The 144,179-nt window shown below is 41.3% G+C and overlaps 1 protein-coding gene across 1 annotated transcript; it reads right to left on the bottom strand.

The window, feature by feature from the left end:
• Positions 1-42,805: 42,805 nt before the first annotated feature.
• On the bottom strand, positions 42,806-114,990 carry KATNAL1 (katanin catalytic subunit A1 like 1). The gene is made up of 11 exons (XM_082675663.1): positions 114,935-114,990; positions 105,305-105,477; positions 103,332-103,492; positions 84,131-84,299; positions 67,310-67,437; positions 66,808-66,913; positions 62,265-62,423; positions 61,405-61,531; positions 60,012-60,146; positions 45,461-45,587; positions 42,806-44,078 (listed from the first exon to the last, which is right to left on the bottom strand). Exons 2-11 carry the CDS (start codon positions 105,464-105,466, stop codon positions 43,880-43,882), a joined length of 1,473 nt encoding a protein of 490 aa, XP_082531789.1. The 5' UTR covers positions 105,467-105,477; positions 114,935-114,990; the 3' UTR covers positions 42,806-43,879.
• Between the last annotated feature and the right edge of the window lie 29,189 nt (positions 114,991-144,179).

Genomic DNA, 144,179 nt, shown 5'->3' with positions numbered 1-144,179 from the left:
TAAAATAGGCATGGTGGTGTACAAAAAAGCATGTAAAGCACTGAGCACAGAACCTAGCAAACTCATCATGCAGTACATATGCCTTGTTATGAGTATTATTCCCATGGCCACCCCTCAGTGCAGGCGGCTATCATGTGTCCCCTGTTGACCACAAAACCCCCAGCTCATCTCCTTGACTCCAGCGTTTCCCCACACCCCAGCATCTTCTACACACTAGGACCAGAGTGATCTTCCAGAACACAAATCTAATTGGTAATACAGAGATCCAAAGAATCTCTCTTCCAAGGGTGAGCTGTGACAAAGCGAGAGAGTGGCATGGACATATAAACACTACCAAACGTAAGGTAGATAGCTAGTGGGAAGCAGCCGCATAGCACAGGGAGATCGGCTCGGTGCTTTGTGACCACCTAGAGGGGTGGGATAGGGAGGGTGGGAGGGAGACGCAAGAGGGAAGGGATATGGGTATAAATGTATACATATAGCTGATTCACTTTGTTATACAGCAGAAACTAACACACCATTGTAAAGCAATTATACCCTAATAAAGATGTTAAAAAAAAAAAACAATCTCTCTTCCAAAAAAGCTGACAATAAATTGTCAAAACCACCCTGGGCAGAAGTCCCGAAGTTACCCGAAGGCCTGCAGTAATCTGGGAAGCTTTATCCAACCCAAATGGCTAAATCTTGGTAAGAACAGTGAGGCTTATGGTGTTTTAACTTGCCCTGTTCCAATCTACCCACCTCCAGCTCCATGGTTGCCCTGAAAACCAGGCCTAGTAAAACCAGTAGCCCGAGAGCCATCAGACAGGTGGAAATGCAGTCGGAGCTCCTCTAAAGCTTCATTCCTGGGGAACTGTCAGTACTTGACCTCTCTGGTAGCTCCCTGGAAGACTCCACTTGCAAAGTCATCCTTGTTTCACCTGACTTGGCGTTCACTCCATCAAAATGCCTTTTTCCCCCGGGGGTGATTGTCAAAAAAAAAAAAACATTAAAGGCAACGGTTTAACTTTGCGGCGGGGAGCTTTGTGGCTGCCTGAGGCAGTGAACAACAGTTGGGACAAACAATTAGCCAAAAAGCTTCAGAGGAAAAGCTGAGGAATGAATCTCCAAAGGGGCTTTGAAAAGCTTCCACACATTCATGGGAATCTCGAAGGCCATGTGCGTGTGCAGGGCTATGAGCGTGCCTAGGGCTGTGCCTATGCTCACAAAAGACCTCAGAAGGCCCTACGTTCTCACCTCTAGCTGACCTTGACGGTCTGCACACCACGGAGTGAACGCTGAGGCATGGTTGTCGACGGCCTGGCTCAGTGCTGAAGAGGAGCCCCGCCAAGCACACAGAGCCCTTGGCAAAGGCTGCGAGATCTACTGGTTATAGAAATTTAAGGAAATATCTGCCCGCTCATTAACTGACCACTGAGCTAACTGAGCACAGCGTATAATGACTAAACATGAAAAAGATTACAGACTCTACAGAATTAGTTCAGAAAAACTATTAAAAAAACCCAAACAACAAACACTGGAGACAGGGCAGAATCTGATTTCCAGAGTTACCCTATTACCGGTTTGCCCAAAAAGTTCACTCGGGTTTTTCCATAAGATCTTATGAAAAACCCGAACGAACTTTTTAGCCAACCCAATACGTTATTTAAAATTTCTACTTTTCAGGATGGAGTCAAGATGGCGGACTAGGAGGACGCGGAATTCGCGTCTCCTCACAACGAGGGCACCTACCAGGCGCCGGTGGGGGACCACGGACACCTAAGGGGACGGGAGGAACCCCCAGCTACCGGGTAGGACGTGGGGCGTGGGGGGAGTGAGGGGGGAGGAGAAGTGGAGGCGGGACGGGGCTGGCGCCCCTGAGGGGCGGCTGGGGGAGGGGAAGAGATCCCACGCCCGAAGGGGGAAATTGGGGGACCATCGAGAGGGCAGAGGATCAAAAGGGAGCGTGGCCAGGTTTCCCCTGCCCACATGGGCCCCCAGGAGCCTGCTGAGATCCCGGGCCTGATCCTCTGCCCACCGAGGCCCCCTCCAGCCGCGGGTCCTGAGGGAGTGGGAGGGAGGGAAGGGAGAGCAAAGTAAAGGCCGGACCTCCGGGACCGGCACCACTGGGGGCGGCTGGGGGAGGGGAGGAGTTCCTACACCCAGTGGGACCCACCCACGGTTAGGGGTCCAGGGGCGACGGGGGAGACCCTGGGGTACACAGTGGGGGGGGGCGGGGAGGGGTGGCACGAAAGAACATAAGGGAACGGGAACAGTGCTTTCCCTGTCCACTCAGGCACTGGGGAGCCAGCTGGGCTCCTGGGCCTAATCCCGCGGAGCCTCCCTCCTGCCGCGCAGAGCCCAAGTCCCGCCCCTGCACCCCCAGCCAGGGCCCCATCTCTACACTCGGAGACCCCCTCTGAGACCCCCTCCAACGCGCTGGGCCTAAACCCCACCCACACATCCTCACTGAGGGCCCTACCTCCAAACTCCGGAACTCCACACTCCACAGGCCCTCCTTCCACGTGCTGCCTCTCCCCTTCTGAGCAAGTCCTAAGCAGAGGCTCCGCCCCACGCTTGAACGTCGCCCATCTAGGACCCGCCCCATGCTCAAACGTCACCACCCCCACCCCCACACCCCCCTCACCCGCCTAGGTCCCGCCCCACCCTAAACCCCTTCCCTGCCTAAGTTCCACGCACACACACCCCAACCCCCCACCCCCGCCTAAACTCCGGCCCCATAGCCAAGCCCTTTTTATTTCTTTTTTCCTCTTTTAGATTGGGGTTCTGTTTTACCTTGCTGATTCATTGTTGTTGATTCTTTTATATTTTTATTTTTCCTAATAAATCTTTTATTTTTCTAATTTTATTTTAATCTTTATACTTTGTTATTGTTCTCTCCTTTTGGCTTGTTCCCCCCCCCCCCCCCGCTTTCTTCTTTTGCAGTTTTATTTTACCTTGTTGCAGTTGTTTCAATTATAGTTTTATTTTTCCTAATATAATTTTTATCTAATTTTATTTTGTTTTTTATTCTTTGATATTGTACTGCTTTTCTTCTTCTTTTTTTTTTTTTTTTTTACGGTGCCACGAAGTTTGCGGGATCTTGGTTCTCAGTCTGGAGGTGTGGGAGCTCCGAGTCCAAATCACTGGACTAACAGAGAACCTCAGACCCCAGGGAATATCAATTGGAGTGAGGCCTCCCGGAAGTCCTCATCTCAGCACCAAGACCCAGCTCTATCCAGCTGCCTACAAACCCCAGTGCTGGACGTCTCAGGCCAAACAACCAGTAAGACAGGAATATAGCACCACCCACCAAAAAAAAGAAACAACAAAAAAATATGTTAAAGATGAAGGAGCAAGGTAAAAACCTACAAGACCAAATAAATGAAGACAAAATAGGCAACCTACCTGAAAAAGAATTCAGAGCAGTGATAGTAAAGATAACCCCAAATCTCGGAAACAAAATGGAGAAAATGCAAGAAACATTTAACAAGGAACTAGAAGAACTAAAGAGCAAACAAACAGTGATGAACAACACAAATACTGAAATTAAAAATACTCTAGAGGGAATCAATAGAATAACGGAGGCAGAAGAACGGATAAGTGAGCTGGAAGATAAAATGGCGGAAATAAGTGCCAGGGTGCAGAATAAAGAAAAAAGAATGAGAAGAACTGAGGACAGACTCAGAGACTCTAGGACAACATTAAACACACCAGCATTCGAATTACAGGGGTCCCAGAAGAAGAAGAGAAAAAGAAAGGGTCTGAGAAAATATTTCAAGAGATTATAGTCGAAAACTTCCCTAAGGTGCGAAAGGAAATAGTCAATCAAGTCTAGGAAGCACAGAGAATACCATTCAGGATAAAACCAAAAAGAAACATGCAGAGAAACATATTAATCAAACTATCAAAAATTAAATACAAAGAAAAAATACTGAAAGCAGCAAGGGAAAAGCAACAAATAACACACAAGGGAATCCCCATAAGGTGAACAGCTGATCTTTCAGCAGAAACTGTGTAAGCCAGAAGGGAGTGGCAGGACATATTTAAAGTGATGAAAGGGAAAAGCCTACAACCAAGATTACTCTACCCATCAAGGATCTCATTCAGATTTGATTGAGAAATTAAAACCTTTACAGATAAGCAAAAGTTAAGAGAATTCAGCACCACCAAACCAGCTTTACAATAAATTCTAAAGGAACTTCTCTAGGCAGGAAACACAAGAGTAGGAAAAGACCTTCAAAAACAAACTCAAAACAATTAAGAAAATGGCAATAGGAACATACATATCGATAATTACCTTAAATATAAATGGATTAAATGCTCCAACCAAAAGACATAGACTGGCTGAATGGATACAAAAACAAGACCTGTACATGTGCTGTCTACAAGACACCCACTTCAGACCTAGGGACACATACAGACTGAAAGTGAAGGTATGGAAAAAGATATTCCATGCACATGGAAATCAAAAGAAAGCAGGAGTAGCAATTCTCATATCAGACAAAATAGACTTTAAAATAAAGACTATTACAAGAGACAAAGAAGGACACTACATAATAATCAGGGATCAATCCAAGAAGAAGATATAACAATTGTAAATATTTATGCACCCAACATAGGAGCACCTCAATACATAAGGCAAATGCTAACAGCCATAAAAGGGGAAATCGACAGTAACACAATCATAGGAGGGGACTTTAACACCCCACTTTCACCAATGGACAGATCATCCAAAATGAAAATAAATAAGGAAACACAAGCTTTAAATGATACATTAAACAAGATGGACTTAATTGATATTTACAGCACATTCCATCCAAAAGCAACAGAATACACTTTCTTCTTAAGTGCTCATGGAACATTCTCCAGGATAGATCATATCTTGGGTTACAAATCAAGCCTTGGCAAATTTAAGAAAACTGAAATTGTATCAAGTATCTTTTCCGACCACAATGCTATGAGACTAGATATCAATTACAGGAAATAAATCTGTAAAAAGTACAAACACATGGAGGCTAAACAATACACTACTAAATAACCAAGAGATCACTGAAGAGGAAATTTAAAAATACCTAGAAACAAATGACAGTGAAAACACGATGACCCACAACCTATGGGATGCAGCAAAAGCAGTTCTAAGAGAGAAGTTTAGAGCAATACAATCCTACCTTAAGAAACAAGAAAATCTCAAATAAACAACCTAACCTTACACCTAAAGCAATTAGAGAATGAAGGGCAACAACAAAAAAAACCCCAAAGTTAGCAGAAGGAAAGAAATCATAAAGATCAGATCAGAAATAAATGAAAAAGAAATGAAGGAAACAGTAGCAAAGATCAATAACACTAAAAGCTGGTTCTTTGAGAAGATAAACAAAATTGATAAACCATTAGCCAGACTCATCAAGAAAAAAAGGGAGAAGACTCAAATCAATAGAATTAGAAATGAAAAAGGAGAACTAACAACTGACACTGTAGAAACACAAAGGATCATGAGAGATTACTACAAGCAACTATATGCCAATAAAATGGACAACCTGGAAGAAATGGACAAATTCTCAGAAATCTACAACCTGCCAAAACTGAATCAGGAAGAAATAGAAAGTATGAACAGACCAATCACAAGCACTGAAATTGAGACTGTGATTAAAAATCTTTCAACAAGCAAAAGCCCAGGACCAGATGGCTTCACAGGCGAATTCTATCAAACATTTAGAGAAGAGCTGACACCTATCCTTCTCAAACTCTTCCAAAATATAGCAGAGGGAGGAACACTCCCAAACTCATTCTACGAGGCCACCATCACCCTACAACAATAGTTAAAATCCATGTTGTTGAGCACACAATTGTATAAAGGTATAATTTGTATGGCAATAACAGCACATAGAAGGGGGAAGTGAATGAAACTATTTAGAAGCAAAGTTTTTGTTTACTATTTAAGTTAATTGGTATTAATCCAAACTAGATTGTTGTTAAGTCAAGAGTTAATTGTAACCCCCAGAGCAACCACTAAGAAATTAATTTAAATATACATAGTAAAATAAATGGCAAAGGAATTAAAATAATACACTAGAAAATATCTAACATAAAAGGAGACAGTAATGGAGGAATAGAGGAATGAAAAAACCATGAGATATATAAAGAAAACAAATAGCAAGATGACAGACATAAATGCTACCTTATCACTAATTATGTTAAGTGTAAATGGATTAATCACTCCCATTAAAAGAAAGAGATTGGTAGATTAAAAAAATGATCCAACTATATGCTGTCTATAAGAGGTTCACTTTAGATTCAAAGACATGAATAGCTTGAAAGTAAAAGGATAGAAAAAAGATATACCACACAAAAACAGTAACCAAAGGAAAGCAGGAGTAGCTATATTAATATCAGACAGAAGAGACCTTAAAACAAAATTTGTTGCTAGATATAAAGGAGGCCATTTTTTAATGATAAAAGGGTCAGTCCATCAAAAAGGTATTTTCTAGCGTATCATTTAAATTCCTTTGTCATTTATGCTACTACAAATATAGTCAGGGAAGTGAGACCAGCAGTCACAGCTTTGGGGTGCAGGGTTGTGCTCAAGGTAACAGAGGAAGTGCTGAAGGAGATCATGAAAGGGGGGTGAGAACTGCCTCCTGTAGGAGAAACTGTGAAAGGCTTGGAAGTGAGAACAAATACAGTGTCTTGGAGAAAAATGAGGCACATAAGGTCCACTTGGGAGGGTTTTACATATCATGTCAGTGAGTTCAGTGTTTTTTCCTGTCGACAATAGGGAGTCACTGAACACTTTTGAGCCAAGGAGAAAGTGATGTCATGCCGAGTGGTGTTTTTGAAGATTAACCGGTCAGGGGTTTGTAGGACGGTTAGAGAGGTTGAGGAAGGAAGCCCAGCAGTCCGGTCACCAAGCAGGGTGGCCCTATCAAGAAAGGAGGAGAGGGACTTCCCTGGTGGTCCAGTGGGTAAGACTCCGTGCTCCCAGTGCAGGGGGCCTGGGTTCAATCCCTGGTCAGGGAACTCGATCCCGCATGCATGCCGCAACTAAGAAGTCCACATGCCGCAGCTAAGAAGTCCGCATGCCGCCACTAAGACCTGGCGCAGCCAAAATAAATAAATAAATATTTTTTAAAAAAGAAAGGAGGAGATAATGAGACACAGGTGGGAGGGGAAGTTGCTGAGCACCGTGCAAAATGCTCTGCATGTGCCAGCTCAGGTGACCTTCACACCCACCTGCGAAGGCATTGTTCTTAGCTTACAGATGGTTCAAAACCAGTCCCAGTGCTTGGTCACTTGCTGTGGTCATACAGCCAGGAAGTGGCAGGGGAGGCAGGGCGTGGCCCCTGAGAATCTGATGTGCCTTTAAAACACCTGCGAACTGTTTGAAGTAGTCATTAGCTGAATAAATGCTTTCTCAGCAAGGGATAATAATTTTATCAATAATCAGGTTCATCACGTATTGGGTGCTACACTTATAAGCACTACCAGAGCAGAATTGGTCTCTATCCTTCTCACACGCACCAGGTAGTTTGACACAGTCCTCGAGCCTCACTGGATATTCGTAAGTACTTATTGACTGAAAGTCCTGGGGCCACTTGGAAAGTCACTGGAGCGAAGTTATCAGAGTCCACGTGTTTTCAAGCATCATTTCAATAGGTTTCCATCTGGAGGCAGCATGACGTTGGCGTCACCCTCAGTTCTGTCACCCACAGGCTACAGGCTGTTTTTAATGGACATGTTTAACACCAAACCGGTAGGTGGGGTCCGAGTGGCCATTTTTTTAAACGGCTCAGCTCTGAACTGGTTAATTTTTGCTCATGTTCAATAACTTTTAAAAACTAGAATATGCTCAGGGTTGAAAGACTTTCTCAATATCCCTGCCTCACAACTAAGAAGGAGCGTAGAATTAGAATCCACTGCATGTCATAACCTTAAGGTGACATTCTGACCCGACTTTGGAATAAACAGACTTAAAACAGTATTTCACAAGAAGAAACAATTCTGTTATCTCCTAAATTTTAAGAGCTTTTAACTTTGCCTGTTTTCTCCTCTTGTAACTATTAATGTAGATGGAGCATGGAAATCATCTTGCAGGAAGACTAGCTTCCTTTGTTGGCTAATGTTTTTTCCTTTTACTCACTTGTGAAATGGAATTCTTTCATAGATGATGCTTAATGTTCTGTGTTAACCTCTCGTAAGGCTCTGTGGAGCATGACAAATGTGTGAATGATTACTTTTCGTTTTCGTTGAGAAGATAAAACATTAATACATTAAATTTGTATTTTAAGCAAGGTCTTCTACATGAGGCCTTTAATTGTTTAGCCTTGTCGTTGACACATGAGTTGAGTTGCCCAGTTTCCAACCGATGCTGCCCTTTCCCTTCAAGGTGCCGGGTGCTGTCTGGCTTCTTCACAGCCTTCTCCATCTGGCTTTCCCAGGAGGTAGAGCTGGTGTCCAGAGCAGTTCCATCGTGTGCTCACTTCTAACTGAGAACTACAGAGCAGTGGGGTGTCCCTCACAATTCGGGGGAGTAAGGGGTACTGCTTTTGAATCGCACACTTCTCTCTAGCATGAGCTCAATCCAACACATGAAGGATTGCAGATTCACTTCCTGTCTCATCAACTTGTCATGGAAAGTTTCGAGCTGCAAAACAGCCTGTCCTTTTACCTTCAAAGCTTGAAAGCTCTTGGATCTAAGAAGGAAATAGCTTATTTGGGTTGAAAAAAGACAGTTTGATTTTAGGATGGTTAAACACAGGGTTACTGAAACACTAAACCCAAACAACGTTTAGCCTAATAAGAGATTCGGGTGGTTCTGCTGGTACCTCATTAATGCCACCTAGAACCAGGCATCCTTCCATTGGAGATGTGCAGTGCTGAGGGGCTTACTGGGTGAGGGGAGAGGAAGCTGACTTAGAGGTTCTGATGAGACAGGTTAGGAGGGCATATTTTGGAACAGGACTGTGAGCCATGAGACAACAACCACGTGGTCCAAAGTTATGCACAGACACACGTGTGCACGTGAACAGACGCCCCCTCCCCTCCACATGCACACAGCCTACAAGCCTGTGGGTGTTTGCAAAAGTCACTTGCCTGCAAAGCCAACAGGACTCTCACTAACCACGTGGTCTGGCAGGACTCTGACAGATTAGGTTCGACCATAGTGATTTAAAACCTTATTATTACCGGGTTATTAAATTACTCACTGTGTGATTAGACAAAGTACCCAACCTTTCTGAGCCTCAGTTTCTTAATCTATGAAACTGATTAAATAATTCCTTTTAGGCAGGCTTGTTGGTGAGGATTAGCAGTAACAGCTGAAACATCCAGCACAGTAAGTGGAACACAGCCAGTGCCCAATACACAGTACTAATTGCTATGACTTTTATTCTTATTTTTAATCAGGGGATGAAGATCAGGGATTTGAGGAAAATGAATGTCAATTGTCTTTTTAAAAGAAATGTTGCAGGGCTAAAGTAGTTTTTCTTTAAAATGTTGCCCACAGTGTCCTTACCAGATCTTTAAGGTTGTGACCTTGTGTGTGTGTGTGTGTGTGTGTGTGTGTGTGTGTGTGAGAGAGAGAGATAAAAACTGCTTTAACAGCCATTTTTAAAATTAATTATTTAATTAATTTATTTTTGGCTGCATTGGGTCTTCGTTGCTGCACGCAGGCTCTCTCTAGTTGCGGTGAGCGGGGACTACTCTTCGTTGCGGTGCGCGGGCTTCTCATTGCGGTGGCTTCTCTTGTTGCGGAGCACGGGCTCTAGGCGCGTGGGCTCAGTACTTGTGGCTCACAGGCTCTTGAGTACAGGCTCAGTAGTTGTGGCGCACGGGCTTAGTTGCTCCGCAGCATGTGGGATCTTCCCGGACCAGGGATCGAACCTGTGTCCCCTGAATTAGCAGGCGATTCTTAACCACTGCACCTCCAGGGAAGTCCAACAGCTATTTTTAAATCTTTTAAAATGTGTTGAAATTACATGTTTACAGGAAAGGATGGGACTTCTGTTTCTGGTTCTGCAGGTAAGAAGCTTGCAAGTTGCCCCTCTGTCCTAACAAGTAAAAGTTGAACAGACTGAAAACCAACCCTAGGATCTAATAAGAGAGGGAGGGGACACAGGACAAACCTTGGCCCCCAAGATTTGGAGAAACATCCAGGCAAGTACAGGGAGGGGCAGCTGCCCAGAGCAGACTCAGTGGGAACCAGTGCCAGGAACCAGTGCCGGGAGGAAAACCTCGGCTCTGACGGACAAACCCCTAGAGGCTCCGAGCAGACAAGTCTGAGAGCTAAAAACTCCAGGGGGACCCAGTCATGGGGGCCCACAATCCTATGAGATTTACCTCCAGGAGCTCGGCCAGGTTCCCACAGTAAATATCAGAGAAAAGGCCCCCCCTGCTCCCAGCAGCCGGAGGGGAAAAGGAACTGTGCTGAAATACACCAGACTATTTCTCTTGGGACTGACACATACACCTTGCTATACATAAAATAGATAACATAAAATAGATAACTAATAAAGACCTACTGTATAGCGCAGGGAAATCTACTCAATATTCTGTAATGGCCTATATGGGAAAAGAATCTAAGAAAGAATGAATATATATATATATATATATAACTGATTCACTGGGCTGTACGCCTGAAACTAACGCAACATTATAAGTTAACTCTACTCCAGTAAAAATAAAATAGAATAAAAAGAAATACACCGGAGCCCTCTATTCTTCTTAACAAGGCCTGCCATCAGGGGAAACTAGGTAACAAGACCTGCTGGGGTGTGCTCAGGGCCAGACTGACTGGGGAAGGGACATAGTCACCTCCAGCCCACCCTAGCCATCCTGTCCCACCTAAAAGAGGAGAAAAAAAACCTGAGAAACACTTGTGAAGCTCACAGGCCAGAGGCACAGACTCACGAAAGCACTGTCACCTAATCATAGAATTAGAACACTTCCCCGCCCTTCACACCTCACCGCCACATCACCGAAGGCCTATTTCCAGCAGTTCCTTTTCTCCAGCACACCATGTCTAGCTATTAAGAAAAATTACAAGGTCTACCAAAAGGCAAAAATCACAGAGACAGAGCAAGCATCAGAACCAGACATGGAAAGCACGTTGGAATCATCAGACCAGGAATTTAAAACAACTCTGATTAATATGCTAAGGACTGTAATGGAGAAAGAAGACAGCACACAAGGACAGATGGGCAATGAAAGCAGCGAGACTGAAATCCTAAGAAGGAACCAGAAAGAAAGGCTAGAGATCAAAAGCGCTGTAACAGAAATGAAGAGTGCCTCTGATGGGCTTATAGGCAGACCTTGTTTTATTGCACTTTGCTTTATTTTGAGTCACAGATACTGCATTTTTTTACCAGTCGAAGCAACCCTGCATAGAATAAGTCTATCTGCACTATTTTCCCAACAGCATTTGCTCACTTTTATGTGTCTGTGTCACGTTTTGGTAATTCTCACAATATTTCAAACTTTTTCATTATTATTATATTGGTTAGAGTGCTATGTGATCAGTGATCTTTGATGTTCCTGTTGTAATTGTTTTGGGATGCCTCATACCACACCCACGGAAGATGAAGAACTTAATAAATGTGTGTTCCCCCCCCCCTTTTTCTGGCTGCGCCACATGGCTTGTGGGATCTTAGTTCCCCAACCAGGGATTGAACCCATACCCTTGGCAGTGAAATCACGGAGTCCTAACCACTGGACCGCCAGGGAATTCCCAATAAATGTGTGTTCTGACTGCTCAACAGGGCCATTACCCTGTCTCTCTCCCTCCCTATTCCTTGAGACACAACAATATTGAAATTAGGCCAATTAATAACCCTACAATGGCCTTTAAGTGTTCAAGTGAAAGAAAGCATTGAACATCTCTCACTTTAAATCAAAAGCTAGAAGTTACTAAGCTTAGTGAAGAAGGCATATTGAAAGACTAGATAGGCTGAAAGCTAGGCTTCTTGAGCCAGTTAGCCAAGTTGTGAATAAAAAGGAAAAGTTCTTAAAGGAAAATGAGCATTGGCTTCAATTTGAAGTCACCATCTACATTAGTCCTTAACCAGAGTGTCAGACTGTCCTTTGAAGCTTTGAAGCCAGGCATTGACTTTTCCTCTCCAGCTATGAAAGTCCTAGAAGGCTGTTTAGTCCACGTTGAAAACCTGGATGACAGCACATCTATTTACAACATGATTTACTGAACATTTTAAACCCACAGTTGAGACCTACTGCACAGAAGAAGAAAAAAAAAGATTCCTTTCAAAATATTACTGCTCACTGGTGACTGCTGAGAAAAAAACCCACCCACCTGGAATTCTGTACCCTACAAAATTATCCTTCAAAAGTGAAGGAGAAATAAAGACTTTTTCAGACAAACATTCAGGAAATTTGTTGCCAGTAGACCTGCAATATATGTCAAAAGAAGTTCTTTCAAGAGAATGAAAAAATATAGGTCAGAAACTCAGATCTATGTAAAGAAAGAAAGAATATCAAAGAAAGAATAAGTGGGGACTTCCCTGGTGGCACAGTGGTTAAGAATCCGCCTGCCAATGCAGGAGACACGGGTTTGAGCCGTGGTCCGAGAAGATCCCACATGCCACGGAGCAACTAAGCCCGTGCAGCACAACTGCTGAGCCTGTGCTCTAGAGCCTGCAAGCCACAACTACTGAAGCCAGTGTGCCACAACTACTGAAGCCTGCACGCCTGGAGCCTGTGCACCACAACAAAGAGTAGCCCCCGCTCGTCGCAACTAGACAAAACCCACACGCAGCAACGAAGACCCAACGCAGCCAAAAGTAAATAAATAAATAAAAGAGTAAGTGAAGGTAAAAAACCAAAAACTTTTTTTTTTCTTATTCTCAATAATATTAGCAAAAACATATTGATTATGTATACTTATGTATTTGGTAACCTAGGTGAAATAGACCAATACCTTCAAAGACACAATCTGTCAAAAAAAAAAGAAAGATATGAATAGGCCTGTATCTATTAAAGAAATTGAATCAAGAATTAAAACCTTCCAACAGGGCTTCCCTGGTGGCGCAGTGGTTGAGAATCTGCCTGCCAATGCAGGGGACACGGGTTCGAGTCCTGGTCTGGGAAGATCCCACATGCCGCGGAGCAACTAGGCCCGTGAGCCACAACTACTGAGCCTGCGCGTCTGGAGCTTGTGCTCCGCAACAAGAGAGGCCGCGACAGTGAGAGGCCCGCGCACCGCAATGAAGAGTGGCTCCCACTTGCCACAACTAGAGAAAGCCCTCGCACAGAAACGAAGACCAAACACAGCCAAAAATAAATAACTTAATTAATTAAAAAAACAAAACAAACAAACAAAAAAACTTTCCAACACAGAAATCACCATGCCCAGATGGGTTCACTGGTGAATTCAACCGAACACTTAAGAAAGAAATTATACCAATTTCCTACTATCTATTTCAGAGGATAGAAACAAAGGGAATACCTCTAGCTCATTCTATGAGGCCACTATTATCTTGATACCAAAATCATACAAAGACACTACAAAGAAAAAAATTAAAGATCAGTATCTTTCATGAATATAGAAGCAAAAATCCTCAACAAAATATTAGCAAATTGAATCCAAAAAAGTGTAAAAAGAATTATACACCATGACCTAGTGGGATTTATTCCAAGTATGCAAAGCTGGTTCGACATTCAAAAATCAATTAATATAACCCATCACATCAACAGACTGAAAAAGGAGCACGAGAATGTTCTGGAAGAGTTTAAGCCCAGCTCTCACCATTCCCCACCACACTGTCTTGGGATTATTGAAGCCCACCTGTTCCCACAGAAATAGGCAGCAACAGCCCAGTTCTTGGTAGTATCAGCTCCCCCCAACCCAGCTGAGCTGAGGTGCTGATGACCCCAGGACTGGAGCCTGGCAGCCTGGGGGCCCTGAGGGTTTACAGGTACAGCTCTGGGCAGTGCCATCGGTGAGGGGTGGCTGCAGTGTTTCTGTGGTTCCCGGGGCCTTACTCGGGAGCTTCCCTCCGCTCCCCTTAAACTCACCGCGGGAGACACACGAGGGCCTCCATCGTGGCTTCTTGGTAACACACGTTAGCAGAGGGGGAAGCGGACACCGTCAGGGAAACAGAACTCCTAAGCCAGACCACACCTCTGCGGAGAACAACCACTAGAAGAAAGACATCACGCCAACAGCATGCATCCCTGAAGCAGAACTGTTGGGATAAATGGACCAAGGGGTAAGTTAACACAATAAATAAGCTCAAAGAGGTAAGGGAGCATAAAAGTAATGTGAACCAGGAAAAGAAGTTACCGAATAGGAAGCACGTGCCTGATATACTCAAAGTGGGGCAGGAGGTCATTCCGAGACCCAGTGGAATTCTCAGCACAGCAGATGAACGCCAGCTCCCTTGTCTACCCCGCCCCGCCCAGTGAGAGTGAGAGAGGTTACGGGGATACCATTAGCCACAGCCTTCCTCAGATGTTAAGGGTGTGCTCTGCAGACCTTAATCAGTCCCTCGCCACACACCAGCGAGTTACAGCGCAGACGTGGAGAACAGTGCACTGCACTGCGTAGAGAGTTTATTTCTAAACCACGGGTCTGACTGGGTTATTCTCCAGCTGAAACACGTTTAGTGGCTTTCTGTCATCAGCAGAAGGAACTCAGAATGACACGTGAAGCTCTTTACATCCTGGCCCCAAACTACCTCCTGCCATTCTCCTCTAAGCACCTTACGATCTAACAACATGGAAGTCTGCATCCCAGATGGCAAAGCAAAGAGCTTCCTTCCAGGCACTGATTCTGCAGATCTGCGATCGCTGCCTGGAACCTCTGGGGAGGAGGAGTGTGGGACAGACGGCCGTGGTCCATCGGCGTGTCTGCCAGGGGCTCACGAGGTGGGGAAAGCTTGCCATGCTGTGAATTAATGAGCCTCTGCCAGAAGTCCTCACACATACCATGGTTTTTCATAGCTTCATGCCTTAGAAAACGCTGTTGCACTCGCCTAGAAGGTTCTTTCCCGCTCTATCCACCAATTAAACTCCTACGCATCCTTCTAGGCCCCAGGCCCTCACCAGGAGCCTTAGCACCTTCCTTTCCACGAGGCCGCAGCTATGATTCCAGGCACACATCACACAGCGCTGGGGGGTTGTCTGTGGATTCATCTCTCCAGCTGTGAACGCCTGGAGGGCAGGGACCAGGTTTCACTCTCTTCTTCATCCCCCGTGGGATGTGCGGTGCCTGTCACATAGAGACCATTTAATAAATGCTTGACTTATTAATTAAATATGAATGTCTAGCTAGCTAATTAATCATAATGGATAATTATACATTACTAGAGGATCTGTCCAGGATGATTCCTTGGAATTCCTGCCTTGAGGGAAAGTAAAATTAGTCTAGTCTGGCTGATCCTAGAGGCATCGTTTAATTACAGGCCTTGTTAGGCCTCCTCTGAGCACCTGCCTGTCCTCTAGACTGAGGCTCCCCGCTGAAGGGTCCCCTGGTTTCCACCGCAGAGGCTGCCGGCCTACCAGTGCCGGCCAGTGTCAAGCAGGGAATGTGTCCGAGATTAAAGGTTTGGTTTTCAAATCTCCTAGACCCCCAAAGATGACCCTGTTCTGTGGAGGGAGACTTCACGTTCTTTAACAGGCAAAAGACCCGGGGCTGTCTGACCAGCCAGAATGAATGATTTTCGATATCAAGCTGAGCTTCCTGAGGGTCGGGGCTCCATCCAGAGTGAGCACAGGGGTCCTGGGCACCCTTTACTGTCTTGTCTCTCACTGCACCCTCCCCCATGCACATCCCCTGGGCTGCTCCGTCTCTGGGGGAGGTGTTTCCTCAACCTGGAATTCTCACCCCACTCCCGCCCAGCCCACCGTCTACTGGTAAACACCTACTCACTGGTCTTTTAAAACTCAGGTCAGTAGGTTCATTTGTACCATTTTTTTTAGATTCCATATATAAGCGATGTCATATGATATCTGTCTTTCTCTGTCTCACTTACTTCAAGCAGGAGGTCAAATGAACTTACTTACAAAGCAGAAATAGACTCACAGATATAGAAGACAAACTCATGGGTACCAGGGAGGGAACGGAGGGAGGGATAAATTGGGAGGTTGGGATTGACATATATACACTAGTATGTATAAAATAGATAGATAAGATAGATAGATAGATAGATAAGGACCTACTGTAGAGCACAGGGAACTCTACTCCATACTCTGTAATGACCTATATGGGGAAAGAATCTAAAAAAGAGTGGGTACATGTATATGTATAACTGATTCGTTTTGCTGTACAGCAGAAACTAATACAACATCGTAAATCAACTATACTCCAATAAAAGTTAATTTTTAAAAATAACTTAAAAAAAATAAAACTCAGGTCAGGCATCACCTTGCTGAGAAAGCCTCTCTGATCCCCCAGCCCCCAGGCCCAGGCCCCAGGAAGCAGGGACCCTCCTTCTTTCAGGCCCTTCTAGCCAAGCCCCTCCCACTCGATAGTGTGATTTGTGGGACTGAGTCTGCAGAGATCCCTGCTGGGAGGCCAGGGCAGTTAGGGACAAAGGGACAGGTTCTCCCACCATCGCAGGAAACAGTCCCAGGCCAAAGCCTGAGACAACTACCCCAGCAGCAGGGCAGGCAGGCGGGAGCAGCTGCCACAGCCATGGCGGGCTGTGTGGTCCTGCTGGGTGCAGACCATCAAAGGCGGGCAGGGCTGGGCTTTGGTGCAAACAGAGAGAGCTGGGACCACTGTGGCTTCAGGCCTCCCCTGGGAATTTGTTTGCCCTCAATGTCGACATGCATCTTTGAAGCACTTCTTCCTTCCTGCCTCTGCTAGAGAAAGGAAACTAACTTGGAGCACAAGAATATATTGCCAAGTAGGGATTCCCTGGCCGTCCAGTGATTAGGCCTCTGCACTTCTTTCACTGCTGAGGGCGTGGGTTCAATGGGGAACTAAGATCCCGCAAGCTGTGTGGCGTGGCCAAATTAAAAAATATATATTGCCAAATCAATTAGGAATGCCAGATATATTGCATTCCTTCATTGCAAGGAATGCAAACCTCCTTGTCGGGCTGTAGAGGCCACCTGGGGTTGACGCGAGCTCAACCTGCCTCACTGAGGGATGGGAGCCCCGCCGGGTGACAACAGCCAGAGGCAGTGGAGAACACGCCCCCCACCCCCGATCAGGAGAGCTTCGGAGCTAAGATCCTGAGTCAGTTGATCACAGGAGGATAAGAATTAGAGAAGATGGTACCAACTTTTTGTAGGCATTTCTTCCATGGTTGTTTTTCAAGAACTATCTGCTTCAGGAGTTAATACTAAGCTCAACTTTTTTAGGGGAGAGAACTCTTTCTGAAAATTACAGACAGAAGAGCATCTGGAATTCCCTCCCCCTCCCCTACACCTGGTTTTGATTTTAGCCTGCCCATCCAGGCTGGGCGGCCAGGCACCCTAGGCGCGAAGCAAGAGCGGGGCTCCTAGAGTTACAGAAACAGTGTTTTATAGCCGGCTTAGCTTTTAAAGATTAACTTAGAAAAATACTACATGCATAGCACTTAATATGAGCTGGGCCCTGTTCCAAAGTCTTCACGTGAATTATTTATTTAATCTTCCCAACAACCTTCTCGAGTAGCTACCATTATGATCTCCGTTTAACAGATAAGGAACCTGGGGCTGAAAAGTGCCAGCGACTTGCCCCAGGTCTCCCAGCTCGAGGGAGAGACAGCTGGGGTGAAGAGCCAGGCAGCGGCCGGCCTCCAGAGTGCCCACTTTTAACCACCACACCGTCCCACCTTCAGCATGAAAGCCAGGGTGCAGGACACAGAGGGTGGTCGCCCCATCACGGTGGGGTGACGGAAAGGCTACATCGGATTTGGGGGAGACTCTTCCAGGGCGAGGATGGACGAGGGAAAGGAATGAGAAGCTGGGGCGCCCGTGGGGCTCTGGTCAAAGATGCGATCGCGTGGGATGACTAAGGGCAGCCAGGGAGCCAGTGTGGACGCGTCGGCGGGACTGTCAAGGGTCAGAACTAGAGAGACCCAGAAGACAAGTGAAAGCCAAGATGCATCTTAAAGTGGAGGATAAGAGCGGGAGCCACCGAGGGCCGAAACCAACACGGACAAGGAACCAGGAGGTGGAAACGCATGTGCAGAGGCAGTGACGGCCCAGCTGGAGCCTCCTGGTGTGTCCAAAGGTCAGCCACCTGGAGGCCACGGGGTCGGGCTGGGCACAAGGAGGAGGTCTGGGTCACGGGTGTCATATGGTAAGATGACCACAGGTGTTTGAAGCCTGACCACCAGCGCTGAAAACCGCACCCTAGAGAGATGAGCCAGGATGGACTCCTTGAGAGCAGGTGGTCAGGAAACACTTGGACTGGTCTCTGAATCCCACTGGGCGGGGAGGCCACGATTTCGGGCTTCTCCCTAAAAGGCCCCGGGGAAAATCTCCCTTCTGCGGCCACCGACTCACCTGCCGTGGCCTCACTCACTGAGGGTGCTGATGACAGGGCAAACCTGCCACCATGTCACGTCCTATAAATTTTGGGCACTAAGCAAATGTTAAGCTATAAAACAGGAGTGTGGAAATCATTAGCAATGTACCAGTGATCTCATAACGGCACTGTGGAGATTTCCCAAGGAAATAATCTCTTTTCCAAACACCAAGTACCGTAACGATACAACCAAGACGTGTTTCTATTCATTCCTGGCCAGCCTCTCTCAGATTTATGTTCCAGTCCTGAGATGGGACCTCTCGCTGCATTTCGGCGCATTACTTAATCGAATGGTATGCTGGTTGACCCCGGTGTGTCTTAAGGTTGCGGTTATTTATGGATATCGTTTCGCCTGTGAGGTCACTGTGAGGCCTGATCTGCATATGTCTGTCAGGAGAGCTGGGGCACTATTTGCATAAGAAGCCCTAGATCTCTTGGGAGGCCCACAAAGAGGACCGCGGCGCTGCTGAGGGCAGATTCTGTGCGTTTAGAGACCAGCTACCCAAGGGAAGACTCTAGTCAAGCCCCAGAGGGGAGCACTTTGGGAAAGCGGGGTCCCCACCCCACCTCAGGTCTAAAGTGAGCCAGTGAACGCGTGCTCTGCTACAGAGGGCATCTCAGTGGGGGTCATGCATCATGGCATCACGAGCGGCTGCAGTCTCCCCAGTTCCTTCCAGGCCCTTCCTGGAAAAGGGGGTGTCCTTATGAGCCACACTGCACTGCAATGGACTTTCACTAAATTTTATGAAAACCGTTTCTTAAGCACCTCCTGGGGCAGGTGGGGCGACAGAGCAAGACCAGTAGGTGTGATTCCTGCCCTTGAAGTCTCCTAACGGTCCTGTGAGGAAGAGAGACTTGTGCCATGGAAGCCAGAGCAGTGGATTCTCTTATTGCTTTATGTCTTCCTGGTGGCCTGAGCCTTCTGTCATATGTAATGCCCCTCTTTGTCTCCAGTAATTTTCTTGGCTGTGAAGTCTACTTTACCAAATGTCAATATAGCCACTCCTGCTTTTTATTTTTATTTATTTATTTATATTTTTTTGCGGTACACGGGCCTCTCACTGTCGTGGCCTCTCCCGTTGCGGAGCACAGGCTCTGGACGCGCAGGCTCAGCAGCCATGGCTCACGGGCCCAGCCGCTCCGCGGCATGTGGGATCTTCCCGGACCGGGGCACGAACTCGTGTCACCTGCATTGGCAGGCGGACTCTCAGCCACTGCGCCACCAGGGAAGCCCCTCCTGCTTTTTATTTTTATTATTATCTGCATGGTATATCTTTTTCTATTCTTTTACTTTCAACCTACCCAAGTTGTTGTATTTGGAGTTTCTTGTAAACAACCTATGTTGGATTTTTTTATCCATTCAATGTCTGTCTTTTAATTGGTGCACTTAGACCATTCACATTTAAGGTGATTGATGTTTCAGGGCTTAAATCTGCTGCTTTATTATTTGTTTTCTGTTTGTTTCTTCTAATTCCACCATTTCTCCTTTCTTACCTTCCTCTGGTTACTTGAGCATTTTTTAGGGTTCCGTCTTGGTATATTTATAACGTCTTTGAGTATTTTGTTTGGCATAGTTTTCTCAGCAGTTGCTGTAGACATTACAATATACATATATAATTTATCACAGTCTACTGGTATCAGTGGTACTGTTGCCACTCTTGAGTGAAGTATAGAAACCTTATTAGTCCTCTTACCTTCCCCATTTTTAAAAGTGCGTTTTCTTAAGTATTTCCTCCTCCACATATATTGAATACTAGTCAAATGATGTTATAATTGCTTCAACCATCAAATATGTTTTAAGAAACTCATGAGAAGTAGGATAGTCTACTTACCCCTATTCTTACCCATTCTGAGGTTCTTGTTAAAGCTCCGAGGCTTCTTCTGTTATGTCCTTTATGTCTACAGAACTTTCTAAAAGGATAGGTTTACTAGAAACAAAATCGCCTCGTTTTTCTTTGTCTGAGAACGTCTTTATTTCCCCTTCATTCCTGAAAGATATTTTCAATAGATACAGAATTTGTGGTTGACAGTTCTTTGCTTTCAACACTTGAAAGATGTTGTGCCACTTCCTTCTGGCCACCATGTTTTCAGATGAGAAATCTGCTGTCATTTGATTATTGTCTCCATATAAGTAAAGCCTTGTTTCTCTCTGGCTGCTGTCAAGAATTTTCTTTTTTTGGTCTTTAGCTTTTAAAAGTTTATTACACGTCTTGCCATGGGTTTCACACCATTTGGCTTCATCCCACTTGGATTTCACTCAGCATCTTGAATCAATGGATTCTTGGCTCAACCCCACTGGTAACCCTCCCCGCAAAAGTAGGGCACCTACTCCCACTGCCCCTCGTCTCCCAGGATCAATGTGGGCTCAGCTTCCCTCCAGGGTCCCACCGACACCTGGCAGTGGGGAGGTGAAGGGCTGACTCATGCTGTTTTGCTCCTGCAGGGGTGGGGCAGAAGCTCAGCTCCTTGTTGGGCCCTGCTGACACAGGGAAGTGGAAGAGGTGAATCAGCCTGCCGTCTAGCCCCATTCTGCTTCCCACCTCATTCTGTCTCCGATACCAGAGACAGGAGTGTGAGGTTCAACTAGCTACTGGACTCCACCGCCACTACTGGCGGGGAAACTGGAGCTCTGCCTACTTCCACTGAGCAGGGCACAGGAGGTCAAGTACCCACTTGGTCCCTAGACATCACCCAGCCAGAGGATTAGAGCATCACTGCTTCTACCAAGTCAGAGATGGAAGATTAGCCCTCTGCTTAGCTGTACTGAGCAGGGTAATCAGAGTGCTGCCGCCTGCTTCCACAGGGCAGCGGGGTCGTGGCAGAAGACCAGCTCCCTGCTTGGCCCTGCTGAAACTCGGGGGTGGAGGTGTAGTTTTTCCACTGGTGTTTGTCTAGAGCAAGGCGAGTATTGCCAAAAAGGGTTTCTGTTGTTAGGTAACCCCTTTCTCAGTCTTTGGGCTATGGGGAACGGGCTTTTCTTGAAGATATTTTCGGTCTGGGTGGGCCTGTGGGCAATTCCAGGTTGGACGTTTATGCAGAACCCTGTCTGGAATATACTGGAGGCAATAAAGAAGCCCCAGGGACCCACCACTGTGATGGTCCTCAAGTCCTGAGGACCCTGGGAAGTCTGCTTTCTTCTTTCTGCCTTTCAAAGCCTTCTTATGCTTTTCTGTTATGTCCACAGTCTTTTAGTTGTGAGAGGGAGATGCTGGGAGGAATGCAGCTACTTCACCTTGGCTGGAACCGAAGTCTGACCGTATCTGGCATATTTAGGAGAGATCAGATATGTTCCGAGAGACCTATAGTTCCCCTCGGGGTTACAGGCAATCTCAGAGTTCCCTCCTGACCAAGTGGGGTGAGAAGTAGCTGAGAGAAAGAGCCAGTGAGCTTGCCAAAAGGTTACCATGACACGATAGGAAGTTTTTATTGCTTTGAACATAATGCCTTTCCCACAAATTAACACCAAGTCATGATCCAGGAACCCTGCACACTGAGCCAGTTTCAAAACATAAACTACAAACTTTATAGAGCACAGCTCACTTGCCCATGTTGGTCGGACACATTTGGTTGTTATTAATTACTCAGTAGGCGACCCAAGGCACTTAAAACACCACCACGGACACCATAAGTGAGTCAACGTTTCTAAAACCTAAATTCTAACAGTTCTTAACTGTGGCTTTTTCAGCCTTGATCTTCAAAGGTATTTTATGAAGCATAACATACACAAGGCACCATGCACGACGGAGCAGCACGTGCGGTTAACTGATACGGGCTTTACTGGGAACTTGGTGTCAAGAAACTGAGTCAATGAGATGCCCACGGAAAAGGAGGACTTTGATATGCTGCAAGAAATAGTGACTTTTGTCCTCAATTTCGGACATCTCTTTTAACATGACGTTTTTAAACATCTGTTTCCGAAGCAGAGCAGGAAATCTCTAAGCAGCCGTAACTCTCTGGTTGTGTCACACGGCAACTACAGGCTGTGTTTTTTTTTAATCCAACCAGGAAATCTTTCTTCTTCCTTTTAAACTAGTTCAAAGCAGAGCATTTAACGGGCATTTCTACATAGGGAGAGTTTGAGAGGCCACTGTTACAAATGGTGTCATGAGATGAGTCATGGCAAAGGATGCGATTCTGCTTCTGGAGGGTTTATGAATGGGGCTGGTTTATTAGCCAGCTGGGGGCGAGGGGGTGTCACCTGATATTCTGAGTCAGTCCCACAGCAAAGGAAGGCAAGTTGCAAGTGTACTTGTCAGGTACCTCGCTTCTGGGCACCTCTTTGAAGCAAGAGTAACTGTTCTGGCCCTTTGTTTGACTGAATGGCTTTCAGAACTGTGTTTCCAATCTCTATGACAGAAGCTTATATGGCTTCAGTGGCCGTGGATTACACAGAGAGGGGGTGTGTGTGTGTGTGTGTGTGCGTGTGTGTGCCTGCACAGTAGGGGGAGGTCAAGGTGGGTTTTTTTTTCTCGGTGAAATATATGAGATGCCATATGGTGGAACAACCTGAGAATACCAGGTGTGCCTGCATCGGAATCTAATGTGCTGTTACCATGGAGACCAGAGCTCCCTGGGCTATGCAGGGCCTCTACTTCCCCCATCGGAGGCGCTTCCTTGTCTAACAGAAACAGGGGCTCTGACATACAAAAGAAGTAAACCTTGAAGGCAAGCCGTTAGCGATTTCTAATTTGTTTTTCCTTGATTCTTTCTAAAGAGTTTTCTCCCTCTCTACTCATGGCTTATTTGAGCAAAGGCTTTGCTAGCAATAATCATAGCGGCATTTATTAAGATGGTGCTTTGTGTTACACATACTCTATCTACCCTCTGGAGTGAGTGTTTTATCTACATTTTTACAGAGGAGAAAACCAAGGCTTCAAGAAAATAGGATATTTTCCCAAGTCATAAATCTCCTACACAGCTGTCCAAGTTGGAACTTGAACCCAGATCCATCTGACTTCAGCCTGTGCACTTAACTCCCTGCCAAAGGGCGTTGAATTCATTACATCTGGAGTATGTCTTTTCAAAGGATCTCAAGCTTTTTAGTCCTATGAGCTAAGAACTGAGAAGTAAAAGAGAAAGGATGTGAAGTTCCTGAAAGCTTTAGAATGGCCAAGTAATGACCTATTAACGGGACAAGCCACAACCACATTGAGAACAAATGGCTAAGATTTGCCGAGCATCTGTATGTGTCACTCATTCTTTCAGCGAATACATATTGAGACCTACTTTATGCCAAGCAGTGTTCTAAGTCCCGTGGATGCAATGGTGAACAAAACTAACGAATCAGACAAAAATCCCTGCCTGTGGGGACTTCTTAGACTCTCCAGTTTGTGTCTGTGTCAGACACTTGGCCATGGGAACTCAGAAGTGGTAAAACAATGTCCTTACCCTGGAGTTTATGATTAAGAAGCCAAGACAGACACACAGATAACCTAACTGTAATGCACTGAGATAAGTGCTAGACTCCAGAGGGGTATGAAGTTCTGGGAATGGTGGCTACTGGGTGGGCATGGGGGCTTCCAAGGTTCTTCTTGCTAGCTTTAGATGGCTAGAGCCCTCAAGAGATCCCAGATCCACTGACCTGCCTGGAGGCCCTCTGGGACCCTCCTGGCCAACTCTTGAGAAGCAGGAACCCCTCAGGTGGCACATTCTCATGCAGGCCTTTGTCCTGTAGTGACTATCCTACCAGGTCTCCCTCACCTGTGCATCAGGCAATTGAGAAGTATAGGATTTTACATCGGTTCCTAACTCACTGCATTTCTTCACACTTCATTTTGCTCATTCTAGCTCTTCCTTCCACCTGAGCTCTTTTTAAACATTGTTTCAATAACCTTAAATATAATCTGTTCTTCCCAGCTTTGGGTCATCTAGAAATTTGATATCTTCACCTTCTATTAAAACACTTGGAGAACAGGGTCAAGGACAGGCCTAGAGAAAGGTATTAAAGCCTTCTTCCCAGGCCAGCAGAAATCCACCAAATAATACCCTTTGGTGTAGTCGTTTGACCAGCCAAGTGCCCACGTAACTATCACGGAGGTTACATCTCTCTACGGTGGCCATAAGGACATCACTGGAGATGTTATCACATGCCTTGGCAAAGTTCCTCCTTCCATCCCCACAGACACACACACACACACACACACACACGCACACACTTCTATCTTGGTAGACGGTTGAGGAGATTGCAGTTGCTTTAAAATTCAAAATGTTAAGATGAGAATACCAAATTATCTGGCTCTAGCCATGACAGTAAACTCAGGCCTGTCGTTTACACGTGGGTTTTGCTGAAATGGTGCCAGACTGTCAAACACAAATGAAAAGTTACCAAACAATTGTCCCACTTTGTTTTATTAATTTTTGAGTAGACAAGAAGTATCGGAGCCGCACATAAATGGAGTTCATTGTTAGCATTAAATAAAACAACAAAGTAAATCTAATACATTTTAATGAAATGCACGGCCATGATTGTGCTGTATGGTAATTAAATAGAATTATAAGACATTAATAGCAATTGAAATAACTTTCTTACACAGTAGAAAATCCTGGGGGTGAGAACTGGGTAAAGAAAGATCCTTAAAAAAAAAGGAAAAGATATGGGTAGGGGGAGGAAATTAGGGCCATCTAATAAGATCAGGGTTAGGGGTGGGTTTTGCCCTTATTTAAGCCAAGCAATTCCAAAGACTGTGGAGCTTCCAATCCCTGCCCCTGACTAAATTTACCAGCTGGGAATTTGGGCAGGGAGAATGGAGTCTAAGAATATTTGTTCAGCTCTTCTAAGAGAAAAGAAACTGAAGAGTTCTAAAAATCAAAAATCAACTAGAGCTGATTCTACGAGTATTGTTAAGATGCTAAAAGGTGAAAGGCAGTGCCTTCCCTCTATTACAGCAACAAGAGGAAAGCGGGCCTTCCTGTTCAAGAACCTGGTGAGTCAGTTCAAACTATCTAGGAACCCATTAAAAATTCAGGCGCCTAGATCACTCCGAAGCCCACTGATCAAGACCTCAAGGAAGGGGGTTGAGGCATGTCTATTTTTAAAAGTTCCCTAAGTGGTCCTGACAATTACCCAAGCTGATTATCTAGAACCTTTATGCAGATAAATTCTGCACCTAAGGGTAATTAGAAATCACAGCCAAAGAGAGAAGAAAGATTGGGGAAAGCAAGCTGAAGAAGCAGAAAACCCCAAGGGCTACAATGCCAATGTGTGTAAGAAAATTTAACCAGGTTGCTTTCCTAACGCCTACCACCACTCAGGGGAAAGGTACTCTGACGGAGACGGTCGAGGGGGAGCGCGTCGTGATGCAGCATCGAGCAGGCCGTGTGGGATGTTAAAGCACGAGGCTTGAGAAAACCGAAGTGAGGGAACTGAGCAGTTGATTTGCGGAGAGATGTTTCAGGAGGCGAGAGGAAGTGATAAAACAGAAAGAGGCCTTTTCAAAATTTAGTCAGACTGATCTTGCTTCTAGTCTGCAGAAGCCAAAGCAATTTTCAATTAACTCCTTCCTCCCCTTTTCCCTTTCACTGCCACAGGCTAAGGGTGGAAACTCTGTGTCCAGGGAGGGGCGCTCTTTCTAGCCTAGAGCACAGCCCATACGAGCCACTTAACCTCAACTACGCTGGCAGCGCTACAAGAAATTCCGTACTTCTGTGACCTATTTCGTCTAACACACTCACAAATGCAAACAAATGTTTAAATTACGCTGGTCACAGATCTAAGAGATTTTCGAATGTGAAGTGTGATTGTCAACCAAGCTTTGTGCATCGGTAGCTGCGTGCCTGTGAGCTGCCCCTCAGAGAAAGGGACGGACGGCACTGTACACTGAAGGCTTACTGGGGCGCGTGGCCAGTCACCCCATTCGCTTTCCTTCTGAATCTTCTTTGTGAGCCTGTCATGCAATAGGCACTGTGTCTCCCTGGTAACCAGCCCCCCCCCCCCAAGTACAGGCAGCTCCTATTCTGCCTCTTTTTGTTGTGTCCCAATCACAGTCCTCTACACGAGGCTCTTCCAGTAACTTCCATCTACTTTATCACTTTTTCGTTGGTCCCTGACCTCAGAACTTGAAATCTCTGAAGAGCAGAAGTGGGGTGCTAGGAGAGCCAGTGGCTAACTAAAGGTTACCCACATTTCCCACAGGCAGTGCTGGGTCTTGCTATTTTTTATCAGCTGAACCCCACAAGAACGTTAGAAGCCCATGGAATCCCCAGCGAACAGCCCTCACACAGTTTAACGTCTCCAGTATTGACAGTCATCCACCTACTGTTCCCCCTCAAAGGCTAAACATACTCCATACAGGTTTTATTTTAAATCAGATCAGCACAGGGTGCAGACTACTTATAAAACAGAGATGCAATCTGCCTTGGCAGGAACTGTGACTCACTATTGTACTGAGCAACTCCTGGTGCTCTGTTGATGCTACGTGGCAAATTTAAATAAGTTGCCTCTAATATGAATGCGGCTGGGAAAAAAAAACGATAGAAAATTGCACCAGTTTTCATCCCAAGACCGACCACTCAGGTTCTGTGTTATTTCTGTCTCCAAAAGGGGTATGATTTCAGCAATGGTAAAAGCATTTTCTTATCCGATTAGCAAAGCACTTCTTCCCTGAGATTTTCACCAGTTGATGTTATGAAGAGAGTACTGTTGTGAGGTCTTGCTGTGCGACCTTGGGCAAATCACCTCCCTAGGCCTCAGTTCCTCCACTAGAAAAATAAAGAGCATGAGATCTCTGAATGTCCACCCAGCCCTACAGCTTTCTGGCCTTCTAATTCTAAAACTTCCAAAAATGAAAATTAAAAACAGAAAGCCAACTGAACAGCCTGGTCAGCCAGGATGACAAGTGGCTGGGAAGGGCAGTTACATGGGTGGGCACCACCTGTGCGGAGTGCATTCCTGTTCCCAGTTACTCACCCCTCCCCGGAGGAGGATTATACATCTCTAGCGTCTGCCACGTGACGCCTCTTGGAGAGAATATTTCCCAGTTCCACTGACAAAAGGTTTGGCCGTATGACTTGTTCCCAGTGGAACGTAACAGACACGACGTATGCGACATCTCAAGAGGAGTTCGAAGAGCCTCTGAGGGCTTCTGAGACCTCCTGCTCTCCTCCCTGTGCCACGAGGACAGGGGCCACTGAAGGTGTTGGGGCTCTCAAGAAGGCACCGCGCAGGGAGCGGAATCAGAGTGAAAGCAGGGCTGCAGATGACACGAGGATAGGAAGCGTACTTTTGCTACTGCAGTCACTGAAACATGGAGGTCATTTCACTCCCTCAGTCTCACCTAGAGAAAGCTGACTGACCCGCCACTCCACGGGGCACATCTGATAAACACCCAAAGAAGGACAAGGATGACCTGGCTAAGGTGTGCTCTTTGCATGAGCGTTTCTGGCGGCAGCCACCTTGTAACTCGGCACCATGGACACCGGAAATACGCAGCTCTCCGAATTTGCAGCACCGGTTGCCTCAGACAGGAACTTGGGGCTGGCAAGACGCCACCGTTCCGGTGAGGCCCTCGATTCACTATGCATCTAAGTGGGGCTCAGTGGGGTAAAGAGGGACCCTGGCCTTAGCAGCCAGAGGCGCCGGGCCACTCCCTGATGACTGAATTCCCACGTGTCTGCAGAAAACCCTGATCCTATCTTTGAAGCCAAGTCACGCCCCCTTTGAAACCTCACAGCGGTTCTCAGTTCAGAGAGGTCATCTCCAGGGGCCAGTCTGTGCTTCTGTTGTTTTGTGGTTGTTCATCTGAATGAAAACGCAGTATTCTAAGATTTCGCATAGAACAAATGGCTTCTCTCACTCAGGATGAGGAACGCCAGATTCAACGATCTGCAAGGTCCCTTTCAGCTCTGAAACAGACCAGGCTTAAACCATTACCTAATCTGGACACCACTGTCCTCACCATTGGACAGGCGGATATCGTGCCTATCAGTGGCACGCATCAACTTTAAGCAGTAAATCAGGGCAGAAAAACATTAATTTTCCAAGTGAACTGACATCACAGCCTAGGTGAGATGAACATGGTTATATGGTAAACCTGCGCCTACTTATCAGTCTTTGTTCAGAGTAACGTGTATGTTACTTTAAGAGAAAAAAAGAGAAAGAGAACTAATTAGATTTACATGTGAACACAGTCAAAATAAAGAACTCAAATCTATTTTTTTTCATTCTTATACAGCCTGAGGGCAATAGCCAAAAGAAATTAAGTGTGAGTAATGCAAAATAGATTGTGTGAATTTCAATTTGAAATGTGTGAAGTTAATATACAACTGCAAATTAAGAAGTGCCTTTTGATTTATAAAGTAGGCTTGATCCACACGTGGAAAAAATTCTATCCCATAGACAACTCCAAGATGGGCTCCCAGGCTGCATGCGGACCTGGAGACATGGAGGGGAGTTTCGTAGCACTGAGAAGACCCTGTGACTGCGGAGCAGTGCCGTCATCCACGGCAGTCACAACCAAAGCACCCGAGGCGTGCTGCTGCGGGGCCTGTACACGCAGGGACTGTGGCCGGGCCACCGCCCCTCCTGAGAAGACCGGCAAGGCAGTCTCACAACAACTCCACAACCAGCGCTCAAGATAAGGGACCTTTAAGCTACATACAAATGAACGGAAATGAAGTTTTGTGTTTACTAAGGCCAGGTCCACAGACTAACGTCCAACTTTGCCATCATCACACAGTGAATGTTTCTTCGTGTCAGTGTTCTTCACAAGGGCTTTGCTTACGGGGTCACAGTGAAGAAAGAGCCTTCTTGTAGGATTCTCACTGCCCACTGTGGACGGAGCCCCTCCTGTGTGCGGAGTCCTGCGGGGGAGACGGCGAGGACCCCCGCTCCCTGCCCTCCCAGAGCTCACCGTCTAGTGTGTAACAGAACCTGCTCTGGTAAAAGGCAACTAATAACTGTAACACAAGTCAGCAGGAAGACGGTGACCGTCACCACTACTGGACTAGCATCCCCGCTCTTGCCACGCAGTAAACTCCTCTTCGTGAGTCAGGACATCACCTCCTCTGTGCTTCTCCTCCACACGGCTGCCCAGTCACATGCTCACTGTGGTTGATGCGCACCTAGGATTCGGTGATGGTTTGTTTCAGGGCTTTCTCTACCGGGACGAGTTCCTTAAGGCAATGGCTGTGCCTCAGATCTACTGGGCATTCAATAAGTTAAACTGACTTTATATAGGTCTAAATAGTAGACCTACATAAATCAATTAATATCTGTATGAGATTCAAATTAGAAAACCTGGAGAAATAAGTCCTGGCTAGACCTTTCCAGGTGCCCTTTGTGCACAAGCCCCCAGGGATTACACGGAAAACTTCCTCACCCAGAAAACCTTGGAAAACTCCCCTTTATGGAAACTGAAACCCTCTGACATCATGTAATGCTTTTTCTTTCTGTGAAAAGCAAATGGGACTAACAAACTGCAACTCTGGTCTGTGATTCTTAAGCGAAGTACACGAAGCTCTACCTGTGGGACCTTCTCTAGGACATATGCATGTATCTGCAGTAAGGAAAGACAGTGAGACAGTGCGTAGTTTGTAAATTCCATATTTAAAGTGCCTCTTTTTGAGAAACGATGCTTGCTTTTTTTTGTTCCTATTGTAAAGAGGGAGAAATTTGAGCCTTAGTCTGCTAAATGAGGCAAGAGAGGTCGAGCTGAGCGCTGCCACAACCCGTGTTTTGGTTCACGGAAGGTACTAAAAGCAGTGAGAACAGGACCCTCTCTTCATCCTGCCTCTCTTACCTTTGCTGGAAAAATAGCCTAAGAGCTCTCACAAGCATTTAGCAAAACACTTCTGTGTGCACGGGTCTACCATGACCACCAGGGAAGCCACGCCAATACGGGGATGATTGCAGAATCTCACCTTTGGTGAAAGGCTGAAAGCAGCGTGGGTACCGCCTACACACAGCTCAGGCTGTGTGTGTCAGGGAATGAAAGGGTAGTGGGACACTTTGGTCCATTTCTGGTGTCCTAAGATTTCTGTTACATCACAATAAGAGTATCGGAGCAAACTCGAGCTCAGGGAAGAGAGTGGTCCCTAGTTGTGGCAGACCCAAAGCAGCCTTCCCCCCGAGTCCAAATGGCGCACTGCCAAGCAAACAGACCCCACGCGCTCTGAGCACAGGGTCAGGAGTCTTCCTCACCACTGCATCTACGTGTCTGAGAGGCACTGACAAAGAGCCAGGCTAGGCATCCAGAGCTGCTTTATTTGCAGGAAGAAACAAAGCCCATATTAAATAAAAAGAGCTAACCAGTGATGTGCTGTGAACTGGCTCCGCAAGGGGGCGTGTGGAGGAGGAATCCTCACTTGCGCTGTTTGCCGATTTCCACGGCGTAAATACTCTCACCATAGCCAATTTCAAGCTATCAACAGGTTGACAGACTTGCAGCATTTTAAAATATTCAACAATTGGCTCTGAGGGACATCCAAGGTGGTGCAGTGGTTAAGAATCCACCTGCCAAAGGAGGGGACACGGGTTCGAGCCCTGGTCCGGGAAGATCCCACATGCTGCGGAGCAACTAAGTCCGTGCGCCACAACTACTGAGCCTGCGCTCTAGAGCCCGCGAGTCACAACTACTGAGCCCGCGAGCCACAACTACTGAAGCCTGAGCACCTAGAGCCCGGGCTCTGCAACAAGAGAAGCCACCGCAATGAGAAGCCCGTGCACCGCAGCAAAGAATAGCCCCCACTCGCTGCAACTAGAGAAAGCCCGCGCGCAGCAACGAAGACCCAACGCAGCCAAAGAAAAAATAATAATAAACTTAAAAAAAAAAAATTGGCTCTGAGAAAGCCTGTGAGGAGCCAGCTCGAGCACACCGGCGCGGGTCACATTTATTGCGGGTTTATTATGGGGCCAGAAACTGATAAGCACTTTATATTTCAAGTATCTCATTTCATCTTCCCAGCAGTCCTGTAAGGAAGGTCCATCATCATCATCTCCATCTGAAGGTGAGAAAACAGGCACAGAGAGGATAAGCAACTTGCCCCGTGTCACCCAGCTGGGAAGCGGCGGGGCTGAGGCTGGAATCCCGGTTCTGACTCCCGAGCGGAAGTTCTCCCAACCCCACAGTGCTCTCCTGGGACAGATCCTTGTTCCCAAAATAACAGATCTCTAGCCAAAGGGCCAGGATGGTGCAATGACCAGAGTATGCATGGCCCAAATAAGACCAGACGTTTGCAGTTCATGCCAACCTCCCTCACCCAGTCAAGAACACACGGAGATTCCTTCTCTTTGAAAACTCAAACCTCCTCCCTTCTTGATTCTTCCTTCCAGTCCGACTCTCACCCCTTTGCACTTCCCTGTCAGGAACGAGAGCCTCTGTCCTGCTCTTCATCCCCCAACAAGCCCACTCACATTTAGATGACAGCTCTATCCCTCCGTGAACAAGGACAGGTCGGCAAGCAGCGCCGTCCTCGGGAGCGACAGCTACCTGCACGTCCCCCCAACCAGGACAGGAACCAACGTTCCCAGCGCAGGAAGCAGCGAGCACACGGCCCAGGGCATGCTTTCCACACGCAGTGGAGGAACCGTGGTGGAAGCGGCCCAGGGATCACTGATAAATGAAGAGGAAGAAATGGACAGTGATATATTCATATCATATCCAGAAGTCAGGAATTATTCCAAGTCTGAGGAGAAATGAAAACCCAGGACGGGAATTAAACTTGTCCTGAGTCATTTAAGGGCCATCACCTCCAGACTAAGCAGAATCAGGAGAACAATCGGTGGGACTGATTGAGACCTGGAATTGATGGGCATATGAGGGTCAGGGTGGCAGGCGGAGGGAAGACTCCCAGGCCCTGATCTCGAGGATTTGTTTCCATTGTTCTGTGATGTTGTTGCCGAAAACAGTGAGTTTCCTATTAGAAACTCTAATATGTGCAATCTAAACTTGAAACAATTTCCCCTATTTAAATATCTTCCACATTGCAATTATTCAAAAAATATTGATCAAATGAATGGAAGGAATATATTTATATAAAGAAAATAGTTGGAATTTTGTGTTTTAGGCTATGTTATTCACAATGCAAATTATGAAACACATATATGCCTGTGTAATACATTATGAAGCTAATTCACAAAGACAGATTTCAGAGATCTTGGGCAAATTCATCTTAAGAGGAACCCATTTTGTGTTCCAGTTATTACCATGTTTAGGTTAGATTCTCCTCACCAGTGGAACTGTAGTCATTCACATCATAATGTGCACACAAGTGTTCCTTAGAATAAAGTAAAAGGTAAACTAATGGTGATAAAAAATAAAAGTCTTCCAAATGAAGAGGTTCAGTGGGTTTTGAAACTATTCATACAAAATGCAACCTTCCAATTAATTTGCAAGAACTGATTGACACCAGGGAAGATGCAGACTTAACAGCCAAAGTTAAATGAAAAGTTCTGCATAATTAGTGGCTGTGATTAAAAAATGAAGCTCATGATTTGTAACTGCAGCCAATGATTTATTTCCTCCACTTGGATCTACACACTTTTGTGAGGTAACTTTTTCATCTACGAAAGTCATTAAAACTAAACACTAAAATTAACTAAATCGCTGTACCTAGTTAGTCTAGCCCAAGGGTTTTTTAAAAAAAATGAACCATATTTAATCTCATGGTTCTCGATAAAATATTATCCATGATTTTTGGAGGGCATTTTGTGCCAATAAAATTATTTTTCATGTTTTCATATTTGCAGTCCTTAAATTTTCTAATTTTGTGCATATTTTTATAAATTACAAACATTCTGTAGATTATCAGTAGAGTAAATATATTGTAATATAGTGTAAACTATCGTGTAAAACTCACAAACATCTTACCAATGGAGAGGCATCGTCACAGGAGTTTGCAGAGCACTGTCCCAGGTCACACGAAATGACCAGCACAATCCTGCCCTGCAAGGCACATGCAATGGGGTCCAGAGCCACGACTGACTTTCAGGCCGAGGGCTTTCAGGAGGCAGAAGTAAAGGCAAGCACTGACTGGATTTCTATAAATACTGCTCTTTAAAAACCACCTTAATATATTTGTAAGCATATTTCCTTTGTAAAGCAAAATAATTATCATATAAAAGCAAAAGGTAAAAGTCTCCCTTCCTGCAAGAGGTTTTTCATTTTAGTTTGAATAAAGAAAAATTCAGGTGCTAAATTTCAAATGGAATTCATCTATCATAAAAGATTTTTCTAAAATATTAAAAGTTCATTTATAGTACAAACTAATAAAATATATAAGAAACTGGTATACTTTGAAAAGCAAAGAAAAGATGTTTTCATTGTTTAATAATCCCACACTAAAAAAAATCAGGGGGAAAATGAGAGTTTTCATTAAGAATAGGAACAAATGAGGTTGTTTCTTATGATAAGCAAATACGTATTTCATACCATTCCCTAATGAGAACCTAGGAAAATGGTGCTTTTCTTTTACCATGAATATTTCTGGATGCAGTTTCTAGCTGCCTTGAGCAAAGTCCATTCTTACGTTGCTAGCTTCTGCAAATCTCTTCCAGAGCCGCTGTGCTGGATGACATTTTGTCCAATTAGTTGTCAGCATATTTCCTTTTACCTTCACTGCAATAACCTTACTTCTTCTAAGAAGATTTCACACCCTCAACCCGTTCATTTAAAACTATACAAAAAGCTGTTCTCAAAGACCCACTGCTAGGCAACAGAAACCTGTGAACTAAATCTCAGGTGAAAAACAGTTCTCTTCGAAGAGAGATGAGAACAATTATGGTCATTTCACAGTAAATTATTAATTTAATCCAGAATACAATATCATCTTGTTAGAATTTCTAAATAGAGGTCAAAACAAAAAAGACAACCTACAAGGACTCAAGCATTTTTATGAGTGTGTACATGTATATCTGAATACGTACAAACATGTATATACATTCAGCACACGACAGATCCCTGATGAACAGCTAATTCGGTTTGCTGTGTTTGATCAACACATGTCTGTCCCCTGTGCTACAACTCCGGGAGACGGCATGGAATGTCGGTGCGCTGGGTTTTCAAGAGAGCACTGCCTTTACCAGCTCTTTACAGAGAGACACAAACGAAGCCAGTTCTTACAATAAAGGCAGAATAACGTGTACTAAATTCAGAACTAGCTTAGATTTTGAAACATGGGCTCTGCATTGTAAACCAAACTAAAACATTTCACACACATTTATCTTTGAGGAAAAAAAGTTTGATTGGGGAAAAGGCTTTTAAAGGCTTACAGATTTCATGAGAAGGGTTTCCTAAGGCCTTAGAAACCAAGTTGTGCTTAAAAAGTAATTTCTATGAGTTAAGCACAAACGAATCATAAACTTATGGATTGAATTCACCTTGAAATACACAAGGGTTTAAAAATTAAAGGAAATATGCTTGGTAAAGTATGTTTGAGAAATGTTATAAAATATATTTCAGAATGTTTGAAAAATAGCTGGAGGTATTTTACAAATCCCAAATGAAGCTTGATTCACCCATCTCTAATTACAACACTAATTACTAACACTATAGTTTAGGATTTATGTTATGGAATACAGTAGTCATACCATGATTAGTTATTTGTTGAAAGAAGTTATTTAAGATGTGCTGATTGAAAGCATTTTGAACGTTCAGAGCTAAAGTCAGCTCTGGGGTAGTTCTTCAAATACAGACACTGAAGCCAGGGCAAGTACACGGGGCTGCTCTCCTGGTAACTCATGGCGACCATACGTACAGCTGAGGACTTTGGAGCTGCCGCCCTCTATGCAGAACACGGTCAGGAATCTTATTAGTAAAAATAAACGACTGAGCTCTATACCACTTAAGCTGGTGATTTAAATATGATTCATGGAAACTCTTAGAATGATCAGTTCATTTCATAAAACCGGCCCTGAAAAAGAAATAGCTGTATCTTTACACTCTGATATAACGTAGGGCAACAATATTCCCAAAGTCATGTTAATCCCACAACACAAGCCATTATTTTTTCCTATTATTATAAACATAAATACTGTAACAGAATATATCACTGTAGTCTGCCCAAAAGTCTCCTGGTAAAAAAAAAGTTACAGGAAAGGGATGGTAAAACGGTGATTAATAACCTCAGAAAAATGGGTGAATGTTAACATATTTATTTCAAGAATTGAGTACTTTTGCATTTAACATTGTTGAAAGTAACCTTGGAATATGGCAAAGGACTAGCTCTGGAACTAGACTGACTTAGGTTCCATTTTTTCTTCTACTTCTTAGAAGCCAAATGACTAGAGCAAATCACTCTATAAGCCTCAGTTTCTTCTTCTGCAACAAGAGAGTAATAGTAAATACATCTTAGAACTAATGTGTGGATTTAATAAAGCAATAAAAGTACAGTATCTTGCATACAGTAAACATTATAAATGTTAGCGCCAGTCCTATGATGTTAATTTATCTGATACTTCTTATTCTTAACTATCATCAACTTAGGTGAACAGTCTGTATTGGCACCATGCCGCAGAGGCTTTAAGGTCCTTAATAAATGTTCCCCTGTCTAGCTTGCTTTCATTATACCTTACCTGCAGCATTTGTTAAGATCAGAAATAGATATAAGTCCTATGTCCCAGTTCAGAATGTGATCTTGAACACAGATATTAAAATCTCCCTGGGCACAGTTCCTTTACCTGTGACACGAGGGGACTGGACCAAGTCATTTGCTCCCAGGTTCGGGTCTGCTGGGCCAGGAGCATCTGACCGTGTTGATACCCAGGCAGGCAGGGAGGAAAGCACGGTGCACCAGTCTCCTGAATCTGAGCCTGGGTTGATGCAATCAGCCAGGTGAGACTTGAGCCCACCCTGCCTTTCCACCCATCCATTTGCAAGGAAGCAGCTGCTGCTGGCCAGGCAACGCTTCTATCTTCCCTCGCCGTTTCCACCTGAACTCCTGGTTCTGGGCAGGCCCCCTAGCGATCCAGTGTGCTCTGCCATGAGCCATCTCAAGGCGGCACTGGCCATACACCTGGAGAAGGTAGGAAGGACTGAAGGGAAGGCCCTAGCCACATATGTGTCCTACTTCTGTCCTTAATTAATTTTGTACCTCATTCTTTTTCTTCATATCCTTTAAGAGATCAAAACCTCAATGGTGACAGGAAGAAAAAAAGTGGAGCCACGGAATTAAATTGTTGCTAGGTGCCTTCCAGCTATAAATATTATACAACTACATGACAAAATAATGATGCATAAATATCTACTTCACACTTGGTCTACCTGGAACACTCTGGGAACTAAAGATAAAGCTAGAAAGGGCACAGACGGCCTAGATAAATGACACAAACACGAACACTCAAAGAACAGACCTCCCTATCACTCCTCATCCCCAAATGGCTGGACTCCTAATTTACCCGCAATTCTAACACGCCTAACAACTGTTTCTTTTCATTAGGTTCACTGAAGACTGCAGGCCGGAAATCGGAAGAGAAATAAAGGTTGACAGCCTGAAAACAGAAGAGTAAAAATGCTACAGAAGCAAACACCAGAACTCAAAGACCACTGAGTGACAGGCAGAAAAGCCTGCTGTCCCTTCACTAGCTGCTGAGGGTAGCACATCACAAGGAGAACTCTGAATGACAAAGAAAAGGTTACGTTCAAATTCTCTACTTTACAAAGTCAGAGAACAAGTGTGATATCTTTTAGAAAGGTTTCAGTAAAAACCAATTAAAAATAGATAAGCATATGAAAAGATGTTCAACATCATGTCATTAGAGAACTGAAAATTAAAACAGCAATGAGAACCCACAACACACCTATCAGCATGGCACGATCGGAACCCTGACAACACCAAACGCCGGTGATGACGTGCAGCAACGGGGACGCCCACTCATCGCTGGTGGGAATGCAAATGGTGCAGCCGCTCAAAGGCAGTCTGGCAGTTTCTCACAAGACTAAACATACTCTTACCATACATTCCACCAACAGTACTCTTAGGTACTTACTCAAATGAGTTGAAAACTTATGTCCAAACAAAACCCTGCACCGGAATGTTTACAGCAGTTTTATTCATAAATGCTAAAAGCTGGAAGCAACCAGGATGCCCTTCAGTAGGTGATGGATCAACAAACTGGCACATCCAGGTACTGGAGTATTATTCCATGATGAAAAGCACTATCAAGCCACAAAAAGACAAGGAGGAACCTTAAATGCATATGGCTAAGTGAAAGAAGCCTGTCTAAAAAGGGTACATACTGCATGATTGCAGCTATATGACATTCTGGAAAAGGCAAACTGTGGAGACAGTAGAAAGATCAGTGGGTGCCAGGGGTTAAGAGGAGGGGCAAAGATGAACAGGCAGAGCAGGGAGGATTTTAGGTCAGTGAAACAATTCCGTATGACACTGTAATGGTGGATATATGACATTATGCTTTTGTCAAAACCCAATGAACTGTAATATAAACTATGAACTTTAGTAATAATCAATACTGACCCAACTAAAACAAGCAAATCACACTAAAGCGAGATACTGATAAAAGGGGAAATGGCGGGGGGGGGGGGGCGGGGAGGGGGAGAAGTATATGAGAACTCTCCTCATATACAGGTTAATTTTTCTGTAAACATAACATTGCTCAAAAAATAAAGCCTGTGAACTAAAAAAAAATAGTTTTGGAGAATTCATAACATAAGACACAGTCATGTGGTGCAGATGTAGAGAATGGACTTGAGGACATGGGGAGGGGGAAGGGTAAGCTGGGACGAAGTGAGAGAGTGGCATTGACATATATACACTACCAAACGTAAAATAGATAGCTAGTGGGAAGCAGCCGCATAGCAGAGGGAGATCAGCTCGGTGCTTTGTGACCACCTAGAGGGGTGGGATAGGGAGGGTGGGAGGGAGACGCAAGAGGGAGGAGATATGGGGATATTTGTATATGTATAGCTGATTCACTTTGTTATAAAGCAGAAACTAACACACCATTGTAAAGCAATTATACTCCAATAGAGATGTTTAAAAAGAAAAATGGAAACAGGAAAGAAAAAAAAAGACACAGTCATGTGGAAAATTCACCTTATGGAACATCCACTTTGCAATGGTGCTACACAAATACATGTATTTGTTAAACCAGTTAGAATTAATTGAAAAGCCATTCTTAGTCACATCAACCTTGAAATTATTAGCATAATGCACGGCAAACACAAAATGTCAGGTTCACAATATGTGATTTTATAAGAACTGAAACTCCAGAAAAAGTCATCCCTTACTAGTGAGGGATTTGTTACTCCCACTGGTGGCAATAAGTGGACCAGCGACTGTAGATCAAATATGAACCACAAAGAAAACACCGACAAGCCACACTCTAGAAATTTATTACCAAACTACAACCTATGCACAGACACAGCTAAGCTCATGAAGCTAGTGATGTAGCCGCACAAAATGTAAGGAAAAGCATATTTAATACATACAATTTGGAAACGTCTTTTTCTTTAAATTAGGTTCAAAATACTGGGAGACAGACACTGAAACAAAAATCTTAACAAAACACTTACAGCACATAGCGATCTCGCTGGACACTGTGTCCGCACAATGTTAACCGAAGGCGACGCCCGCTGCCCTGCTGCCGTGTGAACAGACATGTCACGTGTCCACCTCGGTGTGTTTCCATGAAGTACTTAGGTCCTTGTACAGGAACAGTTAGGTCCCGAGACTTTTAATGCTGTCACATGAGTTTGTATTTATGAAGCTATGAGAGAACGGGAGGTGTGTTGTGTTTGAAACCACTCCCTGACAAGAGGAACATCGAGTGATGAAGCTGTCCCAACAAGGAGGGGAAGACTCACCCAGACATTCTGTAGAGGCTTCACTTGGAATATATGGCTTTCCCAGAGGAAGAACAACAAATATTTTCAAGTGAAATTTCAGTGTTAAAAAAAAGTGAGTGAGAGAGGAGAGAGAAGGAAGCGCTTAGACGAACATATAGGTATAGTAGAGATGACGAACTGAATTTCAATATGGTTTCAATTCATTCGCACCTAAAACTAAGCCTGTTTGACTGAGGTAGACTCTGGAAATAACACGTGCAAAGACTCAGGTTTTCCAAAGGGCAATATTTAGTCATTTCAGAGGTTGTAAAACAAAAGTGCATTTTATGATTTTGAACATAAAATAAAATGGGAGTCCTTTCATAGGAGGAAAACCTCCACATTAATTCCCTACCAAATTTCCACATGTACAGAAACCTACACACTGCTGGTGACAAAGCAGAACTAGGTTATTTCTATACATATAAAATAAAATCAATCAACAAAGGAGAAAGGTAAAATAAAAAGAATAAATTTGATGACGTTACCTTAATATTTTTCCTGTTTTTATTAACAAGTCATCTGGAAATTGAGAAATATTCCTAAAGTTAAAGAGTTGTCCGGAGCCAAAAAACCTAATAAAAATTCAAAGAATTATTGTTAATTTGTGAATGTTTAAAAACATATGTGTTATCTTAGGGACTTTATTTTTAAATATTCATATAGTTTTCACAAGAGAATACAATATTAAAAGCAAACATCCTAAAAAATCAAATAAATAAGTATGAAAAGCCTAACTTAAAGGTATAAATAAGTAAACACAGTAATTATTACAGTTTTTAGCTTTTTCTGCAAAAAAAAAAAAAAATTAGCGGAGATAAGAATAAAACATTTGGGGTTTAAATATTTGTATTCCCCTAACACGCCCTCCAACTATAATTCCTACCCTTTTCTATTGTGACAGATTCTTAGATTCACATAAATATTATGTACATTGGGCTTCCCTGGTGGCGCAGTGGTTGAGAGTCCGCCTGCCTATGCAGGGGATACGGGTTCGTGCCCCGGTCCGGGAAGATCTCACATGCCGCGGAGCGGCTGGGCCCGTGAGCCATGGCCGCTGAGCCTGTGCGTCCGGAGCCTGTGCTCCGCAACGGGAGGGGCCACAGCAGTGAGAGGCCCGCGTACCGCAAAAAAAAAAGAAAAAAAAAATTATGTACATCACAAATTAAGTGGTATGTACAAACTACTACACAATCAAAACCATTATGGAACAGAAGATACAAAACAAATGTTAAAAGAAGGATTACTATTGTTTCTAAATATGGTTAAAGTGGCCCTTTCTTGGAAAAGGCCAACAATTATCCTTAACGTTTTATGCCTATCACACAGGAAACACCCTGAGGTGACTTATCATTCACAAGAGAAAAGGAGGAGTGGGAATCTACTATTATGCCAAAAGATTCAATAATCAAGACAACACAGAAGGAGCCAAAGCCCACATGCCAAGCAATACCTGCCTCATCCTTCACTTTGCCTCAAGGTTGCTAGGGTAAGGAAAGTGAAACAGAACCACGTCAGCTGGTCTGTGATTCTCATCATGGATATGGCAGTGTAGACAGAAACTTCCAAGGAGGGGATTCAAACAAACTCAAGGTGTTCGAAACCTACAGTACCAACACTTTCTGTTCAGAAGAGTCAGGCTGCATGTAGCAAAGTGAAAGAGTGACACTTATACTGAAAATCTGGGCTGTGTACACACATTTTTCCTGATGTACATGTATGTTTTTTTACGGCAGATTCACCAGACACTTGCTTGCTCACTTTTTGAGTAATTAGTGATTTCAGCCTATGTTTGCACAGTCAAATATCACATCATAAAAACTGCAGTCTCTGGAGCCCAAATGAAACCCCCAGTTAGGCAGCTAGACCACAACATGTTACCTCTTCCAAGCTGTCTTGGCATTTTGGGAGGTAGAGGTCCAAGCCCAAAGTGTGTCTGGTCGTTCTGGAATGCCCACACTGCTGCTGACTGAAGATAAAGTCTGTGACGCCATCGTCTATTTTCTACATGGATTACTAGAAGGTTTCGGCCTCCATTAGAGAGCCGTTTGTCTGGCACATTCAATTAATATTCATTTCCTTTTAAAAGTAAAGGAATTGTGCAAGCAAAATGTTTGCAGTAAACATGTAACACGTTTACATGTTTGCCATAATTGCATGTGTAGGTGTTTACAATAAACACGTAGCTTGGGAAATGACAAAAATTGTTCATGAAAATAGCCAAGATCTATAGTAGTCCTGTTGTTCAAGCAAATGGATACCATTTCTAATTTTAAAGCAAGTTTAAAGAGAGAAAAACGTTTATATGTTATCTTTCCAAAGCAACTCGCAGGTTACTGTGCCTTCCATTTATAAACTGAAATCGTTTCATTCGTGGGAGCCAGAAGCTACACGGTGTAATTACAGGAAGTGCCCAGTCGGTACTGCACTGCCTGGTCCAACTCTGTGGCCACAGAGCGCCCACCCAAGGGACAGGCACACAGCAGGCAACCAACATGAGCCTACTAAGATGGAGGATTATCTGATCAGATAACTGCGAGACAGAAGTGTAGAAAACTTAGTCCCGACATCACTGTGTTGAAGAACCCCAAACACTCAGGTTTTCAGAGGAATGAAAGGAACCAAATCTTTCTAATTCGATAATACAACAGAAAAAAGAAAATAAAACACAAAAATGCTCTCATTCTGGGTAAGGCAACACAGCCTTGCAATAAAGACAATGCACATACCATGTGCAGGAAAGGTCGGACAGAACGCCCCAGGGATCTCCTCAGGATCCTTTAAGGGGTTAATACACACAAAGCATTCACCATCCACTGACAGAGCAAAGTGAGAAACAACGGAAATAAAAAACACACCGGACGGACTTAACACAGTAAAGATAAGCTCCTAGGAGGCTTGAGTCTCCAAATACTGCTCAACTGATAGTTTTTAAAAAATCAAAATTACCACGTTATTATGCATGAAGAATTCAAAAAAAAATTGAAATGTAAGCCAAGACAAATACATGAAATCTAGCAAAATGGTCGGACTAAACTATGCAAACAAGTTTTGGCAATCAAAACACTAAGGTTGTAATGACTGCCCCTAGGACTTCGGGAAAAAAATAACTTACTGGATGGCAATAGTCTGCAAGATTATCTTAGTGGGATTATTTATTTCTTTATTTTAAAAGTTCATGAATAAAAGGAAAGTTCTCTCATTTCAACTTTTAAGATGAACTAAATCAATTAAAATAAAATCATGATATCTCATGATTTTAACTCTTATAAATCTATGCCTCAGAGGAAAGGGGGGTAATTTAAAGCATTAGATGAATACTGTGGTATATGGTTCTAAGTAGGGGGAAGAAATCTCTTAAGGAAGCTGCTAAGAGTTTAACTGTCAAAAAAGCTATATGTTATTTCTGGTTTTAAACTAGTAGTTACTGTCCAAAATTGAAAATTCAGGATATCATCAAATACAAATTTTTTTAAGCTTGACTATTAAAGCAGAGGTTGCCCAATCAAAACAGGATAAATGTAATTTTTTAAAATTAACACTAGGCTACTCTACTTGTGACTAGATACATGGCCTCTCCTTTTCTGGCCTCCTTCTACGGTCTAATTCCTGCTGAAAAGAATGGGCATATCATATTTCTAACCTAATCTTAGCGTGCGTACAAGCACTCAACCTAGACAAGGAATGATTCTTAAATGTTCGTTGTTCATTATGCACGATGTTATTTTGTTAATAAACAAGCTGTCTCGAAAGTCATAAAGATTTTGCTTTGTTTGTTTTGCATTAGCCACAAGAGAGTGGACTTGTTTAGAATACCAAAGCATTTATTTAGAATATGAAAGGCAAATTCAGCAAAAAACAATGTTTGAGCTGAGAAAAATCAAGGGTTTATCTGTTGAACATATTGAAAGAAAAGTGAAAACAAACTCAGAAGTCTAGAATGAAAAAGAGCATCTTATGCAAGCATGATATTCTTTCCACCCTTCCAATGTAAAATACGGCCAGCAAAACAAATACTGAAAACCAGAGAAGCCACTTGGCAAAAGGATTCAAAAACTACAAAGCATGAGGCTATTCCCCCATAAAGCTCAATAAGCGATTAAATAGCTAGTAGAGGGAATGGTGAGGGAAGGGAAGGGAAAATTCAAACTATATAAGAGACTCTAACAGTAGTAGGTGAATTCTAAAGGTTTAACTAGCAGATTCATTATTTAATCCAAAACCATAATTCTTAACAACAAATAATAGATCTGACACAAACCCAGTTTTGATGTTAAAAGCCAACAGATATAGGTCCCTCAAGTTCAGAGCAAAGAATAGAAAAAACTAAAAAACAATGAACACTAGTGAGAAACAGAGCTCCCTCTACACTTTCTGTAAACAAGTTTCTACGATAGCACACTGGTTGCTTTCTTCAGCCCCCAACACTCTGGTTAGGGTGTGCAACTATAATGCATGGATATGTGGATATCAGGCTCTCTATGTAAGCTTTTCTTACTTCTCAAGTATATGTATGTTCTTTTGTGTTTTAAATTTTTTCTTTAAGAGAAAATCTCTCCAATGTAAAGTTCCAAACCTGTTTTTTTAAAAAATTGCTGGAATTTCTTCACATTTTATAAACAAAAATACCAGAAATGAAAGAGCTGACAGAAATTCAAGCAGATCCAAATTCAACCATCCACTTTTCGTATTTCTCCAAGTCTGCAGCAGACACAGACTTAGCAATTTTCTTAAGAGCCAATTCAAAGTCTCCTTTGGTAACAGGCATCTGAAGTTCCTCTTTAGAAAGTGCACGGATCTCTTCTGGACTTAGGCCATTGATTCGTCGTCTCATTGCCATTAAAGAGGCATCCCTAAAAATATACCAAAATCAGTGAATACTTATTGTTGCAAATGTTTTAAACATATTCAACTGTGATCATGTTAAGGGAAAACATTCAAAAGATCATTTTATATGTTTTTACCATGCTGCTCAGAATTTTCCACTTCAGAGACATCCTGAGGGCTCAGGAAAGGTTAAAACAAGATGCAAAGGACTTAAACATGAAAAGTACTGTAATGAATCCTAAAAGTCTAGGTTGGGCTCAGATGGTACTGAATTTTCTTTTCCCCACTTGCTCCTCAAAGACAGCCCACAAGTCTAGGAAACTGAAGGAGAATTATGGAATACTGAATTGCATACTTGGAAATAAACATACGGCTAATGTTAACATAACTCAAATCTTATACCAGTTTGTCTACAACCTAATTAGAGGAGGTAAAGCCAGGAACCTCTCTCTCTCTGGAGCATGAATATATCTGAATACAGTGGATGTGGAATTCCCTACATGGAATATTTGTGGGCAAGTGAAGAGAGAAAACCTGGCTTCTCTGGGTCCTATTTTCAGCTCATTCTGATCACTTGTAAATAATTACGCAGGTTAGGAAGAAGTGTACAACTAGTGCTCACGAAAAAGCTATTAGGCAGCCAAGCCAACCAAAACTTCAGATTTTTATACATTTTTCTATGGTAACAGTAGAAGCTATTGTGAGCTTGTTGAGTGCCACTGAACTTACACGCAAATAGGACAAATACTCGTAGAAAAAATGAGTAACACAGATGTTATGGTTTTAAGGAAAGGCTACTGATGTCAATTTAAGTATTGTTAGGGAAGTTAAGTACTAAAAACAAATCCTCTTCACTGAGTGATGTGAATTGTCTAAAAGTTATGATGTCACTAAACTGAAAGGGAAATTTTTATATATATATACATATAAAATTGATCACCTTTGTTCATTTGCGTGTAGTAAAATAATGCCAACCAAAACAAAATGATATTATTTTATGTTGATGCAGCTAGTCTCCAATTTAGGGCTAAATTAACCTTAGGTTGTCAAAGCCATTTATGACCAAGTTGGGCAAAACAATTTCTTAAAAATCAAAGCTCTAAAAGGTGAACTGCAGTTGACCCTGGAACAACACGGGGGTTAGGGGTGCAGACCCTTGGCACAGTTGAAAATCCGGGAATAACTTATAGTCAGCCCTCTGAACGAGCGATTCCTCCTTATCCACAGTTCCAGATTCAACCAACCGCAGATCCTGTAGTACTACAGGATATATTTAGTGAAAAAAATCCACACAGTTCAAACCTGCATCGTTCAAGGGTCAAATGCACACTGACTTTAAGACAAGTCCTCCTGATAGATCCATAACTAATGTCTAACGTCACAGATCATTAACAACAACAAAAAATACCTGCAAACATTAGTTATATCAGCACCAGAATAGCCCTCAATCTTCTCTGCTATATCTTCCAGTTGAATATCAGGATCCAATTCAACCTCCCGAAGATTGATTTTCAGAAGCTCAGTTCTTCCTTTTGCTGTTAGAAGATTTTTTTTGTTGTTATTGTTAGATGTTTTACTTTACAAATCATTTTGATAAGAAATCACCTATTTAACATTCAGGAAAAGAAAGAGTCTAATGCAAAGAAAAGTCAACAACTGTGAGTCCACTAATATTACTAATTCACTGCATGACTAGTGGAATCATTTAACTCCCTGTGTGCCTTGGCTGTAATAACTAATAATTGAAACAAAACTCAAGAGTTTTCCTAATAGATTGTGAAGATATTTGCTATGAGAACAAAGGGTCTGAGATCCTTTATGAAAAATAAAAACATTAGTATTCAAGCACCAGAAATGCTTTTGTAAAAAAAATATTTAGCCTAGCTTTATGAAACTAGATTGCATGGAGTGTAACTCCTATGAGTTACTTTGCTCACCTTTTAGTATGACATAGGAAAAGATTTCCAGAACTCTAATCAGTATTTTTTAAAAATCCAGTTTTCTTTTCCTAGCAATCAGCAATTGGCACAAAACGCTTATTAATATATTTTTTACTTGGAGAGCCGGCCCACAGACATTTGCTGTTCCAATATGATTGAAATGTGTATCGAGTAAGCTGAAACAAACAGAATTTTTTAATAACCAATCTTGCTTGCTGTTTCACCATCAGTTTTTGTGACAAATCTGCTTAATATAGCACACTAAGGTAATGCAGAATTAGCCTGGATCCGGCTCTCTACGATTTCCTGATATACAAAACGAAATTTAATTTTCCCAATTTTTATCTTGAAAAATTTTAAATCTTCAGGTAAAAAAAAAAACAGTGAACACTCATTTACCTTTTCTCTAGATTCACCAATTGTCAATATTTTGCCATTATCACTCCCTTGCCCTCTCCTCTCATCCCCACTCTCATTTATGAACTGAGAGCTAGCTACAGGCAACACAACACTTTACCTTGAATTCTTCAGCATGTATCTCCTAAGAACAAAGGCATCCATACAACCATCACACTTAACAGGAAATTTAACATTGGTGCATTGGTCTCATCTAATACACAGTCCAGATTAAAATGTCCGCATTTGTCCCGGGCCTTTATTACTTTCTTAAAAACCATTACACGTGGGTTTCCCTGGTGGCGCAGTGGTTGAGAGTCCGCCTGCCCATGCAAGGGATGTGGGTTCTTGCCCCGGTCCGGGAAGATCCCACATGCCATGGAGCGGCTAGGTCCGTGAGCCATGTCTTCTGAGCCTGTGCGTCTGGAGCCTGTGCTCCGCAACGGGAGAGGCCACAACAGTGAGAGACCCACATACCGCAAAAAAAAAAAAACAAAACAAAAAAACAAAAAAAAAAAACCATTACACGTTACATTAAAGTTATTGTCTCTCTTTAGTCTTCTTCAAACAGTTCCCCAGTGTTACTTTGTTTTGTCTTTCATGACATTGACAATTCCCCCCCAAATGATCTTACAGAGTTAAGGCATTCCAATGAAGACCCCAACAGGTCTGTTTGCGGAACCTGACAGGCAGATATGAAAATGTTAATGGAAGGAACCAAGAATAACCAAGACACTCTGGAAGAACAATAGCAAGGCAGGAGGAACTGCTCTACTACAAAGCAATAGGATTCAAATCTGTCTAACACTCTTGCAGACAGAGACAAGCAGATCCGTGACACAGAATGGAGAGCCTAAGAGCAGAGCAGAGCAGAGCATACGCTATGGACACCTGATTTGTGACACAGGTGGTTCGGGGCAGTAGGAGAAAGGAGGGTCTTTTCGATAAACGATGCCAGAACTGACTACTCACAGAGAAAAAATGGGACTGGGTCATCCTCACCATACATAAAAATCAGTGCCGGATATATTACTGATCTAAACATAAGATGCAAAATTATAAGCATTTTAGAAGATAAAACAGGAATCTATCTTAATGACCTCACAGTAAATATTCTTAAGATACATTAAAAAATCGACTACGTGGAAAAAGACGGATAAACTGACCCCATTAAAATTAGGAACGCCTATTCATCAAGACACTGTAAAACAGTGAAAACACACAATCTACAGAGTTTGAGAAAATATTTACACCAGATTTAACAAAAAACTTATATCTAGAATATTTAAGGACTTCCTACAAATCAATAAGAAAATGTCAGACCACCTAATAGAAAAATGGACAAAAAACTTGAACAAATATATCACAAAATCAAAATGGCCAATCAATAAAGGAAAAGATGTTCAAATTCTTTACTAATACAGGAAATACAAATTAAACCGCAATAAGCACTGCACACCAAAAGACTGGTATGCATTTAAAAGTCTGACAACACCAAGTGATGGAAAACTGTGAAACAACGGGAACTCTCATACATTGCTGGCTGGGAGGAGTGTAAACTGAAGCAACCGCTCTGGAAGACAGCCTGGGTTTATCCACTGATGTTTCAGCTGTGCAACATGACCTAGCAATTCACTCCTAGGATGGAATGCTCCATCCTGGCCTAAAGAAACTTAGGCACTTGCACCATTATACATGCAGAAGAATGTTCATAGCAGTATAATAGCCTAAAACTGGAAATAATCATAACGTCCATCAAAAAATATGATGGATAATTGTGGCATAATCACATAATGGATGTTATGGGCTGAACTGTGTCCCCTGCTAAATTCTTATGTTGAAGCTCTAACCTCTGATACCTCAGAATGTGACTGTATTTGGAGACAGGACCTTTAAAAAGGTAATTAAGGTAAAATGAGTCAGATGGGTGGGCCCTAATCCAATATGACCTAATCCAATATGTATCTTTACAAGAAGACTAGGACACAGAGACACACAACATGAGGAAAGACCACATGAGGACATTAAAAGAAAATGGCCACCTACAAGCTAAGGAAAGAGGACCTAGAAGGAAACCAATCCTGCCAACACCTTCATCTTGGACCTGTAGCCTACAGAACTGTGATAAAATAAGGTTCCCTTGTTTAAGTCACCCAGCCTGTGGGTGTACTGTGTTATGGCAGCCCTAGCAAACTAATACAATGCAACAGCACACCACCACAAACACAAGCTGCCTCTACGCGTCGCAACATGGATGAATCTTAAAAACACACTGAGCAAAATATGCAAGCTACAAATGAACACAATTAATGTGATTCATTTATGTAAAGTTTAAAAGGAGGTAAAACTGTGTGTGGGGATACATTACTAGGTGATAAAATTGTACGGAAAAACAATAAATTATTTCCCTAGAAGCAGTGACAGTGATTACCAGCAGGAACTGGAAGGGAGTTGTGCCGGGAAGGAACATACTACGGAGCGCGGAGGCCTGACACTGCTCCACTTCCTGTCCCAGCAGGTGCTTCGACGGTTGTTTGCTTTGCCAATTATTGGATAAATTGGACATTTTAACAGATTTTTTTGTATTTGAGTTATATTTCACTCACACTCACACACACACACACACGCTTGAAGTAAGATGGAGCAAAGCAATGCAAAGAGCAGCCAGGGTGAAAAGAGAAGCAGCAAGCAGGCAGGATCTGCGTGTGACTAGAAATTGTGACCTCCAGAATCCCTTCACCTCGGGAGCTCCTATCCTTGACCATCTTCAGCCACAGGTACCCCCCTGCAGTGAGCATGGGTACCCACAGGTGGTACGGGCCCAGGAAGTCCTCCGCTTAGGTGGTCAGCCAGAGGGGCGTGGGAAGAAAGACGGGGAAGGGAGGGAGCTCACAGGGCCACTGCTGCATGAGGCGCTCATGCTCCGGATGCCGCAGGGAAAGCTCCAAGTTCAGCCCAAGAGCTCCACACACAGCAGGTGGATGTTAGTGAACGAACATCACTTTGCTCTTTCAGTTCCCATGTTAGAACACCACTGTATTTGCAAATCAAAACGTTTTACTGTGGCCTGCCCGAAGAACTTAAAGCATCAAGTTTAATATAACGCATTCGCCCCCAGAAGCAAAGTTCTTTTTTTTTTTTTTTTTTTTTTTTTTGCGGTACGTGGGCCTCTCACTGTTGTGGCCTCTCCTGTTGTGGAGCACAGGCTCTGGATGTGCAGGCTCAGTGGCCATGGCTCACGGGCCCAGCTGCTCTGCGGCACACGGGATCCCCCCGGACCGGGGCACGAACCCGTGTCCCCTGCATCGGCAGGCAGACTCCCAACCACTGCAACACCAGGGAAGCCCGAAGCAAAGTTCTTGACAGTCGACTTAAATGAACTTTGGAGCATAAAACTGCTCATAAGTGAGGGCTGGTGGGACTGAAGCTTAGTAGGAAGTATCCTCCTCTTCCCTAGTGACTATGATTTGGAAAAGATAACTTTTAATACTGGTTGTATCAATGATTTGTCAGAAGATTCTAAGCAGGATTTATCATCTCTATAAAACTGAATTAATGATATGTAATAAGCTTGTGAAAGGATTTAACGAGGGGTTAATGTGTTAACAACAGTATAAAGAACTGCCAATGCTACATAACCAAGTTAATACACATTTGAAATTTAAATAAACACTGTTAGATGGATCATACAACTTCTTCTTGAGTACTGGAGGCAGTCCAGCACGACAGATAAGGAGTGTGTGCTGTGGGGCCAGATGGCCGGGGTGCACATCCCTGCTCTGCCGCACCGGGCAGGATACCTAACTGCTTGGGGCCTCAGTTTCTCATAAGTAAAGATAAGAACAGAATCTACCTCACAAGCCTGATGTGAGGGTTAAATGAGTTAATACATGTAAAGCCCAGTCCACAGGCAGCGCTCAGTAAATGGCAGTCGCCCCATCACGCACACCACCTTCAGTCAATCAACAAACAGGATTAGAGGGAGACAGAGAAAAGCCAGATTCCTTCTATTAAGGACCACCTGGGGGTTAGATAACACAGAGGAAACACCCAGGGGAGTGAAGTCCACACAGGGAGAGAGACCACGGCAAAGAAGACTTCATAGAATTGGTATGCTTTCATGTCGACTTTGAAAAATCAATAAAATTTAAATACAAAGGAAGAGGGAGAACAATCTGGGAAATGAGAGCACCATAAATTATGACATGGAAGCAGGAAGAAGCACGAATGAAAAAAAAGGTAAGTAGAAAAGTACAACACAGTATTAAGAAATGCAAATAGACACAAATAGGATAGATAAGGTATGAACTTACAGTTTAAAAAAAAAGTACTCTGACCCTGACGGGATAGGAAATAAGAATCACTCAGAGTCTAAGAGACTCTGTGATGCCTTGGTGGTTTAGGGAGGTTAGCCTAAAAGCAAAACAACTAAATGAAGGGGCTGGAGAAAGGAGTTCATTAGGCTGAGCAGCGGTTGCTGCCATAATGCAGATGCATAAAGTAAGAAGAGACTTGGTATAAGGCCCAGCTCCACCTGTGCCTGTTACCTGACTTCTTCCATCTGTTGACTACCGCACATTGTATTTACCAACATGGTGCAAGAGCCTCTCCTCCCACACACGCTTCTACGATGGGGCCTTCCACTCCTCCACCCAGAGGTAGTCTGATTCCCCTCCTCTTGAAAATGGGTGGGCTTGTAAATGCTTCAACCCAGAGTACAGCAGAGGTGACATCACGTGACCCCCAAGGCTAGGTCATAAGAAGCAATGCACCTTCCACCTTTTCCAGTGGAACAATCACACCTGGGGCCCTGACCTACCACGTATGAAATGTGACAAGCTGAGGCCACCATGCCTGAGGAAGCCCAGGCCACATGGAATAACCCCAAGTAACACAGAGGTGCTCCAGAAAGACAGCCCCACCTGAGGCCCCAGGCCTCAGCCACCAGGCATGGCGTGAAGCCACTCCAGATGATGGCAGGCTCCAGATGTGGAGTCACCCTCAGCTGCTGATCTTCCAGTTGTGACCCAGACATCACGGAACAGACACAAACCATCCCTGTGGTGCCCTATCCGAATTCCTGATCCCAGAATCCGTGAGCAAAAGAAGACTGTTTGGAATGGTATGTTAAACAGCAAGAGTAACTGATACACTGACTTTTCTTGCCATCAAGTTCTAATTGCCTCGCAATCTTAAAGAAATCTGCATATTTATGTAAATTACATAACTTACAATATGCCTTTTTGAGTGGCTTTCCTTGTTTTATCTATTTTCATTCTTATACTTCTTGCCTTTTCCAACTAAAAATTGCTTTTCATGGTTGCTTTTGTTCATAAAATGTCCTTCAATTTTTTTACTTTAATATAATCTACTTTTCTTTCCATTAATTTTACCCTATATTTCCAAATCATTCTTTCAGTTCTCTCATCTTCCAAATTTTCTTTATAGTTCTGTCTCTTCCAGACCCTTTTACCCCACCAGATGCTCCGGCCACAACAGCTGTCCATTCACTTTCAAGCAACCATGCCTTTGTTTCTGTTCTTCTCTATGGAAATTCAGCGAAAATGCAACTTCCTCCATGAAGTCTCCCCTAAGCACCTCAGTCAGAATTTACTATTCCACGTTTCCACCCCAGAAGTACTATGGGCAACTCCAGTATCACATGCTCCCTTGTTTCCCCGCTGTTAGGGGAGGTGTATGCCCCCTTCCAACCACACGGTGAGTTCTCTAAGGACAAGGATTGTACACTTTATATTCCCACAGTACCTAATAAATGTCTTTCAGATAGCAAAGAGCTAAATAAACACCTGTGAAATTAATTAACACAGATAAAAGAAAAAGTTAGAAAGGGTGGAGTTCTAATTATGATTATTTGTTTGGGAGCCCTTTAGGAGAAAGCAATTTCTCAAGTTCTATGGTCATGAGGTACACACATTCAGACTAGTAATGAGCAAAGAGAAGCACCTAAAAGTCATTACCTATAATGACTATTACCTTTACCATTACCTATAACATAACCTTTTCATAAAGGAAAACAAGTTTAGAAAAAATCCCAATAGTCAGCCAGGTCTATGTTCTTCTCCAATATTTCAAAGAAAGCTGAATTCCTATCTTTGTACCATAAAGTATATCTTTCTCCTCAACCCAAGCTTTCCTCAGCGGTTTATAAAATTCCTATCATCAATTATTTTTCTAACTATATTTTTTCTGTCTGTTATAGTGAATTAAAGTTCAAAGTACAAAAGCTCAAATGATGTCAATTCAAGTAGTAAAGCTTTTATTTTCCCCATCAGTATTAATTTTTTATTTATAATCATTGTGCACAATAGCAAAATTAAAAGATTTCATATAAATATACTAGGTGTCATACACATATTTTGTTTAGAAAGCAAGGAAGAAGAGAAAAAAGGGGGAAAGAGAAAGGGAAGAAATTTATTAAATTGGGAGTGATAATAAACCACTCAAATTTCAAATCTTCATGTGACTAATAGAAGAGCAAGGCAGACACTAAGGAGCTGCTTCTGGGAGGAGTAGTATTTCAGGACAGTTTGAATCACTTCCATTATTGCTTTAAATAAGTTTATTATTCTGTAAGCTCAATTAGTAAGTTAAGCATTATTTTAAGAAATTTTTTTCTGTTTAAGTAATGATATTATTAGAATTAACAGAATATGTAGTAGCAGCCAGGAAAGACAATACAAGATGTAATCTGTGAACTAGAAATCTACCAATTATTTATATACACCCTTGAGATCTAGTTGCAAAAGTGAATAAGGAATATTACCATAATTAAGTTTCAAAAGTCATAGGGGAGGCTATGACTTCTGGCCATCATTAAAAATAAATGGTATCAGACTTATCCTTCTATGGTAAACAACTATTAAAATATAACAGGCAACTGTTTTCATGCATTAGTCAACAGACAGTAAAGAACTGCAAAGTGACTTTTTAAGTTCTGCCCATAATTTGAGTGCCTGCCAGAACAAATCTCAACACCGTTTAAAAGAAAACAACATAATCCAGACTCCCTAAAATGTAGAGCATACAATAAAAATTACTGAATGTGTGAAGAAACAGAAAAATGTGACCCATACACGAACAATTTTTTAAATAGCAAATAGAAACAGATGTTCCGCACGTTAGAATTAGCTGACAAAAACTCTAAAGTAGCATATCAATTACGTACCCAGGACAGCATATTATACTAGGACTTAGTGGCTTAAAACAACAACTTACTACCCTCACGGTTTCTGTGCATCAGGAGTTTGGGAGCAGTTTAGCTAGAAAATTCTAGTTTAGGGTCTGTGATGGTTAATTTTATGTGTCAACATGGCTGGGCCACAGTGCCCAGATATCTGTTCAAACATTATTCTAGGTGTTTCTGTGAGGGTGTTTTTGGATGAAATTAATATTTAAGTTGCTGGACTCTGAGTACAGCAGACTGTGCTCCATAATGTGGGTGGGCCTCAATCTATCAGCTGAAGGCCCGAACAGAACAAAAGAGGTCCCCAGAGCAAGAGTGATTTCTGTCAGCAGATGGCCTTCAGATAAAAAGGTTTAATCCTTTTTATGATCTAGCCTTGGAAGTCATATGGCATCACTTCTGCCATATCCTTTTCCTTAGAAGCAAATCACTAAGTCCAATCCATTTTCAAGAGGAGGGGAATTAAGCTCCACCTTTTGGAGAGAAACATCTCAAAGAATTAAAGGAAAATATACAGAAAATCAATGATCAGATGAGGAATCCCAGCAAAGCAATGGAAACTATAAAAAAAAACAACAACAAAACAGAAATGCTAGATTTGCAAAATGTCAATACATGTGAAATGAAAAATTCACTGGACAGGATTAAAAGCAGATTGGCGATGGCAGAAGAAAACAGTGTCAGTGAACGTGAAGACAAGTGAACAGAAACTACCAACCTGAGGAATAGAAAGAAAAAAGATTGAAAAAAAATTGTTAACAGAGTCCCGGTGATCTGTGCAGCAATATCAGAAAGTCCAACACACATGCAGGATAAATAAAAGGAAAACCCCACAGAGGTACATCATAGTCAAACTGCTGAAAAACAATGATAAATAGAATATTTAAAAAGTCAACTGTAGAGGACAAACACTCAAGAAAATACCAGCTTGTTTTCTATAGTTAAACATATACTCACAGGTATTTATCCAAGAGAAACGAAAACACATGTCTACACAAAGAACTGAACATGAATGTTTATAGAAACTTTACTTATAACAGTCCCAAACTAGAAATTATCTAAATATCCATCAATAAGAGAATAGATAAATAATCTGTGATACGGTCATATAACAGAATACTACTCACCAATAAAAAACAATAACATCGATGAGTCTCAAAATAATCACGCTGAGTGAAAAAAAGCCAGTCACAAAATAATACATACTGTATGATACTATTTATGTGAAATTCAAAATAATCTATAGTGACAAAAATCAGATCAGTGGTTGCCTGAGGTGGGAAGTATTTTGGGGAGAGAAGAATGGACTGCAAAGGGGCATAAGAAATCCTTTCAGGATGAAAGATATGCTCTGCATCTTGATTGTGGTGTGTTTCATGGCTGTATGCAATTGTCAAACTCATCAAATTTTATGTGGATAAAGCTTATTATATATAAATTATTCCTCAATAAAGCTGAATTTAAAAAAATAACCAGAGGGAAAACGATATATTACATACAATGATAGGAATGGCAGCTGACCTCACATGCAAAAAACAATGGAGGCCAGAAGATTATAGAATGAAAACTTTATAAGCAGTGAGAGAAAAAAAACAAAACAAAAAACAAGCAAAAAGCCCTCTTCCAACCCAGAATTATTTATCAGTCAAAAACAGCCTTCAGAAATAAGAGTGAAATAAAGACATTTCAGAAAACAAAAACTGAATTTGATGCTAGCAGACCTTAACTACTAAATGAAGTTCTTTAGACAAATGAGAGACGGACCCAGCTGGAAACTTGAACCTTAAAAAGGAAAGCAGAGCAGTGGATGCTAAATATGTAGGTAAACAGAAAAGACTACTATTTGTGCTCCTCTTAATTTAAGTTTGCACTGACAATTTAAGCCCATTATATGTTTGGATTTACAATGTATGCAGATGTAAAATACATGACAAAATAGCACAAAGGCTGGGGGAGGCAAATGGTTCTTACATTTTACATGAAGTGGTACAATATTAGCTCTACAGTGACTGTAATAAGTTACAGATGCATATTGTAAATCCCTAGAGTAACTGCTAAAAAATATACAGTTAAGTATAGCTAAAACCCAATAAGGAAATTAAAATGGATACTAAAAAAGAGTCAACTATTAAGAGAAATTAAGAAAGGAGGTACAGAGTAACGAACGAACAAAAGGGACAAATAGCAAAATGGCAGACTTAAACATAACCATGTCAATAATTACATTATATTTCAATGGACAAAATACTGCAATTAAAAAGCAAAGATAAACTATACAAATAGTAAGACCCAATTATATGCTGTCTACAAGAACTGCACTGCAAATACAAACACGTACAAGGTGAAAATTAAAGGAAGGAAGCAGATATATCATGCAAACAGTAGCAAAACAAAGATGGTGAGGCTATATTAATATCAAAGTAAACATCAAGTCAAAGGATTTAATCAGAGAGGAAGAGATGTTTCATAAAGGTAGAAGAATCAAGAAGAGATAACAATGATAACTGTTTATGTACCTAATGACAGAACTTCAAACTGCATGAAGCAAAAATTCACAGAATTAAAGTGAAAAATAAACAAATTCACAATCATACTTAGAAAGTTTAACCACCCACTCTCAATAATTGATAGAAAAAAACAGAGCAAAAAATCATTAAGGATCTAGAAGATTTAAACAATACTATCACAACAACTTGATCTAACTGACATTTATGGAATATTGTCTCAACAAGTGCAGAATAAATATTCTATTCAACTGCAGCTGAAACATTCAGCAAGATACACTATATGCTGAATCATAAAATCTCAACAAAATTCAAAAATTGACATCTTACAGAGTAGTTCTTAATTATAGTGGAATTAAATTAGAAATCAACAACAACAAGACATCTAGAAAATCCTCAAATATTTGGATACTAAACCACATACTTCTTTTTTTTTTCTTCAGCCTTGCCTCACGGCTTGTGGGATCTTATCTCCCCAACCAGGGATTGAACCCGGGCCCTCAGCAGTGAGAGGACAGAGTCCTAACCACTGGACCGCCACGGAATTCCCTAAACCACATACTTCTAAATAACTCAAGAGTCAAAGAAAAAAAGAAAAAGGAAAAATTTTAAATATTTCTAATTGAATAGTAAAGAAAATATAACAAAATTTGTGGGATGAAGCCAAAGCAGTGCTTTAAGAGAAATACAACCTTAAATGTTTATATTAAAAGAAAAAGAACAAAGGTTTAAAATCAACAGTCTAAGTTTCTAACTTCATAAAAAAAGAGAAAATTAAACTCAGGAGTATAAGGGAGAAATAAGAAGAGATAAAAATCAATGAAATACAAAACAGAACATTAACAAAGCAAGAAGTTGGTTCTTTGAAAAGATTAATAACACTGATAAATGTCTAGCAAGAATGATCAAGAACAACAGGGATAAAACACAAATTGCCTCTTCTAGGAATGAAAATTGAGCCATTATTATAGATCATACAGACGAAACAGAAATTAAGGTGTGTGGATTTGTACTGTGTCAACTTCACTGAAGTTAGAATTTCACTTCTCAGAATTCTCTTCATTACATAGTTCTGGGTTAGTGGGGACCACATCAGTCATTATGGACAAGATGCGAAAGGCAGAACTGAAATCAACTCAGAAAGTTAGTTCAGGGCATGAAGAGCATTTGCAGCTGAGGCCTACTGTCGCTTGTCTGCCGGCTCATCTTTTTAGTGAGGGGCAGCATCTGGGCCTCCAACTCTTTCCAGCTCCTGTCAGATTTCCTCCTTCAGCTTCACTCCTAAGCCAGGTGCACCTTTAGTACTGTTACAAAGGGTGCCAGCTTCTTCTAAAGGACACCCCAATCATCAAAGTTGTAACTCTTAGAGGCAATGAGAGCCCAGTGTGGGTTCCAGTCTATCCTCATGAGTTCCAGCTCATCCCCACAGGTTACAGTTTGTTCTTGTTTCCACCATTTCATCTTCTCATCCTACTGCCCTCCCTACTGACTTCAGGCTCCAGAACCAGACATGAAATCAACAGCCTCACATAAACCATTTAGTCAGCTTCCATGTTTGTATTAGGTCAAATCCCAATAAACCTGACAACCTAGAGGAAAGGGACAAATTTTTTGAAAAACACAAACTACCAAAGCCTACTCAATGAAAAATAGATAACCTGACAGGATAACCCTATGTCTAATTTTTTTTAATCAATGGAACAGAACAGAGAATTCAGAAATAGACCCACATATATGCAGCAAAATAATTTTCAACAAAGGTGCCAAAGTAACTCAATGGAAAAATAAAACTCCTTTTAACAAGTGATGCTAGAACAACTCAATACACATATGAAAAAAATGAAACTCAACCCCCAATTGACACATATACAAAAAATTAATTCAATATGGATCACAGATCTAACTCTAATTTCTAAAGGAAAATATAGGAGAAAACCTTTGACTTCTTGTGGTAAGCAAAGATTTCTTAAGATACAAAAAGCACTATCCATAAAAGAAAATCCTGACAAGAGGACTTAATCAAAATTAACACTTCTGCTTATCAAAAGACACCATAAAGAAAATTGAAAGGCAAACCACAAACTGAAAGAAAATAAGGCATTTCACACTTACTAGAATGACTAAAATTAAAATACTGGCGATACCAAATGTTGGCAAAAACATGGAAGTATTGGAATTCTCATTCATTGATGGTGAGCGTATAAAATGGTACAACCACTTAGGAAAATGGTTTGAGCATTATAAAGTTAAACACACACCTACCCTATGATCCACCTATTCTCTTCTTATCTATATTACCCAAAAGAATTGAAAATATTCATCTATAAAAAGATCTATACAAAAATATTTATAGCTTCATTCATAATAGCCAAAAACTAGAAATAACTCAAATGTCCATCAAAAAGAGAATAAACAAATTGTCATGTAATCACACCACAAATAAACTACTGATACATGTAACCACATGGATGAATTTCAGAAACATTATGTTGTGTGGAAGTAGCCAGATGCACAAGAGTACATATGTCATGATTCCATTTATATGAAGTTTAGTAATAGGTAAAACTAATCTATGGTGTTAAAAATCAGGAAGGTGAATGACTGTTAGGGGTTTGAGTCAACTGGTAGGGGCACAGAGAAACTTTCTGAGGTGAAAGAAATGTCCACATCGTGAGTAGGGTACTGATTAAACAAGAGTATTCATTTGTCAAAACTCATCAAACTGTAAACTTAAGATTTGTACATTTCACACTGTATGTAAATTTTATCTCAATATAAAAAGAAAAAACTCACTTACGAAAATGTCAACATTCATCAACAGAATGAAATATTTTTTCAAAGCAGCATACTTCAAAAAAGATCCCAAGAGAACTTTATTTTTAATCACTGAAGTTTTTTTTCATTATAAAAATGTTTTTAAATTTTCACATTCTTATCAACGTACATTGTTTTTTGTAGTACAGGGACAAAAACTTGTATCATGTAAGATTTTTTTTTTTTTTTTTTTTTGCGGTACGCGGGCCTCTCACCGCTGTGGCCTCTCCCGCTGCGGAGCACAGGCTCTGGACACACAGGCCCAGTGGCCATGGCCCACGGGCCCAGCCGCTCCGCGGCATGTGGGATCCTCCCGGACCGGGGCACGAACCCGCGTCCCCTGCATCGGCAGGCGGACTCTCAACCACTGCGCCACCAGGGAAGCCCCACGTAAGTTTTAATGAAGACTCAAGTTTAAAATTAAAACTTAGGGACTTCCCTTGGTGGCACAGTGGTTAAGAATCCGCCTGCCAATGCCAGGGACATGGGGTTCGATCCCTGGTCGGGGAAGATCCCACATGCCGTGAAGCAGCTAAGCCCGTGCACCACACTACTGAGCCTGCGCTCTAGAGCCCATGAGCCACAACTACTGTGGTCTTGGCACCACATGCCACAACTACTGAGCCCACACGCCACAACTACTAAAGCCTGTGTGCTCTAGGGCCCACTTGCCACAACTACTGAGCCCGTGTGCTGCAACTCCTGAAGCCCACACACCTAGAGCCTGTGCTCTGCAACGAGAGAAGCCACCACAATGAGAAGGCCACACACCACAACGAAGAGCAGCCCCCGCTCGCCACAACTAGAGAAAGCCTGCGCGCAGCAACGAAGACCCAACACAGCCAAAAAATAAATTGATTAAAAATAAATAAATAAAAGTAAAACTTAGATGTCCTATCAGCTTATTAGCACAACCACTCTCTGAATGTAAGAAACTTCAGCAGAGTACTGAGCCCTCTGTTTCCATAGATAACAAACGGGTTTTGTGATGCTATAAACTTCTTTAAGCAGAATGCCAAGGGAATAAAGACCTACAGAAATAGAAAAATGTAACAGACAGTAAGAGAAAGATCAAAATATAGTAAAAGGAAGGCATCATACCTGTTGGGAGAGGTATATATATCCTTTTTTCTAATCTCCTTCGCAATGCTTCATCAATGTCCCACGGGAAATTAGTAGCAGCCAATACCATAACCATTTTGGAAGGATCGTCATTCTCTAAAGCTCCTCCAACTCCTATATACAGTAAGTGGGAAAGAAGAGTGTTTTTCTTACAGTCCTTTATTCTTTCATTCAACTAACATTTCTAAGCATCGGCCACAGGCTTGGTGGTAGAGGCTCAATGACGAACATGATGCAGTTCTTCTGACCTCTGCATGGTGTCAGAACCAGACAAATCAACAGATAACTACAGAACAAATACAACACAGTCACTCCTTCCTCTCATATTATACTTTAACAGAAATTAAGATGGTTAACTCATTGAGGGAAGGAACTCCTGGTACTACATTATTTTATGTATCTTATAGTGCCTGGCACTGTATGCAACACACGTTTTAAGTATTCAATTAGTATCTAGGGTTGGTGGATAACCACAGCTATTTTAAAACAATGCAGTGTGGATATACATACGTACGTATATACATATATATATTATATATATACTTTTTTTTTAAACACACTTTATGTTTTCTCATAATTTGCTTAAATAGCCTCCTATTCACCATACAACTACCAGAGTGATATATCTCTAAAAAGTAGCTCTGGGCCCATCACTCTCTTCCTCCAGTGGCTCCCCAAAGCCTTTTCTTCTTTGTCTGAATAACTTCTACCGATATTTCAAAGCCCAAGTCAGCTATTCCCTTCTATGACTCCCTTAGTCCGGGTGGTACCTCTCGTACTATGTTTTCGCTAAACCCAGAGCTTAGTTCTACCACAGAACTCATAATGTATTGTAATTGTCTGTGAGGTGCCTGCTTCTCAACTAGATCAGTGGTTCTCAAAAATTTTGGTCCCAGAATCCTTTTTATACCCTTAAAGACTACTGACCTCCAAAGAGCTTTTGTGTGCATGTAGTATATCAACATTTATTATTAAAAATTAAAAATGAGACTTGTGAGAGAATGAAAGTGAAAAAGGTAAATAACATCTTGATATTACTATGAAAATAGTTTGGCCTTTGCACACCTTTTAAAAGAGTCTTAAAGACCCCTGGGACCCTGAGCCACATCTCTAAAGGCTTTGCTCTAAATAGTAAGCTCCTTGAAGGCCACGACAGTCCTTTTCTTTCTAACCTCAGAACCTGAGATGGTGCAAGTAAGCAATAGATGCTTTTGAGTGCATGAACAAATGTACAAATGCGTGGATGAACAAATGATTACAAATACATTCAGCTGCCTTCTAGTCCGGTCGTCGAGAATTTCCAAGTATGAATCTACACAAAATTCAAAAAGGGACCAAAACAGTTTAGAGACAGTAATTAAATATCAATTACCATCCATCTGAATGAGTAGCTCAGACTTGACCCTGCGACTTGCCTCATGCTCATCAGAGGTTCCTCTTCGACTGCAGATAGAATCTATCTCATCAATGAAGATGGTGGTGGGGGCATAAAACCTAGCCTTTGTGAAAATAGTTTAAAGAAATCATTTAGTGACCTCCTGAAATAATCTGAAGTTTTTAAAAGACATTTCCTCTGACTAAAACAATGGTGAGAAAGAGCAGAAATTTCTCACTGCTTTAATGCCATCACTTGCTTATAGACAGAGGTTAAATTTATCAATCATATCAGAAACAGAAAAATTTCTAAACATAAAAGATAAGTTATATGGTTGGTGAAGTCAGGTGACAGATACACGAGGATTCACGGTACTATTCTTTCTACTTTTGTGTTTGAAAATTTCCATAATACAAAAAGTTTCTAAAGATAAATCACCAATCTATCCTCAAAGATGCAGTCTTAAGTAGCTACTGAAAACTACTTTGAAAAAGGAACAAACTTTAATGATAGATCAATTTCTGATTTTCAAAATATATGTTAAAATATACTTCTGCTCACCAGCTCATTAGAGATCCAGAAATATCAGTCAAACCACACACATTTCCAAAGTCTCTTCTACCCGCACTGGACGGGATGCCAAAGGGCTTTTACTTCAGAGAGGAAGGTACGCTGAAGACACATCAACCACTCCACAAAACCCACCGCCCCGTGTCTTATTAGCGTGTCAAGAACTGTGAAACTATAAGTACAGTTGCCCTTTCTTAAAAGGATCCCTGGGTAAACGGATCTAGATTAAAGGGATACCATGTGCCTACACAAACAGTGCTTTGAAATCCGAATGTAACATCACTCACCATTTCAAACAACAGACGAACTAACTTCTCAGATTCCCCTCTGTATTTCGACGTCAGCGTGGAAGACGAGACGTTGAAGAATGTTGTGCCACACTCAGTGGCGACAGCTTTAGCCAGCATGGTCTTACCAGTGCCTGGGGGCCCGGCCATCAGCACGCCCTGAAATTCCAAAGGACACACGAAATGATTTATCAGATTAATGTGCTTTCTAATAGAATATCAGCAACTATTAATGTACACGAAACCCTTCCCATCAAAAGATAAGCTCAACTGCCACAGTAAACTCATGGCGCATTGGGCACGAATATCATTTCACAGACAGAAGAAACAAAAATGAAGAATGGTTTCACAAAAGGTCTCAAATCAGAGGTACTCAGAGATGGGCTAACAAAGGGCCTAGACAACAAGGAATCTCCTGGTACATTTAGAAAGAGCCCACCGATTTTACTGAACCTGGCAGAAGACAAACATGTATGGTCTTGAGCACCGCTTAAGAGTGACTGCTCTGTTTAAGCAATGAAAATAAGATGACATTCTCTACCACATGGAGCAGAATTATATATCCCTCGCCCTCCTAAGGTACAAAACCTATCTTCAACAACACACTTACAATATACACTTTGAATCAGAAATAAAGATCCATTTATCGGTTAATAAATAAGGTAGCTAAAATCTAGTGGTGATTCAAACATAATCAAGTTAGCTAGCCTTTTATCAGTTTAACTGTGCTAGGCAGTTAAGAGTTTACATAAAATAGTGTTAGTAAGGAAAAAGCCACTACATAGACTAAAATATAAATTTTACTTACTTCTCACCTTTGAAACAAACAGAAAAACGTTCCATAAAAATAAATCAATGAGGAGTAAAAATTATCCAAGAACACCGATCCTCTAGTCTTGCAGACTAATGGATTTTTAAATACTTATTATTTTCTTCTAACACTTTTAATGAGAGTTCAGATATATAGTTAACACTACATTTCTTTTGCATAATAGTTCGTGATCGTAAGAGGAATTTGGAGCCATTTGTTAATTTAATTCAATTAGCTTTGGGGGGTTTAAACTTTGAAAACTATGTGCATATCAAAGTTTCATAAACTCTAAATTCAGAAACCGTCCAAACGCTCTTCTAGCTATAGCATTTTGATACCCAGGACAACCAGGGATCACTAGGATTTGAAACACTAGTTTTACAAGAAAAATTTTTGCTTTGCCAGAAGCCTTTATACATGAGATTGATATTTTGAAAACTGTAAAGACAACTAATGGTATTGGCACAGCTACAGAAAAGTTTCTGTTTCTCTTTCCACCATCCCCTCTCAATGCCCTCTCAGTTCCTGTAATGTCATTAATGTGGTCATGTCCAGCAGGAGATAATTTCCAGGGTTAGCGTCTGTGCGCAGACACAGCTCATAGATGCAGTACAGCGTTTATAAATTTCCCCTCCTCATGACATTACCCTGTCAATTATCTCCTCTATTTCCTGTATCTCCTCCTCTGTGGGCTCTATTTATTTAAAAAATAAAAGCCTTCACTTGACCCTACAAATCCTCTGGCTACTATCTACCTCTTCCTTCCTCTTCCCAGCCAACCTTCTTAAAGAAATGGTTTATGTTTACTATTTGTTCTTCACAAGCTACAGTCTGACTTCTGCCTCTACTCCTTCACTAAAAATACCTAAGTTACTAATCCAATGGTCACTTTTCTTTCCTTTTCTGTTTTGAGTTTTACGTATTCTTTTTTTCGGCTGCACCACTGCGCAGTACGCGGGATCCTAGTTCCCTGACCAGGAATCAAACCCGCACCCACTGCTTGGAAGCACGGAGTCTTAAGCACTGGATCTCCAGGGAAGTCCCAACCAATGGTCACTTTTCAACTCACAGCTTCCTTCCCTCTCTCTGACCTTGGATGGTGCCGATACCTGGTGTTCATTCCCTTCTCCCTGAAACCCCTGCTCCCTAGGTTGGTTCTAGGACACGGTTCTTTCTTGATGCTTCTCCTACTCATGACCATCTTCAGTGGCTTTCAGGTCTCCTCTTCCCCCTGCCCTTTATATTCCCAAAGCAATTCTAAATCTTTTGCTCTTTTGAAAACCCTTTATAAAACTCCTTGAACAATTTCATCCATACCCAAATTATCAACCACCACTTATATCTCACAATTTTAATTTAAACTTAAACTCTAGCCCGAGCTCCAGACCTCTATTTCCAATTACCCACTGAGTTTTCACCTAAATATATTTTGTTTCTATTTAAATCTGCTCCTCTCCTCCATTTCCAGTATCAGTTCACTGTACCCTATTTAATGAAGAATTTGGCTGGCCCTTTTCCCTAGTTCCTGGGAGGCAGACTCTAAACCCTTGGAATTTCCCAAGTGATAGGAGTGTCTTTGCTGTTCATGTTGGGCCCTGAAATTTTAGGCTAATAAGGTGGCTCATGGTGGGTCCCTATATAGATTATGCTAATGAGATGACTCAGGATGGGGGCTGGCCTTGCCCAAAATACCAACCCTGTGATTAGCAGGCTGGGGCTTTGAGCCATGCGATGTCAACCAGACCTCTGGGGAGAGAAGGGAGACTGGAGATTGAGACATATGGGCAACAATTCAATCAATTATGATTATGCAATGAAACCCCAGTAAAAACTCTGGACACTGAAGCCTGAGTGAGCTTCCCTGTTGGCAGTACTGTGTATACTGTCACACATCCATGCACCAGGAGGGTAAAGCATCCTGCTTGCAAGGGAAAGGACAACAGAAGCTACACTGTCAGCATCCCCCCAGATCTCACCCTATGCACTTCTTCTGCTAGTTCTGATCTGCCTCCTTTTGCTATAACAAAAACTATAATCGAAAGTACAATGCTTTCCTAAGTTCTGTGAGTCATTCTAGAGAATTATCAAACCTGAGGGTGCAGTGAGAACCCCCAAATTTACAGCCAGCTGTCAGAGTGAGGGTGACCTGGGGACCCCCAAATTTGTGGTTGGCATCTGAAGTGAGGGCAGTCTTGTGGAAAACTGACCTCAACCTGTGAAGTTTGGCCCAATTTTGGGTAGTTGGTATCCGAGCAACTGCATACTCCTGTAATTCAAGCCTGGAATCTAAGAGTCATACAACTTGTTCCTCTCCCTACCCCTATAAACCATCATGTCATAATGTTATCACTTACACCTTTTAAATATCTCTCACAGATCCACTCATTCTTCATTGGCCAAATAACGAACGCCTTTGTTCAGGTCTTCATCGTTTGGCTAGACTACTGCAACAGCCTCCTGACCAGACTCCTCTCTGTATCCATCTATGCCCATCTCCAATCCAGCCTGCATACTGCTGCCAAGGTGATCTTCATACATTTGCAAATTACCCTCTTGCTAAAAGTGTACAGGGCTCGTCATGATACATAGGTTATACCTACCATTCCAGCTGTTTTAAAACTCCTTTAAATACCTATTTTATCAAGGCCTTATTATTTCTTTTAAACATTGTTTTTAAAGTTATAATAAAGGGGAAATTTATGGTAATATGGTCTCCAAATTAGGTAAATCTATAACAAACAGTCTATAAAAGTTTTTAAGTTGTGAGAGGCAATCAAAATGCCATGGGTGTTCCAAGCCATTTATGTAAACACACAATTTCTCCTCCTCTCTACTTTTAGGCACATCAAACAAGGAAGAGGTATTGCGAAGGTAAAAGACCTTCCCAGCTAATTCGGAAGGGCAAAGTAAGATCATGCTTTTATTTCACTCTACCAGTCAGAGTAAAGAGTCTGCCTATGGCTAAGACCAAAAAAAGTTCCAGGCAGCAGCTGTTGGAAGGGTTTTTAATATGCTAAAATGAAAACACTGAACTTAGGAGGAACTAGTCCTGGGCAAGCTAAAAAGATATAAACATTCTGATTACATTTGAGAATTACACCAAGCCTAGATGAAGTGTTCAAACTAATTAATTACTGAGAAATACGCCGGCTTTTAAAAAGATAATTTATTTGATCCAACACTTATTCTATGACTATGCACTATTACTATTTAATTTGCTTGCTAACTTTTTTTTTTTTTTTTTGATACGCGGGCCTCTCACTGTTGTGGCTCTCCCGTTGCGGATCACAGGCTCCGGATGCACAGGCTCGGTGACCATGGCTCACCGGCCTAGCCGCTCCGCGGCATGTAGGATCTTCCCGGACCGGGGCACGAACCCACGTCCCCTGCATCGGCAGGCGGACTCTCAACCACTGTGCCACCAGGGAAGCCCCTTGCTAACTTTTTATTTACAAAAACAGACATCTAGAAAATTCTTAAAACTCATCTCTAGCTCAGCGCCCCTGAGGGAAGTGACTTTAAAGACTATAGTTCCACCACTCCAGGCCCCTCTCCTGCCAGGCAGAGGCAGCATATCGCAACCACAAATCCAAATCCAGGTACCTGAGGGCTGCCCAACCTCCCCCAACCTTTACAAACTGTGTTAATAAACACACAAAGAAACTACAGTGCTGCCATTCTTTACCATGCAAGCAGCAGTTTTATACCTATATTACTTCAATAAATTCTCACCTTCCATGGCCTTCTAATCCCTTTGAAAAAGTCAGGCATCCACATGGGAAGAACAACAGCTTCCCTTAGCAACTTCTTAGCTTCTTCCAGATCTGCTATGTCATCCCTTTGTAAGAAGAGCAAAGTTTCATGCTTATTCAGGGACATCTTTGATTTATGATCAATACCAATTCTTTTAATTTTTTTAAATTATGAAATTTTTCTTACATTAAGAACATTATTCTAATTTTTACTGTATAAAATGATCAGTGAAAACATACTGCAATCATAAATTAGGACATGTTATTCAATTAACAACCTTTGTCAGCTATGTCAACATCAAATTAGTATGAAAATGTCTTGGTTATATTCTGCAAGAAGAACTGTCCTACCAATTCTGCACACTCATATTACGGATGAGGTCATAATCAGGAGATGAATGGATAACAAGACAAGACTCACACCAAGCCAACCTACAATTTGTTTTCTCCACTATTGTAATTCAAGAACGTAACAGACTAACCAATGAATGCTAGGATTCCTAGAGACAATGTCTCTCTCAAGGGCTTCCACCAGATCCTTATCATATGCAGCACCATCAAATCTTGGAATTTCACCATCACTTGCACCGTCTTGCATATTTTTCCTCCCCTGGGGACAGGTACAAAAAAATGCTGATCAATAACAAGATAATTTTAATTAACATCATTAAGCTTTCAAAATATTGCAATGTAACCATTTTAAATGGCTATTTTTTTAAATACTGTTTGCTAATTACCCAAATGCCATCCTCCCCTATTTAATTCATCAGAAATAGATGAACTGGCCAACTTTATTAGACACTTCAAATTTACATTCTTGAGGGGACAGTTGCATCTAAGACTGAAATGAGCTAGATGCCTCTAAATCTGTGGATGCATGGGATTTCTACCACCACTAAAAAATACTTGAGCATTAACACAGAGGAAGAAACGAAATCAACTGAAAACCTACTGCATGGCAAGAAATCTCACATATATTATCTCACTTAATACAACTACCCTACAAGGTAGGTATTATAACCCTATTTTTACAGATAAGGAAGTGGGTCTCAGAAAGTGAAGTAACTTAAGTTCACAATTATTAAATGTCAGGGTACAGATTTTAACTCAGATCTTCCTAACTCCCCAGATCCATGCTTTTTCACAGCATCAGGCCACCTCATGCCTGGCTGAGTCATCTTAAAGCTTAAAAGCAGGTGATGGTGGAGAGGGATAAGTTAGGAGGATGGGATTAGCATACACACACTACTATATATAAAATAGGTAACCAGCAAGGACCTGCTGTATAGCACTACACAGTACTACACTCAATATTTTGTAATAAACTATAAGGAAAAAGAATCTGAAAAAAAAAATATATATATATAATGTATATAACTGAATCACTGTGCTGTACACCTGAAACTAACACAACATTGTAAATCAACTATACTTCATTAAAAACAACAAAAGACTAGGCTATGTGTGGCAGAACTATCCTCCTAAGCATCCAGGAAAGAGGCTGCAGACGAGGAAAGAGGTGGCACCCTGAACTGCATCTTACAAAGCCTTTTCCCTGTCACTGTAAGTACCCACTCAGGGCTGAGGGTTTCTTCCTAGTAAAGTCCTTGGACCACATCATAAAGTCACTGTAATGACAATGATAAAAGGACCTTTTAAAATAGTATCATTAGGACCATTAAAGCAATCACTTTACCCCAAATTCTTTATTTAATAATATAGTAGCTTTAAAAAAGAGTTATATGCTATGGTTTCTATGGAGTTCTGCCAAGATTTACTCGGCTCTGAAGAGCTTTAAATGAAACATGCTCAGCTGCCAGAGAGAGTTCAACCACTGGAACTACTTCAGCAGACAGAGCCAAGCACCTCCCCAGAGCTTCAGCTCCACAGTTACTGTTAATGTAAAAATGAAAGGAAATACGGTCCAAAAATGAGTCAGTTTCCTAAGCTTCAATCTGAAGAGAGAGAACAGGATGAGCCTCTCCTACCACACTCCATCTGAGATAAACCATAAACTAGATCCTAAGTGCTGAGAGAGGCCTAAATGGCTCCCTTTGGGCAAACACTCTAGCTCTTTAAGCCACTAGGTAAATGGCCAAACAGTACTCTGGTGACTTGACCCCAAAATGAATAATTTACTGTCCCTGGGTAGCATGGCAACAGAATTAAGCTAAGTTTTCAGAAAGATTCTTGTATTTCAGATGACAGATCCCAATACTGACACTTAAAAGGAATAAACTGCTGGCATGCCTACGCAACAAAAATAACATCAACAAATTTAAAATAAGCACAGCCTAGAATCACATTTTATAATAATGATAGGCCAAGGCTAGTCACATTCAAACAAATCACTGGGAACACTGTGTAATCATTTTAAAACTGTTCTAGAAATAAATCAACCAAAGAATGCAACAGACACTGATATATCTGGGACTTAACAAGCTTTGATATGACACTGTAACTATTTTATTTATTTATTTATTTTTGGCTGCGTTGGGTCTTCACTGCTGCGCATGGGCTTTCTTTAGTTGCGGCGATCAGGGGCTACTCTTCATTGCAATGCATGGGCTTCTCATTGCAGTGGCTTCTCTTGTTGCGGAGCATGGGCTCTAGGCACGTGGGCTTCAGCAGTTGTGGCATGCGGGCTCAGTAGTTGTGGCTCACGGGCTCGGTAGTTGTGGCACACGGGCTTAGTCGCTCCTTGGCATGTGGGATCTTCCTAGACCAGTGATCAAACCCGTGTCCCCTGCATTGGCAGACGGATTCTCAACCACTGCGTCACCAGAGAAGTCCTGACACTGTAATTTTAGACTTACCAAAAAATTAGTATTAAAAAATATAGGCAGGGCTTCCCTGCTGGCGCAGTGGTTGAGAGTCTGCCTGCTGATGCAGGGGACACGGGTTCGTGACCCGGTCCAGGAAGATCCCACATGCCGTGGAGCGGCTGGGCCCGTGAGCCGTGGCCGCTGAGCCTGCGCGTCCGGAGGCTGTGCTCTGTAACGGGAGAGGCCACAACAGTGAGAGGCCCGCGTACCTCAGAAAAAAAAAAAAAATATATATATATATATATAGGCAGACAGTCATTTTAATATGAATGTCCAAGTGGTGGGGGAGGATTTGATAAACACTACCAAGGGAAACGAAAAGCTGCACACTTATCTGGAAGTAATAGGAATCATAGGATTTTAAGAACAATAAATATGTGACCATCTATGTCCAACACATTCAGTTTCAGATCAGTGAATGAAAATACATTACCTGCCCTCACTGAGCATCCAGTCTTGTGGTGGAAACAATTAACAAGTAAACAAACCCAAAACATACATAATTATAAACTGTTAAGTGCTATGAAAAAACTGAATGGTCTATAGCTATAGCTATGGTCTATAGCTATTTACTATAGCTAAAAGGTATTGAGCAAAAAGAATAAGTTGGAGAGATGATCAGAGGCCAGCTCACTGGGCCCGTATAGGCCATGGGAAGGAATTTAGATTTTATTCTAAGTACACGGGGAAATTTTTGAAATGTGCTAAGCAGGGGAATGACAGGATCTGATTTACATTTTAAAATGACCCTGTTAGCTGCGATATGGAAAAAGGATGGGCTGGAGGGAGAAGGAGAAGCAGAAAAACAAAGACCTATTGCAGTAGTCAAGGTCAAGGCTCTCAATTCACAGAAGAGGACAGTGTATAAAGTTAGTCAAAAAAAAAAAAAAAAAGGTTCTGAAGAACCTAGGGGTAGGACAGGAATAAAGACACAGACTTAGGGTGGACTTGAGGACATGGGGAGGGGGAAGGGTAAGCTGGGACGAAGTGAGAGAGTGGCATGGACATATATACACTACCAAATGTAAAACAGATAGCTAGTGGGAAGCAGCCACATAGCACAGGGAGATCAGCTCCATGCTTTGTGACCACCTAGAGAGGTGGGATAGGGAGGGTGGGAGGGAGACCCAAGAGGGAGGAGATATGGGGATAAATGTATATGTATAGCTGATTCACTTTGTTATACAGCAGAAACTAACACAACAATGTAAAGCAATTATACACTAATAAAGATGTTAAAAAAAAGAAGCTAGTCAAAGGACGTGCCCTAGCACCCAAAGTTTCTCAATGGTAGAAATGAGACCTGAATACAAATTAAGTACTACAAAGAAGATTCTAGAACTTTTTCAAACCAAAATGGTGAGGTTACTAAACAACAAATTAAGGAAACTAAAAATAAATAATTTATTTGGTTATATTGGGAAATCACAAAATGGGTGACAATTATCCTTCATAACAAATACTCAGATAAATTAAAATAGGGATATCAAATATAAGTTAGTAGCTCTGGTTTCAGTTAACCAACTAGATTAACTACAACACCTAAAAGAAGTTTAGTTTTCAGGCAATAAAGCTAACCTCACCCAAGATATTATTACCTGTACAGTTTATAATAATAGTAATAGCTGCAACATCACTGAAATGATCTTAGAAATCTTTGCTTAAATTTTCACATTAATTAGCAAAAATTTGATTATTAGCATGAAGACTGATATACTTTTTCTCATTAAAGCGAAGTATTTTAGCTTCTTTTTACGAGTGTCTAAATTACCCATATCAAAAAGTTTGTTTATGATCTTTCATTGGTATACTATTTGAGGAAGATGAGAAAATTAATGACCAACTCAATATTATAGAGTCAATTAATGACACAGAATAGCCTAAAATGCAAATAATAGTTTTAATATTTCACTGTGTGCCATCTAAGAGAAACATGCTCAGTTACTGGCTCTGGGTCTTACATTTTAAGAAAAATGCTGACAAATAAATTATACCGAGAGAAGAGTAATGAAGGGTTCAAAACCCATGTCATATGGAGGAGGCTCAGGGACCCTAGAGACATTTAAGCTGAAGAAGAAAATGTTAACGGAGCAACACAACCAACTGACCTCCTTACCTGTATGTACTCTATATTACTCCAAAGGAAAGAACCAGGACCAGTACAAAGTGACAGAAGAGGTAAATTTCAGATCGACAAAAGAAAGAATTTTCTAACAATGAGTCCATCCATCAACGGAGTCATCTCTCTTGTAGGTAGTGAGCTACCCGATGTTAGAATCAGTGGCTAATTAATAATAAAAACCACCGGCCCCCAATCACAGGGATGTGTGAGTTGAATGATAGCTGACCTTTGATTCTTTGGGTAAAGCCACTGCCTCTCACTTGCCCACTTATTCATCTGTTTCCTGAGTTCAACAGCCCAAGGCAAGTGCAAAATTGCTTGGAAATCTCATTGTTTCTCTTTTTTTTTTTTTTAACATGATCTTTATTCTGTATCATACCTGTGTTAGTTCCCCACTGTCATGTTACCTTTACAGCTAACACTCGTTTACAGCTTGCTATATGCCAGGCACTGTTCTAAGCACTTGACATAACAATCTTAAAGGTCCTATGAGTTAGGTACTCGTATTATTTCTACCTCATAGATGAGAAAACTGAGGCACCAAGAGCTTGAGTAAATTGTCCAAGGACACACAGCTAGATCCTAGGCAGTCTGGCTTCAGAACCAGTGCTTTCAACCCCTTTGTACACTATGGCATAAGGCTGCACACTTTGGGCTACTCCTACCGCAGTGTGAGAAGCAAACACAGGAAAAGTTAGACAAGATCTCTAAACTGATATTTTAGAGATAAGACTTTATTATTTACAAGGGAAAGTACGTTGATAAATGCAAAATGCTTACTAATTTCAGTGTCATGCCTTGCATTGGAGTGTTAATACAAAATATATTTAAGTTGAAATAACGAATCCATAGCATTCTGCTTACTTATCAATAAATGCATTCTTGCAGCAATATTTATGAATACTTACTCTGTACCAGTCACTATTCTAGGTACTGGGAAATAGCAGTGATCCAAGCAGACAAAAATCCTGCCCTCAGAGGCATACACTCACATTAGGGGACACAACATACAAACAAGTAAAACACAGTAAAACATTTAGGGACAGAACAGCAAGTAACTACTTTACTATAATCTAATGCAATAAAATTTAAAATAATAAAAATAAAAGCAAAAACCAACACTATTAATCAGCTGCCATGAGAGAAAAAATTTGTGGAGCGATTTAATATCCAAAGGACAGAACAGGATATTTCTTAAAAACAAGTCACTGATAATACGAATGGCAAATAAACATATGAAAGAACATTTTTTTTTTTTTTTTTTTTTTTTTTTGCGGTACACGGGCCTCTCACTGCTGTGGCCTCTCCCGTTGCGGAGCACAGGCTCCGGACGCGCAGGTTCAGCGGCCATGGCTCATGGGCCCAGCCACTCCACGGCACGTGCGATCTTCCCGGACCGGGGCACGAACCCTTATCCCCTGCATCGGCAGGCAGACTCTCAACCACTGCGCCACCAGGGAAGTCCATGAAAGAACTTTTAACCTCAGAAGTTATCAGATAAGTACACAATACATAGTAGATATGCTGGTAAAATCACAACGAGATTCACCCACAAGAGAGAGACAATATCAAGTGTTGGTGAGGATGTGGAGCAACTAGAACTTTCGTGCTCTGCAGGCAGACGTGGAAATTGGTATAATCACTTTGGAAAACTATTTGGTATTACCTACTGAAGTTTAACATATGCATAACCTATGGCCCATCAGTTCCACTCCTAGGTATATGCTCACTAGAAAGGTATATATGCTCACATATATACCAAAGGATAAGTACAAAACTATCCAAGGTAGCATTATTAATAATAGTTTCAAACTGAAAGCAATCCAAAAATTCACTAATAGTAAAACAGATTCAACTGTGGTATAATACTGTATATTAATGAAAATAAACAAACTTCAGAGATATGCAACAGGATGGCGAAATCTCACCAACATATGTTGAGCAAAAAAAGCCAGACAAAAAAAGAATACTTACTGTACGTAAAGTTTCAAAAAAGGTATAACTAATTTATGGTATTAGAAATCAGAATAGTGGTTATCTTTGGAAACAAAGTGGCAGAATAGTGGTTACTTCTGAGAAAGAAGTGTCAGGGATCAGAAGGGATCCTGAGTATGGCTTCTGAGGTGCTAAATGTTCTATTCTTGACCCCTGAGTGATAGTTACATGGATTACATGGTAGTTACAGAGGTTAAACGCAGTCAGCCGAAGCGGACTCCTACTGGTTTGTAAGAGCCAATTATTAAATTTGCAGGAATTTTTCTATAAAAAACAGCCATTGATAAAAATTAAATTACACAAACAGAATAAATTATATTAAAAACAGAAGTGGTAATTACTCAAAACTCCTCACTTCTAACTATTTAACTATTACTTATGCACTTAAGGTTACTTAAGTCTACTGTGTCTACACTATAGAATGGTAGGCTACTACCCATCTTATCTTGACTCTGAGTTCAGTGACTTCATGTTGGTAACTTGAAATCCATCATAGTGAAAGTTTTTATACCAGAGAAACCAGAAAATGCTATAAAACAGGGTTTGATTTCTTGTTTTGTTAACTGTCTAGACTTAAAGTAATGGGGAAGATATTACATTTTAAAAGTGTGTCATTTCTATAGTTGTTACAATGTAAATAGCACAAAAAATGAAGGAAATAATTTTCCAGTATTTGAAAACCATGATCTGATTCATCAAAGTTGCTCAAGTGATTGATCAATGAGTGAAGTTCCCACATATGTTTCTGTTGTTTCGCTTTCATCTGACTCATTAATAAAAACAAAATATCAACTAATATCCTAACAGAACTACATTCCTAATCATCTGTCAACTGCAACCATAGGTACCTACATTTGCAAGAGTTAAGCAAAAAGCAGCAAAGGCATTCGGTGAGGATCCATTGGCTCTATAAAGTTTACACTAAAGAGTACTGTATATTTTATTATTTGTAAATTATATGCTGCACATCCTTTATATCAGTCAGATTTATAATAAATTTGTGTGTGTATATATACGTGTTTATATACACATACGCTTTTTTCTCCTTCAGAAAACTAGTTATTAAACGTTTACCAGTACACTGCTGGTTAGATGATCATCATTCATCAAATATACCCTTATAATGTATACACTTTTCTTCAATAAAAAGATTTTTTTAAGTCACTGTTCACTTGTATAACCACCGATCAACAGTTCTCAAAAGAATACTCCAGGGGCTTCCCTGGTGGCGCAGTGGTTGAGAATCTGCCTGCCAATGCAGAGGACATGGGTTCGAGCCCTGGTCTGGGAGGATCCCACATGCCGCGGAGCAACTGGGCCCGTGAGCCACAACTACTGAGCCTGCGCGTCTGGAACCTGTGCTCCGCAACAAGAGAGGCCGCGATAGTGAGAGACCCGCGCACCGCCATGAAGAGTGGCCCCCGCTTGCCACAGCTAGAGAAAGCCCTCGCACAGAAACGAAGACCCAACACAGCCATAAATAAATAAATAAATTTAAAAGAATACTCCAACCAAGTTTACAATGTCTCTCCATATCAGACATCCCTACATGTAATCAGAGAAGGAAAATATTCAAAAAATGGCCATTTGTTATAATTCAATGAAATGAAGTCCTTTAAGTTTAATAGCTTTAAATTAAGTCTCTGAAGATGATTTACCATACTTTAATTTGAATTCTATCTAAAAGCACATACAACTTTAATCATGAGATCATAATGGAAGCACTGCTCATTTCACTAAGAGTTAATTAATCATAGTCTTATAAATATTTGAGAATCAGAATTTTATTAATTAAATTTATTTTTGGTTTATAATATCAAAACATCTATTCTGTTACCTAATATTTTACTTTTAGACTATCCTTTTTAAATTAAAAAATGCATTTGTTATTTCTATGTATATTTCTACACTGACTCTAGACTTAGATAGTAAAATAAAAATAACCATTTTTCTCAGGTACATTCAAATAAGACTAAAAAATATGGCTGTAAAGGTTAATTTATTCATCTGATTCCCTCTCATCAATAACAATCAACTTGAGGCCAGGAGTCACATATTAAAGTTTGCCTTCCTAGTACCTAGAAGTATGACTAACACAAAGTATGCACTTAATAAAGGTACATTAAGTAAATGGCGTAACAAACTGGCCTCATGATGACGCTGTACCTCAGGGGAAAAAACTGTAAGGCTTGAATAACAGATCACCATACACAGTGACTGTTATTTATTGAAAAATAGCATTTTTAAGATTGGACCTAACTTGAAGCCTGTTAGCAGTTTAAAAAAAAAAAAGAAGAAAAAGATTTAATCACTCTCAGAAAGTGAACTGGTACTCTTAAAAGAAATAGATATTTGTGATACATTAAAATAAGACAGCAAGCATTTTCAAATAAGAGGCTGCATAGCATAATGGTTAAAAGCTCAGGTATTAGAGTTCAAATCCTAGTTCCACCACCTACTTGCAGTTGTAACTTCAGTGTCTCAATTTCTTCGTACACAGTACAGGGAAAATAACCCTGAGCTCACAGGAATTTGTAGGGAGGACTGGGACAGGTTAAGAATGCTCAAGGCAGAGTGAGACCTGTTGCTACTGCTTTTCTTACTAGCTGCTTCCTCATACAGTTCACAAGACTAAACTAAGCATCCAAAGATACTGAGAGTCTTAAGCAAAACATGTAATTTCTCCTCTCCTCTCTTTTTTTAACATCTATAAAGTTAAGTGGCTAGAGCAGAAAAGCAGCTTTCAAACTTCTGACCATGACACAAAGTAATAAATTCATCTTAGATCATGAGCTAGTGTATACAAATATATAACTAAATTTTTACATACTTATATAACAAATTTTTTTCTCAAAATAATACTGTCCTTATAATGGGCAATGCAGTCTGAATTTTCTAGTCTATTTCATTTTTCTTTTTAAGCTGGTTGCAACACACAAAGCTGATTTAAAAAAACCAACAACTCTGAGTACCCTTCAGTACTCGATTTCAAATTAGCTTTCAATGGCAATGGATATCTGTCAGTTTCATCTGAACTGCCTCAAACCCTATCACCGCTTCCAGTGAATTTAAGGACTCCAGTATTCTAATGAATATCTGAGTGCTTACAAGGATCATAACTGAACCAAGCACACCTTTCAAATTCTAATGAAGTTTCTATGAGTTTTTTTTTTAATTGTAATCCCTTTTGTTTCCAGAGTGACTCAGAAAGTCTCTTTTATCTTCAAACAACTCTTCTTTTTCTTTTATTAAAGGGCTTATTTTCCAGTGACATTCTGAGTACTTACATGTGAATGAAGAACAACTAAGATTTAGAAAATTATTTGGAACTTTTTAAGTAAAAGACAATTTACAATATCCAGAGAAATTTATCTGACATTCAACAAATGCTGCCTGGCTGTTTTGTTCTTTGCTTAAGAATCCCATTTTAAAATCAACATTTATTTAATTTTTCTGGAACTCTTTTCAAATCCAACCAGACTTTTAATCTAATTTGGTAGGGATACTACATAATATGAAAAATACTAAAATAAAGAGGAAAAAGATCTGTGATTCCCAAAGCTCCATTCCTTACTCTATGACTTTGGATAAGATACTTTAGCTCTATCTCAGTTTCTTCATTTGTAAAAATGGGGATAAAATGACTGCCTACTACTTGGGACTATTTCATAAATTATTGTGTAATCGCTCCAAATGGTACCTAGCAGGGAAGCATCCAATAAACCACGACCAATATCCTTCTCTTGTGTTATATGAAGGTAAGATAAAGACTGAAAGTTCCTTACCTGGTTCTAAAAGTTTATCTAAAAGCTACTAGCAGAGTGATGGGTGGACTTCAGCCACCACCTTATTCTCTAAACTGCAAACCAAGGCTAGCAGCACAAAAATGAAGAACAGAGGAAGAAACAAAGATGATATATAAGACACAGATTTGTAAGTATCCATTATGCGGCTTTTGTAATGGGGAGAACCAGTTCAACTTCATCAGCAGGAAAATTTATTTATTTATTAGTACCCCTCACTAATCCCAAAAGGATCTGAAATGGAATCACTTACTGTTTTATGACATAATAGCTTGAACAAATTACAAACATAAAAAAATCTAATTCATTTTCAGTGTCCTAGCGAGGTAGAGAGAATATGTCTTTGGCTCTATCTCCTGAATAGAAATACTCAGAAAACATCAGTTTTATTCCATTATGGTCTAAAAAACCACAAGGTGTAGGAAGTTGGTCTGTGTAGAGTCCTTACCACTGACTGAAATCATATAGAGTAAAAATATTCAAATATAGTATGTAATTTTTAAGGATAACCATTTGCTATTAGTTATAAGCTGTATTTTCACAATAAATATCACGGCATAAATGTGATGACATATAGAACCCCTAGCTAGGAAAATAAAACTTCTCTGTGGCAATTCAATAACATCCTCATTCATTTATGACATCATAAAGGAAACAGGAAATGCTATCACTAAAAATTTATTTTTGTCTTTTCATTAAAATTAAGGCTAAGAGAAATGTCAGGTCATCCTGGCTCCTTACTCTGAAAAATTATTTTCAGCATATTTTCCTAAAGTCCATTTTAAGGACAGCACAGAATTTCTACCCAGTATTATGTTTATTCACCAATCAATTTCCCAGATAAAGTAAAAGTACATACTGAACCCAAACCAAAGGAAATTTTCTCATTAAGAAAAAAAATCTTGTTTTACTCTAAAATTTAAAGATAAATCAAAGTTTAAAAAATTTTTATCAATAGTAAAGCGTATCTATCATCTTATTCTGTGAACACTGTAGACACATCTACTTCCTTATAAATCTTTCCCCTACAATTATGTTTTCATTTTAATTCAGAATACTAGTTAAAATACTTTTTAAGTTTTAAAACTTTATTTTGAATATTTCTATAAACGCTCAGGACTTCCCTGGCGGTCCAGTGGTTAGGACTCTGCACTTCCACTGCAGGGGGCACAGGCTCGATCCCTGGTCGGGGAACTAAAATCTGGCCAAAAAAAAGCTCCATTTTAGAGGGCAGACAGCAGAAGCAAGAAGAACTACAATACTGTAGCCTGTGGAACAAAAAGCACATTCACAGAAAGACAGACAAGATGAAAAGGCAGAGGGCTATGTACCAGATGAAGGAACAAGATAAAACCCCAGAAAAACAACATAAATGAAGTGGAGATAGGCAACCTTACAGAAAAAGAATTCAGAATAATGACAGTGAAGATGATCCAGGACCTTGGAAAAAGAATGGAGGCAAAGATCGAGAAGATGCAATAAATGTTTAAAACAAATCTAGAAGAATTAAAGAACAAACAAACAGAGATGAACAACACAATAACTGAAATGAAAAATACACTAGAAGGAATCAATAGCAGAATAACTGAGGCAGAAGAACAGATAAGTGACCTGGAAGACAGAATGGTGGAATTCACTGTTGCAGAACAGAATAAAGAAAAAAGAATGAAAAGAAATGAAGACAGCCTAAGAGACCTCTGGGACAACATTAAATGCAACAACATTCACATTATAGGGGTCCCAGAAGGAGAAGAGAGAGAGAAAAGACCAAAGAAAATATTCAAAGAGATTATAGTCGAAAACTTCCCTAACATGGGAAAGGAAATAGCCACCCAAGTCCAGGAAGCGCAGTGAGTCCTATACAGGATAAACCCAAGGAGAAACACGCCAAGACACATAGTAATCAAACTGGCAAAAATTAAAGACAAAGAAAAATTATTGAAAGCAGCAAAGGAAAAACGACAAATAACATACAAGGGAACTCCCATAAGGTTAACAGCTGATTTCTCAGCAGAAACTCTACAAGCCAGAAGGGAGTGGCATGATATACTTAAAGTGATGAAAGGGAAGAACCTACAATCAAGATTACTCTACCCCGCAAGGATCTCATTCAGATTCAATGGAGAAATCAAAAGCTTTACAGACAAGCAAAGGCTAAGAGAATTCAGCACCACCAAACCAGCTCTACAACAAATGCTAAAGGAACTTCTCTAAGTGGGAAACACAAGAGAGGAAAAGGATCCACAAAAACAAAACCATTAAGAAAATGGTAATAGGAACATACATATCGATAATTACCTTAAACGTGAATGGATTAAATGCTCCAACCAAAAGACAGAGGCTTGCTGAATGGATACAAAAACAAGAGCCATATATATGCTGTCTACAAGAGACCCACTTCAGACCTAGGGACACATACAGACTGAAAGTGAGGGGATGGAAAAAGATATTCCAGGCAAACAGAAATCTGAAGAAAGCTGGAGTAGCAATACTCATATCAGATAAAATAGACTTTAAAATAAAGAATGTTACAAGAGACAAGGAAGGACACTACATAATGATCATTCCAAGAAGATATAACAATTATAAATATGTATGCACCCAACATAGGAGAACCTCAATACATAAGGCAACTGCTAACAGCTATAAAAGAGGAAATCGACAGTAACACAATAATAGTGGGGGACTTTAACACCTCACTTGCACCAATGGACAGATTATCCATAATGAAAATAAATAAGGAAACAGAAGCTTTAAATGATACAATAGACCAGATAGATTTAACTGATAGGACATTCCATCCAAAAACAGCAGATTACACTTCCTTCTCAAGTGCGCATGGAACATTCTCCAGGATCGATCACATCCTGGGTCACAAATCAAGCCTCAGTAAATTTAAGAAAATTGAAATCATATCAAGCATTTTTTCTGACCACAACACTATGTGATTAGAAATGAATTACAGGGAAAAAAATGTAAAAATCACATACACATGGAGGCTAAACAATACGTTACTAAATAACCAAGAGATCACTGAACAAATCAAAGAGGAAATCAAAAAATACCTAGAGACAAATGACAATGAAAACACGATGATCCAAAACCTATGAGATGCAGCAAAAGCAGTTCTAAGAAGGAAGTTTATAGTCATACAGGTCTACCTCAAGAAACAAGAAAAATCTCAAATAAACAATCTAACCTTACACCTAAAGGAACTAGAGAAAGAAGAACAAACAAAACCCAAAGTTAGCAGAAGGAAAGAAATCATAACTATCAGAGCAGAAATAAATGAAATAGAAACAAAGAGAACAAGAGCAAAGATCAATAAAGCTAAAAGCTGGTTCTTGGAGAAGATAAACAAAATTGATAAACCATTAGCCAGAGTCATCAAGAAAAAGAGGGAGAGGACTCAAATCAATAAAATTAGAAATGAAAAAGGAGAAGTTACAACAGACACCACAGAAATACAAAGCACCCTAAGAGACTACTACAAGCAACTCTATGCCAACAAAATGGACAACCTGGAAGAAATGGACAAATTCTTAGAAAGGTATAACCTTCCAAGACTGAACCAGAAGAAAACAGAAAATATGAACAGACCAATCACAAGTAATGAAATTGAAACTGTGATTAAAAATCTTCCAACAAACAGAAGTCCAGGACCAGATGGCTTCACAGGTGAATTCTATCAAACATTTAGAGAAGAGCTAACACCGATCCTTCTCAAACTCTTCCAAAAAATTACAGAGGAAGGAACACTCCAAACTCATTCTATGAGGCCACCATCACCCTGATACCAAAACCAGACAAAGATACTACAAAAAAAGAAAATTACAGACCAATATCACTGATGAATATAGAGGCAAAAATCCTCAACAAAATACTAGCAAACAGAATCCAACAACACATTAAAAGGATCATACACCATGATCAAGTGGGATTTATCCCAGGGATGCAAGGATTCTTCAATATATGCAAATCAATCAATGTGATACACCATATTAACAAATTGAAGAATAAAAACCATATGATCACCTCAATAGATGCAGAAAAAGCTTTTGACAAAATTCAACACGCATTTATGATAAAAACTCTCCAAGAAGTGGGCAAAGAAGGAACCTACCTCAACATAATAATATATGACAAACCCACGGCCAACATCATTCTCAATGGTGAAAAACTGAAAGCATTTCCTCTAAGATCAGGAATGAGACAAGGATGTCCACTGTCACCACTATTATTCAACATAGTTTTGGAAGTCCTAGCCACAGCAATCAGAGAAGAAAAAGAAATAAAAGAAATACAAATTGGAAAAGAAGAAGTAAAACTGTCAGTGTCTGCAGATTACATGATACTATACACAGAGAATCCTAAAAATGCCACCAGAAGACTACTAGAGCTAATCAATGAATTTGGTAAAGTTGCAGGATACAAAATTAATGCACAGAAATCTCTTGCATTCCTATACACTAATGATGAAAAATCTGAAAGAGAAATTATGGAAACACTCCCATTTACCACTGCAACAAAAAGAATAAAATATCTAGGAATAAACTACCTAGGGACACAAAAGACCTGTATGCAGAAAACTATAAGACACTGATGAAAGAAATTAAAGATGATACAAACAGATGGAGAGATATACCATGTTCTTGGATTGGAAAAATCAATATTGTGAAAATGACTATATTACCCAAAGCAATCTACAGATTCAATGCAATCCATATCAAATTACCAATGGCATTTTTTACGGAACTAGAACAAATCATCTCAAAATTTGTATGGAGACACAAAAGACCCCGAATAGCCAAAGCAGTCTTGAGGGGAAAAAACGGAGCTGGAGGAATCAGACTCCCTGACTTCAGACCATACTACAAAGCTACAGTAATCAAGACAATATGGTACTGGCACAAAATCAGAAACATAGATCAATGGAACAAGATAGAAAGCCCAGAGATAAACCCACGCACGTATGGTCAACTAATCCATGACAAAGGAGGCAAAGATATACAATGGAGAAAAGGCAGTCTCTTCAATAAGTGGTGCTGGGAAAACTGGACAGCTACACGTTAAAGAATGAAATTAGAACACTCCCTAACACCATACACAAAAATAAACTCAAAATGGATTCGAGACCTAAATCTAAGACCAGACACTATAAAACTCTTAGAGGAAAACATAGGAAGAACACTCTTTGACATAAATCACAGCAAGATCTTTTTTGATCCACCTCCTAGAGTAATAGAAATAAAAACAAAAATAAACAAATGGGACCTAATGAAACTTAAAAGCTTTTGCAAAGCAAAGGAAACCATAAACAAGATGAAAAGACAACTCTCAGAATGGGAGAAAATATTCACAAACGCATCAACGGACAAAGGATTAATCTCCAAAATATATAAACAGCTCATGCAGCTCAATATTAAAGAAATAAACAACCCAATCAAAAAATGGGCAGAAGACCTAAACAGACATTTCTCCAAAGAAGACATACAGATGGCCAAGAAGCACATGAAAAGCTGCTCAACATCACTAATTATTAGAGAAATGCAAATCAAAACTACAATGAGGTATCACCTCACACCAGTTAGAATGGGCATCATCAGAAAATCTACAAACAACAAATGCTGGAGAGGGTGTGGAGAAAAGGGAACCCTCTTGCACTCTTGGTGGGAATGTAAATGGGTACAGCCACTATGGAGAACAGTACGGAGGTTCCTTAAAAAACTAAAAATAGAATTACCATATGATCCAGCAATCCCACTACTGGGCATATACCCAGAGAAAACCATAATTCAGAAAGAGTCATGCACCCCAATGTTCACTGCAGCCCTATTTACAATAGCCAGGTCATGGAAGCAACCTAAATGCCCATCGACAGAGGAATGGATAAAGAAGATGTGGTACATATATACAGTGGAATATTACTCAGCCATAAAAAGGAATGAAATTAGGTCATTTGTTGAGACGTGGATGGATTTAGAGACTGTCATACAGAGTGAAGTAAGTCAGAAAGAGAAAAACAAATATCGTATATTAACGCATGTATGTGGAACCTAGAAAAATGGTACAGATGAACCTGTTTGCAGGGCAGAAGTTGAGACACAGATGTAGAGAACAAACGTATGGACACCAAGGGGGAAAGCCGCAGGGGGGTGGGAAAAAAAGAAAATACAAACTACCTCCTCATCCTCCTCTAAGTGAACGTGGACTACTATTTAAGATTCAAAATTATTTCCTATTTAATTTTGTCATTTTTTATCTTTAATTATCAGAATTGTGATGATATTTAATACAATTTTGAAATTCAAAGAATGAAAAGCTCCATTTTACTTAAGATTTCTGTGTGTGTGTGTTAAGAAATATATACACCTCTGAGGTTACTGACAGTACAGAATGGTCTTCAAAATGCAAAGACTGCATAGGTTTTTGATTCAAAGTTTTTTAAAAAACCTCTTCCATGTCAAAACCAGGGTCCTCTGAAAAGCCCACTAAAAGTATAATAAGCAACAAACATCACGGGCTTAAAGTGAGTGGGTTACAAAGAGGTAGTCTTGCCTTGTCATCTCTCCCTCTTGCTCTACAATCCTTGTCCCTACTTGTAGAGGGTTTTTCACTCTTTGATATAGGATGTGCTCGGCCTACAGGTCCCCGGGCTCCTCCTCCTGGCATTTCTTTCCTCAGAGGTCTTACTTCTCGATTGGGACGCCTTATCTGAGGTGGAGCTCTGACAAAAAAATAAATACATAAAATTAAAATTAATCAAAGGCAAAAGTATTTCAATACTACATTAGTCAATAAAACTATTAAATCAATAAGCCCACAAGGTCAATTTTTCCCCCTTTTGCCAATTCACGGCTACAACTCTTAGGTCAGTTTTTAAAGTGCTTTTCTGTAAAGTATACTGGTTGATACAAACATTAAATACGTATAAATGACACATACAGCAGCAATTATTTTGTCAAAAATAACATTCACCAACAGAGGGCAACACAGACTATTCCTATCTAATAACCTTAATAGTGTTAACAGAAAATCAATTCCTTTATTCATTACTGTCCTAAGCCAAATAAGTAACTTTAAAAAAAAATCATTAAAAGCTGAAAGGACAAGAATTCAAAACATATTTATTTGCATAGCTTACTAGTTTATCCTTTACAACCAAAATGATTTTCTCTGCTTCCATGTTAGAAAAACCATTTCATTCATCAAATTACAAACAGCAGGGCTTAATGAAATCTTCTTAATTTATGTGCAAAGTTTATGTGTAAAAATATTACTCATGCTTTGAGGGTGTCAAAAATCACAGGATCATTCAAATTATACAGGCCCCCAAATGGGAATCAAGAATTTTGATAACTATATGTGGCAAAGGATGTTAATTCTATTTATGGTGGTGATCATTTCACAATATACACAAATATTGAATCATTATGTTGTACACCTGAAACTAATGTAATACATGTCAATTATACAGCAATTTTAAAAAAGAATTTTGATAAATACATAAATATAATTATGCTTACAAAGTGGCATATTTTGTCTAATGTAATGTGAAACATGTCTTCTTCAAATAGTGAAATTATGGGGCTTCTCAGAACAGTATTTATTTGCCTCTCTCTGGGTGTTGGGGGAGACTCCATCACTTTGTGTCTAAGCTTTTAGTTCTTCCTCCCTGAACTGCCTCTGCCTCTGTTTTCCTACCTTTACTCTCTTTACAGCTCTGCCTGTATTTGCAGCCCTTCACATCCCATATGTGTGTTCCTTTTCCACCCATGTGCCAAAATCTATTCTTATCCCTTTTCCAGCTTCATGCTTTTAATTCATCTAACTCATCACGGAGTTTCTCTTCCTGGTATCAGAAAAAGTCTCACATGTGTATTACTCAATGAACTCAGGAAAACAGGAAAATGGATGAAAACCAGGAAGGTTGAAAACTCAAGGTAAAAAATAGTTAACATATTGCAGCATCTTCAGACTACTGGAATTAGACCGCTACATGAAAGTGCTGAGGATGAGAGAGGCTGGTGAAAAGTGTATGTCTTTCTACTAGGTTACCATACACTGACATCTGAATCCTTGGAGTCCAATCCAGTTAAACAGTTATTTACTGAACACCCACACCTGTTAGGAGGTATATATCCTCTACTGTGCTAGGCCCTAGGAGGAGACAAAGATGAATAAGCAATCTTGTGGGGAAAAAATCCACAGGAAAGGAACTTGAAAATCGTGTATAGTGAAATAGTTATAAGGCATTCTCAAATTTAAAGGTATTATTATGGTTTTGGTTCTAGCGCATTATTAGTCTTTTAAGTATTCTGTCAATAAGGTAAAAATGTAATGAGACTGGTAAAGACTAAAAAACTAAAAATGTTATGTTGCTCTATTCCTAGTATTTCATTGCAACCATTGTTTTTTGAACGAATTTCTGTTTTGTTTTGGTTTTTTTTTGCGGTATGCGGGCCTCTCACTGCTGTGGCCTCTCCCGCTGCGGAGCACAGGCTCCAGACGCGCAGGCTCAGCGGCCATGGCTCACAGGCCCAGCTGCTGAATGGCATGTGGGATCTTCCAGGACCGGGGCACGAACCCGCGTCCCCTGCATAGGCAGGTGGACTCTCAACCACTGCGCCACCAGGGAAGCCCTCTGTTTGGTTTTGATGAAGAGGTATAAAGTAGTAGAGCAGAACTTTACTGTTTTATCTCTCTCTCTCTCTCTCTCTCTCTCTCTATATATATATATATATATATATATATCTGTGTATGTATAATGTCTTTCCTGAATTGGATTCCTGGCCAAAGACAATAAAAAGCGGCTGACAATCTCTTCCACACAGAACACACGTCAAGTCTGCCCTTCTGCTAGCAGCTGCGCCTGCTATTTAAATAGTCTGTCATTGTTTGTGGTCCTGCTTTCTGGAGGCACAGCCAGCCCGAAGCTCTTGCTCACACAGCAAGCCCGTCCTTACAGCTGCGTGCCAGGCTGCTCGGTGGCCTCGCTGACGAGGGGTGAACTGCAGGGACTCTGGAAACATTTCTTCTGCCTCCTCAGCTTGTGCTTTCCCGCCTCAGCTTGCTATTTAGCGGTCACTGAGGAGTCCTGCTTGCAGCCCACATTGCACACACAGCCAGTTCAGTAAAGCTGTGCTGCGAGAATTATGTCAAAGCTCGTTCACAGGCTGCACTCCAGGTGTTTGCTGCTGCTGACCTTGTCCTGCCACTCAGTATTCTGACGGGCTCATAAACGGTCTGAAGGAAACTGCTCAAGAGGCCAGATGTGGCATTTGTGGCAAGTCCCACGTCTCACAGAAAGTGTGCCTGTGCTTTGCAGGTCTTCAGTTCCGTCTCACTGCAGTTTGATAGTACATTGGAAACAGACTGTCAGCTTCCCAAAGGACACCCTTGACTCTGTTCTGTACTTCTTCCTCCATTAGGGCATCACTGCCCAATGGCATGCTTCAATTTAAGGACTCAGTGACAGCTTCCAGGCTGTAAAAAATAAGTCTCAGGGCTTCTTTTACTGGTCTCTTTTTAAAAAGAGACTTTATTAGTAGGGTTGCACAGCATCGTCAGCCTCTGCCCCAATGGTCAAACACAGGCTGACACCCTGCTAGCTTACAGCATTTCAAATATAGAGAATAACTGGAAATCTGCAGATAAAAGAGTAGCATGTCTACGCTGAGCTCAGTTCTCCTACTGGAGGATATTTCCCCGTAGGAATGGGAAGAAAGATGCCTTACCCTATCATATGCAAATAAGCCTGACTTCCTCCAAAAGCCAATATTCCCTTTCTAAGCAATATTAAATATCAATATTATATGTAAATGTTCTTACAGCACTGCTTGTAATAGTAAACACCTGGAAACAACCCAAAGGTCCAGTATCAGAACAGATGCATAAATTATTATACATTCACATAATGGGATACTATATTCACGTGAACATGAATTACAGACACATGCAATAATAATAGATCAATCTCAGGACCACAATGTTGAGTGAAAAAGTAAGTTCAAAGAACACATACAGTATGATTCTAAGCAAAACAAGATACTGTGTGGAGATTAATATGTATGTGCTAAAAGTATAAAGAAAGGCAAAGGAATGATAAACCCCAAATCCAGGACAGTGGCTAACTCTGAAAGAGGAGGGGAGGGAACAGGATGCAGAGGAGCTCATAGGGGGCCTTCAAGGTAATGCTAATGTTCTTTATCTTAAACTCCATGGTGGGTACATAGATCCTACTGTATTATAACTCCTTATTCGTTACATAAATTTTATTATTCATATTAGTTACTTGGTAGTTAATAAACTTTAAATATGATGAATATAACAACACCACTAATTAAATTATTTGAGCACCTAAGAAAATGAAATTATAGGGTTGCTACAAAGTTTTTGGCATGTTCTAGAAACACACATGTGCTAGTGATGTGGGCTCAGAGTACACATCCTCAGTTGAACCTACTGTATTACTGCCTGGCAAATCTCCATAAAAGATTGGGCAACAGAAATAGAACTGTCTGTCAGACAGCACCACGCATCCAGGGTTCCAGAAATCAAAGGGGAAGAGACCTCTTCTGAAGATGCCTTCATTCCACACCATATTTAGAAACAGGGTCAAAGATACTATCACAATTTTCTCCAATTGCTACACAGGCACCTTCTTAAGATTCCCATCTATTCAGCTCTTTCTATTTCTTCCAGCTTTCTGTTTCATGATTATTCTAAATTCTTTGGTTGTATCTGTTTGTTCATACATTGTTAGAATTCTAGTATAAGAAAAAGAAATTTGGAACAGGTCTTATATATGCCCAAGAACATAAATCAAATTACTGAAACTTCTGTAAAAGGAAGAAAAATACTCTTACTTTGCTATGACATTAATCTATATGAATTAAACAGGAAAACATACCTCTCCATAGCTAATGAAAAAAAACACGAGTTCCAAGTAGTTCATACTGATATTTTTACTATAAGGACTTGGGGTCAATATATGAGACTTTGAGTCCAAGAGAAATTATTTGGTAAGAAATCAGGAGGCAAGAAAGCAAAGCTTAAACAGAAATTAGAGGACTTATTATTTGAAATTAACGATTAAGAATTTTATTTATTTATTTATTTATTTTTTTAACGTACGCGGGCCTCTCACTGTTGTGGCCTCTCCCGTTGAGGAGCACAGGCTCCGGACACGCAGGCCCAGCGGCCATGGTTCACGGGCCTAGCTGCTCCGCGGCATGTGGGATCTTCCTGGACCGGGGCACGAACCCGTGTCCCCTGCATTGGCAGGCAGACTCTCAACCACTGCACCACCAGGGAAGCCCAAGAATTTTTTTTTTAATATTTAGTTGGCTGCCTCAGGTCTTAGTTGCGGCACGTGGGATCTTCATTGCTGCATCTTTTTAGTTGCAGCATGCAGGATCTTTAGTTGTGGCATGCGGGATCAAGTTCCCAGACCAGAGATTGAACCCGGGCCCCTTGCATTGGGAGTGCAGTGTCTTAGCTACTGGCCTGCCAGGGAAGTCCAATGATTAAGAATTTTAATGTCCACTCTCATCAAATATATGACTGCTATTTTTTCAAATCAGAAAATATATGTTTATCTAATAAGGACAGGAACTACACTGGCTGTTGACATAAAAACGTTGCAAACACGATTCCTCCCTTCACAGAGAAACAGCATGGTGATCCGGAGTTAGCATTAGATTTAGAATCCTAAACCCTGGGTGCCTTCCTACTCCCAGGTCCACCAATTACTGATTATATGAGCATATCACTTAACATCTACAAGCCTCATATTCTTCCTCTGTAAATGGGGATGATTAATACTTAACAGAATTGTTTAAATCTATTTTTCATTGAGGTATACCATATATTCAGTAAAATGTACATATATTAGGTATACAACTCAATAAATTTTGGTACTGTATAACCACCAGTAGAACAAAGAGCATTTCCCAATACCCCAGAAAGTTTTTTTCATGGCCCCTGTTAGTAAATATCAGCTGGTAAAGGTAACCATTATTTTGACCTTACTATCATAGATTAGGTTCGCCTGTTCTAGTTTCATAAAATGGAATCCTATAGTACATACTCTTTCAACATTACCTGTGAAATTCATCCATGTTCCTGTATATAGCCGTTTATCTTTCTTCACTGCTGTGGAGTATTCTATTGCATAAATATACAACTTATCAATTCTGTGAATGGACACCTGAGCTGTTTTCTATTTGAGGTTTATTATTAAAGCCTCTATGAATATGGGAATTATCCTCATGGTAAACAGAAGCATTCATTTCTTTGGGATCTGTATCCAGGAGCAGAATAGCTGCATCATAAAGTGTATGTAAGATTAGCTTTAGTAAATATAGCCAACGGTATTCCAGAGTAGTGATGCCATTCTACACTCCCATCACCATGTACGAGAGTGCCAGTTGTCCCACCCTAGTCATTCTGGGGGTGGGGTGGGGTGTAATGGTGTCTCATTGTGGTTCTACCTTGCCTTTCTTGAATGGCTACAGATGTTAAACACCTTTTCAACAAGATGCTTATTAGCCATGTGAATATCTTTTGTATAGTATCTGTTCCAGTCTTTAGTCCATTTTCTTTCAACTGGGTTGCCTGACTTTTTCTTATTGATTTACTGATCGTTGTTCTTTATATATTCTGGATACAAGTCCTTTGTCATACATATGCTTTGCAAACATCTTCTACCAGTATATGGCTTTCCTTTTTTTTTTAACTTTCTACCAGTATATGACTTGTCTTAATGGTGCATCTCTTGATGAAAAGAAGTTCATAATTTTAGAATTCTGACTTACTGACCTTTTATCTTTAATGCTTTATTGTCCAGTTTAATAAATCTTTGCTACCCCAAGAAGATGATAATATCCCTTCCATGTTTTCTTCTGGAAGTTTTATTTTATTACCTTTTTACATTTTAGGTGGTGATCTATTTCAAATTAGTTTTTCTATATGATGTGAGGTAAGGGGTTGAGATTTTCCTCACCACATGGACATTCAATTAACCCAGAAGCATTTACTGACAAGACCCACCTTTCCCTACTGAATTGCAGTGGTGCCTCTTCATAAATCACGTGACTCCATAGAACTTAACCTTTAATAAGTTCCAGTTCTAAAAAGAACTTTAGAAATTTTAGTTATTTGCTATCAGAAAATTATAAACAAATATTTTAGTATGATATATTCCAGAGTCAGTTCAAAATATTAATTTTTCAACAAATATCTGAACTTTTGATGAATGCAAGATACTACACTACGTAATAGAAAAGGCTTTTTTGTATACTGGATTAAGTCTTCCCTCACTATCTAACAAGCAAATCAATCACACTCAGAAACACATGGAGTACTATAAGCCATGCTGATACGAGTTGCTTTATATCCTCAAGGGTACTTTTTGTGCAAAAAAATCTCTTCAAAGGTTTACTTTGATTTTTTAAATATTCAATTTATTAAAGTTAAAACTGCAGAAATTCGGTTAGTCCTTAAAGCTTTTAGATTCACTTACAAATATTTTTTTATGTACAAGAGCAGCAGATTTTAGAAGTCACTTTTAAGAGGTTTTTGAATAATGCTTGATGCCATTCACAAACCTGGCTAATTAAATGCCACTAAAATTTTTAACATACGTTTATAAATGTAATATATTTTATTTCCTTCTTAGTTCTTCAATTGTCTTACTTAACAAAGCATAACTTACATATAAATACTTTCATAAACTTAGTAAGTTAAACTTATAAATGAGGTAAGCCTAATTTCTCCTAAATGTTCCCCAAAAGTACTTAACATAAATTTTCATGTAAAATCACAGATCTAAATTATTCCATAATACACTTAAAATTGGAATTGCATGCTTGTCACCCTCATTAGCCATATTGTCTTAAATTACAAGTACATAAAAATAATAAATAAATATGTACATATCCCTTAACAAAAAATACTACTATTACAGTTTTGAGTCTCTTAGACATTTCTACTCTTAATTCTAAATGTCACTGGAGTTGAAAGATGCTTACCCACTACAGAAGACAATTAGCCAAGTTAACCAAGGTAATATTTAGCCAAAAATTTCTGCTGGTATGAGATCTGGAGCTGCAGACATACTTCTCACACCAAATATTATACAGTCCCATTTAATATCACGGGGGCTGCCCTCTTAGCATTTTGATGTTACCCACAACTAGGTATTTCAGCAAGAACAGGGGCGAGACTCTTGTCAGAGACTCTGATGGGACATACTGATCCTTATTTAAAGTTGCTAAGCCAGTCATTCTATCACTTCTAAGGTAGGGGAAGGGGACGATAACATTACTAATTATTTTGTCTAATGGTAGGATGCCACTACTCCCAGGCAGGTTGATTATTTAATTTTACCTTGCTCTTCTTTGGATCTAAAGATAGGCCCTTGCCTTTTCCATTTAACTCTAAAGACCTTTGAACTTGAAAAACTTAAAATATTTAATTTATCTTATGTCTAACTGTAAAGACCTTAAAACTAGATGGACAATGGCACTCTTTCAGAGTATAGGGACTACACAATTTTTACAGATTATATTAAAATACTATCAGTTGAACTTTAAATATCTCATAGTTTTTTGTCTAGTTTATGGTCAAGTTCTGAAAATATTCTACTGATTTTCAGAACACTGGAATACAAAACAATATGATATAGTCCATGCATTCAAGAAGCTTATAGTTTAGCTAAAAATATATACATATTTTATGTATTATATTGGACATCCCTTTCTATCCACATATAAATCCTGCAATGAAAGCCTCGCTGAAGACGAGTTCCCAACTAAACTATAAATAAAAGTCCTCAGAAACAACAAACTGGAGGATAAGACCCTCAAGAACTTATGATAAATATATAGATACAGTTTATCTCTAATGAATTGAATTTTCTATCTTTCAGTTTTCTTTTCTGTAACATTAAAAAAAAAACTCTGGATAAAATGTAACAAATATCCTGTTTATATATAGGTGATCTTACCAGAAGATAAGAGAAATACCTAACAGTCAAAAAATAAATAAAATACAGCTGACGGCATGGCAGTCCTTGAGGGTTTCCAGGGCTCGAGGTTTAATGAGCACAAAGTGAGGCCCGCGACAAGGCCTGAGGCCTACAAATGTCAAAGCTGAGCTGAGACTGGCAAGCGAAGCCAGGACTCTCAAAGGGCAGAATTAAACACGCACATGGAAGAAGCAAGTATGTCTGTCCATCTGAGCCTATGTTCTATATGTGTGGAGTAAGGTACAAGTCGCCCCCAGAAACAGGAACCAGGGCCTGCACTCGTGTGACTTGGGATTTAGTTTTATACTCCCTTAAGTGAAGAAATTTACCTAAAAGTGGTCCAGGCAGGTGACATCCTGAAGGCACCTGGCTGAACCCAACACAGACCCTCTGAGGAGTGACATCCCCCTAAACAAGCCACACATAGAATGACTCAAACCTTGAAGGGACATTCTCAGCTTTACCACAAACAAGAGCCATCAGAAATAACCAGAAGGATAAGGCTCCAAACAACTTCTGATAATAGAACTATCAGCTATGAACTATAAAAATGAACTTTTAAAATGGTTAAAAGCGTAAAAAGGAATTTGAAACAAAAGAAACACAAGTCTTAAATAGTGTTAAATAAAAACAAATCCATATTCAGATAATCTATAGTGAAACTATTTAACACCAAGACAAAAAATAAAATCATAAAAACAATGAAAGAGAAAAGAGAAGTTATCTACAAACGACAATTAGACTGCTCATGCAAACCAGAAGGCACAATCCTCCTATCACTAATGTCATCTGCAAAGCAGAGAGAGAGTGGGGCTGGATATAAGGAGCTGAAGTGAATATAGAACGAGCAGAGGGACAGCACTAGGGAACAACAAGAGGAGGAGATAAGAGAAGAAGGGGCCACAGTTAGGGAAAAAAAAAAAAAAAAAAGAGGAAGGAAAAAAGCATAGTACAGTGTAACAGAAGCCAAAAGAAGAAAGATGGTAAATACTATCAACTGTTACAAAAGTTAAACACCTTAACTCTTGAGAATTTGGCATATTCCATTTTAAATTAGGAAGCTGTCTTCAAGAAGTCAGTCCCATACTGCAATGAATAGAGATCCAGGATTTCTACTCATTAAGGAAAGAGAAGCAGTGAATGGCAACACAGGGAGAGTACACATCACAGCAGTTTGCCAGAGGAAAGAAGAAGGGAGAAAACAGTGGTAAAGTGCAGCAAGGCAAATATTTCTTTCAAGGAAAACAAAACTGATGTGTTATGATTTCATTCTGACTTACCACTATCTTGTTCCCATTCCTTAGTTTATCTCTAATGAATTAAAATTTCTATCTTTCAGTTGTCTTTTCTGTAACATAAAAAAAAAAAAACGATAGAAATACCAAGTTTTTAGGCACTCATTGTAATAAATACCTAGGATTCCAAAATAAGGTTTCAAATGAATGACTACTGAGTTCTGCAAAATAAGACAAACGCTTCCTAGAAAACTTACATAAAAGAAATAAAATAGCCAAATGGAATGGATGTCCCCTCTTGGGACACTTTAGGTGAGAATTTAAACCCTGGAAAACACCTGCACCCCGCCCTCACTCTCAGATGATCTTGCTTGCTTTTCTTCCCTCATCGAAATAATCAGGAGAGAACCTCCACAAGCGCTCACCTCCACATCTGCCCACTTCTCTGCGTCCACAGCCTTTATAACTAACTGCCTTCCCTCCAGCTACTCTGAATCAGCTATCCTGCAGCCGCCCCACCTGTACACTGGATCCTGCCTCCTCTTGTCTACTCAGGGACATTGCTCCAGTAGTGCCTCTTTCTCCCAGGCATCGTCAATCTTCCCCTTTCTGCTGCAGCATTCTCATCAGCATACAAAAGTCTCGGAAACAACAACAAATTTTGATTCCACTTCCCCAACTACCACTCAATTTCTATGCTCCCCTTTTCAACAAGACTCGCTGAAAGAACTGCACGCACTCATTGTTTTCAATTCCTCTCTTCCCATTCTCTGAACCCACTCCATTATTCTCCACCATTCCACCAAAACCACTCATCATGGTCACCAGTGAGCTCCATGTTGCTAAATCCAATCCAATTCTCAATCCTTATCTTACTTAACCCACATGCAACATTTGATAAAGTTGCTTAGAATCTTTAAGCTTCAATTTCTTCTAAAAAAAAATAGGGATGATATTAATAGTACCTATTTTAGAGGGTGGTTGTGAAGACCAAGAAAAAAAACCATGTAGAGAGTTTATTAGCATAGTACCTGGTTCCCAGTTAAAAACTCCTCAATAAATGTCAATGACTATGGTTAATCAGCACTGCTACCTAATTCTTCCCATAGTCTAAATATAGAGTCCATCCCACACTCCAGAAACAGAATTCTGGAAGAGAATATGACTCCAGAATGTTTAGAAATGAGTATAATCTCAACCTGCCAATCATACTCAGCAATAACCTACTCTACCATATGAAGAATGACCTTAAAATTTCTTTCTTAAAATTCCATACTTGCTGATGATTCCTAAGTAACCACTACTAATCCCAATCTCTCTTAAACTCTGGTTCTCATTTCCAATTCCTATTCAACAGCTTCATCTAGATATTTAATTACCTGCTCCAATTCTCTCATTCTCTTATATCATTAATCACCAAATCCAGTCCATTCTACCTCAGTAATGGCTCTCACACCCATTTTACAAGACTGTAAGCTCAGGAAGGCAGGGACTGTGTCTGTTTCTGCATCCCACCGTATCCCCACCATAGTACTGGCGCCCAGCATAGTACTTGGCATACAATAAGCGCCAGCATCCTAGGTTAAGCTTTCCACAATGTCTGCATTATTTTTCTGATGGTTTCTGGCCAAGGTCTGTGCTGGGTTTTTTCTTTTATTACCTTTATACTTTCCACAGGGCCAAAAATAAAGTTGAGTATATGATGAATGCTCATAAAATATACGTTGGATAGAGCAATAGTAGTGTTTTTCTTCCTAAGACTTTAAAACAATTTTACAAAACAATCTCATCATGATGTACATTTTACAGAGGTGAAAAGTGAGGCACAGAGAAGTGAAATTAACTTGGAGGACCACTCAATTAGTGGTGGAACTGATACAAAAGCTTGCTCTCCTACCTCCCAATCCCAGGAAAATTTCCCAGAGCCTGGGTGAGATACCAGTAAGGATGAGACGGCAGTTTACTGTCTATCGGTACTTGACCTTGGCCTTAACTGATCTTTTCCCAGTGCAAACTGGGATTTAATATGCGAGCAGTTACTTAATCTATTAGGGTACCCAAAGAAAACATAAAGCAACAATTTTAATACCAAGTCAACAAGAATTTCTTCTTTGCTGAAATGCTACAGAATAGCACAAATTTGATAAAAAATCAATCATCCTATCTATCTGTATACAGAACACTCTATGCCACTTCCCTTGGTTCCAGACGCAATAACGTTAGAGAGCCTATCAGAGTTCTCTTTTTCAACCTGTATGGGATAAGCCAAATGATTATTTCCAGGCTTGTGTATCCTGTTGCTACTGCCATATCTCCCAAAAGATGTAACTTTAAAAGACCTAACACATTTATTTTTTAAGTTGAATAAAGAATACTTTATTGAATATAATCTATGTCAAATACTGTTCCAATACAGAAAATCTTAGTTTCATGGCCTCAGGTCTCACCAGCAGAGATCATTTTTAAATGGCCTCATTAAAGAGAATGTGCTTAATAAATTTACATGGAAAATATTATAAAATAATTTAATTAATACAAGATACCTTTTAACTTAGGACACTAAGAATGATCTGGAGGCTTCATCTCTTTGGAGTTTAATTCTCATATTGCCAGAACCTCCCATTATAATCCTACTTTTGTAGCTCAATTTCCTCATACTTAAGGCAATAAATCTAATTCACTTTAAAAGGTTGTTCTGATTTATCCAAGCAGCTGCTGGTAAACAGGATCATGATTAAACCCAGAGGACACATGACATATAAGGTATAACTTCGAACAATGTGGAAAACCACCACGGAAAACCACCAGTGGTAATGGACATTACCTCACCGTGCCGTAACAGGGAGAGAGGAGAAGTTTTGTGTTAAAGTCCATGAGGTGAAAAGGCAGACCCACAAGCAGGGCTACCAAACTAGTGGCTAACAATAAACCCAACAGATGCGTCCCGGAAACATTTTGTACAAAACAAGGTAAATTATACTTTCTGACTGGCCTACAATTTCTGTGTGGTATTCTCAAAGAGAAATTTTTTTAATTACATTATTTATTTCATCAAGCATTTTCAGCTTCTTTATTCTCCTACCACCTCTAGTAAGAATTTAATCAAGTGGTTAACAGAACTATATATTATATATGAGGATATACAGATAAATATCAAAATAGACCCATAGGGCTTCCCTGGTGGCGCAGTGATTGGGAGTCCGCCTGCCGATGCAGGGGACGCGGGTTCGTGTCCCGGTCCGGGAGGATCCCACATGCCGCGGAGCGGCTGGGCCCGTGAGCCATGGCCGCTGAGCCTGCGCGTCCGGAGCCTGTGCTCCACAACGGGAGAGGCCACAGCAGTTAGAGGCCCGCGTACCGCAAAAACAAAACAACAACAACAACAACAACAACAACAACAAAAAATAGACCCATAGATACCACCAAGTATGTGTAGCAAAGTAACATGGCAGAGTGGATATAAATAAGACTCCTGAAGTTGAGGAGATCTGGGTTCAAATCCTGGCTCTGCCACTTTCTTGTTCAGATGACTTTGGGAAAATAACAAACTTTGTAAGATTCAATTTCCTCAGCTTCATACGATTTATTCATAACAATAGATCAGCAATAGTAATATGGGTACACAATACAAGTAGCTACTTCAGAGGATCACTGTAGGTTTAAATATGATAGTGCTTGTAAAACATAAATTGACCGATAACTAGTAATCATGCTCTTCCTAAAAATGACTGCCCACGGTCTTCCCTGGTGGCGCAGTGGTTGAGAGTCCTCCTGCCGATGCAGGGGACACGTGTTCGTGACCCGGTCCAGGAAGATCCCACATGCCATGGAGCGTCTGGGCCCATGAGCCATGGCCGCTGAGCCTGCGCATCCGGAGCCTGTGCTCCGCAATGGGAGAGGCCACAACAGTGAGAGGCCCGCGTACTGGTTAAAAAAAAAAAAAAAAAAAAAAGACTGCCCACTTCATGAGACTTGGACATTTAAAAAACCATATTCTCTCTGCCAGAGTTATTCAAAATGTTTCAGAAAACTAAGGATTTATATAGAATGTACAGGAAGGAAAAAAAATTCCTTAAGGAATTTTACAAATGAGGCTATGTCATTTTTAAAATTCTGTTAGTCTCTTACTATTTATCTGAAAGAACGCTGTAGTCTTCTATTTCAGAGTTGATGATTCACTTTACTTATTACATGCCAGTTACTGTCCTAAACATTAAATTTCTTAATTAATTCCATGAGGTAGACATCCCCATTTTACAGACAGTGAAGCTAATGTTTAGAGGTTAAATAACTTGCACAAGGTCATAAAGCAAAGAGGTGTCAGAAGTAGAATTCAAACTCAGATCTCGTGGGCTCCAGTCAATTGTCTTCCCATTACACCAAGAATACCTAAGGACTATATCCACTTTTCACTATCTCTAGGTGGAAATTTTATTACTTTTGTTTTATACGACCTGTAGAAGAAACAAAATTTTAAAAGGAAAAAATTATACAATTTTAACCTCCCATAACTTTTAACCCTAAACTTACAATCTTAATATTTGCTTATTCTATCAGCTCATGCACACATTCTGTGCTACAAACCTGTGTAAAGTTGACTTCATTAACATCTGCCTTACGTAGGTATCACTATGATGTTATTACTTGGTGAAGGATCTGTGGATTTGCTTATGTAAAGATTTTATTCTTAAAGTTTAAAACTGCTAATCCCATGATACTACTCAAGGTATTAAACAGAATTCCTTCACTAGTAGAACCCTGTGGAGTTGCTGGTGTTTTTCCATTGTTGTTGATGATATATGTGGAAATGGGAATCTTTTTTCCCCAAGCAATATACAGTCTTAGATTTGCTTTTATTAAGGATTTCTGATCCACAGAGAAAAAAAAAATACACACAATGGTTACACACAAGGGAAACTTTTTTAAAATTTAGTATGGAGGAAGGAGGTTTGGAGAAACATATTCTGGTCCATTCATCTTCCACTTTCATTGAGAATAACGATTAAAACAAGTATAAAAATAAGTCAGATCTGTGCTATGGGCAGTTACAGGAGGCCAAAGAAAAAGAAATAATTGCGCTGGTGTTTCTCTAATGAGAAGAAGTTTTCAGGAAAGTGTTCATCGATGGGAAAATGCCAGCCACACTTTCTATTCAGTCTGAGCCACAGATATTAGATATTAGAGTTATTATCTGTGGCCACTGCCTTCTGAAATACATCATGGTGCTCTAGCAATTACGAACAGGTACTTCCTATACTGAAAATTATTCCCAGGACCAGATGGCTCCACTGGCGAATTCTACCAAACATTTAAAAAAGAATTAATGCCAATCCTTCTTAAACTCTTCCAAAAAACTGAGGAAGAGGGAACACTTCCAAACTCATTTTATGAAGCCAGCATTACTCTGATACCAAAGCCAAATAAGGACACGATGAGAAAAGAAAACTATAGACCAATATCCTCAATGAATATGGAGGCAAAAATTCTCAACAGCATATTAGCAAACCAAATTCAATATTAGCAAACCAAATTCAAATACAACATGACCAAGTGGGATTTATCCTTGGGATAAACATATACAAATCAATAAATATGATACACCACATCAATAGAATAAAAGATAAAAATCATACTATCATCTTGATAGATGAAGAAAAGCATTTGACAAAATACGACACCCTTTCACGATAAAAACCCTCAACAAATTGAAGGAACATACCTCAGCATGATAAAGGCCATATATGACAACAGCTAACATTATACTCAACAGTGAAAAATTGAACGTTTCTCTTCTTGAACAGCAACAAGATAAGAATGCCCACACTCTCATCACTCTTATTCAGCATAATACTGGAAGTCCTAGCTAGAGTAATTAGGCAAAACAAAGAAATAAAAGGCATCCAAATTGGAAAGGAATAAGCAAAATTGTCTTTATTTGCAAATGGTATGATCTTAAATATAGAAAACCCTAAAGACTCAACCAAAAAAACCATTTGAAACTAATCAATGAATTCACTAAAGTTGCAGGATGTAAGATCAACATACAAAAATCAGTTGTGCCTCTATACATTAACAACAAAACATCTGAAAAAGAAACAAAATTATCCCATTCACATTGGCATCAAAAACAATAAAGTACTTAGGAATAAATTTAACCAAGTGAAAGATCTGTACAATGAAAACTACCAGACTTTAATGAAAGAAACTGAAGAAAACACAAACAAATGGAAAGATATCCTACATTTATGGATCAGAAGATTAATATTGTTAAAATATCCATACTACGCAAAGCCATCTACAGATTCAACACAATCCATGTCAAACTTCCAACGGCGTTTTTCACAGCACTAGAAAGAAGAATCCTAAAATTTGTATGGAGACACAAAAGACCAAAAATAGCCAAAGCAATCATGAGAAAGAAGAACAAAGCCAGAGGCATCACACTTCCTGATTTCAAACTATACTATTGATACAAAACTACAGTAATTAAAACAGTATAAAAACAGACACACAGACCAGTGGAACAGAATAGAGAGCTCAGAAATAAACCCCTGTCACATAATAGTGACAAGGGAGCCAAGAACACTCAATGGGGGAGAGGATAATCTCTTCAACAAATCCTGTTGAGAAAACTGGATAACCACAGCAGAAAAAATGAACTTGAACCCTTATCTTACACCACTCACAAAAATGAACTCGAAATGGATTTAAAAGACTTAAAACATAAGGCCCAATACTGCAAAACCCTAGAAGAAAACACAGGAAGGAAGCTCCTTGATATTGGTCTTGGTAATGATCTTTTTAGATGACACCAAAAGCACAAGCAACAAAAGCAAAAATCAACAAATGGGACTACATCAAACTAAAAAGCTCCTGTATGCAAAAGAAGCAATAAAAATAAATAAATAAAAAGGCAACCTACCAAATGGGAGAAAATATTTGCAAACCATAAATCAGATACGGGGTTAATATCCAAAATGTTAAGTAAATATATATAAAGAACTCATACAAGTCAATAACAACAACAACAACCCAATTAGAAAATGGGGAGAGGAATTAAACAGTTTTCCAGAGAAGACATCCAAATGACCAACATGTACATGAAACTATGCTAAACATTATTAATCATCAGGGAAACAAATCAAAACATCAGGCAAATCAAAACAACAATGAGACATTACCTCGCATCTGTTGGAATGACTATTATCAAGAAGACAAGGGATAAGGGTTGGCAAGGATGTGGAAAGAAGGGAATCCTTGTGCACTGTTGGTGGGAATGAAAATTGGTTCAGCCACTACGGAAAAGAGTATTAAGGTTCCTCAAAAAATTAAAAATAGAACTACCAGACGACCCAACAATTCCACTCCCGGGTATATAACTGAAAGAAATAAAAACAGGATACTGAAGAGATATATGCATTCCCACACTGACTGCAGCTTTATTTACAATAACCAAGATATGAAAACAATGTAAGTGACCACTAACAGATGAATGGATAAAGATGATGTGGTACACATATACTACAATGGAATATTATTCAGCCATGACAAAGAAGGAAACCCTGCCATTTGCAACAACATGGATAAACCCTGAAGGCATTATGCTAAGTGAGTTAAGTCATACAAAGAAGGACTAATGCATGTTACTTATATGTGGAATCTGAAAAAGCCAAACTTGTAAAAACAGCGAGTTGAAGGGTAGTTACCAGGGGCTGGGAGATGGGGGTGGGGGCAGGGAGTTGGGAAGATGGTGTTTAACGGCACAAACTTGCAACCAGTAGTTAAATAAGTCCTAGAAATCTAATGCACAGCACAGCGATTAAACACTACAATACTGCATCACATACTTCAGAGTTGCTAAGACACTGTATCTTAATTCCCACCAGAAAAAGAAATGATAACTATGTAACGTGACAGAGGTGTTAGCTAAGGCTACTGTGATAATCCTATCACAATATAGAAATATATCAAATCAACAGACTGTACACCTTAAACTTACACAATGCTGTGTCAATTATATCTAAATAAAAATAGTGTCAGCTTTTAGCTTTAAACAAGAAATGTATTTCTAAATTAATGACTTTCAGGAAAAAACAAGGTATTTATTATACATACATAAAATTTTCAAGTCTGATCCATCAAAATGCCATTATATTTACTTTGGAACTTCCTATGACTCTTGAAACAGTGCTTTTTGAGGGGGTAACAGTCACCTTAATCCAAAACACCTGAGGGTGGCTACATCTGAGGAAAGCACTATATTACTGTAGACCTTAGAAAAGAATCATCATCTAGTGTTTTTATAATGGGAATCATAAAATTATCTCTAACTCAGTGGAAAAAAATCCTGAAGGAATAAATTAACTACATTTCACAGTTCTTTAAATGCTTTTAGGAAATTTTAAGAGATCAACAAGCTAAATACATGATCACAGCTACTAACCAAAGGGATATTTATTTTCTATGATGCAACACTCTGGCCACAATATACAACTTCACAAAAAAGGGGACTGAAAGCCAGAAAGACCTAAGCTCAGCTCCTGGTCTAGCCTAACTTACAGGTCAAGGTCTCCCAAACCTCAGTTTCTTTACCTGTGGAATTAATGAAGTTACTCATTCAATGTTGGCTGAATGCCTACTATGTGCCAAACACTGTGTGAGCAGTGGAAGTTTGCTATTTGTTATTTGTTTTGAGTAAATAAAACCATGGTCCTTGCCCTTGCAAAACTCCTAATCTTGTCAAGAGACAAAGAAACACAACATAACTAGGATGAACACTGTTATGCGAGGGAAACCAGAAAAGGCTGCAGAGAAGACAAGCAGTTTAGCTGAGACTCGAAGAATGAATATGAGTTGCTTAGATGGGGACTGTGGTTATTCCTTGAGGAAGAACAGACTATGCAAAGACAGGAAGGCAGCAAAGAAGAAGAGAGACTTTTAATGCAGATGATGCACAGAGCATCAAGAAGATAAACTTCAAGCCTTATTGACACACTAGGGAATTTGCCCTTTAGGGCAAATTTAGGGAAAGGTTAGGGAACCTTTAGGGAAAGGTTAGGTTCCTTCAACACTAAGATTCAGGAAACTGGCTGTATGCCCAACGAGATGAACCCAATTTGTCCACCATTTCATCTAAAGTTGTTAGTCTTTTAAAGCAAAAAAGCTCTGATGCTGACATTATGAAATCTAAAAGAACCTGCTTAACTGATAAATTTATCAGTTAAACTAAAATTTAGGACTAGCAGTAGATTGCTATTGTTTTGATTACAGTAGTAAAACATTCCAAAAGCAAGACAGATGACAAATGATATACTTCTGTTCTTTATCAAATACAAACCCTGTAAACACACGTGTGAAAATTATAAATAGGTATTAAATTTACATGCCCCCCAAAACAGTTTTTCACACTTTGTTCAAATAAAGCTTTACTCTCTTCACTTTGAATATCAATTAACTATAGAAGTACCTAAAGAGAATGTAAGGTCCCAGTTACCTGTGTTCTGCAGGCACAGGGGGCGGCCAAACAGCAGGATCTCTAAATGGTTCATCTTGACAGGACACAGGGAAATCTGGGGGCTTGTCGATTTTAAAACTTTCCAAAGTGCTGACAATACTTTTAACTTGTTCATATTCTTCCAATAATTCCTGCCGAACCTTAAAAAAATAGTCTTTATGCTACAAAATATTTATATAAATTGCAAATAACAAATTGCTATAGAATTCTAGTTTTCTTAATGTTGTTCAAAGTATGCAAAATGGGTAATTAAAACATAGTTTAAAAAAACAACTATTTAAAGTTACATAGGAGGCCAAGAATTGGTTTGAAGACATAAGTGTAATATATATCTTTTCTTAGTGCAAGTCGTTATATATCTTTCATGAAGAAATTCTTTCTACCAAAGAATGTGATGACCATTAAGACAATTTAAAACAAGCAACTAAGTTAGTAAGAAGTTAACCATTCCCAGAAATCTATAATGTTATGCTAAATACTTTTAATATATTTGTAAGCTTCCTCAAAAATTGTCAGCCAAAATGCTGATAGGAAATCAGCATTTCCTATCCCCAATATCACAAAATACGAAATGACTGTCGTGAGCATCTGAAAGCCTGAAGTGGTGTAATATTGATACTAAGAATTACCCATTTCCAATTTAAATTCTGCCTCACCAAGGTCTGAATCCTCTTCACCTTGTTTAAAATCTTTCAAGTCCTGGCTAAAGTTTATTTTGAGCTCAAAGGCAAGATTTTTCCCATATTTAAAAACCTTCACTGAGCACCAACTATGTGGAAATTCTCATGTTTTCGAACTTTGAGCCCAAACTAATTTTCAAAGACAAGCAGGTAATAGATTGAAAATTACATTTATAAATTAATTTTAACAATTTTAATTTTCTTAACCAGAAAGCACACTTCCCTATAAAGCAGAGCATAAGAAACTTTCCCTTAACTTTATCTCAAATAATATATAGAAAGGAACATATAAGGGAGTCACAGAACCAAAGAAAAATCTAAATTCAACTAATATATGCAATTATAGGCTACACTTAGAGAAATGAAATTTCAGAACCTAACAGAAAGAAACATAGTAGAAGTACCAGAACAAAAATGGTCACTATTTAACACAATTAAGAACAGGTCAAAAATATTTCCATGCTAGATTAATAAACAACTCCTGCCTGGGGCTAGGATGCAGGATAGAACACAACTAAAAATTTCAACTTGAGTTAAAGCGAGTGTATTGTTCTCACTCAACATAATTTGGTTAACACTTAAGTTGGAAAATAAGCCAAATTTACCCTGAAAACTTAGTAAACCATCAATTTCTGACCAGTGGAAAACTTAAAAGAAACACTTGAAAGGCATTAGCACATAAATGAAACTTCAAAGAAATGCCTGACTTTGTACTTTTAATTTTAAAAGGATTTTAAGTTTTAAGAGTAAGTGGGGAAATTCTAATTCAAGTTTTTATTAACTGTAATATTATATAACCAAGTTGTATAGTCAAGAGACACAGCAAATATATTAGTGTTTTTTATTAGATTACTGACTCCTTTGTATTTATAAGCAGTCTTTCAAAAGAAGAGGAAATCTTCTTAAAGGAAAAGTTTTATGAAATGAGTCAAAATTACATGTAAAATGAAAGGGGAAAGGGCAAGTAGAAATACCTTATTTCAAAAATTTGTAATCACACACAATTAGTCAACTGATCAGGGAAAAGAATTAAAAGTAGATTCAATTTGAATTAAATATCTTCAAAATATGTCTCATAAAATATATTATCAAAAGTATATAAAATATTAACTGGGAAAGACAGAAAACTATTCAGAGTACATTTTAAATATATTTCAGTATTCAGACAAATAAGAGCTATTTACAAAAATCTAAAACTAATTTTCTAACTCTTATCTTTCAAGTATAACAGACCGCTGCCCTCATTCACTGAACACTTGAACGTGACCTTACCTGCTGCCATTTGCCTTTGACAGCTGGGTCTCTGACTGACTGGCAATGTCTCTGAATCTGCTGTATCACCCCCTGGTAATACACCATTGATGAGTCATAATTTCCAAGAAGTGCATATTCTCTTCCTTTCTTTGCATTGTCACAAATCTCAGCCAAATTCATCTTTCAGAGACCTAAACATAAAATATGACTTTTTATTAAGTTTTCAGTACTGACTTTAAAGTATTTCTTATTATGATTTAAAAGATCTGCTTAAAACTACTTTGAAAGTCAAAATGGTTCTCTCACTCTTTGAGGTTATCTGAATGCATCTTATAATACTGAACAAAATTCCCAATTTTGGAAATACAAAGGAGATCACAAAAGAACACACAAAGAGATAATAAGGAGACAAATTACACAGCTCTGAACTATCGATTTATGTTACAGGTAAATAAATTAGACACTAGTTCTCCTTGCTCATTTATAATTACTACACGCTGCAATAATAGTAAAGATGAACTTGCTTTATTTTAGTCCACCTATTCTTGACAATGTAAAAATAAATATATGAATATCTCACATTTTCCAATGACACCAACAATTAAAACTGCAGAAACTATTTCTCACTAAAACTATTTGGCCCCAAGAACAAAAAGTTAAGGAACTTTTTGACTTAAGGAACACATTTTAAAAGAACAGCCTATAGTTGTCCATGCATCGTTTGTATACATTTAATTGTTCCATACAATTTAAATCTAAGCAAAAACCTGTGAATTAAACTACCTGAGCTCTTTTTGCTCCTCATGTTGTAATCTTCTATGACCCTGTCATTTGTAGCTTTTTGTCTGTGCAAATAACTATCATTAATCTTTCCCCTTCTATAAGATGCTAGGAAAAAATATCATCTGAACCTCTGGTTTCCACCAAAGCCCTCCAGCCCAGTAATTCTGGCTTTTCTTCCAGGCTTCTCTAAAGTCTCCCAAGATCATCCAAGGCTTCTAAGCAAAGCTGCTTTCCACCGAAAACTACAAAGAGTAGGAAGTCCAGAGATACAGGAGAATGACATCTTGGGAATGAGTCCAAATTGACCTACTCTTATTTCCTGGAACAATAAACCAATGAATACACTTGGTAGAGAAAAATCAAAATATTTCTCCATGCCTTCCTGAGGGAATTAAATTTTGATGTGGGTAGCTTGGCCCTTCCTCTCTACTTCTTATCTATTCTTAAGGGGCTCAAAAACTCTTCCTCAAAATTAACTGTCTCTAGTTCTAGTCATTTCAGCTGACTCCAGTACATTTCTGAGAATAAAATTGTTTCCTTTATGTGTTTTGGCATATTATTTGCCCCTTCTCCAGGCATAGGTTCCTTGAAGGCAGCATCTATGTTACTTGAGAATCACACTGCAGCAAATAGTACACTACTGTTACACAGTAAGAAATGTCAACATTCAGTAGATCTACCCACAGAAAATAGGACAACCACGGAAAGCCTCCTCTTCAAATTAGAACAATTCTTCAAATTACTCACTGTGAGACAAAAGCATTAATTCTGCTAATATGTACAGGTACACAAATATGCAGACTGAAAATATCTCGATGGAAAGCAGGGGTCAGCAAACTTTTTCTGTAAAGGGCCAGAGAGTAAATATTTTTAGCTTTGAGGGGCAATGGGCAAAATCGAGGATATTATGTAAGTACCTATATAATGAGACAAAAATGTCCACAATTTTTATCGACAAAATTCAAAATATTATAGTAGTAATAGTTGAGTACCACTTTTTGCAAAACAGGTCTACTAATAAGAATGGAACTCTTTTGTGGGGGGATAGTTCATGTAGTTCAGATTCAAAGTTACTGTTCCCTATCATCAAAAGCAATTGCAAATGTTCGTATGTTAATGCTGCTCTTTAATAATACTTATGCATTTCATGTTTAAAAGTGTCTTTTTACCCAGATAGGTACTGTCACATAATGATATCAAATCACAAGCATATGATTTCATCCAGCATATTCACTGTTTGGAAAGCATTTAAAGATTTTATTCTTCTCTTGATAATGTCTTTTAGCATGTCATTACATTGCATGTTAATCACTTCCAATTGAAGGGTAAGTGGAAGTATCTCAATTACACAGTTAAATGGATTTCATAATATGGAAATTTCCTTTGCACTTGCATCAAAGTAGTTTGAGCTCAAAAAAATATACTGAAAATCTGGGTGGGAATGGAGATCTCACTTCTTTGCTTTAACTTTTGACAGCAAGGAAAGCTATATAAAATAGCTTGGTATTACTTGTGATTCAAACATTAGCTGGCATTGAAATAACTTTTAGTTTTGCATATAAGCACTGTTTGGTCCTGTAATTTTCAGTTGATTCATAAAGAAACATTATTAAGTCTGCAGCCAAACTGATTTCCAAAGCCATTCAGTGTTCAGTAATAGTGGGTGAGAGCAGTTCCTCTCATTCAGAAAAATTTCAAATCAGCCCTTAGCTCAAGCGATTACAATAGAACTTTACCACTACAAGCCACCAAACTGCTGTGTGGCAGGGGCAAGTCTATTTCTGACAAAGATTCATGGAACTGACAATGGCTAAGTCCTCAAGAGCAACACTCGAGTCTTAAGACACTAATGCTTCCTTACTACATGATAGATTCAAATATTCTCTGCAAAACGCCTGCTGATAAAAAAAAACAGTGAAGGGCTTCCCTGGTGGCACAGTGGTTAAGAATCCGCCTGCCAATGCAGGGGACATGGGTTCGAGCCCTGGTCCGGGAAGATCCCACATGGCACAGAGCAACTAAGCCTGTGCACCACAACTACTGAGCCTGTGCACTAGGCCCCACGAGCCACAACTACTGAGCCAGCATGCTGCAACTACTGAAGCCTATGCACCTACAGCCCCTGCTCTGCAACAAAAGAAGCCACCGCAATGAGAAGCCCATGCGCTGCAATGAAGAGGAGCCCCTGCTCACAGCAACTAGAGAAAGCCCGTGTGCAGCAACGAAGACCCAACACAGCCAAAAATAAATAAAATAAAAAATAAATAAAATTTTAAAAAACAGTGAAGAGCCAACAACTTTAACCACGCTACATTTTCACAGCTTTGTAAATTTGTTCACCTAAGCCTTTTTCTGTTCTACACATATTTTTTGCCACCCCGAGTTTCAACACATCTTAACAGATTCCACTTCAGGTTGTACAGAATTCGTGTTTTCTCAACTTTTTATAAGTATTCCTGTCTGTAGCTATTCCACAAATACTATTCATTAAATGTAATTTTTCAGTAACTTCAAACTCAGCATTGACTTCTCAAATAAACACTTAAGTTGTTTTGGTAACATCTGTCAATTCATCAAGAGCCAAGGAAAACCAATCAAAATCATTTGCCTTGTTTTATTTAATTGATTATTGATGTCCTCAATAGCAACTGTTCTCACCAGAAGGCTAATAGTCACAAGCAAGTTTATTTTCTCCAGACACATTTCTTTGGCTGCTACAATCAAACAAGATTTACTTAAATTACCATTGGTAAATGACTTCCTTGTTTGGCCAACAAATGAGACACTCAGAAACTTACTCTGGGTGCAGCCTGATTTTCGTTTTTTAATTTTGTGAAGAAATTCTGCTTAAAAAGATATTCCTTTTTAAGTTTTCTAACCACTGCTTTCCTATGAATTGGGAATACCATGACGAGTGATTACTCTGGTAATGTCAGTGTAAATTGTATGTCTTTAGCACAGCTATAGTGTCATTGCATAATAATCAAAATGCTTTGTCATTTAGTTCGATATTCTACACTCCACTGTGCTTTAAAAGTATAAATATGTCAAGTCCATTTTTCTCATCTTTTCTTGTTTTGACATGATGGGAATCCGCTGACAATAAATGAAAAAAATGTCACAGTACAGTGATATGCAGGGCACGTGAAACACTGTGATTATAGTGCACACCAAGCAGCAGTGCAAAGCAACGAGAACATCACAAAGTCTCTACTCCAACTACTGAACTCTGCACAAAAGTAGCCATAAACAATATGTAAACAAATGAGTGTGGTTGTGTTCCAATAAAACTTTATTTATAGACACTGATATCTGAATTTCATTTATTTTCACGTCACAGAACACTATTCTTCTTTTGACTTCTTTAACCATTAAAAAAAAGGAAAATAACATTCTTAGTTCATGGGCCATACAAAAATAAGGAGCAGACTATAGTTTGCCAACTCCTGCTTTCAGCTTGTCTTAAGACTCTAGGAAAATAAACACATATTAACCCAAAAGAAGTAGAAGGAAGAACATAATAAGGTTAAGAGCAAAAAATCAATAAAATAGAACAGAAAAAAAAAAAAAGAAATTTCTATATAGCCAAAAGCTGGTTCTTTGGAAAGATCATTAAAAATGATTAAACCTCTAGTATTACTGACCAAGAAAGGGAGAGAGAAAACACAAATTACCAAAATCAGAAATGATGGAGGGGTTATCACTACAAACTTTAGAGCTATTAAAAGGCAAAAGAGGGCTTAATGAAATGGACAAGTTCTATGAAAGTCACAACATACCAAAGCTATTTCTCAAGAAGAAACAGAGTAATTAATCTGAATAGTCCTCTGTCAATCAATGAAATTCAATTTCTAATTTAAACTCTTTCCACCAAAAAAAACCCAAAATAAACAAACAAAAAAAAATTCCCAAAACACTCCAAATCCAAAAGGTTTCACAAGTGAATCCTCTCAAGTACTCAGGGAAAAAATAAACCAATTCCAAACAAACTCTCTCAGAAAAAGGAAGAGGTGGAAAAACCGCCAACTCATACTTTAAGGCCAGCTTTACCCTGATACCAAAACCAGACATTATAAGAAAAGAAATTTACCTACCAGTATCCCTCAGGAACACAGATACAAAAATATTTAAATTTTAGCTAATCAAGTCCAGTATATAAAAAGGATAACACATTATGACCAAGTGGGGCTTATACCAAAAATTCAAGGTGGTTTCTATTAAAAAAACCAATCAGTATAATTTTTTTTTTTTTTTTTTTTGCGGTACGCGGGCCTCTCACTGTTGTGGCCTCTCCTGTTGCAGAGCACAGGCTCCGGACGCGCAGGCTCAGCGGCCATGGCTCACGGGCCCAACCGCTCCGTGGCATGTGGGATCTTCCCGGACCCGCGGCCCCTGCATCGGCAGGAGGACTCTCAACCACTGCGCCACCAGGGAAGCCCGATGAATCTTTTTATAAAGATCAAATTATCATTTTGTAATGTAACTACTACCTGATCTACCTGCTTAATGTGGTCAAGTAAAGTCACAGAACATGGCCTTTTGTCAAAGAGAACTGAGAATCCTGCCATGTTGTTGGTAAGGAAGGGGGAGAAGGGGGAGAGAAAGGCCTTCGGTTACGGAGCACTTCAGGTTTACCTCCGTTAAACTGTCTAATCTTCCCAAAATCTTATAGATAGCATTAACATCTTTTTTGAGTGGGGCGCAGGTCTGGAAACATGCGCATGATCACATGGCAAATAAGCTGTAGTTCCAGAAGTGGACAACAGATCTATCTGACCCCTCCCACTGCACCACACTCAGGAAATGATCCTTGGAGAAATGTTCTCTGTAAAAGAATATCACTGTATATGTTGAGAAACTAAAGTATTGATCCAAAAGATCTGTAAGGGCCTTTCTAGTTTTAGTGTGATATTTATACAAATAGACAGCAATTATCAGTTTAAATGAATAAATCTAAAGTTATTGAGGAATGGTCCAATCATAAGTTCTTGGCCTGAATTCTCTTCTCTTCAGAACACATTAGGATATTGGTTTCCTCACTATTTTAAGCTTCCCCTTAGTAAACCAATCAAATTTTAAGGAAAAAAAAAAATTGCACCGCCTGGTGTTTTGCTGTCATCTAATCAATGAAACAATTCTTACTTGTCCTAGCGCAGGTTCCATAGTGGCTATTTCAAATCTCCACTATTCTCCTTTCCTAACCCCAATCTCATCTCTCATCAATTGACGTTTACTTCTATCCACCTCTTAGGGGCCATAAGCTTTAAACTCTCACCTTTTACCACCCAACCTATAAATACCTGTATCTATTCGCATCTCTTCCTTTTTCAGAGCATCTCCCCTCCTATCAACACTAGCATGCTGCCTAGTAACACAGCTAGAACTTAGCTGCTGCTTATGAAACGTACCAAATTCATTCTAGCCTAATTCTTCCACCCTGCTCGTCCCATCCTTTCCTACTTTCTCAGGGATCTCGATCAGCTCTCTCCTCGCTCTTCGTCACCTACATTGTCACACATTTCCTCTTTATTGGCTCTTTCCTTAATAGCTTGTCATCAATCTTTAAAAAAAAAAACCTATAAACCTCTTTTAGTTTGCCTCAACTCTTTTTCTTCACAGTCAAGCTTCTTTAAAAAGAAGTGTGACTGGAAATTTTAATGTTAAGGAAGTACTGTTGAATTTTTTAAGCAGGCAATACTACAGTTCTATTTTTTTTTTAAAGAATCCTTAACTTTCAAAGATACATAATGAAATAATTACAGATAAAAAGCTATGATATCTGAGTCTAGCTTTAAAATAATCCATGGGACTTCCCTGGTGGTGCAGTGGTTAAGAATCCGCCTGCCAATGCAGGGGACACCGTTCAATCCCTGGTCCAGGAAGATTCCCACGTGCCGCGGAGCAACTAAGCCCGCGAGCCACAACTACTGAAGCCCGCGCGCCTAGAGCCCGTGCTCCGCAACAAGAGAAGCCACCGCAATGAGAAGCCTATGCACCACAACGAAGAGGAGCCCCTGCTCACTGCAACTAGAGGAAGCCCGCGCGCAGCAACGAACATCCAATGCAGCCAAAAATAAAAATTAATTAAAAAAGAAATAAATAAAATTATCCAAATGTGGGCAGAGATTATAGACGAAACAAAATTGGTCATATGTTCATTCTCCAAGCTAGGTGATGGCTACATGGGGCTCATTATTCTGTTTTCTTTTGTGTATGTATTAATATGGAAACTCTTTTCAAGTAGCCTATGCCCAGATTCCTCTTCTTCATTTTTGCAAAGTTTAGAAATGATGTGCAGTCACCAAATCCATTGGACACATTTCAATCTTTGCCTTACTCACCCTCTCCGAGGCACCTGGACCACTCCCTCCCCGCTTCCTACTTTCCTCTCCTTCATCATTTGTTATGATGCTTTCTGCGGTTCTTCTCCTTGCTCTCTGCCTCCTGACCTCTCAGCCTCATCTGTGGGCTCCCACTTCCTTTCAAACACACCCCCCTCTCCCCAGAAACTCAACCCCCTTGTAAATGCTGCTGTTTCTCAAGAGATCCACATCCAAACCTCTTCTTTTTTCATAGCTACACATTCCTCCTATGTGAGCTGGTCCATTCTCTCCTGTAACTACTTATCTACACGTAAACCTCTACCTCTGAGCTCTGTCCAGAACTCTGGATACAAATGCCTCCTTCCCTGAATATCAAGGAACCTTGAACAAATACTCAAAAGTAAACCGATTTATCTTTATCTTTTGCCCCCGATAAAAACCTGCTCCTCCTCGTCTCAATCAGTGGTTTCAATATCCCATCAGTCATCCTAGCCAGAAAACTAAGAACCATTTGTCTTAGGATTCCAAATCTTTCTAGCCCCCAACATCCAAACTCTTATCAAGTCATATCAGTTTTACCTCTTAAATACTCCTGCAATCCATCTCTTCCCATAACTCCGACTGCTTACTTTAGGCTCTTTTCCTTACTGGACTTTTTTTTTTTTTTCCCCCTAAAACTGGTTTTCCTATCACCTCTCTCCTGAATCCATTCTCCACACTGGAGCCGGAGGTCTTTCTAAAATCCAAACCCAATAAATGGCACCACTCCATCAGAAATTCTTCAACAGTCAGCCCATGTTGAGGAAAAAATTCTAAACGCTTTGTCATGGTACCAAGTACTTCGAGACCTGGTCTCTCCCACTACATTGCAAGTATTCTGGGATTTAGTCATCAGAATGACCTAGCAAACACAAAGCACTCCAATTTTTCCTTTGCTTTTGTAATGCCATTTGCCTAGAATGGCTCTCCTCAGCCTCTCTCCAGGAAAAGCTTAAGCAACTTTCCTAACACAAGTCAAATGTCACATCGTTCTGGAGGCTTCTCCTAATCTCCCTAGACAGAGTCAGGATCTTTCTTCCAAAGGGTGTGGAGAACGGCATGAGTGGTTGAGATCATGACTGAGATGAGCTAGACCCACGTGGGTTGAAATCCCAGGTTCACATCTTATCAGCTATGCCTTTGGGCAAGGTCTCTAAGGCTGTTTCCTCATCTCTAGATAACAGCAGTGGGATTGCATGCAAAATACGCCAGAGTACCTCCCACAAAGTAAGTATTCAATACACGTCACTGCGATATTACCACGTATCGAGGCTCACAGCAACTTTCACCTCTCTCCCACACTACTGTGATGACACGAATGTGTGCCCACGCAGGACACAGACTATATTCTATCATCTCTCAATTCCCACCACCTGGCATCTATTGCCTGGCACATAATAGGTCCTTAACAAATCTTGAATGAATAAATAAGGTATTTCAAATCCTTATACTGTATACCGTAAGGTCTTGATTTTTTTCTAGTGGTCTTACTAAACCTACTTTTTATCTCCTCCTATGAAACTGCTACTTTAAGTATAGTTTACAGAGGCCAACTTCATTTAATGGAAATAAAAGGAATTTTATAGTGGCCTTATGATGTTTTCTTGTTTTAAAACATACACACACAAAATAAGCCCACAATACATCAATAATTTCCCAACATACCACTGTAAAATGCCAAATTTCTAGGATGGTATTCTACCTATCGAAAAATGTTAAAGGGTAGACAAGGCAGGTTTTCTACATCTGTGTCAGCTTCCTTACCGCCAGGGCCTGAGCAAACTTCAGGTGCTAAGGTGTATTCCAGAGCATTAAGAAAAAGAAAGAAAGAAACAACACGGCGCTTTTCATTCTGAAAAATGGTCCTGAGAAATTCTGAAAAATGTTATAAAAAATAAAATAATTATTACTACCCACTGCTAAAAAAAATGAAATAAAAAGACAAGTCTGTATTTCAAAAACATTAGTGATTTAAAGTTGAACTGAGGTTTCAAATAGAATCAAAATATGTGTCGGCAGTGTTCAGGCTAGTAGGCAGGGGTGGATCTTGACCCTCAATAAATAAAATGCAAAACGCAAAACGGTAAAAATATCAGATACTACCATATAACAGCATGGTATCTTTTCTCTACTTCTACACTTAACCTTTAAACATTAATGCCCTTTGAGTAATTATTAATCAATGGGTTTAATTAATGCAAACACCTCCTAACTACTTCAGAACAAATCTGATCAAATACCTAGAAATAAAGGAGGGAATCAGGGAAAAGGAGAAACGCCTGTTAAAATATAGTTTTTCGGGTCTCCCATCAAACGTGTGCCATACATACGGTTCTGCACCGAGAGGCAGCAACCTGAGGGGGAGAGGCGCCGAAGGCCCGAGGCCCTGCAGCCTGGGCGGCCGCTCCTCCCAGAGACTACGCGGGGCGGTGGCCGGGCCGGGGTGGGGCCAGTTCTGCAACCGGGGCGGGCCAAATGGCGGGGCGGAAAGCCCGAGTCTCACCTCCACTTCCCCTTCCCAGCGCTCAGAACCCAATTCCGCGACCACCCCAGAACCCCCCTCAACACAAAGAGAAAGATTGTCTCTCCCCGCTCGGCTCAAAGTTTATCGGTCTTTCCCAGCTGTCGGGGACGCCGGGCTTTGTAGTTCTCCCGTCCAGGCCGCCCCGCCAAGGCCGCGAGCCCAAGGAGCCGCTGAACTACAATCCCCATCATGCCATGCGCTCCCGCGGCTCTCCCCGTCCCGCACGGCACGCACTGCCTCCCACGGCACGCACTGCCTCCCCCGCCGCGCACAGCCCCCGCCTCTCCCGCGGCGGGAGCAGGGGTGGGGCTGTCAAACCGGATACCCCACCAGCGGCTCTGTAGCTGGCGCCCGTCTCCTTCGGATTCATTACCTAGGTGCCGCAGGTCGACCGACCGTTTTGCTGCGGTCCAGGTGGGGTGGGGGTGGGGCATAGGCCGCCGCCGCCGCGGAGTCCGTTAGTTCGCGACGTGCGTGTAGAGGCGGCGGCGGCGGCGTACGGTTGCCATGGCAGCCGTGGGCCTGTAGGGCGTGGGGCTCGAAGTCAGCTCTGGGGAGGAGCCTGGGAACCCACCCAGGTGCCGGGGCAGGGAGGCACTAGGGTGCGCCTAGGAGCGGAGGGAGACGGTGGCATTGAGGGGGACGGGTGACGAATTGAACTCCGGTGCTGCCGATGAGCCCTGCGTGGCAGCGTCCAATCCCCGTGGCAGGACGCGTGTCCGTTCTCTCGGCGAGCGCGTCGAGCCTGCTCTATTCTGAGACGATGCCTGTGGCGTCAGAGGAAGGAGCGGCGCCAGGGTCTTTAAAGGTCGCTGGTCCAGCCCTTCCCTCGCCGCCTATCCTGGCATCCCCGCGGGCCCTGCCTCGAGGCATGTTTGGAACCTAAGTCACCTCTTTTGAGTTTTTTCACCAGTAAAACCGAATTTGCAATCTCTCACACCTCCTTTCTGCCATTTTCTGTGTAGGATAGAAACGAATCATTTAGTAAAGTGTAATGCATGCGGCCTTTAGGATTATTCGGGAGGCTTGAGAATTTGTAAATGGCATTGATTTCACTTGAACATTGATCTATAATATTTCTTAAATAATCGTATGTGGGCTGGCCATGACCCGTCTCAGAGATGCCGTGAGTCTAAAACCCACTTCTTCGTTCACGCCCTGCCGCTACACTGGGTGGCTGATAACCAGGGGCAACTTAATTGGTCTGATGCTCAACGTTTTAATCTGCAAAATGGAGGTAAGAGCCATTTCACAGTGCTCGTGAGAAATAAAAGCACTGATGCGGATGAAGCATTCTAAAACAAAGCCTGGCATTCAACAGTAACTTTTAAATATTAGTTCTTAGATCCATCGTGATAAGAGCCAGAAGGGTGGGCGCCTGGAGGTGAGGGTGTGGTTTGACTGAAGAGGGAATTTTTCTGTAGTGATAGAAAAGCTCTATATCTTGCTTAGATTTGGGTTCCAAGGGTATATGCATTTGTCAAAACTCATGAAATGCTACACTTGAGATTTGTACATTTCACTGTAGGTAACTTTACCTCAAAAAAAGAACATTAAAATAGCAGCTATTATTATTAGAGCTGTAGACTCTAATAGAGACCACAGACATATTCTAGGTCCAGTCTCCAGAGTGTGCAGGTGAGGAAAATGAGGCATATAGATTGAAGTAAATGGAGGAGGAAAGAGGCATTACTGACCCTGTCATTTTCTAGTAATAAAAGCCTCTTGAGAATTTATGATTGAAAATAGCAAGCTGCTGTGTGTCATCAGTTTTCAGTCGGGGTCACCTTGTCCATAGAGATTTTGTGGAAGGCCAGTGTTCTCTCCAAGACTGCATATGCCTTGGGGGCTTACCATTTCAGGGTCACTTCTGGCTCTGAGCTCTTCTTTTCTCTAAATAGTTAGACTGCCTCACATCTCACCTCCTGCAACGCTTTTTTCTCCTGCTGACACACAATGTGGAAAGCAGACTCTTTCTGGTTGTTCGTATAGCAGACTCTTCTGAAGGTTTGTAGCAACCAAAGCGTTCTGAATGAAAGATGCAAATAACCTAAAATTATAATTCCCTGCTCTTAAAAGTCCTTCAGTATCCCAGCGGCCTTGGTATCCACCGACCCCCATCCTCTTTTAGTATGAACCGCAGCTTCCCACTCTCCATCATCTCTGTGGTCCCATCCCTCCCCTCCTATTTTCTCTCCTTATATAGTACTTTTACTTATCTCTGTCTCCGAATCTATACTTAGGGTCACCTTCCATTCCTAAACTGTTTATCAAAGTATTTTCCTACACACAAAAAAGTGCCTTGCCAAGAGAAACTGTAATGCCAGCTATTAAAGTAATTGTCTTCACCCCAGAATATTTCTGCATATTCTATTTGATTCAGCCCACATTACAGTTACTCAATAAGTAAGCAGCTTACGCACATGATGTGTTTAGGCTACCTACAGAGTGGATTCAATTATGAGAACTATTTAGTATAAGCTAGGAAGCAGTTGATAGTAGCTAGAATCTGATGTCCAAGAGAAAGAAAAGAAACCAAAGTCTTCGTGGTCACAGCTTATATTGTGCAGAAGAAATGACAGCATTCAAACAAGAAAATCCAGAACAAAACCTGAGTATGAAGCAATCACAGAAGCAACACCCGGACCTGTCACCTCTAGCAATTTGGTCACAACTGTGCATATATTTTAAGGCTATAAATAGATTTTCCTTTACTCCTGGGGAAGACCATACTGATCGGCTCCCAGCTGAACACGTTTAGTCAGGGTGACAGGTTCACCTGATCCATCGGTCCTTCACCTGGTTTCCTGTGTTCACAGTCACTTGCACTTGCAAAGCAGCTGGCTGGGGTCGCAGTGCAGCCTACAACCATGAAGAGGTCTCCAAACGCAAGTCCCCAACGCATAACCCTCCTTGTTTTCTGAAGTTGGGATCCCAGAGCCTCCATGCAGCAGGACAAGCCCCTTGAGGAGAGTGGATGACAGCAGCGAAAGGAAACAGCTGCTTTGCAGGAAGCTGAAGGAGGGCAGTCATGCACAGGAAGACCACGAGCCACTGAAGCACAGCCTTAAAAAACAGCGTGGCTCTGGACGGCTGGGAAACTACGGGGACTCCCTGTAAACTTTAGTTGGGTGTTTTCACTGGATACTTTCTACCAGTTGAAGTGATAGTTAAACACACTGTGCAAATTCAAAAGATGGGGCTGAAAGTAATAACAGATTAATCTCCCGAGATAGACAATATGGTGGAGAGCCACCGCCCTCATTAAAGAGACTTTGCAGGAATTCCCTGGCGGTCCAGTGGTGAGGACTCATCGCTTTCACTGCTGTGGCCCGGGTTCTATCCCTGGTCAGGGAACTAAGATCCCACAAGCCACAAGACAGCCAAAAAAAAAAGAGAGAGAGAGAGAGACTCGGCGCTTCTGGTTCAAAGCCAGAAGTTTTCCCTCAGTCCTCAGTCCCCTGGCCTTGGTAGCCTTTGACTTTACCGACCTCCCTCCTTTGTGCCCCGTGACCTTGGTTCTCTTCAAAGCATCGTCACTGCGTTCTTCACCAGCTCTCCTACCTGCTCCTTAGACGTGGGAATGGTTCCCAGCGTTCAGTCCATAGAGCCTGTCCATGTACAAGGCTTCGTCTCGGCCCCGGGCAACACTCAGATTTCCCTCACTGGTTTTGGCCCCCAGGTCCCAGCGCTGCAGCAAGCATGCAGGGGCTTGTTCTACTGTTCTACTGTCCTCTTCACCTGGAATGCTCCCCCCCCACTAAATTCTACCTGTTCCATCAAAACTAACTCAGGCCTTTACATGGAACCTTTCCAGATCGTTCCTGCTCACAATCCTACTCTCCTGCCCTGTACTCACAGTATTTCCCACCTGTGTCACCCCCCGGACAACTAACCATACTGCCTCGTGACAGACCATGTACTGATTACTCGTTGGCTTTTGTCTTTTCTCCTCACTAGCTTTCAAGCTCCTCTGATGTGCATTTCCGGATATTCCCCAAAACATCTTTATAATACCTTTTCTGTAAAAAGGACACACATATTTTTGATTGGTGGTTCCTTAGCTTTTCTCCTTAGGGCAGCCTCCTCTCTGGTGGTCCTCCCCCTTCTAGTACCATACAGGACACTTGCAGCTTCTTAATACATCCTGAACTGGTGGACCCTGACCAATATGGATCGTGAAGTAAAACATATTTCTTGCTGTGAATGTCGGTGGAAAAGAGCCAAGAACACTACCTTAGAGGAGTCGGGGTTCTTAAATCAACAAGCAGGTGTCCTGCGTGTCGAGGGACCCGTCCTGACAGGTAGAGGTGCTGTGCATTTCAGGTCTGCGAAAAGCGAAGACCCAGCTCCTCCGCAGAAGCTGTCTCTGTTGGACCCCAGGCCTACTCTGGCCCCTGAGCCTCACTGCCAATGAGCCTGCAGTGTTCTCCCAGAGCTTGGCCTGAACCCCAAGCTTCGTCTGGAATCTGACCTCTCTCAGAATGTGGACACTCAGCTTTTTCACTTGCTACCCTTGTATTCCTCATTGGCAAGTGGGAGCAAATAGCTAATGATGCAGAAAGCCAGGAAGTGGTACCAGGGGCCTCATAACGTGAATGCAAGGGGAGGATTAAAAAGATTTTCAGGGCAGCAATTTTGTCTCTCTGATGCTGTCTTTTCTTAAAGGTAATGGAGGAGATAATAAGAGAAGGAAATGAAGAAACTGGTACCTGTGTTTCTGTCTTATCCAGCCAAAATGAGGCTTTGCTCTGTTTTATTCACGAACTGTACTTCTGCTTCAGTGCTTCTGTTAGAAGTGAGACTTTCTTTAAAGACCAGCCTCACTTAATCACATATTCCTAATGAAAAGAACTGCTCCCCATTTTAGGGATTCAGAATATTTCCTATGTGTGCCAAAATAAACAGAAAACCTCTTGGCAGTAGCCTGTGGGGATTCTCCTTGCTTGTGATTCTGTATTTCTTTATGCTGATTTAGAAATATGAACAGAAAACTCAGGATTCAAGGTTGTTAAGTGGATTTGTAGCACTCTGGAGTGTTGTGGGTACATAACTCAATGAATGAACCCATAGTCCCCTGTGACAGCTGGAGTCACGGGATTTCTTTGAGCACTGCAGTAAGTCATCGTGAATACTCTGCAAGGTGCTAATACATTCGCAATGCTTCTTTCCCCTAACTATTGTAGGACCTTATATTTAGTAGAAGGACACATAACCAAATGTGCATTACTCGAAAATGTTGGCAAGAGTTACTTCGTTTGTGACAAGCAGAATATATTCTAGCGAATTGAAAAGCACGTCACCTTCTGATTCAGCCACTGAAGCATGTTACGATGTAGGTGGCGTGTCGCAGAGGAAAAGCAGCTTGTGATCAGGTTTTCTATTCTTAGAAGGCAGTCTTGTGGCAAGCAACCCCAGCCATGAAACATTGCAGGTCTGAATGAAAAACGGAACAGTTCAGCTGGGATCCCCTTCCTCCTTCCCATTGCAAGAAAATACAAGCCACTCTAGAGGGACCCTCCCATTCCTGGAATACCTTTTTCCCCCCTGGTTTCCTGTGTCCTGTTCTACTGTGACTATAGAACGGAGAAGGATGGGGTTGGGAGGCGCAATTCCATCTCCTTTTCTGGCTCTTGCTTTTCTGCTACATTTTAGGTCTTCTTTGTGATTTATGTGCATAAATGCTACAACGTCATAAATACTGGCTGCATGAATCATTCCTAAATGGTTAACTACTCAAGCAAACCGTTCATCATCCCATCTCTCCTTGGTATTCTCTGCTTGTATTCACCAGGCTGCCGCCTTCCTTTCTCAAATCTCACCTCAAATTTCATGTTTCCAGAAAATCCTCACTAAGAGCTGTGATAAAGAATTCTAACAGCCCTTACTCAACCTCATCTCTGTCCCTTTTCCCCCCAACTTACCTGTTCCCACTCTCTGAAAGTGAAGTTACAATGACGTGAAGTAGGACAGCAATTACACAAGTTTTGTAAAGTGTCTTCTTGATCTGTGCCAGGATTTACAGCCTCATGGCCAATAAGCATTTCAGTATTGTTTTGTTTTGTTTAACATGTAAAACATACATGAAAAGCATAGAGTTGCGTAACAACAACACCTGGTACCCACCACATCCTGATTTGCATTTTGATTATTTTTCAGATGCATGTTTTTTACTATTACTCTATGTTGTAAGCATTCTATAATATTGTTTTATGGGTTTTCAAGCTTTATATAAATGTTATACTATGCTTTCTTGAGATTGCCTTTTCCTGTTCAAAGTTGTGTTTCTGAGGTTGATCCATGTTTATAAACATAAAGTTAGTTCATTCATTTTATTTATTTGTGTATTATTTCTGGCTGCGTTGGGTCTTTGCTGCTGCGCGCGGGCTTTCTCTAGTTGCGGCGAGTGGGGGCTACTCTTCGTTGTGGTGCGCATGTTTCTCATTGCGGTGGCTTCTCTTGTTGCGGAGCACGGGCTCTAGGCGCACGGGCTTCAGTGGTTGTGGCTCGTGGGCTCTAGAGGGCAGGCTCAGTAGTTGTGGCACACGGGCTTAGCTGCTCTGCGGTATGTGGGATCTTCCCGGACCAGGGCTGGAACCCATGTCCCCTGCACTGGCAGGCGTATTCTTAACCACTGCGCCACCAGGGAAGCCCATTTCATTCATTCTAATTGCTGTAACAATATAATACAGTTCGTCCATTTTCTATTGATGGATATTTAGGTCGTTTTCAACCCTGATGTCTTCAGGCATTCAGGCTGCTATAACAAAAAACCATAGACTGGACGGCATATAAACAACAGAAATTTATTTTTCACAGTTCTGGAAGCTAGGAACCAGCAGATTCGGTGTGAGATTTCTAGTCATGGACGGCTGTCTTCTTGCTGTGTCCTCCCATGGCAGATGGGGAGAGGGAGCCCTCTGGAGTCTCTTTTAAAAGGGCAGTAATCCCTGGGCTTATGAACTGGGGAGATGGGACAGAAACATTCAGTCTATAGCAGTCCACCCTTGGCCATCCAAAATTTATGTTGTACTCACATGTCAACTCAAAAGTGTAAAGTCCAAGATCTCCTCCAAATACCATCTAAATCAGATATGGTGAGACTCAAGGTAAGATTTATCCTGAGGCAAATTCCCCAGCTGTGAGCCTGTGCTTCCAAAATACAAAGTGGTAGGATGGTCACAGGACAGATATTCCCAGTCCAAAGCGGAGAAATGGGAAAGAAGAAAGCAGAGACAGGCCCCACCCCTGTGGCTCCATGCCTCGTTGGTCCCCTCCTTTGAAGCCTAGCTGGAGGCAGCCATGCCCCCGGGGCTCCTACACTCTCTGGGCAGTATGGATGCTGCCACAGTTTGCTGCCCGAGCCACACCTGGGGCAGCCGAGGAGCATCCTGCCTGAGTGCAGGTTGCGGACCAACAAGGACCTACTGTAGAGCACAGGGAACTCTGCTCAATATTATGCAACAACCTAAATGGGAAAAGAATTGAAAAAAGAATAGATACATGTATACCTATAACTGAATCACTTTGCTGTACACCTGGAACTATCACAATATTGTTAATCAACTGTACTCCAATATAAAATAAAAAGTTTAAAAGTTTAAAAGTTTAAAAGTTTAAAAAAATAAATAAATAAATAGAGTTCCCCAAGAGATTCTAATTTGCTGCTGAGCTTGGGACCCACCGCTGTAGAGACTACAAGTCTGTCTACTTGTTCCAGAGACGGAAGCACGTAACCTGAGGATGTCTCAGGTCACTTGGGAAAGCGGTCCAGAAGTTGGACCTCGGACCTCAAAGAGCCTACAGTCCCACCATCACATATGCAGCAGACCTCCTTTCTGGACTGGCACCTCTGGAGGAAAGCATGGGCAATGTGTGTGGTGGGAAAGATGCTAAACACACGGGAGAAGCCTGAACAGTGCAGAGGACACTTTTCCTCATCACTGTTCCTCTATCAAAGGTCTGCTTCTCAGTAACTTACTGCTTCCACAGTAACTCCCCTACATCATAAGGACTGGAAAAGTGAATACATTTATTTTAAAAAAGAAATCTCAGAAAATAAGCAAATATTCTACAAGTGGCCAATCCTATAATTTTTCCCACCGATAATAAGGAAATACTCATGTGTTATTTAATGTTAACTTCTTCCACTCAATTCCAACGCACTTGCAAATTAACATGTTCTGCATGTTTCACTTTAGAGTTAAGCAAATAAGCATAAAATTACAAGTGTCATTTATTTCATATCTATTTTAAGTATTTAGTTTCTAGTAAAAACACAGGTTTAGCTGTTTGGTTGAAATTTCTTAAAGAAATTTCCATTATTGGAAGAAAATATCCAGCAAAAAGCCAGGGTATTACTATAATTAGAACTTTGCCTTTGTGTCTTCATAGGAGACGAAGTAACGCTTCCTCAACTGCTCACTTCTGAATTCCCTTCTCATACCAGAAATGGAGAAACAAAGTAAATAAAATGATTTGATTTTTCAGGATCCCCCTTTAGATGTGGACACCAGATTTTTATACTCTTACGGGTGGGGGGGGACATCCCTACCCTTAAACTGGTCCCATTAGAAACTATCTCAGGCTGAGTTACATTGTCTCGTTTGATCACTTCTCTTACAAGACTTGAAACAATTTGGTTGGAGTAAACTCCTCTTACAAATCCTGGAGATTTAAATACTGAAGAGATTTACCTCTCATCTGAGAAGAGTTTACGGTCCAGAGCAATGGCCTGGAGACAAATACTCCGGCCTCTGTGACCCCACAAAAGCAGTAATTAGGCAGCACCTCATCGTGATGCAGTGAGGGTGCAGAAGATGGAGCAGGGCTACGCTCTGGGGTTTAGGAATGAAACTGGCTTCCTGGAGAGTCAACAGAAGAAATCAGGCAACCTAAAAATATTTAAAGAGCCAGGACGCCCAGGGGAGAATTTCCAACTATTTAAGTGGAAAAGATTAGCATTTGCTAAGTCCGAAAAGGAGATTTTTAATGAAAAACTCAGCAAAGTGCAGACTTGTATGACATCTTTAAAAATAATAATAATAATTAAGATCATACCTATCATACACAGAGTAATCAGAGACTTTATATTTTCTCTACAATGACCTAAGGAAAAGAATCTAAAAACAGACTCTACAGATAACGAGCTGTTCTTTGTCCAGAGTTCGTTAGAATCCAACACCTCTGTCATACAGGCGGCATGTTCCATCTCACCATCTCTCAGGCATAAATCGTGACATGGTCACGATCTCTTCCTCTGGCCTCTAATTACAATTCTGCTCCTTATTCCTTAACATTGTCTACATTTCATATGCTCCTCATATGAATGAGATGCATTGTGTGTTGTGGTTAAACTCTTGGGCACCAGGCCCAGCTGCTTGGCCCAAACTCTCTGGCCTTGGCAATGACTTCCCCACTTTGTGCTTTGGTTTCCTTGGCTGTAAAATGGGAAAGCAGCCTCAGTGGGTTGTCAGGAGAATTAAAGCAGTTACGGGAAGAACGCTTGGGGAAGTGTCCGACACACAGTCGGCACTCAATAAATATTCACTATTGTTATCACCACACTTTGCATTTCCTTAGTGCTTACAAAAAAGATTTAAGATAGACACGTATACTTTAAAAGATGCGTGGTCTAACAAAGGGCTGTTTTCAGATCCTTGGATTTGCTTGCATTGGAAGTCTCCACACACCATTGAATTACACATTTAGAGGATTTTTTTTTTTTTTACATATAATCCTAAAGCCCAGGAAGTATTCTATAATATGATCCCTGATCTCAGCCTGTTTACACTGGTTATTTAAGAAAGAGAATATAGGCTCATGAAACGCTCATTAAAAATCAAAAGCAGCTCGTGATTCTGTATAAAGTGAGTAGTTCAGGCCATAACAGCTACAAAAATATGGAAGAGCAAGAATTCGGAGGGTACAAAGTCTTCACTGTGTACATAAAGTTGACAGAGAATAGCACGTGGAGCACGAAACACAGGTAAGGAAGATGAAGGGATGTTCCCACAGGAGGGACGCCATGAAGATGTGGGCAAGTGAATGGAACTACCCACCTGAAACAGATGGCCTGTGTTTAGAATTAGGTGAGATGGGTTGACAAAGCCACTCCAGGTACAGGCTGCATGGCTGAGGGCTTCAAATGCCAGACTGAAGCGTCTGATTTCGCCCCAGGAGTTCCTGAAATTGTGTTGGTTGGGAAGTGGCCTAAACACAGTTACATGCAAGACAGGTTAATGTGGGGAGAGACCAGAAGCAAGGGGAAACATTGGATGGCTTTTAATAATAATTTAAACATGAGGCAATGAGGTCCTGGACCAAGGTGGGGACCTTGGGAACAGAAAGGGACAGTCATGAAAGGCATGACTGTCCCCCTCACTTCATTCTCGCAGCCAAAGTGTTCCCTAGACTGTGTTACCGGAGCACACCAGGTGCCCCCAGGAAACAATTCTCGCGTCCTGGTGGACCCTCTCGTCCTGATTCTCACCTGCTTCCTCTTGCCCTTCTGTCGTACGTGTGTGTCACATAGATTCCAGACAGTAAGATAAAATCATATTCGTCTTGCTCCCTCTGAAGGTCATATAGTATTTCCCAATTGTGTAGGGTTTTAAAATTATTTTTTATTTGAATTGGTGAATAATTTTTAATTAACAAGTCATTAGTAAGTTAGTAGTTTAAAAGGTTAGAAGAGTATGTACTTTAAATGGATGTAGTTTATTGTACCTAAATTGTTCCTCAATAAAGTTGATAAGGGGCTTCCCTGGTGACGCAGTGGTTAAGAATCCACCCGCCAATGCAGGGGACACGGGTTTGAGCCCTGGTCCGGGAGGATCCCATGCTCGGCCACCACTACCTACGAGTGCGCCTCGTCTTCACGAGGAGAACAAGACTCTTAGCGTATTCTTTGCATCTCCCACAGCTCTTAACACACAACCTCATACAGAGACACTTAGTAAACATTCATTGAGAGAATTAACGTTTCCTATACTCACTATTTTCCTTTTATGTATAAAAAAGGAAAATAGTGCAATGCTCATAGTGTCTCTTTTTCAGAGAGACTCTGAGTTTTTCTTAGATTCTCAGCCTGTTTTTCAAGCACAAAGGGATTCACGACTGCGTCAATCATATTCTCCAACTTGTGCGCGCACCAAACACACCCCACCTGTCACTGCACAAACAGAAATCTCCTCTAGGATTGCGTCTGCTGGGGGGCAACAGGCAAGTGGTTGGCGCTTTTCACTTTTTCTGGAGGGAGGGCTAGCTCTGATAGTTTCAGTTCTCTGAAAAATGAATCCAAAACAATAAAACAGGCTGAATGTTGTCCTCCAGTAGAAGAAAGGAAAGCAAACCCTACTACAGGTAAATGGAAATCTTCAAATAGACCCATGACGCATCGCTGAGACATTCTTGAGATAATGGCTTTAGTTAGACGGGGGCCACAAATCTTTACGTTTCTTCATTCGCCTGGCAGGACTAATGAGATTTTATGGCGGGCAAAACTGTTTATCCCTTGGGTGACATTGGCAAGAACAACTATATCTTTATCAACCAAGAGTGTCCTGCACTACAGCTTCCTTCCTCACAAAAGACTGCCCCAGACGAGATCACAATGTTTACTGCACCTAAGAACCTCATTTCTTCGCGTTAACGCTCCACCCGTCCCCTTGGGTCGGCTGGATCTACTCATTCCTTCCTACGGTCACATTATTCCATAAAAGAGGCTGGCAGAAGACATGGAAAAAAGCAAAGAGAAGAAAAGAAAGTTTCCTAAGCGACCTGGGAAGAGATGCAGGGCTGACGGCTGTGCATCTGGAATATGATATGCACCCCATGGGCCATTAGGAAGAGAGCTGCCTGCGGTACCGTCACGCTAAACAGGCAGGGCCGGCTCTGCTCCCGTCAGCCGTGTGTGGGAATAAGAGGAGGGTGGCTGCTCCTCCAGCCTGGGACAAGGATTGGGCCGCTCTTTAGAGGCTCCATGTTGCCCACGAGAGGCTGCAATGTCTTTTCTCAGCACTTCAGTAGCACAAACTCACGTATTTGACAACTGCCCTCATACACTCCTATGATGACATGTCCATTCTCCCTTTGGAAAGAGTCCCCAGTTCTCACACCAAAGAGATCTGGAGAAATGGCTCAGCAAAAGTCAGTGAACAGCTTCTAGATCTGGGTAAGATGGAGTAAGCTCTCTCTCTCTACCCTGGCTCACCCACTGAATTCCAGGACAGAATGCAGGGGCAGCTATCTGCGGACCAAGCAGGTTGATGGGGAGAGAAAACATGAATTCCTAGTACCATCAGCTTGTCTGCGGATCCACCATTTTCCCCCTGGAATTCCCTGGAAGGGACGCAAGGCAGCCTGAAGCCCAGAAGTGGGACCGAGAACACTCCAGCAGAAATCTTCTAGTTCAGCCTCCAGGTGTGAGAAAGGAGTCTTCTGGCTGTGTAGACAGCAGTGTAAGTTCACAGCCTCGGGAGCTTCCTGCGTGAAATCTGAAACCGGCCCCTATACAGAGAGGGCAGGGAGAGACAGAGGAAAGAAGCTGACTCCTCCAGATCGGTAGGTGGCAGGTTTAATAAGCAAGGGGACTTACATAAGATGCTCACCTTGAGCGGCCGCAAGACAAACGCATCACTGTACCCACCCGCCAGACTCTTAAAAGATTATCAGAAGCCCTACCGGGGTCCAGTCACGTATACTGTCCAGATGGTCTCAACAACACCTGACTCCCAAGGCTGTGTCCTTGGAACAGCTCCCACTGCAGGAATGGTGGGAAGAATGTACATTCAGGGGAGGGGAGGGGGTTAGGAGCCTCTGCCTGCCCCGGTCCAGCTCGTGGGTCAACTGGAGGTCACATCCTCTCCATCACCTCCTCTAATAAACATGAAAGGCACGCAGCATGGAGAATGCTGGGGAAGGGGACACTTCCTCTCCAATTAAAGGAGGGGTGGTCCCAAGAGTATGGTTTTCCCTCTCTCAGTGCCCCCACCATTTGGCCCTGGACACGGGCAGAGTCACAAGAATGGCACAGGAGAACAGGGAAAATAAAAGCCCAGCTTTCTGGATGGACAACCAAAAAGGGAAACCCCAGGAAACTGGAAAATACCAGGGAGATTATAGAGAGAAAGGCGTTTGGGAAAACAAACCATAACATTATATGCTAAATTCTGGGCTCACCGCCACGCCACGCGCGCTTGGATTTGATCACAAACAGCGTAACAAAGACCCAGAACTGAATTAACAGATACGTCACCATCTAGGTCCCAGCCCGACCATGAGATGGTGGGCATTCAGGAGAAAAGTGAAGAGCACTGCAAAGACTTTGAAAGTGGGACTGACATCCACAGCACAACCCACAGAAATCCGGTCAGACCTTGCAGACTGAGCCCAACTGTGTCGATCGTCTGCTTAAAACAGCAACAACAACAACATTCCCTACCCGACTTAAACAAGACCCAGTATCTCATAATACTCAAAATGTCTGTGATATGATCCAAAAATGTTTGGCATATGAACCAGGAAAATCTCAACTCACATGGGAAACCGCAACCAATGGGTATCAGTGCCAAGATGACACAGATGCGAAAGTTATCTGACAAAGACGTTAAAGCGACAATTACAAAAATGCTCCGAGAAGTAAAAACAAATACTCTAGAAAGCCTCAGCAAAAAAAAAAAAAAAAAAAAAAAAATACGAGATGACCCAAATAGATATTTTAGAACTGAAAATACATTAACAAAAATGTAAACTTCACTGAATGGGTTAAAAAACAGAATGGAGATAACAGAGGGAAAAGTTGATCAACTTGAAGATTGAGCAATAGAAATTATCCAGTCTTAATAATGAATATATATATATATAACTGAATCAGTTTACTGTACACTTCACCTGAAACTAACATAACACTGTAAATCAACTATATTTCAATAAAAAACATTTTTTAAAGACAGGAAAAAATAAAATAAAAAACTGAAAAGAGAGAGAGCATGAAGATTGAAAACAAAAACGAACAGCGCTTCAGAGTCCTATGGAACAATTCCAAAAAGTCTAATATTTGTGGCATTAGAGTCCCAGAGGATAGGAAAAAGAGTATGATGTAGAAAAACAGATGAAAAATAGACTGAAAACTTCCCAAATTTATCAAAAGGCATAAACCAATAGATTGCAGAATCTCAGCAGACCCCAAACAGGATAAACCCAAGAAATCCATGCCCAGACACATCATGATTAACTGCTGAAAAAAGCACTCAGAGAAAAACAACATATTATGTTGGAACAACAGTGGAACAACTGGAATTCTCATCTGAAACAACTAGAGGAGAGAAAGTAGTTGAACAACAGTGTTTATGTGCAGAAAGAAAAAAAAAACTGTCATCCTGGAATCCTATATTCTAAGAAAATATCCTTCAGGAATGAAGGTGAAATGAAAACCTTCTCAGGTGAATGAAAAATAAGAGAATTCATCAGACGCAGACTTGCTCTGGAAGAATTGCTAAAGGGCTAAAGAAAGATCTTCAGACAAAATCACCCTGTGTGAAAGAAGCCAGACTCAAAAGGTTATGCACTATAATGATCTCATGTACATGAGGCTCTCAGAGAGACAAAGCTATGATGATGGAGAACCGATCAGTGGTTGCTAGGAGCCAGGGGTGGGATGAGGGTGTGAGTAAATGGGATAGCAGGAGAGAATTTTGGAAGGACCAGGCTGGCTGTATCCTGACTGTGATGGTGGTACATGCAGTAAAATGCGTGGGACTCTGCAGACACATACATACAAAGTCAATACTGCTCCATATTAATTTCTTTTAAAAAGTCAACAGGGCTTCCCTGGTGGCGCAGTGGTTGAGAGTCCACCTACTGATGCAGGGGACACGGGTTCGTGCCGCGGAGCGGCTGGGTCCGTGAGCCGTGGCCGCTGAGCCTGCGCGTCCGGAGCCTGTGCTCCGCATTGGGAGAGGTCACAACAGTGAGAGGCCCGCGTACCGCAAAAACAAACAAACAAAAAAATTGGCATTGTCATCATAGGTGGTCCTTAATAAAATGCAGATTTTAAAATAAATAAAAAATAAAAAGTCAACAAACAGAGATGTTGCTCCTTAAGAACCGCCTGGTCTTTGAATAATACTTGAGGGTTCACCACCTCCCTTGGACGCCCGCTTGCAAGGGCAATCGATCAGGCCATGGCCATGGTCAAGGTCAGGCTGTTTCTGCTGCCCTTGAGTGCAGCCGATAGCTGGATTTACCCTCCCCACCTGCCTGGCTACCAGTTCCAGGGAAGAGTGTATCACATGCTTGAACTGGGCAGTGAATAAGAAGGCAGGAGTCATTCTGACAGCGTTAGAGTTCTACAAAAACTGTAAAGCTGACCTCCCCCCATTCCTGCCCCCAAACAAGAAAAAACCCACTGGACTCATCAGCATCACGGCGTATGGATCTATATGACCCCTCATCGTTGGAGCACAGGCTTCTGGGGCTGCTTCTTAGCAGCTGCACCCACAGAAGTGCAGCAAAACCCCGCGGGTCCCGGAGCCCCTCCCCCACTGCACCACTGCGGTGTGACGGGTAGAGTATTTCTCTTACGACACACGCCCTTTCAGCCAAAGTAATGATCCTCCTTTTGTGTTCGGTGGTTGGTATCACAATTTTTGCCTTTGACAGACCCATCTGAGGAAGAGGAAATCTGCACGTCTGCAGGGGGAGAAGTAAGATGAAAGCAAAGTCTTGAGCACCTTGTGGATACCACATTGTTTAAAAGTTGTCTTAATGTGACTCTCTCCTCCTAAGGCAGGAATGGTGCTTTCCTCGGTCTTGCGTCTCCAGTGATGGACACGGTGACAGACAGAGGCGCTCGCATCAACGTGGGCTGCAAGCTGGTGATGGATACAAACGTGATGGAATAAATGGGCTTGCGTGGCTGATAGAGGACAAGTCCTGCAAACAGGTGCCGAGCTCCCCCGTCCAACCCTGTCTCTTGCCACTGATGAGAGGTGATGGGCAGTGGTGATCCGGTGGCCTAGGAGAGACAAGGGTCTAACAGAGGGGAGGCAGGAGAATCGGACCACAGCAGGTGACTCACCGTCCAGCCCCAGGCACTGGCATGAGCTGCCCCCTCTGGGTCGAGGAGGAAGGAAATAAGCAGCAGAAAACAGCGGATAAGGTGCACTAAGTCAACGTGCAAACCCCACCGTCCTCTAAAGCATGTTCTGTTCCCTGGATGGGCCTTCAAAGTGTGGCCCGTCTTCAAATATGGTTAAGAAACACTCCGTCCTGTGTCTCCTTCTTAAAGATTTATGATACATATTTGCTGGATTAACTCCTCTGAAAAGTCCCACCATAAAGAAGTATGTTGCACTTTTTGAAAGATTTAATTGTGGTATCATTAGCACAGGCGCACACCTTAAGTGTTCAGGTGAATGAGTTTCAAAAGTTGAATGAATCTACCACCACCCAAAACAAGATACAAGACGCTTCCATCACCCCAGGAAGTCTCCTCGTTCTAGTCCATCCCCTCTCCTGGTCCAGCCGTGAACAGTGTCTGACTTCTCATCATTACCATAGTCTGGCTTTGCTACTTCTTAGACTTCACAAAAGTCGAACCATGTTGCATGGATTTATTTCTCTGTGTGTGGGTGGCTGGTCTGGCTTCTTTTGCTCAGCGTGAGATCTCTTACTCTCACCAAAGCTATTGTGTCTATCAGCTCATCCTCTTTTTTGTAATTGCTGAGCTGTATTCCATTGTGTATGGATAAATACATATATCTCATGATCTGCTTATCCACCCTCCTTTTGACAGAAATTGGATTGTTTCCGGGCCTTGCCTATTATGAATAATGCAGGTATGAACATTCTTGTGCAAGTTCTTCTGTGGTCATATGCTTTCATTTTTCGTGGATAAATACTTAAGAGAGAAATGACTGGGTCATAGGGCAGATATATTTAACTTCATAAAAACTGCCAAAACGGTTCTCCAAAGTGGTTGCACCTGTTTCACTTTTTAAACTTAGTATTTCCTGCATTCATTTGACAACAGAACCCTACACATCTATAGAATGAGCAGGTACGATTAGACAGCTTTTAAGATTCCTCCCAGCTTTACACTATGAGAAAATGGCCAAGGCATCAGAAGTGTAATTGTTTTGTCTTCTCTGTGTATACACACACACACACACATATATATATATATATATATATTTTTTTTTTTTTTTTTTTTTGCGGTACGCAGGCCTCTGACCGTTGTGGCCTCTCCCGTTGCGGAGCACAGGCTCCGGATGCGCAGGCTCAGCGGCCATGGCTCACGGGCCCAGCCGCTCCGCGGCATGTGGGATCTTCCCAGACCGGGGCACGAACCCACGTCCCCTGCATCGGCAGGCGGACTCTCAACCACTGCGCCACCAGGGAAGCCCTCTGTGTATATCTTATAGACAAAAGCAAATGAAGTGAAACCAGAAGGACCAGAAAGACCTAAAAAGGTTGGGAGTAGGAAGACAGAAGGCAGCCTTGAGTCCAGGGGGTGGGGGAAGAGATGCCAGCAGGCAGCCATGTGGATGGAGGCATGAAAAAGCCAGAAGGAAGCTGAGATGCCAAAGTTAAAACGATTAAAGCAGAGACAATGGTGTACCAAGACTCCCACAGTGTTTAAGAAGTTTCTCTGCTCTGGGGACATCAATAATGACAAGATATTAATAAAACTCTCCAACATCACTTTTTCTAAAAGGGAGAAATGAGTAGACAATTTGGGGTAAAAGCAAAAATAAGGTACTGGATAATTTTATTCATTCCAACTCCACTTATTAAGAATTTAAGCTTATAAAGACATTCCTGTAGGGGTATAATTCTTCACGGATCTTTCAAATTCCTGCACATCTTGAGCAGAGAAACTGACTGCCATTTGTTCTGGACTATCTTTTGAAGGATGTTTATGTAATGACCAGCCTTGATAAAGAGAGACAGTGTCTCCCTCTGGAGCAAAATGCAGGTTTGCTCACATCCTTGTAAGATAGGGATAATGTCTATCGCTGAAGCAAAGGGCATTATATGCCTACTGCTTTTTATAAAAGATTCAGGTTCCCTAAACTCAGGATTCCTCTCCTGAAATGCAACCCACTGCAGGAGCAGGTATAATGCAGCCCTCTTTGCAATGCCCTCTGGGAATTGAGGGTTGAGAGATCGGTACCCCAAATGTGCTGATAGTCTCTACCGCTACGGCTGTGAATAATAAACAGCCTTCCCTGACCCAGGAGTCTCCTGCCTTTACTGTATCCATGAAACTGTAGCCGCTAACTTGTTAGTGTGCAAGTGGGGAGGCTCAGTCTCTTCCAACTTCTCGACAATTATGTGTGAACTTCTTGAACGATAATAGCAGAAATCCTTCCCTCCACGCTTTTCCAAAGTTTAATTTGTGAGCAAGGGGAATGAATTCTAAAACCAGGAGATTTTTAAAAAACAGACTTCAAGAAATTTAAAATTTCTCAATACACTGTTAATTTCTAAACCTGGGCCCTGGGGCAAGTACTTTCCTGCCTGTTTTAGAAAGTTGGCACCATTTGGGAAAAGATATTCCCTTCATCCTAAGAACCGACACAGTAAAACTTCTCTCTCAGATTCTGTACCACAAAGAAAAGAATCACACTCAGCCTCAGCTGCCCAGCTCACTAGTGTCGCCCAAGGGCAAGGGCCTCTCCTGCTTCTCCAGTTTCAGAGGCTGACTGGTTCACGGCTCCCCAGGAGCCCCTGAGGAGGGCATATTTCCTTCATGGTTTTTGAAAGGGAGAGGACAAGTGCCTGTCCACACTGCAAACAGTCAGAGAAACCTTAAACTAATCTCCAGCCAGAAAGCAGAGGGTCAGTGGCAGGGCGCCCACCCATCCAACTCGCCAGGAACGATCCCGCTTCACACATGTTCCCCGCGTGGACAGTAAATTGGTCATCCTGGTCAAAGGATCCAGGGAGCCCCTTCACCCCTCAAGTCCAAGCTCCAAGCACACGCGTCGCCTCCTCTTACGTTCGTCACCTCACTGAATCACCTGTGGAAGCGATTGAGGGCATATGAGTGTTCCCCACACATGCCAGCATCTTCACATGAATGTCATCACCTCTAAAATCGTGACCTTCCCTCACCCCTTTCTATGCAGGACCAGCACGTCACCCATCTGGGGGGGCAAGCCCCACCCCCACTTGGAAATCAGTGTTCCCCTTCATCATCAGCATTCACCCTCATCTTCAACTGTTGAACCGGATAATTTCTCGAGATTCCTTCCAGATCTGATATCTATCGTTCAGTGTTCCCCATTCACTTATTCATTCTCCTCAAAATATGCACGTCCCCCAGAATTGACAGTGACCCTTCCCCTTCTAATCCAACCCCCTGAAGTGATCAATTTACAAGTCTATTTACTCCTGAATGGTTTCCGAGGTATACTTTCTGTCTGTATGCCACAGAGGCAGTGTGCTTCATAAGCTCCGTAAAGGCCTACATTTCAGATCGGATGGGCTTTTCCCCTCCCTCCTCCTCCTTGCCCTTTATTCGAGGATGTGTGTGTGTGTGTGCACGTGCGCACACATGCAGTTTGCTACTGGTCCTTCATCTTCTTATGCCTGGCAAACTATTCCAGCGTGGTATGCTTAGGGCTCTGCGTGGAATACGCACTCTGTTCTACACGCTGCAGTCCACACAGCGCACCATTCTGCTCAGGCTGCCGTAACAAAATACTACAGACTGGGGGCAATAGAAACTTATTTTCTAAACAACAGAAACTTATTTTCTAAACAACAGAAACTTATTTCCTCACGGTTCTAGAGACTAGAAATCCAAGATCAAGGTGCGAGCAGGGTTGGGGTCTGCTGAGACCTCTCTTCCTGGCTTGCAGACGGCTGACTTCTCCCTGTGTCCTCACATGGCCTTTCTTCTATGAGGGAGGGCGAGCCCTCTGGTGTCTCTTCCCCTTTTCATAAGGACACCTATCCTATCGAATTAGGGCCCCATCCTTATGACCTATTTTAACCTTACCTCCTGAAAAGTCCCATTTCCAAATACAGTCACATGACAGTTAGGACTTCAACGTATAAATTGGGGGAGACAGAGTTTTGTCCATAACAATAGGATACAAAGCATATGTGAAACATTAGATAATTACAGAGTGGCAGAGCTAACAGTAAAGGTCACACTGAAGGCAGAATGCTAGCTGTTATTGGTAGAAACAAGGAACAGAGTGCAAAGGTATGGGTCATTTTGTTTATATTTTAAATAAGCTCTTCTTTTAGCGGATGTGTGAATGTCTTGCTTACTCACCTTTAGTGGCCGTTGAGAAATACAACTGCTAACTTTCTAAGCACAATACGTTTCACAAAAAGGGCAGGCTCAGTTGATATTTTCACACACTCCCATGCATGACAGAAGGGGGATATGTGACTTTAACATTAAATGCAGGGACTTCCCTGGCGGTCCAGTGGTTAAGGCTCTGCACTTCCACCGCAGGGGGCACGGGTTCGATCCCTGGTCGGGGAACGAAGATCCCACATGCCGAGTGGTGCAAAAAAAAAAACATTAAATGCAAAGAGGCAGATAAGTCATTAATGGCTCTGATTTCATCTTTCCGACAGTAATTGGAGACCTTTGCTTAAGAACCAATCGTTTTGAGACATTTAGGGAAATTGGAACATGGGTTGTGTCTTAGAAAACATTAGAGAATTATTGTTAATTTTGTTCAATATGATCATGATATTCTGGCTACGAAAGAAAATGGAGAAACAGAGAGAAGTATTTAGGGGTGAAAGAGAAGGAAGAGGAAGAGGAGGGGAAGGAGGAGGAGGAAAGAAAAAGCAAAATATGAAGCAAATATAGGAAAATGTTGATAGCTTGAATTTGGGGAAAAGAACAGGAGGTTCTTTTTTTTTTTTTTTTTTTGCGGTACGCGGGCCTCTCACTGTTGTGGCCGCTCCCGTTGCGGAGCACAGGCTCCGGACGCGCAGGCTCAGTGGCCATGGCTCACGGGCCCAGCCGCTCCACGGCATGTGGGATCTTCCCGGACCGGGGCACGAACCCGCGTCCCCTGCATCGGCAGGCGGATTCTCAACCACTGCGCCACCAGGGAAGCCCCAGAGTGTGAGGTTCTTTATATGATATGTCTACTTTTGTGTAAGTCTGAAAGTCTTCGTTAAGAAGTGTTTTTAAATTTTTATCAGTGAATATTTACTGAATGCCCACAACAGGGGTTAAGTGGTTGCCTGCTATCAGGGGTAGATCCAAGTCTTGTGAGGCTTGACGCTCTTACAATTTGGAGACCCCTCTTTAAGAAAAGGCATGAACACAAAATTCTCTTGGAAGGGCCTGTGTGGTGAGAGGTCTGAAAACGGGCTTTCACCAGCTTCATGGTAAATCTACCTCTGGCTGCCATGTGTTTGTGCTGGCTGGCCCAGTGATTTTTCCTCTTTTAGCCTTTTTTTCCCCTGTTTTTATTATGAACATTTCAAATGAAGCAAGAATTAGAGCAATGAAGACAATGATCTTTATGCACCTACCATCCTGCTTCTACGACGATCAGTCCTTGGCGAGCATCAGTTCATCCACAGTCCCATCCACCCGCCTCCACACGCACTGTGTTATCCTGAAGCAAATCTCTAGCACCATTTTATCCCTAAAACATTTCAGTATGCATCTCTAAAAGATAAGGGCTCTTTCAGAAACATAACCACAATATCATTACCTGGAAAATAATAATTCCCTAAGCAATTCAGTGTTCAAATTTCTCTAATTGTCTCAAATATTTTTTTACAGTGTGTTTGAATCAGGAAGCATATAAAGTGTATTGCAACTGGTTGATTAAGTCTCTCTTAGTCTATAGGTTTGCCGTCCCAACGTTTTACTTTGCTTGCAATTTCTGTTGTAGAAACTGAGTCATTTTGTCCTGTAGGGCTTCCCACAGTCTACATCTTGCTAACTGCATTCCTGTGGTATCATTTCACGTGTTCCCCTATCTCCTTTCTTTCCTGTAAATTGGTAGTTATATCTAGAAGCTTGATCAGATTCGGGTTTGACTTTCTGACATGAATTCTTCTTAGGTGAGTGCTTCTATAGGCAGGCACCAGATAAATTGTGTTTCTTTTAGTCAGGTTAGTAGCCACTGCTTGATCTCATGTTTGGTTTGTATTTAAACATGAGCCCCTTTGGGCAGGTGGTGGGTACCAGCCGGGGTGCCCTTCCTTTTTACCCCAGGCCCGCTTCACACTTCACAGTTCACCTGGCTTGGCTCTCAAAGGCCCTGAGCTTTCGGGAGGATTAGGGTGGCGACTGCAGCAGACAAAGGTAAACGAGGGTCAGGCCTTGTACTAAAGGAGTTTATAGTGTGGTTGTCGGGAGCACAGGAAAGTAACAATAAGGGAAGCGTCATAAAGTGGTACAGATAGCTCCTGCAGCGCCCCCGCTGGGGGGCACAGAGGAGTCACGCTCCAGGTGAGGACTGTGACCCAGACACTGGCGTCTCTAACCGAAACAGAACATTGTACTGATGACAGCTCTGTAGTCCCAGATACAAGTCGGCATCCCCCCCTCCCCGGGCTTCCTTTGCAAACCATCCTGTCCATCCTTCTCCACTGTTTTAGGGGCCAAAGGACTCACGGCCAGGTTTCTGACTCCCTCTTCGTTGCAGGTCACATGCTGCCTTGTGGTACGACCACCCGTTACAACATATTTTCCAACTGTGAAGAAAGGGGAGAAGAGATCAACCATCATCTGCTGCGGGGAATGTAGGAAGAAGAATATCCATTGCACGTCTACTCCCGGGAGGGCACGGGGTGTTTTCTCTGCTATGAGTATCTAACGCACACCTGAGAGGTCAGCGTCTGTGGCAAATGCTACCAGCTACTTACCCAGGATCTGCATTCGCCTTCTTTCTTTCTAACAGAATCCCAGTTTTATTCACAAAGTGCCCGCTACCACTCGCTCACTAAGATGCCCTCGTAGCTGGGAGTGACCGTGTGGCTGGATGCTGACCACTGGGTTCTAGCTGGAAGTCAGCTGGGGATCTCTGAGACAGTTTGGGGGGCTGCCCTTCCTTCCTTTCCCTCCTTCCCCTTCCTGCCTGGGATGTACAGTTTAGTGGGAGGTAGAGCAGCTACCTCGTAGCTGTGAGAGGACACGAACGTGAGGACGAAAGCCTCACACTCAGGACTGCGCAGCAGGAAGAAAAAAGCAACCTTCCTGGTGTCACCAACCCTCCCGCCAATGCCTGCCTCTGGAATTCCTGAGAAGTGTGAAAAAAAAGAAAGCCTTACTTGGTTAAACCCCCATAGTCAGCCTCCTGTTACAAACAGCCCGAATGTAATCGATCTGACAGTGGTTATTATTATGATAATTTGACTTACGTATTAAGATACTAACATTCAGATAGGTAAAGAAACTCAGCCAATTGGCACAGCCAGAATAAGGCATAGCTGGTATCCAGCACTTACTCCCGTCCCCTGCCACCTGATTATCAATGAATGAACATTTTGCAATTCCATGATACACTGGGCAAGCCAGAGGCTCTCTCGGTGTTTGAAAGCCAGGTGGTAAAGGCATTTTCCCTTCCCCTGGAGTCTCCGCCATTCTTCTATTCAGCACTGGACCATCGTGTTCTTCTGCCAGTCAGTCAGACCCTAGGTTTCTGGCAATGAGGACCCTGTCCCTTTCTTTCCAGGCCGGTCTTCCTGAAAATAGACCAATGGCAGCTTCTGGAAATCCCTTCTCCCCTCAAATGCCTCCTCTACTGGACTTCACCACACTGCCCACATTCTACCACTGGAGCATAATCAGAACACCCCTGGGAAAATAGAGCTCTCTTGCCCAGTAACTCCCCACAAGGCATTCCACAAAACCCTAGTCTCAAGCGAAGTTACTATGTATTACTGGATTTACTTAAGACTAAGACGTACAATCTTTCACATTTTAACATCTCTGAAATCAGGATGTTTGTTATAATCGATGTACCATATAATCATCATTGACCATTTTTCTCTTTAATATCTCTGAGATCATAATGCATCTTATAGGCACTGGTGTCTTAATTTTGGAATATGGTACTTGAAAATAAAAAGGTTCCATGGTCAAATAAGTTTGGGGAACTTATTAGGAATGAATAAACTAATTCAAACTAAAGTTTTGAATGCAGACCTTCTCAGAGCCTTTAATATGCTAAAGTGCATCTCAAGAGATTTGCTAAGATTATGTGGGCAAGAAATTCTCTCTTTTTTTTTTTTTTTGAGCACCCTATAGTGCTAGTGTTATATGGAACACAACTTTTAAAACACTGCATTAAGCCATTATATTCTGGATTAATTGATCAGATTTGCTAACCAAGTGTCCTCCATCAGAGAATTCTGTGAAAGTTGGTCAGAAAATATGTAATATGTAAACTGTGAAACTGTCAAGTCTGAAGCATGGCCCTTTAATGAGAGGGTCCAAGACCTCACAGAGGCACCATTCACCTGAGTCAGTCACTGGAAAACAGCAGATACCTTTTGGAGGGACTATTGGAAAGTAGGGGCTGCAGTAATGCTAAGCTTTACCTACGTGACTCTTTTTATTGGCAGTCAAGCCTGCTTGCCCTCATCCAGTCCAAAGAGACAAGAGTGTGATTAGAGTCACAACTCCTTAATGCCTGGGGACTGTGTCTGATCCCCAGAACCTCAGGACAACATCCTTGGTCTCCGAGGTACATAGAACCCTGACGTGGCTCCTGCAATGCTGATATCTCAGCGCTGTAATGCTGAAGACCCCAAACATATATAATTCGGAGTACTTTTTAAATTCCCCAGGTAATTCCAGTATGCAAACACAGTCGAGGGCCATCCTTTCACGAAAGGAACTGATTTGATTAAACAGAGTTTAAGTATAACAGCTGGTGAAAGATGTATTTAGCTGTTGCAGTAATCTAAGCCCTCGGCGATCACGGCAAAAAGGATGGTGGAAATAGAAACGGGAGATGGAGGCAAGAAATATTTCAGAGGAAGAATCCGCAGGGAGGGGCTTAAAAATAACTCTGATTCTGAGAAGACTGAAAGAATACTGCACCACTGAAAAGCACAGGACAGTGATGGGAGGGGTGGGGAGGTCCTGGGTTTTGGAGAGAAGATCATTGCTTGAGTTTACACGTGGAGCTGTAGTTTTTAGAATGAGATCCAAGTGGAGATGTCCAGGAGGCAGTTGGAGATGGGGGCTAGGTCGCAGAGGGCAGATTATAAACTTTGAAGTCATTTGTGCCCGGGCAATGTTTGAAGCCTTAGGAGTTTAAAGATAGTCTTTCCCACAATGTGATCCTGTTCAGGTGAGCACAGGTCCATAACTGCTGGGAGTCAGTGTGAAAGACTTGAAGTTCAAGTTCAAGTTCAATGCTGCCAACCAGCTGTGTGGCCTTGCACCAGATCCTCTACCTTCCGAGTCTCAGTTTCCTTAACTGGAAAACAGGAACAACCATACCAACCTCTCTGGGCTGTTGCAAATATTAAATAAGGAAATCTTTGTAAAGCGCTTGGCATAATGCCTGGTGCAAAGTATGACCTTGAGCCTTGCTAGGTCTCTCTGATTCCCCTGGTCCCACCCCATGCAACGCCCACGCAGGTCACGATACAAGTCCACTTCTCTTCAGTGTCAAGAGTCAGTTCAGCAACAACAAACAATCAGTTTGCACTCACCTCGATGGTATGTGAAGATCAAAGCTTGGCAGGCCAATTTAATTTTCTTCCATGATAGGTAGGCCATATAGATAAGGAATGAGCAGGAGATGTAATCGCTCTGTGCTGAAGTATGACCTTAGATTCCATTGCCAATGACTTTTCATCAATGAAGTAGAAAGAAATAAGACTCTTTTCTTTCTTAAGAGCTGAATAATATCACCCAAGAAGTGGCTTATCGATGACTCAGCCCCAACCTGGAAGCATCCTGCGTGATCTCACACATGTCAGAGCTGGAGCTCACGCTGAGCATCTCTATCTTTACCCCAGTGATGTAACTGAGAACTTCCGAATTAAGATCACAGATGACACCAAGTTGTGAGGCATTAGTAAAGAGGCAGGAACAGAAGTCAAAATAGCATTAACCGAGCACAGAGTTCATAGAGGGTGAGTGAGGCTCAACACGAACACGTGTGACATTTTTTTAAACAGCCTATGGAGACAAAAAGGAGGATATTATCTATTGACTAATTCACCGGATCATCACTTGTTTCACCCGGAGCTGTAGCAAGGGAAGCAAGGGTGCCCAAGGGTGGCCGGGGTGCCTAGGTGCTCCCCGATGCGTTTAACGCATAACAGAGAAGAAAGGAGAAGACAGAAGGAAAGGGAAGGCGAGGCAGGATGAGAAAGAGACAGGGAGTGGATGATTCTAGTCGACTGGAATTCTAATTCGCTTACAGAGTGAATACGTAATTTGTGGAGCACGTGGCGTGTGCAGGCCCTGCATCCGCTGCTGGGCACCTGACTTCTAAATGTTGATGGGCCTGGGATGAGTCCTGACACCTCTTCTTTCTCTCCGCACTCACCCCCTTGGCAATGTCGTCCGCTACCCAGGCTTTCCGCACCATCCGCCTGCTGATGACCCACAAATCCAGACCTCCATCCCAGACGCAGGTGACCAGTAGTCTAAGTGCCCTCTCGACGGATCACAAACTTGGTCCATGGGAAGCGGAGTCTCGAGGGTTCCTTGTCCCTGCCCAAACCTCTCCTTCCCCACCCTTCCCCTACTCCACGCACGGCAGCAGACAGCCGAAACAGAGGAGCTGTCCTTGACTCCTGCATCCCATGTCCTGTCGGTTTTAATTCTTCAGACTGAGGATTAGACCCTACAGCTGAAAAGCAGCAAGTCTTGATAATCTCAGTCTAAAGATGATGGCAAACAGCTGGGCAGACACCTCCCCACTTCCTGCTCTGTGCTCCCCCCCAGCCCCGAGGTCAACCTGGCAGCCTAGGGAAGGAGCCACGGCGTCCGGGGTGTGCTGTCTCTGGAGCGGCAGCTGCAGTGTCGATGAGGACAGGTTACCATGGGGGAAGCAAGGAGATCCGCAGGTGATATGGGAGGCTCTGAGACAGATGTCAGTGGACTTTCTCTGTGAAGGGCCAGATGAAATACTGTAGGATTTGCTGGGCATACAGAGTGGTGTCCGTCCCAGCTGCTCAACACGGCCATTTCAGTGAAAGCAGCCACAGGCGTAATGAAGGAGACACATGCGAAGGAGCAAGGCTGTGCTCTAATAAAGCTAGTTATGGACACAAGCTTCCATTTCCTATGATTTTCACACATCACAAAATAGTATTCTTCTTCTGATTTTTTCCCAACCACTTCAAAGTTTAAAACAAACAAACAGAAAAAAAAAACTTATCGCACAGGCTCTGTGAAAACAGGCAGCGGGCCAGTTGTGGGCCCTGGTCTGTAGTTTGCCGACCCTTAATCCAAGAAAGTCTTGCAGACCCTGGTGCGCCTGGTCCCCAGTAGACACCTGATGAGCCACAGGGCTTCCCGCCCAACCCACAGAGGAGCAGAGCACAGCGGGGAGTTTGTCCTCCGGAGGCTGAGGACACACGTGGCATAAGGCAAGGGCCTGCTTCCTCACTGCGGCTCTGACGGCAGGACCCTTGGGGAAGCTGCCCTGGCCCCAGGAGGAATAGGACTGATTTGTACTTGTAACTCTCTCTCAAAGAAAAACCCCCGGCTCTTGAACTCCAGCTGTCTCTGCAGTAAATGTAAACTGTAGCAACATGGCTGCAGGTGATTTATGGGAGCTTCTGCACAGATTTTTGCAATTTAAAATTTTCCACTATTGTTGGTGTAACAAAAAAAAAAAGAAGTTATTCACATGAAAACAGGTTGAGCACTGATACCAGTTAACAAGGGAGGCTGCAGAATGTCTACCCCGGGATCTTTAAAACTCTGATCAACAACCATCTGTTTTGGAGGTTTAAGGAGAGCCCAGCCCGCCTTAAGGGGCTGCGGGGGATAACTGCTCCGGGTTTCCTCCATCTCCATAATTCCAGGGTACAAAAGGAGCCAGAGGCCCACAGGGAAGAGTGGTTAGAAAGAGTAGCTCTTCTTTCCTTTTCTCCGACAACAGAAACAGTGAAGATTAGCTCCCCAAATCCCCGTGTAACACTGAATACCCAGCAGAAGAAGTTTCCTTTGAAATTGCATCTGTCTGCGTCAGAGGTCCACAAAGCCTGTATTTTAATGCCGAAATAACTTCAGTTATTTGAGCTGCTGTTACTGCTGAAAGATTTTTGAAGAGGAAGAAGGAAAAGGGTTCTCAAGATGACAAGGAATTTGTCGGAAAGGACTCGGTACAAACAAGGTGCTGATTTTTTTCCCTACAAAAAGGGTGGGTACAGTTGAGAAATTGTCCCCGTCCCCGAAGAGAGACAGATGGACCTTTTCAGGTCACGGATTTCTCTGCATCAGGTGGCCACTGAGTCTCTCTGCTGAGCGTCTGTAAGTCAGGCCATTCTCTCTTCCACCTTCTGAGCTTTCCCTGGTGCTAGAGATGCTGCAAATCCAGATGTGATTGGCAAACGGTCTTGACATCACAGAGAGCAAACTGCAGTGCTGCTTGCTCTTCTGGGGCTGATTTCAAACCACTGCATTAACAAGAGCCGGCACTGAGTCCCCCCCACACCCCAAATTAGACTGTATAATCCATTTTTTAAAAATAACGCAGGGATAGATACGATGTAAGGTTTTCCGAAATTTCTTTCTGTCCGTCACCTTTTCACGATCAGTTTTGCTGCCGCGGTACACAGCAGAAGGTTGGCAGTTTTGCGGTATTTTTTATACTATGTCATCATCAGTCAAAGTGTCCAGATAAATCACTTAACGGGGAGGCTGTAGAGACACTGCTGAGTTAGCTCCATAACCATGCAGCTGAGATAAGAGTCTGCACTCACTCACTCCCTTCTGTCCTGGACAGAATCGTGTGGTTTACATTTGCCAGAAATAGATGTGCAAGTATTTCCTCTTGGCTGGACTTCCTTCTCTCTATTGTAGTATCAATAATTATGAAAAGATGAATACAGAAGAGCAGCATCGCTTTTGATAATCATCGCCCCTCATCAAGCGCCTACCGCGGACCTGCCTGCAGAATACAGCCTCCCCTCCCCTCAACATCTGCACAAGTGGGCACTATTCATCCATTTTTACAGCTACGTAAACCAACCTGCAGGAAGTTAACTTGTCTGGGCTCATATTTCTGGTATGAAGTGAGCC

Source organism: Grampus griseus, assembly GCF_964374135.1.
Source record: "Grampus griseus genome assembly, chromosome: 18".
Lineage (NCBI taxonomy): Eukaryota > Metazoa > Chordata > Mammalia > Artiodactyla > Delphinidae > Grampus > Grampus griseus.
The sequence above is the reverse complement of the archived record's forward strand: the minus strand, read 5'-3'. Positions and strand labels throughout refer to the sequence as shown.

What these genes read in the sequence shown, in the direction of transcription:
- KATNAL1 (XM_082675663.1), bottom strand. Translation starts at nt 105,466, where the DNA reads ATGAATTTGGCTGAGATTTGTGACAATGCAAAGAAAGGAAGAGAATAT. An exon ending in TTCGTCTGTTGTTTGAAATG is followed by an intron (nt 61,532 to 62,264) that starts GTGAGTGATGTT and finishes ATTTTCACAAAG; the next exon opens with GCTAGGTTTTATGCCCCCAC. An exon ending in GATATAACTAATGTTTGCAG is followed by an intron (nt 44,079 to 45,460) that starts GTATTTTTTGTT and finishes GTATATTTTTAG; the next exon opens with GGATGCCTCTTTAATGGCAA.